Below are 107,711 nucleotides of genomic sequence, written 5' to 3' on the forward strand. Positions count from 1 at the left end.
TACTCTGTCTTGGGGCTATTTTCAGCTGTGCTGCTCCCTCCTGCTGCAGTCTAATCAATGTGGCCATTTGATAAGTGCTTCTCCATGATGGGGCCTGGCCTGATTTGCTGAAGCTTTGCTTTCCAAACAGAAAGAGCCACTTGAAATGCAGAGCCTTCAGCTGGGGCTGCCTTCTCCCACAACCAGCAGCCTCCCAGCTCCAAGCAGCAAACCACAGTTAAAACAGCAACAGAGAGATGTTGTACACAGCCAGGATCAAATCTGAGAGCCACATCTGGGTTTGTTAGTGTGAGCAGTCCCAAGCATCCTGCTTTTAGAGCAGGGATTGCTCTGGCTTTGGGGTTTTGGTCACCCTGGCTACGTGCTGCACCCCACTGACTGCCACGGAGCAGGGCAGGACAGCAACAGAGCTGAGACCTCTTCAGGGCTGCAAAAAGGACCTTTGCTGGTGAAGGGTCTGGAGAACAGGGCTGGGGAGGAGCAGCTGAGGGAGCTGGAGGTGTTCAGCCTGGAGAAGAGGAGGCTGAGGGAGTCCTCATTGCTCTCTACAGCTCCCTGAGAGGAGGTTGGAGCCAGGTGGGGCTTGGGCTCTTTCCCCTAGTCTCAGGTGCTAGAAGGAGAGGAAATGGCCTCAAATTGTGCCAGGGGAGGCTTAGGTTGGAGAGGAGGGAAAATGTCTTGGCTGCAGGAGTGGTCAGGGGTTGGAAGAGGCTGCCCAGGGAGGTGGTGGAGTCCCCAGGCCTGGGGGTGTTCAAGAGATGTGTGGCCATGGCACTTGGGGCCATGGTTTGGTGGCCATGGTGTGCAGGGTTGCTGCTTCCCTTTCAGAGTCCCCTTCCCTCCTCACACTGCAGAGCTTCTGAGGTTTTGGTGGAGCACCACAGCATTAGGCAGGAGTTTTGGATGTCTGAGTGACCTCTGCTAGCTCTCTTCCAGCTGCTGCTGCTGCATGATGCCAGTCTGCTCTAACAACTCCAGTTAAAGGCAAGAAGAAGAACAGCAAGAAATATCCAGAGGAACCTTTTGTGTGCCTGGGTCGTGTCCAGGCTGAATGGCCATGGAAGAGCCCAGATGAGTGTGAAATACAGTGGAGAAGGAAGGGGGAATGGATGCTGGCAGGGGTGTATGGAAAGAGATGAAGAGGAATGCAAGAGCAGCCACCCTTAATGTGAGACAGAGACCTCAGGGGGACTCAGAATGAGCCCAAGTGACTTTCCCCCCTTACAAGATGCTGAAGGCAGAGACTGTTAGCTTGGCCACATGCTGGAGCTCTGGGGCTTCAGGACATGTGTTTTGAGGCTTCCCAGTCACTGAGAGATAGTGGAAAAAATACTTTCCTAGATATTAATATTGTCCTGGTTGTAAAATGTATTCCTAGACCAAGGATTCATTTTGGAGGGCTCTAGCAAGTCTGCCTGGGTTTTTTTGTGTTGGAAAGCCAAACAAACAGAGAGCTTTTGTCTATTAATGACAGATGGTGGGCAGAAGGCAAGCCTGGGAGAGCAGGAGAGGCTCAGGCTCTGCTCTAGGACTTCCACAACAAGACACCTTGGGGTGTAGCTGAGCTGGCAGGGAAGCTCCTGTGCAAAGGGAGCCTTTGACAGAGCAAGGGAAAGGCTGCTCAGCTGAGACCAAGGAGGCAAAGAGGCTTTTACTAAGGGGTTGCTCCAGTCGGCAGAAGACTTTCCAGAAGGCTTAGCTTGGGCTCCAAGCTGTCAAGGAGTCTTCTTTCCTGCCATACTTCTTTTCACTGGGTGCCTCTTCTGTTTCTTTCTTCTTGCTGCAACAACATCCTTGGTGAATCACAGAACAGTTTGGGCTGGAAAAGCCCTCTAAGGTCATCCAGTCCAACCAGCAACCCAACACCACCATGGCCCCGGGTGCCAGGGCCACAGGTTTCTTGTACACCTCCAGGGCTGGGGACTCCACCACCTCCCTGGGCAGCCTCTGCCAACCCCTTTCTTGCAGCAAAGAAATTTTCCCTCCTCTCCAACCTAACCCTCCCCTGGCAGCATTTCAGGCCATTGCCTCTCCTTCTGTCCCCTGAGTCTGGGGGGAAGGGACCAAGCCCCAGCTCACTGCAGCCTCCTCTCAGGGAGCTGTAGGGAGAAATGAGGTCTCCCTTCAGCTTCCACTTCTGCACAGCTGCTCCTCACCAGCCCTGCCCTCCAGACCCTTAGGATCCAAGACTGAAGAGAAGACCTTTAAGATCATCAAGCATCACCTGATTGCAGGGAGAAGATGCTGATCCCCACCCCACGCCAACCTTCCTCTAGGGTGCTGCGCTTTCCTCCCTTCGATGTGCCAACCCCTCCGTGGGGCTGGCTACTCTCCTGCTAGCAACCTAAGGAACTGCACTGAGGATCTGGCCTCCTCTTGTGTCCCTGGACAAAAACCTGTGTAGGTGGAGCAGGAGGCACCCCCAGCACTGCAGTGGTGCTTGGGGAAGTCGTCTGCAGTGGAGCAGGACACAAGTGCCGAGCTGCTGACTCACGCCGGGTGGGCAGCTCCGGTTATCTCGGGCCAGCTGGATGCAAACTGAGAGTGCAGATGGATAGCATCAGGGAAAGCTTGGATGCAAAACAAGTGAGGAGAGCTGGGCTGGGGCAGGAGAAGGGCTGTGAATGATATTAGAGCAGAAATCAAAAGGAGAATGAAACATCGCCCTGCGCTGTCAGCACTTCAAAGGCAACCCAGGGAGCTAAGGGGAAGCCCAGGGGAGCTAACAGCCTCCAGTTGCCTGCAGTGGTCCTTGGACTGGGCCCACTGAGTGGACTCCCTTTTGCTTCCAGTGTCTAGGTAGAAAGGCAGCTGATTTGGAGGCTGTCTGGGGGCAAAGAGGCAACTATTGTATTGGCCCAAAGCGCTTGTGAGTCCCGAGTGGCTGAGGGTGTTTTCAGTGCTGGCTGGAGGGAGCTGGTGTTCCTGCAGGCTTTGACTCTTCACCACTGCTCTGCATGCCAAACCAGAGAGCTTCATTGCCTTGGGGTTTGGACTGGAAGCCAGGCAGTTTGCTGCAGCTGAATGGAGGAGCTGTGTGGAAGGCAGGTGGAGATGGGGCGTGCTGAAGGGCCTCGGGAGGTGGGAAGCTCTCCGCTGCTCCCTTCAGATGAATTTGCCTGGTAGCCATTCTGTCTGCTTGGCCCCAGCCTCATTTCCCCCCTCCTGACTGCATGTGGCACCATCTCCCCCTCACCTTGCCAGGGAATAGGATCTCCTGTTTCTTCTCCCTGACATCCCTCAGCAGCCATGAGGCTCAGGTCCATCGAGGGTGCAGGGAGCTCTGCTTTTCCCAAGAACCTGGAGCAGACCTCACTTGGAGCTTCCTATTGGCTTGGGGCTCCTGGAAGTCAGAAATTCCTCCTAGGACAGGGGTTTGAGAGCAGAGAGCTGCTGCTGAAGGAAGAGGATTCTCTCCTGAACAGCTGCTTCCCCACCTCCCTGCAGTGTCTCCTTGCTTTCAGTGCCAGCAAGAGCAGTGCAAGTCCTTTGCTTTAGAGCTGTGCAGCCCTGGCTCGTGACTCTTTCTTGCTGCGTGCTCCTTGTTGGAGCTACTCTCCCCTCTGCTCCATCACAGCCAGGTTGCTGGGGTAGTTTCCCCTCTGAACTCAGCACACAAGCCTTGTCCTCCTCTCTAACAAACCCTTTCTTTCCCTTTTTTCCCAGGAGCAGGCAGCAGCTCTGCTGAATGGATTTCTCCACCAGGCTGCTTTCCAGGTCAGGAGGTTAGCTTCCTTTTGGTCTTCTGTTTGTTTGTTTGTTTGTTTTGACTTCAGCTGCTTCAGAAGAGCTCCTCTGTGTTGTCCTCCTGCATTGTAAAGGCTGGGAAGAACGAGGAGCCCCAAGCCATCCATTAATCCACAGGCAAAGTGCTGTCCAGGCAGCTGCAGTGAAAGCTCTCACATGCTGCCCTGGAAATAACCCCAGCCTTGACGTGGTAGGATGACCCTAGGTGAGGTCAGAAGCTCAGTTCTCCTTTTCTTTTTAAGCTTCTGGTTTTTAAACAGTGTTTGGAGTCGTCCTGTGTGGTGATCTTGATCTCCTGAAGCAGATGGGATCCTCAGAGGGAGCAAGTGGAGAGAAGTGGGGTCCAGAGAGGCAGAGGTCTGTCTGCTGAACGCTGCCACCCTGACATCTCTATTTGTTGTTCTTTTGGCTTCAATATTTAACCACCATGACCCCATGTGAGAGCAGGAAGTGGTGTCAGGACTTTAGCTTAAGCTGCTTTGCAGGGACAAAGCACCTGGTTTAATTCCTGCTGGAAATGGAAGTGCTTTGGAAGTGTCCCAGCAAAGTCAAGCCCAAGTGCTGAGACCTGGCTGCTGCTGTCCTTCCCCTGGGGGTGTGGATGAGCTCTGTGAGAGAAGGAAGCTCCTGTCTGGCAGCTTCAAGAGGGTGTGAGGAAGCTCAGTGTCTCTGCTCTGATGGCCTGGGCACCTCTCTGGCTATGGCACTCATATGAGCCTCAGGTCAAAGCCCTTCCACCTCCTCCTTTGCCACTCCTGTCTGTGCTGCTGTTAGGGGTGCACCTGGGGAGCAGGAGCTTGTGCAGAGGACTGTGTGCTAAACCAGAACTGATGGTGCTGGAGCTTGGCTTCATCACCTGGGCCAAGTCAGGACCAGTGCCTACAGGACCTTCAAGATCATCCAGTTCCAACCCCCTGCCATGAGCAGGGACACCTCCCACCAGCACAGGCTGCTCAAGGTCTCATCCAGCCTGGCCTTGAACACCTCCAGGGAGGGGGCAGCCACAGCCTCCCTGGGCAGCCTGTGCCAGGCTCTCCCCACCCTCACTTGCAGGAATCTCTTCCTCATCTCCAGTCTCAATCTGCCCTCTCCCAGCTCAAAGCCATTGTCCTCATCCTGGCACTCCCAGCCCTTGTCCAAAGTCCCTCCCCAGCTCTCCTGGAGCCCCTTCTGATACTGGAAGGTTGCTCTAAGGTCTCCCTGCAGCCTTCTCTTCTCCAGGCTGAACAGCCCCAACTCTCTCAGCCTGTCCCCACAGGGGAGGTTCTCCAGCCCTCTGATCATCTTCATGGCCTCCTCTGGACCCTCTCCATGGCCCTCTTATGCTGGGGACCCTAGAGCTGGAGGCAGTGCTCCAGTGGGGTATGAACAGAGCAGAGCAGAGGGGCAGAATCCCCTCCCTGTGCTGCTGCTCTCCCTGCTGTGGATGCAGCTCAGCACACAGCTGCCTGCTGCCTGCCAGTGACCACTGCTGGCTCCTGGGGAGTTTGTCACTGACTTACACCTCCAAGTCCTTCCCCTGAGGGCTGCTCTCCAGCCACTCCATGCCCAGCCTATGTTTGTACCAGCCTGTATTCAATGCCAAGATAGCAGCAGGAGCTGTTTGCCCTTTTAGCCTGCCCAGGGCAGTGGTGGAGTCACCATCCCTGCAGGTGGTTAAGCAGCTGGTGCTCAGGGACATGGTTTAGTGGTGACCTTGGGGTGCTGGGTCAGAGGCTGGGCTGGATGATCCTGAAGGTCTCTTCCCACCAGAGATATAGTGTGATTCCTCTCTTGCCATCCCCTGGCACCACAGAATGCAAAGCTGATGTCCAGGGGGTGGGACACAGCCCTGCAGCTGGAGCCTGGCCAGGATGTCCTTGGAGCTGCTGGCAGTGTGCAGGAGCAGGGCTGCCTCCGGGGTTCCAGCCGTGGTCAGCACTGAAATGCTGCCAGCAGGGACACCTGGCAGCCACCCTCCCCTGGTTGTTTTCGTTCCTGTGACACAGGATTGCCTTTGGGAACAGAACCAAGGAGGTGGGAGCAGCAACAGCTGCTGAGATGCTGGCCCTGAAGTGTTCTCTGAGGTAAGCAGACAGCATCAGAACCTTTGGAGCAGGCAGCCTGGAGCTGGAGCAGCCCCAGGCGTGCTCGCTGGGCTGCTGCAGGAGCAGCTCTTTCAGCAGGATATGACTGATTTCTGCATCTCATTTGTCAGCTCCCTGCTGCAGCTTTGCTCTTCCCTGCTCCAGGGAGCCCAGCCAGGGTGGCTGACTTTCATTATGTCTGAGAGAGGTAAGGGAATGCTGAAGTCTGCAACCCACCTTCCTCCTTCCTTCCCTCTCTCCTCATGGAAACAACAACTTCTTCTTGTTCTTTGTCCTCTTTCCCTCCCTCTTTCCCTCCCTCTTTCCCTCCCTCTTTCCCTCCCTCTTTCCCTCCCTCTTTCCCTCCCTCTTTCCCTCCCTCTTTCCCTCCCTCTTTCCCTCCCTCTTTCCCTCCCTCTTTCCCTCCCTCTTTTCCTCCCCTTCTTTTTCTTCTTTAAAGTCCCTTCCAACCCAGCCCATCCTGTGCTTCCATGATTTCTCAGTGCCATTTTCCCTTGGAGCAAGCTAGGATGGGTGGCCCTGCTTTTCCCAGGAGAATTCTGACAGGGGACTTCAGACTTGGTGATCTTTTGCTCCTCTCTGTCCCCTCTTTCCTTGGGCCAAGGGACCCTTTGCCCTGCTAGCACACAGAGAATCCATTCCCTCTCCATCCCACTGCTTGCTTTCCATGCTCTGTGACACCTTTGCTGATGAGTTCTGGTGGTGCAGCTCTTGCAGGGCTGCCTGGCTGGGCAGAACTTGGCCACAGAAGTGAGAACTGTTTGTGCCTAAACTGTCATCTGAGGGCAGGAGCAGGGACTTTTGTCCTGCTTCCAGTACTTCTGCCCTGCATTGCTTAGGAGAGCCTGGGAAGGAAGTATTGCTGAAACCCAATTCCCCTGGCCTGCTTGGCTGCCCTGATGGGATGGTCTGCTTGGCCAGGATGGGCTCAGAGGTCTCTTTCCAACTAATCTCTGCACTCCCATGGGTCTGTGATCATCTGCCTGTGTAGCAGGGAGATTGCCCAGCTCCCCACCACCCCCACTTAGCAAAGTGGCAATGGGGGATGTTGACAGCCAGAAAGATGGCAGCAAAGTGAAGCATGGAGAGCAGCCAGCAGCTCCTGCTGAGACACTGCAGCCTGGAGAAGAGCAGGCTCCAGGAAGAGCTTAGAGCAGCCCTCCAGTACCTGAAAGGGACTTCAGGAGAGCTGGAGAGGGACTTTTGACAAGGGCTGGGGGTGACAGGACAAGGGACAATGGCTTTGAGCTGGGAGAGGGGAGACTGAGACTGGGGCAGTGAGGGTGGTGAGACACTGGCACAGGCTGCCCAGGGAGGCTGTGGATGTCCCCTCCCTGGAGGTGTTCAAGGCCAGCTTGGATGAAGCCTTGAGCAGCCTGGGCTGGTGGGAGGTGTCCCTGCCCATGGCAAGGGATTGGAACTGGATGATCTCTGAGGTCCCTTCCAACCCAACCCATCCTGTGATGCTGTGAATTGTGTCTGTCCCTCTCACAGAGGCAGCTCTCTGGGGAGCTCTGGCTCTGCAGGGTGAGGAAGATGCTGCCCATCCTCATCATCTTCTGAAGCCCTCAGGTAAGCACCAGCATGGCAGAGAGCCCTGGGCTGCCGCTTAGCATCCCTGCAGCACATCGGGGAGGCTGCCTCAGCACTTCCAGGAACCTCTTGCAACACCAGAGCCACAGATTCCTTGTATCAGCACCAGGAGCTGCTGAAGGCTTGGTCTGGCTGCAGCTCATTTGCAGGAGGGTTTTATGGGGCTCCCTTTGTCCAAGTTCCTCTTGATTTGGCACACAGCCTTTCAGGACTGACCACCTTCGAAGCAGGCCCAGCTTTTATGGAGTGTATCTCAGACAAAAATGGTCCCAAGCACTCTCCCTGGCTCTTGCCTTTCCAGAAGGGGTTTTCTTTTTTGCCTTGGTTGGGATTTTTCTTCTTTACAGCTGCAATTTTCATGTCTTGCATTTTTCCCCTCCAGTTTCCTGCGTCCTGTGGTTAAATCTCCACCATAAATCTTCAGGCTGCTTTGTTAAAAAATAATGGGGTCTGCTCTGCTTCTTCATTTAACAAGCTGCAAGATTAATAGTGTCCTCCAAACAATTAGGTTGGGGAGTGTGGTTGAATGTCCCCAGGTGCAGTGCAGCAGGAGGAGGAGGAGGAGGAACCGGAGCCACTTCCACTTCTAGAGCGCTGCCTGGCAGCTCCTGCCTCACACCCTGGTGCTGAGCTCTCCTGGCACTGCACAGAATCATTGAATCATCTGAGGTTGCAAGAGACCTCCTAGGTCATCAAGCCCAACCTTCTACCCAAGCCCAGACCATGTCCCCAGGTGCCACATCTACTGCTTTGCTGAACCCCTCCAGGGATGGGGACTCCACCACCTCCCTGGGCAGCCTCTTCCAACCACTCCTGCAGCAAAGACATTGTTCCTCCTCTCCAACCTAACCTTCCCCTGGTGCAACTTGAGGACATTGCCTCTTGCCCTGTCCTTACAGGCCTACCCCCATCTCACTCCAACCTCCTCTCAGGGGCTTGTAGAGAGCAATGAGGTCTTCCCTCAGCCTCCCCTTCTCCTTCTTCCCTCAGCCTCCCCTTCTCCATCTTCCCTCAGCCTCCTCTTCTCCATCTTCCCTCAGCCTCCCCTTCTCCATCTTCCCTCAGCCTCCCCTTCTCCATCTTCCCTCAGCCTCCTCTTCTCCATCTTCCCTCAGCCTCCTCTTCTCCATCTTCCCTCAGCCTCCTCTTCTCCATCTTCCCTCAGCCTCCCCTTCTCCATCTTCCCTCAGCCTCCTCTCCTTCTTCCCTCAGCCTCCTCTTCTCCTTCTTCCCTCAGCCTCCCCTTCTCCATCTTCCCTCAGCCTCCTCTTCTCCTTCTTCCCTCAGCCTCCCCTTCTCCATCTTCCCTCAGCCTCCTCTCCTTCTTCCCTCAGCCTCCTCTTCTCCTTCTTCCCTCAGCCTCCTCCAGCCTAAATACCTCCAGCTTCCTCAGCTGCTCCACCCCCAGCCCTGCTCTCCAGACCCTTCCTTAGCTCTGTTGCCCTTCTCTGGACCTGCTCCTGTCCCTCTATATCCTTCCTATACTGTGGTGCCCCCAAACTGGTGCAGCCTCACCAGGGGCCAGTACAGGGGGATGGGCACTTCCCTGCTCCTGCTGGCACTTCTTCAGCCAGGATGCCATTGGCCTTCTTGGCCACCTGGGCACACTGCACCCCCAGGGCCTTTTCTGCTGGTCAGTTTTCCAGCCACTCTGCCCCAAGCCTGGGGCTTTTGCATGGGGTTGGTGTGTCTCAAATGCAGGACCCAGCTCTTGGCCTCCTTAAACCTCATGCAAGTGACTTCAGCCCATTGGTCCAACCTCTCCAGATCTCTCTGCAGAGCCTTCCTAAACTCAATAGCAACACTCCTGCTTCATTCTGTGTCACCTGCAAACCTACTGGGGGTGCACTCAGTTCCCTTGTCCAGACAATTGATGCAGAGGTGAAGCAGGACCAGCCCCAGCAACGAGCCCTCAGCAACACCACTTGTGACAAGGTGGTAGACACATGGGAAGGGTAACACCAAAAAAACCCAAAACACCTTCTTGGGCAGGCTTGAAAATCAAGTGACAGAAGCCATCAGATGGCAAACAAAGCTAAAAATGTGGTATTTGGGGGCAAGGAAAGAGAAAGGGCTTTTGCAGCTTTGGAACTGTGGAACTGGAGGCTCCCCAAGGTGCAGCTGGGGAGAGGAAGTCATCTTTGGGGTTGTGCTGGCAGCATTGACATGATGGTAGGGACAGGGCCTGGGGCTGCTTGTGGCACCCCTTTGCTAGCTGTGATGGTGGCAAACTGCCTGGAGAGCAGAGACACTTTGGCTGCAGGGAGGAGAGGTGTCCAGCTAAGGGTGCAAAGCAGGCAGGCAGGGATGGGGATTCATCAGGAGCAGTTTGGTTCTTGTCTGTCCAGGCTCTTGGGGTTTGGGTGGTTTGGAGGGGGGGGTTTGTAGCCTGACTTCAGCCCTCCAAGGGAAAGGTCTTTGTGCCTGGCCTGTCTATTGTGCATGCTCACAATGCCCACCACAATGGGGCTGCAGCCCCTGAATGAGCCCTCCAGGCACCACAGAAAGGCAAAGAGACACAAATTTCTCCTTTCAGATGGATCGGGTGCTAAAAGCCCGGCTGATGGTCCTTCAGCTTCAACCCTCCAGCTGTAGGCATCTCCAATTGCTCGGGGTGAAAACAAGATGCCTCTCCTTTTCACGGAGGCATCGCTTAGCAGGCTGGAAACCTGACCAGGTCGTGGGCACCTGCTCTGGTTTCACAGCAACGAGCCCCCGGGGCTCTGCTCCCCCTGTCTCTTGGTCGCCTTTAGACCAGGGCATGCTTTGAGCAGAAGGAGAAGCTTGAAGCCCAGTGTGTTAGTCGCTAAAGGAAGTCCAACTGGGACACCAAAGCCAAATTTCAGCAGAGCTGAAATGAGTAACAAGCTGTGACTTTAATGGGGAAGAGTAAGGGGGGGGGGGGGGGGGGAGGGAAAGGGGAAAAAAACCAAACCAAAGCTAAAAGGAAGAAAATAGAAGTCCCAGCCAGCTTCCCTGGGCTGCCTTGGACCTTTCTCTGAAGCAGCCTGCATTGTTTTTCTTCAGGAGCCAGGTCCTCCACGGCCCACAGCAGTTCCTTTCACAGACCAGAATAGAAGTAACCAGGTTGGAAGAGACCTTTGAGATCATGGAGTCCAACCTCTCACCCAGCACCATCTGATCAACTAAACCATGGCACCAAGTGCTTCATCCAGGCTCTCCCTAAACACCTCCAGGGATGGGGACTCCACCACCTCCCTGGGCAGCACATCCCAATGGCAAATCTCTCTTTCTATGAAGAACTTCTTCCTAACATCCAGCCTAAACCTCCCCTGGCACAGCTTGAGACTGTGTCCTCTTGTTCTGGTGCTGGGTGCCTGGGAGAAGAGACCAACCCCCACCTGGCTACAACCTCCCTTCAGGGAGTTGTAGAGAGCAAGAAGGTCTCCCCTGAGCCTCCTCTTCTGCAGGCTAAGCAACCCCAGCTCCCTCAGCCTCTCCTCCCAGGGCTGTGCTCCAGACCCCTCCCCAGCTTTGTTGCCCTTCTCTGGATCACAGAATGCGTAGGGGTTGGAAAGGGCCTCTGGAGATCATCCAGTCCAGCCCCCCTGCCAAGGCAGGGTCACCTAGGGCAGATCACACAACAACACATGCAGGTGGAGGCATCTCCAGAGATAGAGACTCCACCACCTCCCTGGGCAACCTGTGCCAGGCTCTCACCACCCTCATGGGAAAGAACTTCTTCCTAGCATCCAGTCTGAATCTCCCCACTTCTAGTTCTGCTCCATCCTCCCCAGTCCTATCCCTCCCTGACACCCTCCAAAGTCCCTCCCCAGCTTTCCTGTAGCCCCCTGCAGATCCTTGAAGGCCACAATGAGGTCTCCTGGGAGCCTTCTCCTCTCCAACCTGCACAACCCCAACTCCCTCAGTCTGTCCTCACAGCAGAGCAGCTCCAGCCCTCTGCTCCTCCTCCTGGCCCTTCTCTGGACACCTTCCAGCACCTCCAGATCCTTCCTGGCACAGAGGTTCCAGAGCTGGCCCCAGAGCTCAGCTGTGGGCTCAGCAGAGTGGAGCAGAGGGGCAGAATCCCCTCCCTGGCCCTGCTGGCCACACTTCTCTTGCTGCAGCCCAGGCTCTGCTTGGCTCTCTGGGCTGCAAGTGCTCCCTGCTGGCTCCTGCTGAGCTTCTCCTCCATCAGTCAACATTTGCTTTGAAATTGTTCTGTTGTTGCAGCCACTTCTGCTGGTGACAGGAGGTGAGATTCCACCAAGACCACGTTCCAAAGCCTCTACCACCAGGTAATGCCCCATTTTGCTGCTGTGCTGGCTCCCACAAGCATTCTTCTTGCCATGAAGTTTGTCTGTTTGCCTGTTTGTTTTATCCATGGCTCCAGAATCCAACCCTGTGTAAATCCTTGGAGGCTTTCAGTGCCTCTTTGCTTCAGGGCTTAACCTCAGGCTCATCAAATATTTGTAGCTGCCAGCCTAGAGCACCAGCAGGAGCTGCTGAGATGCAGGAAGCCTGTCTGGTGTGTGAGATAACGTTGGAACTGCAACCATGGACCAGGTTTTTAACAGGTGAGGCTGGCACAGGTGAGGATGTGTGTCTGTAGCAGACTTGAAAACCATGGTGGCTGATGGAAGCAGGGCCAGGCTTGGCTGTTAGATGAGGAATGGCTTGAACTGAGCTGTCAGCGAGTCACAGACTTGTCAGGGCTGGAAGGCACCTCAAGGCTCAGCCAGCCCCAACCCCCTGCCATGGGCAGGGACACCTCACACCACAGCAGGTTGCTCACAGCCACATCCAGCCTGGCTGCAAACACCTCCAGGCAGGAGGCTTCCACCACCTCCCTGGGCAACCTGTGCCAGGCTCTCACCACCCTCATGGGGAGCAACTTCTTCCTCACAGCCAATCTCAATCTGCCCACTTCAAGTTCTGCTCCATCCCCCCCAGTCCTATCCCTCTCTGACACCCTCCAAAGTCCCTCCTCAGCTTTCTTGGAGCCCCCTGCAGATCCTGGAAGGCCACAATGAGCTCTCCTGGGAGCCTTCTTTTCTCCAGCCTGCACAACCCCAACTCCCTCAGTCTGTGCTCACAGCAGAGCAGCTCCAGCCCTCTGCTCATCCTCATCCTCCGAGAAACAGCTGCCGAGCCCTCTCCTTTCAGCATCCTTTTGCTCTTCTACAACTTTCTGCTTGGTTCTTTGCTCTCCCCAGGGAACTGATTTCTCCGCGTGTAACTTTCCACCTCTGCCCCTCCGCTGCCGGTGGCCGAGGCTCTCCCCGGCGTGGAGGGGGCGTGATCCCGTCGGACCCCCGCCGAACGGAGCGGAGCCGAGCCGTGCCGTGCCGTGCCGAGCCGCGCCGGCCCCTGACGTGGACGGTGCCGAAGGCGGGGCCGCGCCCGGGGGGCCGCACCGGCTTTATTAACGCCGCAGGTCGCGATGCGCGGCCCAGGCAGGGGCGCAGCGAGCAACAGGAGGCGGCGCGGACGCTCACCGCCCGCCGCTGCCGCCTCCGCCCGGCCCGGCCGCCGGCCCCGGGACTCCCCGGGGAGGGGAGGGGGGGGTGCGGGTGGGGGGGGGCGCGGCTGAAGCGGCGGCGGAGGGGAGAGGAGAGGAGGCGGCGGAAGGGCCGAGGAGGAGCGCGGCGGGGGCCGGCAGCGTGCGGGGAAGGCTGGGCGGCGGTCCCCGTGATGCTGCTCCTGCCCCTGTGGGTAGTGGCAGCCGCGCTCCTGGGGCTCCGCGCCGCCGCCGGACGGCAGGTGAGTGAGGCAGGCAGCCAGCCAAGCGGGGTGGCACCGGGGGTCGCGGGGGGGAGGGCGACACACACACACACACACACGCACCGGCTCCTGCCCCCCTTCGCCTCCGTGCCCGTCCCTCTGCCAGCGGGCCCGGGAGGCTGCCGGAGCTTTCGCCGCCCCCTTCCCTCGGTCCCCGGCCAGGGGAGCTGCGGGCTGGGGCTGTCCCCGGAGCTCGGCTGGAAGCGCCGGGGCACGGCGGCCCGCGGGTGGGCTGCCGTGGGGAGGGTCCCGAGGGCGGCTGTCCCTCTATCCCTTTGCAAACCTCAGCGTCCGGCTCTCCCCTCTCCGGCACCGAGCTCGGAGCTGCGATTACCGGGCGTGCAGCATCGCCGCTGCCGGGTCCGGTCCCGCAGCCCCGGCCCCCGCTGGTGCCACGGTGGTGATGAGCTGGCGTTGGCAGCCAGCTGCCGCCAGCGCTGCCCCTGCTGCCGCTTGGGAGGTTCGCTTCCCTTTCCAGCTCCCCAGCACGGAGGCGAAACAGGAGTTGGTCCCCACGCGTGGCTCTGCACCACTCTGGCACCCTGTGCTTCCCGGCATCCATCACTTGGGGGGCTTCTCTCTGGCCGCTGGAGCCCCTCTCTGGCGCAAAAGATCTGTAGAGCAGGGCGCTCGGAAGGAGGATTGCCCTGCAGCTCCCTTGCTGCCAGACCTACTCTGCTAGTCCACGCGTGGGGAGCAGCTGTTTGTTCGCTTAGGGAGGAGTGCCACCCCCAGAAACCGAATACCAGGGATGTAAAGCATGGTGCAACACAGGACAAGTCGTTTTCCAGCCTCCTGGAAGCTCACTGCTGTCACACACTGTGAATCCCACCCCCCCTCCCCCTCCCAAACAACTTCCTACATGTGTTTCTTTTCTCTCTCTTTTTCTCCCCAGGCTGACAAAGAAGAGCAGATCCAAACAGGTAAGGCCCTTTTTCAACTCTGAGTGCTGCTGTCAAGGTGGGGAATAGGTGGAGGAAGCTCCACAAAGTGGCTTATTTGCTGGCAAAGTGATCTGTATGCAGGCCAGCCCTCCCTCCTGTACCCCCCACCCACCACCACCACACCAGTGCCACCCAGGAGCATTGTGATGTGGCATGACTTGAATTTGCAAGCCCTCTCATTGTGCACTTCTGCAGCCCCACGGGTTTGGGCTGCCCTGCTGAAACAGAAAGCAAGAGGAGGCTGAAACTGCAGCGTGCCCCTCTGGATGGGAGGGCAAACCCAGCCTGGGATATGACAGCAAATCTGGGTCAGACACTTTGTGCTCAGCTCTGAATCGAGGAGGAAATGCCTCCCCCTGAATGGGGCCTGAAATGGTGCCAGGGGAGGGTTAGGTTGGGTATTAGGAACAATTTAGTTGCTGGAGGAGTGGTCAGGGGTTGGAAGAAGGCTGCCCAGGAAGGTGGTGGAGTCCCCATCCCCAGAGGTGTTCCAGAAACCTGTGGCCATGGCACTTGGGGCCATGGTGGTGGTGGGTTGATGTTTGGACTGGATGATCTCTCAGGCCTTTTCCAACCCAAACAATCCTGTGTTTCTACCCTGTTTGGCTGGGGCCTTCATCCCATTTCCCTTCTGTGTTGGAAGGGCTCAACCTTTTCTTTGAGCTGGGAAAAAAAACACCCCATCTCTAATGCCAAGGCCTCTTCATAGCCCATGGATGGCACCGTGTGGTTCTGGGTGCCTCATGATGAGTCTGAAGTGGTGCCCTTGGGGAAGGGAAAGTGCAGTGCAGCAAGGCTGGGGGCTGCTAGGCGAGGTGCTTGTGGTGCCCCTGGGTGCTTCGTGGTGAAACTGAAGCCTCTCCAACTCCTCTCTAAAGACAAGAAGCTTCGTTTAGTCAGCAGGCTGCATGCACAGTTTAGTTTCTGGAGATCTGTGGTGGTTGAGGTTCACATCAGTTAGTGCTCTGTGGGCTGGAGGGAGGCTGTGGAGGGATCTCTCTGGGCTGGAGGAGGCTGTGGAGGGACCTCCGTGGGATAGAAAGAGTTATGGAGGGGTCTCTGTGTGCTGGGAGGAGGCTGTGGAGGGATCTCTGTGGCATAGAAGGAGTTATTGGGGGGTCTCTGGGCTGCAATGAGGCTGTGGAGGGGTCTCTGTGGGATAGAAAGAGTTATGGAGGAGTCTCTGTGGGCTGGAAAGAGGCTGTGGAGGGATCTCTGGAATAGAGTTATGGAGGGGTCTCTGTGGGCATGGAGGGAGGCTGTGGAGGGGTCTCTCTGGGCTGGGAGGAGGCTGTGGAGGGGTCTCTGTGTCATGGAAGGAGTTATGGAGGAGTCTCAGTGGGCTGGAAGGAGGCTGTGGAGGGATCTCTGTGGCATGGAAGGAGTTATGGAGGAGTCTCAGTGGGCTGGAAGGAGGCTGTGGAGGGGTTTCAGTGGGCTGGAAGGAGGCTGTGGAGGGGTCTGTGTGGCATGGAAAGAGTTATGGAGGGGTTTCAGTGGGCCGGAGGAGGCTGTGGAGGGGGGCTGGTGGTGAGAAGAGCCTTTGCAGAGCTGGCTGTGGAGCATCTGCTCGCTGGGAGGGTGCTTGGGGGCAGCTTTCCAGCCCGAGAAGCAGCAGTGGCGGGAGCGGACCCCTGGCAATTCTATTTCCAGTTGCCCTCAGCCCTGCAGTTCTGAGGTTTGGAGCTGAGGCTTTGCACAGAGAGGCATTTCAAGCATTTTCTCCGAGTTTTGGAGGTCTTCTTGTCTCGATTTCAGTCCTGGCAGCACGTCCTCCCGGGCTTAGGTTGGTTTCCACTGCGCTGGGTGAATAATGGGAGCCGAGACAGCGAGGTCCATTTAAACCTCCCTGGCAAGCAGAGTCCTTTTCCAGTGGTATGCTGAGCCTGGGCTTTATTTCGGGTCGTTTCCAGGAGAAATAGATTGTATTTGAATTTCAGAAACCATAAGCTATACAGGAATGTGTCTGCAAATCACAGGCTGCAGCAGGCAGGATGCCTTCAGCTGGGAAAGAACTTTGTGTCCTTCAGCTTTTTTTCCCCCTTCCCTTCCCGGCCCCAGAGCTGCTGCTGCTGCTGCAGTCAGGAGCATTTGAGAGGCAGGAGCTGCAGGAGAGATGCTGCTGCATGGGCAGAGAGGAGGTGGGGGGGTGGAAATAGGGCACCTCACACGAAGCCCCCAGCACTGGCTTGGTGTGGGACAGGTTCTGGTGGTGCCTTGGTAGCTTTTGCAGCTGATGTGGCCCTTGCTCTTCACAGAGAGAGCTGTTGGCTGTTGGGATGTGCTGCCCAGGGAGGTGGTGCAGTCAGCATCCCTGGAGGTGTTCAAGGGAGGATTGGATGTGGCACTTGGAGCCATGGCTTGGTTAGTCAGGAGGTGTTGGGTGACAGGTTGGACTGGATGATCTCTGAGGTCTTTTCTGACCTTGTTGATTCTGTGATTCTACCTGGGAAGGGGGAAGGTGGGGGATGAAGAGGGTGTTGGCTGGGGGGGTTTGTCCACTCACAGACCTCTGAGTCTGTGTTTTCACAGGAGCTCTTCCCCAGGAGGGTGGTGAGAGCCTGGCACAGGTTGCCCAGGGAGGTGGTGGCAGCCTCCTGCCTGGAGGTGTTTGCAGCCAGGCTGGAGGTGGCTGTGAGCAACCTGCTGTGGTGTGAGGTGTCCCTACCCATGGCAGGGGGCTTGGGACTGGCTGAGCCTTGAGGTCCCTTCCAGCCCTGACAGTTCTGTGATTCTGTGGTCCCAAATCACAGACTCCCAGAATGCCAGGCTGGAAGGGACCCCCTGGATCATCTGCTCCAACCTTTCCAGGTGATGGTGTAGTTGAAATGAGCTGGCTCAGCACCCTGCCAAGCTGAGGCTGGAAACTGTCCAGCACAGGGGAGCCTGTGACCAGTGTAGGGCAACCTGCAGCTGGGCAGTGCAGGACCTCCTTGGGATGGAGCTCAGTGATGCTTGGCTGCCTGACAAATGTGGTGGCCTTTCATGATGTGAGCAGCAGGATGAGGGAGAGGATTCTGTCCCTCTGCTCTGTTCTGCTGAGAGCCCACTTGGAGTACTGCCTCCAGTTCTTGGGCCCCCAGCACAAGGATGTGGAGCTGCTGGAGAGGGTCCAAAGGAAGCCACAAAGATTATGAGAGGGCTGCAGGACCTCCCCCATGGGGACAGGCTGAGAAAGTTGGGGTTGTTCAGCCTGGAGAAGAGAAGGGTCCAGGGAGACCTTAGAGCAGCCTTCCAGTACCTGAAAGGGACTTGAGGAGAGCTGGGGAGGGACTTTGGACAAGGGCTGGGGGTGACAGGATGAGGACAATGGCTTTGAGCTGGGAGAGGGGAGATTGAGACTGGAGAATTCTTGGCAGTGAGGGTGGGGAGACACTGGCACAGGTTGCCCAGGCAGGCTGTGTATGTCCCCTCCCTGGAGGTGTTCAGGGCCAGGCTGGATGAGGCATGGAGCAAGCTGGGGCTGGTGGGAGGTGTCCCTGCCCAGGGCAGGGGGTTGGAAGTGGCTGATCTTGAAGGTCCCTTCCAACCCAAGCCATCCTGTGTTTCTGTGGCTGATGGCTCACCTGGGTCTTCTCAGCACAAGCAGACAGTGTCTCAGTGGGCTTTGGGTCAGGACTGAGTGCCTGCTGGCTTCCCAGGCCTGGCAGTGGGTGGCTGTGGCTGGCAGGGATCGATGGTGTTTGTTGAGGGGCAATCCATATTGTCAGAGCAGAGACAGCTGCTGGTTGGGATTTATCCTGCTCTTGGCGGCTTTAAACCGCTCAGAGCTCACCAGTGCTCGGTGCTCTGAGCTGTGCTGCCCCAAGTGTGGCTTGCTCAGAGCCTGGAGCTTCAGTGACAGCAGAAGCTGGGCCAGGATGGGCTCCAAAAGGGCTTGTCCTACTTTTAAGTTCCCTATGAAGTGTCACTTTGCATCGGTGGTGTAGGTTTTGATTTGGCCCAGGGCTGGCTGCTGTCAGCAGCTAATCTTTTTCTCCTAGCCTGGAAAGTCACTTAGGACAAATTAAGCCACAGAGGGGTTAGGCTGGGTTGTGTTGTGGTAGTGGTGGTGGTGGTGCTTCTTTTTTAGCTATCAGTGAGGAATGTATTGGAGATGGGGAGTTACCCAGGCTTAATTAACTGCCTTAATGAATAATGCACTGCAAGTGCCTGCAAGCTGTCAGGGGGAAATCATCCCCTTGTCACTCCTGAAATAGTAAACCTCAAGCTGCTGGCCCTTGAGGTGATGCTGTGCCTGCCTCCTGCCTCAGCCTCCCACACTGCAGCTTCATTGCTGCTCGCTTCTGCCTCTGGGATGTGTGACCTGCAGAGCAGCAGAGCCAGGCTGCCCCCCCTGTCCCAGCCCAGATTAAGAAACCCTTCACCTGCAGCTCAGCAGAGGCTGCCAAGAGCCCACAAAGAATTCCCTGAGCTGCCCCTGCTGGTGCAAGGATCTGAGCTTTGCTGCCTAGCTGGGGGGGTGAGGAGCAGACCAAGCCTGGGTGCCCCTAGCTGCAGGAGGTAGCAGCGGAGGAGCAAACTGCTGTGGCTGTGGCCACCTTTTGTTTGGCTTAATTCAGGAGCTGCCCTTCAGTACCTGCAGGGATCCTACAGGAAGGCTGCAGAGGGACTTTCCATGAGGGTGTCTAGAAATGGGACAAGAGGGAATGGTTTGATGGGGAGGGAGAGTAGGTTTAGACTGGATCTTAGGGAGAAGCTCTTCAGTATGAGGGTGCTGAGACTCTGGAACAGGGAGATTGTGGCTGCCTCCTCTCTGGGGGTGTTTGAGGCCAGGTTGGATGAGGCTTCAAGCAACTGAGTGATTTCAAGGCAGCCCTGCCCATGGCAGTGGGGTTGGAGCAGATGATCTCTGAGCTCCCTTCCAACCTGAGCCATTCTGTGATTCAGTTGTGTCCCTACCCATGGCAGGGGGGTTGGAGTAGATGATCTCTGAGCTCCCTTCCAACCTGAGCCATTCTGTGATTCAGTTGTGTGCCTCCCCATGGCAGGGGGGTTGGAGCAGGTGATCTCTGAGGTCTCTTCCAACCTGAGCCATTCTGTGATTCTAATCACCTTAGGAGCAGATTCCAACTAATTCTTGACAGTGCTGAGTGAGCAACCTGGGCAGCCAGAAGGTGTGACAGGGGGGTTACAACTGGAGGATCTTTCAGGTCCCTTCCAACCCAAACCCTTCTATGAATCTAGGAAGCTTCCCCTTCAACCCAACCCATTCTGGGGTTCTTTGACTTCATGAAATCAAAGAAGCAACCAGCTTGGAAAAGACCTCAGAGATCATCAAGTCCAATCTATTACCTAACACCTCCTGACAGCTTACCCATGGTTCCACATCCAAGCCTTTGATGAACACCTCCAGGGATGGGGACTCCACCACCTCCCTGGGCAGCCCATCCCAATGACCAATCTCTCTTGCTGGGAAGAACTTTCTCCTCCTCTCCAGCCTGAAATGAGCTGCCCCTGGAGCACCCTCTGAGCACAGCCAGCAGCAGTGTCCTGCTTGTTGCTCTGGTGCCACACTGCTCTGTGGCTGCACCTTCAGCCTCAGCTTCCACTGCTGCTGCTCTCACCTGGGCTTGGGTTTGGCTGCTTGTGGGGGGTTGAAATCATCCCCCCCAAAAGAAAACTGCCAGCCTAGCTCTGTTCAAAGCAACCAAAGGTGCATTTACAAGCAGGCTAAAGGCTAGAAGCAGGAGGTGCAGTGAGTGTGTACAAAACATGCAACGTTTACATGTGTTTACCATTTGTAAACAGCACAAGAACCTCCCTGGACAAATCCAGGGGGCTGCTAACAGCTTCCCCCTGCCTGCTGCCTTTCCCCCTGTACAAGGGAAAAGAGAGAGAAGAGCAGAGCCTGTGGCTTGTTAGTACTTAGCCACAACAAAGAGCGCAGCCAAGGTCAGCAGCAGCCAAGCAAAAGCCACCAGCCAGGATCTGCTAGAGCAAAGAAGCTGGAAAAACAAAGAGTTAGCTCATAGAATCATGGAATCAGCTTGGAAAAGACCTCAGAGATCATCAAGTCCAACCTATTACCCACTCCCTAACACCTCCTGACTGACTAAGCCATGGCTTCAAGTGCCACATCCAATCCCTCCAGGGACGGTGACTCCACCACCTCCCTGGGCAGCACACCCCAAGGGCCAGCAGCTCTTTCTGGGAAGAACTTTGTCAGTGATCAGAGCAGTGAGCTCATTTAGACCTCCTTTTCCCTTTTCACTGGTCATTTATTGCCCCCCTGCCGCTTTCCCACTCCACCTGGGGCCGCTCTCCCTAGGCTCAGCCTGAAACCGCCTCCCTGCTTCCCTCCGCAGAGCTTGGGAGCGGCAGGGCCAGGCCCTACGGGTTCGTGATCCCCATCAGCACCAGTGCAGATGGCAGCTACATCTCCAACATCCTCTCTGCCAGCCACCAGAGGAGATCCCCCCGGGAGGCCTCCCAGGGCCCCAGGCAGCTCTACTTCAACGTCAGCGCCTTTGGCAGGCAGTTCCACCTCCGCCTGAAGCCCAACGCCCGCCTGCTGGCTCCCCGGGCCGCCGTGGAGTGGTTTGAAGACTCTGGGGGTGATGCTGGCAACGGGAGTCAGGCCACAGCTGCCACCCACGGCTCCTGGAGGAGAGAGCCTCTCCGCACCAACTGCGCCTACGTGGGGGACATCACCGACGTCCCCGGGGCGTCCGTGGCCATCAGCAACTGCGACGGGCTGGTAAGGCTCCTGGGGGTGGCACTGCTGCTGGGTTGGCCACCAGGGGGCTGGGTTGGTACCCCTGGAGTGAGGTCTGGTGTGACCACCAAAGCTCTGGGTGGGACCCATGGCATTGATGAGCTCTGGGTGGGACCCATGGCATTGATGAGGTCTGGTTTGGCCACCAAGTGTCTGGTTGGATCCTTGGCATTGATGAGGTCTGGTTGGACCCATGGCATTGAGGCCTGCTTTGGCCACCAAATGTCTGGTTTGGACCCATGGCATTGATGAGGTCTGGTTGGACCCATGGCATTGAGGCCTGCTTTGGCCACCAAATGTCTGGTTTGGACCCATGGCATTGATGAGGTCTGGTTGGACCCATGGCATTGATGAGGTCTGGTTTGGCCACCAAGTGTCTGGTTGGATCCTTGGCATTGATGAGGTCTGGGTTGGACCCATGGCATTGATGAGGTCTGGTTTGGCCACCAAGTGTCTGGTTGGATCCTTGGCATTGATGAGGTCTGGGTTGGACCCTTGGCACTGATGAGGTCTGGTTGGACCCTGGGCATTGAGGCCTGCTTTGGCCACCAAATGTCTGTTTTGGACCCATGGTATTGATGAGCTCTGGGTGGGACCCATGGCATTGATGAGGTCTGGGTTGGATCCTTGGCACTGATGAGGTCTGGTTGGACCCATGGCATTGAGGTCTGGTTTGGATCCTTGGCATTGATGAGGTCTGGTTGGACCCTGGGCATTGATGCCTGCTTTGGCCACCAAATGTCTGGTTTGGACCCATGGCATTGAGGCCTGCTTTGGCCACCAAATGTTTTGTTGGACCTCTGGCATTGATGAGGTCTGGTTGGACCCATGGCATTGATGAGGTCTGGTTTGGCTCCTTGGCATTGATGCCTGATCTTGCCCAGGGAGGTTGTGGATGTCCCCTCCATGGAGGTGTTCAAGGCCAGGCTGGATGAAACCCTGAGCAACTTGGGCTGGTGGAAGGTGTCCCTGCCCATGGCAGGGGGGTTGGAAGTGGATGATCTTTCAGGTCCCTTCCAGCCCAAGCCATTCTATGAGTCTCCTTGGATGGAGAGAGCTTGAGGTGTGCTCCCTGCAGTGAGAGAGACCTTTGGGCTGAGGGGTGTCTGTGGGCAGTTGTCCTGAACGAAGCTCTCCTGTGCAGTGAGGCAGCAGATGAAGGCAAGCAATTGGATTAGCTGCAATGAGCTTAAGGAGTGCAGCAGCTCCAGCAGAGGCTGCCATGTGGCTGCCAAGCTGCTCCTGCTGTGCTGGCACTGAACTGCAGTGAAGCAGTGGCTGCCTTCACCAGCAGCAGAAGGCAGCAGGTGCCAGAGGGGTCCTGAGTGAAGAGGAGGAGGTTCCTGGGGTGTGTGGCTTATTGCCTCTCTTTTCTCACAGCAGGAGAAGCCCTTCAGGTGCTTTCATGGTCTTAGGGCCTGGCCCAGGAGGAGCTGTGCTCTTAGTTTGAGTAGAAGAGTGAGGGAATGCTCCTGAGTCCCTCTGGTCTCGATTCACCTCACCCCAAGCTGTCTCCTGTAGTCTTTGAGGGGCACCTTCAAGGTCCTGAACCATTGTGGCAGGGTTGGGAACCATCCTTTGGAGCACTCTGCCTTGCTAACCTCATGCTGCTCTTGCAACAGCCTTTTGGAGCTCTGAGCAAGTGAGTGTGAGAGAAAGGATGCTGAAGGCTGCTGGGATTCCAAACTGATGGAGCTTTTCCTCCTGCCAGCTCCAAGGCTGGCAGAAGTGACCTGAAGTGAGCTTCTCTGGTGGCCCTGCTGCTGTGCTCTGCATCTCTCAGCCATGCTGGAATCACACAATGCATCAGGTTGGAAGGGACCCTCGAAGCTCATCTTGTCCAACCCCCCTGCGCTCAGCAGGGACAGCTCCAGCTAGAGCAGGCTGCCCAGGGCTGCATCAAGCTTGACCCTTCATGTCTCCAGGGATGGAGCCTCAACCACATCCCTGGGCAACCTGCTCCAGTGTCTCCTGATGACGTGCAGCCTGGATCCAGCCTGAAGAGCTCCCTCCTGGTGAGGTGCAGCCTGGATCTGCCCTGAAGAGCTCCCTCCTGGTGAGGTGCAGCCTGGATCTGCCCTGAAGAGCTTCCTCCTGGTGAGGTGCAGCCTGGATCTGCCCTGAAGAGCTTCCTCCTGGTGAGGTGCAGCCTGGATCTGCCCTGAAGAGCTCCCTCCTGGGGAGGTGCAGCCTGGATCTGCCCTGAAGAGCTCCCTCCTGGTGAGGTGCAGCCTGGATCTGCGCTGAAGAGCTCCCTCCTGGTGAGGTGCAGCCTGGATCTGCCCTGAAGAGCTCCCTCCTGGTGAGGTGCAGCCTGGATCTGCCCTGAAGAGCTCCCTCCTGGTGAGGTGCAGCCTGGATCCAGCCTGAAGAGCTCCCTCCTGGTGAGGTGCAGCCTGGATCTGCCCTGAAGAGCTCCCTCCTGGTGAGGTGCAGCCTGGATCCAGCCTGAAGAGCTCCCTCCTGGTGAGGTGCAGCCTGGATGTGCCCTGAAGAGCTCCCTCCTGGTGAGGTGCAGCCTGGATGTGCCCTGAAGAGCTCCCTCCTGGTGAGGTGCAGCCTGGATGTGCCCTGAAGAGCTCCCTCCTGATGAGGTGCAGCCTGGATGTGCCCTGAAGAGCTCCCTCCTGATGAGGTGCAGCCTGGATGTGCCCTGAAGAGCTCCCTCCTGGGGAGGTGCAGCCTGGATCTGCCCTGAAGAGCTCCCTCCTGGGGAGGTGCAGCCTGGATGTGCCCTGAAGAGCTTCCTCCTGGTGAGGTGCAGCCTGGATGTGCCCTGAAGAGCTTCCTCCTGGTGAGGTGCAGCCTGGATCTGCCCTGAAGAGCTCCCTCCTGGTGAGGTGCAGCCTGGATCTGCCCTGAAGAGCTCCCTCCTGATGAGGTGCAGCCTGGATGTGCCCTGAAGAGCTCCCTCCTGGGGAGGTGCAGCCTGGATCTGCCCTGAAGAGCTCCCTCCTGGGGAGGTGCAGCCTGGATCTGCCCTGAAGAGCTCCCTCCTGGTGAGGTGCAGCCTGGATCTGCCCTGAAGAGCTCCCTCCTGGTGAGGTGCAGCCTGGATCTGCCCTGAAGAGCTCCCTCCTGGTGAGGTGCAGCCTGGATCTGCCCTGAAGAGCTCCCTCCTGGTGAGGTGCAGCCTGGATCTGCCCTGAAGAGCTCCCTCCTGGTGAGGTGCAGCCTGGGTCTGCCCTGAAGAGCTCCCTCCTGGTGAGGTGCAGCCTGGGTCTGCCCTGAAGAGCTCCCTCCTGGTGAGGTGCAGCCTGGATCCAGCCTGAAGAGCTCCCTCCTGGTGAGGTGCAGCCTGGATCTGCCCTGAAGAGCTCCCTCCTGGTGAGGTGCAGCCTGGATCTGCCCTGAAGAGCTCCCTCCTGGTGAGGTGCAGCCTGGGTCTGCCCTGAAGAGCTCCCTCCTGGTGAGGTGCAGCCTGGGTCTGCCCTGAAGAGCTCCCTCCTGGTGAGGTGCAGCCTGGATCTGCCCTGAAGAGCTCCCTCCTGGTGAGGTGCAGCCTGGGTCTGCCCTGAAGAGCTCCCTCCTGGTGAGGTGCAGCCTGGGTCTGCCCTGAAGAGCTCCCTCCTGGTGAGGTGCAGCCTGGGTCTGCCCTGAAGAGCTCCCTCCTGGTGAGGTGCAGCCTGGGTCTGCCCTGAAGAGCTTCCTCCTGGTGAGGTGCAGCCTGGATCCAGCCTGAAGAGCTGCTGCTGAGGGCCTGGCTGTAGCACATGGGAAGCTCTCAAGGAGGTCAATCCCAGCCCCCTGAATCAGAATGTTGTCCACCTGGCAGGCAGCAGTGGCTCAGGCTCGTTTGGCAGTCCTGCATTGGTCTTCCCCTGCCCTGCTGCCTGCTTCCCACAGGAATTCCAGGCTCCCAGTCAACCCCCTTGACCCCCTGTGCCTGCTCCTGCCACTTGCACTCTGCTCTGCTTGGCAGCTCCTGGGACTTACTGACTGGGTTTGATGGGCTGCAGCTGCCTTGCTGGGTGGACAGACCCCATCTGGGAGCCCTCAGCCTCTCCTCCCCCTCTGACTGAGCAGGCTTTGGGCACTCTCAGCCTGGGCTTGGGCTTCACCCCTGTCTCTTCTCTGGGACAGAGCACTTCCTGCAGATGTCCTAAGCCCTAGCAAAGAGGATTCTCAAAGCTGAGAAGCTCCAGAGGTGGTGAGAATGCAGTGGCATCCTGCCACATCTTCAGGACTTTAGGACCACAGGATGTTAGGGGTTGGAAGGGACCCAAAGAGATCATCCAGTCCAAGCCCCCTGCCAGAGCAGGAGCAGAGAATCCAGCACAGGTCACACAGGAACACATCTTAGGGGTTGGAAGGGACCCAGAGAGATAGAATAAAAACCAAACCAGGTCACACAGGAGCACATCCAGATGAGGCTTGAAAGTCTCTGGAGAAGGAGACTCCACAACCTCTCTGGGCAGCCTGCTCCAGGGCTCTGTGACCCTCACAGTGCAGAAGTTCCTCCTCATGTTGAGGTGGAGCCTCCTGTGCTGGAGTTTATATCCACTGCCCCTTGTCCTATCCCAGGGTGCAAGTGAGCAGAGCCTGTCCCCTCCCTCCTGATCCCCAGCTCTCAGATGTTGATAGCCATTGATTAAATCCCCTCAGTCTTCTCTTCTCCAGACTAAAGAGCCCCAGCTCCCTCAGCCTCTCCTCACAGGGCAGTGCTCCAGTCCCCTAATCACCCTCCTTGCCCTCTGATGGATTCTCTCCAGCAGATCCCTGTCCCTCTTCAACTGGGGAGCCCAGAACTGGATGCAGTTCTCCCTTCAGCATCCTTGCAGCCCTCCCTTGGGCTCTGTCCAGCAGATTCCTGTCCCTCTTCAACTGGGGAGCCCAGAACTGGCTGCAATATTCCAGGTGAGGTCTCAGCAGGGCAGAGTAGAGGAGGAGAACCTCCCTGGATCTGCTGGCCACACTCTTCAGGCTTCTTGTGTGGAAGGAGCATGGGGAGGGGAGCAGGTGGTGACTGAAGTGTCAGGGTGGTGTAAAGAATGGAGAAACTCTTTCCTCTGTCTGGTTTGCTTCTCCTTGAAGGGGTCACTCATAGCAAGCAGATCTCCATCCTTGCTTTGTGTGGGGCAGTCAGGGCTCCTGCAGGTGGCTGCTCAAGCCTTATTGATTTCTCCTTTGGTTTAGGACAGGCCCAGAGGTGGGCTCATGATAGAGGTGCCTCATTGTTGGCCCTTTAGTGTCTCCTCCTCTCCTCCTGCCTTGCCTCTCTCCCATTCTCATCCTTTCCAACATCTCCACATCTTCCACAGCTCTCCTCCAGACTCAGCTGTTGGGAAGCTTTCTCTCCCTGTCACAGAGTTGGTGGCTGCCAGATACCCCAGGCAGAGGCATCCATGGCTTGGAGAACACTTCATAGGTTCATGGATTCACAGGGTGGGTTGGGTTGGAAGGGACCTTCAAGATCTTCCAGTCCCAACCCCCTCCATGGGCAGGGACACCTCCCACCAGCCCAGGCTGCTCAAGGTCTCATCCAGCCTGGCCTTGAACACCTCCAGGCAGGGGACATCCACAGCCTCCCTGGGCAACCTGTGCCAGTCTCTCCCCACCCTCACTGGCAAGAATTTCTTCCTCATCTCCAGCCTCAATCTGCCCTCTCCCAGCTCATTGTCCCTCATCCTGGCACTCCAAGCCCAAGGTGCTGTGAGCCTGCAGAGGATCTGAACCCTTCTAAGTCCCAGCTCAATTCTTCTCTCTCTGCCTTCTGCCCTGTTCCTCAGGGACCCTCAGCCTAGGAGCAAAGGAAGATCACAACCCAGCCAAACCAAGAGCTCTCTTTCAGGGGTGCAGGGAGGGCATCTTGGCTTCAGGACCCTGTGGTTCACACCAGCCTCTGGCTTGCCTGCTCGGGGGTGGCCCGCGGGGAGAGCCTCCTTGCTCTCTGCTCAGTCTGTGGAGTAGGAAGTAGTAAAGAGGCTTTGTGCTCAGAGTTTCCACTTGGTTCTCCTCTTTGTGTTTGCAAGGTTGGGTTGGGGCTCTTGTGAAGTGATGATTTTCCTCTGGGCTGCACCTCCCCTGGTCCCTTGTTCCAAGGGACTGCGTGGTCATAGGAAAAACTGAAGAGCTGGGCAGCAGAGCTGCTGTGGGCTGAGCGTGGAGGACCAAACTGGGCCAGAGTGGAAGGAGCCACACAAATTCCTTTCATAGCATGGAAAGATCCAAGCAGTTTGGGTAAGAGGTTTTCCAGGTGGAAAAAAAGATGGATGATTTTTTTTTCCTATTTCTTGAAGTGGAGCACAAAAGCCAAAAGGGCTTCTGGGGCTCCCTGACCTGAAGAGATCCCTCCTGCAAGAGCTGCTCCCCCCCTGCCTGGAGAGGCATGGAGAGGGTAGGGTAGGATAGGATAGGATAGAATAGAATAGCATTAACCAGGTTGGAAGAGACCTTCAAGACCAGGTTGAAAGAGACTTTTGAGATCATGGAGTCCAACCTCTCACCCAGCACCATCTCATCAACTAAACCATGGCACCAAGTGCCTCAGCCAGGCTCTTCCTAAACACCTCCAGGGATGGGGACTCCACCACCTCCCTGGGCAGCACATCCCAATGGCCAATCTCTCTTGCTGGGAAGAACTTTCTCCTAACATCCAGCCTGAACCTCCCCTGGTGCAGCTTGAGACTGTGTCCTCTTGTTCTGGTGCTGGTTGCCTGGGAGAAGAGCCCAACCCCCACCTGGCTACAGCCTCCCTTCAGGTAGTTGTAGAGAGCAAGAAGGTCTCCCCTGAGCCTCCTCTTCTCCAGGCTAAGCAACCCCAGCTCCCTCAGCCTCTCCTCCCAGGGCTGTGCTCCAGACCCTCTCTCAGGGTTCTCATTGAGGCTGTGGAGCCTGTGCTGACCTGGGGCTTGGCTCTGGCAAGGTGGGAGATACAGAAGCCACATTCAGCAGTGCCCTCTTGGCTGCCCCTTGTTCATTCAGCCCCCTCCTAGGCTCTGTCTGGAGCTGGCCCTCAGAGCTGCGTGGTCTGAGCTTTGCAGAGGGGGCACAAGGAGCAGGGCTGGATAGAGAAGAGAGGGGTGAGGGGCTGGAAGAGGGCAGGTTGAGTCTGGAGAGCAGCCTTCCAGGACCTGAAAGGGGCTCCAGGAGAGCTGGGGAGGGACTTCTGACAAGGGCTGGGAGTGACAGGACAAGGGACAATGGCTTTGAGCTGGGAGAGGGCAGATTGAGGCTGGAGATGAGGAAGAAATTCTTGCCAGTGAGGGTGGGGAGAGCCTGGCACAGGCTGCCCAGGGAGGCTGTCCCCTGCCTGGAGGTGTTCAAGGCCAGGTTGGATGAGGCTCTGAGCAAGCTGGGCTGGTGGGAAGTGTCCCTGCCCATGGCAAGGGGTTGGAACTGGATGATTTTGAAGGTCCCTTCCAACCAACTCATTCTGTGCTTCTGTGAAAACACCTTACAGGGGGATGGAAGAGCAGAAGGTCTGTTGGAGGAGCCCATCATCTGCATGGCTTTTGGGGGGTCACACTGCATGTGCTCTCTACAACTCCCTGAAAGGAGGCTGGAGTGTCACTCTTCTCCAAAGTGACAAGAAAAGGAGGGTTTCATGGAAGCACAGGATGGTTGGGGTTGGAAGGGACCTTAAAGCTCATCCAGTTCTGCCCCCCCTGCCATGGGCAGGGACACCTCCCAGCAGCCCAGGGTGCTCAAGGCTTTGAACCCCTCCAGGGAGGGGGCAAAGCCATGGACCAGGCTGCCCAGGGAAGTGGTGGAGTCCCCATCCCTGGAGGGGGTTCCAGAGCTGTGTAGATGTGGTGCTGAGGGCCAGGGTTCAGTGGTGCCCTGGCAGTGCTGGGTTGAGGACTGAGCTGAGAGAGACTCTTCCAGCCAGCCAGATTCTGTGACTGAGCTCCAACCATCTCCCTGCAAGAGTTATGGAAATCAAAGTCCCATTTGACCCCCTGACCTCCTATTTCTTGCCATGCTGGAGAAGGCTGCAGCCCCTTTGTTCCTCTCCTGGGGTGAAATATTTGCTTTCCCTGGGCTTTTAAACTAATCCTTCCCTTTCCTGCAGCACTCCTGCGACTTGCCTGAGAGCTTTAACGAAGCACTTCGACTTTCTGCCTTAAAAGCTCGGCCATGCAACAGCAGCTGACCTCCCTGACCTCACACAAATCATCCTGTCCTTGCTTTACTCCTGCCTGAGTCACTGGCTGTCTCAAAGTGCTTCCCCCCACACACTCAGAGACTGAACCCAGAGTTTTTCTTGCCCCCCCACCCCGAGATGCAGGAGCGATTGCAAAGCATGAGGCTGCTCTAAGTACTCCCAGTTTGGGCATTTCAAGTGCCCTGCAGTGCTGCTGCTGAGCTGTAGACCCCCAGAATGTGTCCCCCCTCAAGAGTAGAACGTGCCAGGGCTGCTGGTTCTTCTCCAGCTCGTAGCTGAGGTGACAACTGGGTGTCACCTCCCAGTTTGGGCTGCATGGTCTGTGAGCTTGCAAGGCAAAGCTTTTCAAGCAGGGAGATCCTCCTCTCCATTGCTAGCTTGCCCACAGCATGAAGTCTGCTGTGGCAAAAGGGGAGTGCAGCCCCTCCCAGCCCCTGGGGAAAGGGCCATGTGCTTTGCAGAGCTGCTCTGTGTGCTCCTCACCACATAAATCAACCACCCCCCTCCAAGCTGGGACTGCTGGAAATGGACTGGGGGAAGGTTGAGGCCAGGAGGTGGGTGTCTGGTTGCTTCTCAGGAGCAACAGTGACCTATGGGAGAGGTTCCATGGGAAAAGAAAGTCTGCAACCAGCAGTGGAGGAAGCAGCTAACAGGGAAGTCCTCACAGCAGCCTGCTGGCTTCTTAACCTGGGTGATGCAAGAGGTGAACTGGCACAGGCTGCCCAGGGAGGCTGTGGATGCCCCCTCCCTGGAGGTGTTCAAGGCCAGGCTGGATGAGGCATGGAGCAGCCTGGGCTGGTGGGAGGTGTCCCTGCCCATGGCAAGGGGTTGGAACTGGATGATCTTGAAGGTCCCTTGCAACCCATTCTATGGTTCCATGATCTTGAAGGTCCCTTCCATCCCAACCCATTCTATGGTTCCATGGTCTTGAAGGTCCCTTCCATCCCATTCTATGGTTCCATGATCTTGAAGGTCCCTTCCAACCCATTCTATGGTTCCATGATCTTGAAGGTCCCTTCCATCCCAACCCATTCTATGGTTCCATGATCTTGAAGGTCCCTTCCAACCCATTCTATGGTTCCATGGTCTTGAAGGCCCCTTCCAACCCATTCTATGGTTCCATGATCTTGAAGGCCCCTTCCAACCCATTCTATGGTTCCATGATCTTGAAGGTCCCTTCCAACCCATCCCATTCTGTGGTTCCATCATCTTCAAGGTCCCTCCCAACCCAACCTGTTCTGTGATCTTGAAGGTCCCTTCCAACCCAACCCATTCTATGGTTCCATGATCTTGAAGGTCCCTTCCATCCCATTCTATGGTTCCATGGTCTTGAAGGTCCCTCCCAACCCATCCCATGAATCTGTGAATGCAAAGGTGATGCAAAACAATAATGAATTCCCCCTTGATAAATACAGCAGGGTCCAAAGAGCCTGAAAGGTCACCAGGAGACCCTTTCTGTTGGATGACACGTGAGGTGAGGTGTCCCTGCCCACGGCAGGGGGGTTGGGACTGGATGATCCTTGAGGTCCCTTCCAACCCTCGCAGTTCTGTGGTTCTGTTGGAGGTGGCTCCCTGGCTGCGTGCTAGGACCTGAGGCCCCCGTTGCTGTATGGAATGGGCTGCTGGTGGTGTTGGAGCACACTCTGCATGGCCTGGCTGGGGAGCTGGGAGCTGGCCAGGCAGCTGGGGGGGTGCTGCAGGGGCAGAGCAGGCAGCAGAGCGCCGCTGAGTGCGGGCAGGGGCCCAGGCGGGTGGCAGCCGGGAGGGCTCCGTGGCAGCCTCCGCGCCCGGGCAGCAGATGAAACGCTGCCTTTGTTTGCCACCACCACCGCAGGCACAGGGCTGCTGACCTCAGGTGTCCCCTCCTGCCTGCTCCTGGTGATGGCTGGGGATTGTTTTATTTGCTTGTGGAGCCCTGGAGCTGAGGCTGTTGTTTTTCTTTCTTCGAAGGCTATCGAGTGTCCTTGTTTGTGTGTCTGTGTGTCTGTCTGTCTGCGTGTGTTTTCTTTTCCTTTCCCCTTTCCAGAGGAGGCAGTGGCTCTCCTGGAATCCCCATGGCTCCAGGAAGTGGGGAAACACTGCCAGAAGTGGCAGCCCTGAGTGCCCTTTCTCGTGCACCCACCCCTGGGGCTCCTTTGCCAGGCAGCAGGTTTTGCCCTCTCGCAGCCCCTGGCACAGAGCTGCTGGGGGCTGCCACCGAGCCAGCAGGACAGGCTTTGGCAGAGCTGGGCTCAGGGAGCTGCTGGCCTGCACTGAGCACGTTCCAGGCATACTTTTCACTTCTTAATGACTGAGATTTTGAAAGCCACAACTCCTTTCTTTAAGGACAAAGCCCTTCTGGTGCCAGCTCTGCTCTCCGAGTGGAGGCTCTGTAGGTTTTCCAAGAACACACACACCCAGAGAAAAGAAAGGAGGGAGACACATCCAAATCAGCCTCTGGGTTGGGCTTTTTGCTTCCTGTAGCTTCTTGAGGGGTTCCCTTGAGTTCTCTTAGACTTGCTGAGGGGGGAAGGGGAAGGGAAGGAAGGGGAGGGAAGGGAAGGAGAGGAGGAGAAGGGAAGGAAGTGAAGGAAAAGAAGGGAAAGGGAGGGAAGGAAGGGGGGGAAGGGAAGGAAAGGAAGGAAGGGGAGAGAAAGGAAGGAGGAGGAGGGGAAGGGAGGGAAGTGAAGGGAAAGGGAGGAAAGGTAGTGGGGGAAAGGGAGGAAAGGAAGGGAAAGGGATGGGAGGGAAGGGAAGAAAGGGAAAAGGAGGGAAAGGAAGAGGGAAGTGAAGGAAAAGAAGGGAAAGGGAGGGGAGGGAAGGGAAGGAAGGGAAAGGGAGGGGAGGGAAGGGAAGGGAGGGGAAGGACAGGAGGGGAAGGGAGGGAAGTGAAGGGAAAGGGAGGAAAGGTAGTGGGGGAAAGGGTTGGGAGGGAAGGGAAGAAAGGGAAAAGGAGGGAAAGGAAGAGGGAAGTGAAGGAAAAGAAGGGAAAGGGAGGGGAGGGAAGGGATGGAGTGGAACAAAGGAAAGGAGGAATAAAGGGAAGGAATGGGAAGGGAAGGAAGGAAAGGAAACCCAAGATCTGGATTAAAACCAAGCAGGAGAAATTTCAGCATCAGGGAATTTTCTGTGAGGCTGAAGAAGCTTCCTGTCAATTCAGCACAGAAATGACCCAGAAAGCAGCTGTCATTTTCTCCCTGACCCAGAAAAAACCTTGCCACTTTCTTCTCTGCTGAGCAAATCCAACAGAACTGGGGTTAGCTTGGGGGCTGCTCCTGAGTGCCTTTGGCTCCTTGAGGTGGTGCAGCAATTAGTGCGTGGAGGTGGCTCAGATTCCTTGCAGGAGCAAGCAGGGATGGTGAGAAGGGATTCTTGCTCCCACATGGCATCCATGGATTAATGAGGAGTGCCTTTGGGTTTCTGCTCCTGTTTAGGATCTATGGATCAGTGAGGAGTGGCTTTGATGTTCTGTTCTCACTTTGGATCCATGGATTAATGAGGAGTGGCTTTGATGTTCTGCTCTTGTTTAGGATCCATGGATTAATGAGGCCTGGGTTTGATTTTCTTCTCCCACATGGCATCCATGGATTAATGAGGAGTGGCTTTGGGTTTCTGCTCCTGTTTAGGATCCATGGATCAAGGAGGAGTGGCTTTGATATTCTGCTCTCACTTTGGATCCATGGATCAATGAGGAGTGGCTTTGATGTTCTGCTCTTGTTTAGGATCCATGGATCAATGAGGAGTGGCTTTGATGTTCTGCTCTTGTTTAGGATCCATGGATTAATGAGGACTGGGTTTGATTTTCTTCTCCCATATGGGATCCATGGATCAATGAGGACTGGCTTTGGTTTTCTGCTCCCATTTTGGATCAATGAGGAGTGGCTTTGATTTTTCTGCTCTCAGTTTGGATCCATGGATCAATGAGGAGTGGCTTTGGTTTTCTGCTCCTGTTTAGGATCCATGGATCAGTGAGGAATGGCTTTGATGTTCTGTTCTCACTTTGGACCCATGGATCAGTGAGGAGTGGCTTTGATTCCCAGCAGTGCCCAGTGGAGCTGGGGGTGCAGCTTGGTGTGTGTGGCTCTGGATTAAGTCTCTTTTCCCAGCCTTGTGCCAGGGGAGCAGCCTCCCAGCAGTGTTTTTATTCCCCTGATGACACCAAGTGTGCTTAAGAGGAGCAACGTGGTTGTGTTTGGGATGAGTTTGAGCCCCAGGAAGAGCTCCCTTTGGTTAAGGCAATGAGTGTCTTGTTTCTGGTCAGCTTGCCATCAATGTGTCTGACCACCTCAGAGAGGAGGAGAGGAGAAGGGAGGGAGAAGAAGGAGAGGAGGAGAAGAAGAAGGAGAGGATAGGAGGAGGAAGAGAGGATCTTGTGATCATGGGGCAAACTCTATGGCTTCAGAAGCTTCCAGAATATTTGGTGAAGGAGAAACCTGGGGAAGCAGTTGATGCTTGACCAAACCTGAGAGGCTAAACCCCCACCCCAGGGGCTGGAGGTGCAAGCCTGGAGCCACATACCCAGGGAGGAAACTTCATTCCTGCCCACTGTGGCTGGATTTTGGTGGGGGCAGGAGCAGGGAAACGTGCTGCAGGGCAAAGCAACCTGCTTGGCTTGGCTTTGCCTTGGTTTTCCACCCTCCCCACCCCCCACCTTCTTCTTCCCAGTAAATCAGGCAGTGTTCAGTGAGAGTCCCCAAAGCTCTGCTGTGTGGAGGAGGGCAGCAGGTAGCAGTGACGCAGGTTCTGCACAGCCAGGGAGCTGCACACACCTTAGGCCAACAGAAGGGGCTGAAAGCTGGCAGTGTCTTGGGGCTCTTTTGCCCTCACTCTGTGTTTTTGAGGCCAGGCAGCACCTTCTTTGATAAAAGCAGGTTTATATCCACTCCTGAAGAGGTTGCAGACTGGAGAGGGCTGTCTCCAGCAGCTCTCCCCCCCCACCCCACCACCTCTTTTCCCCTGCACCCAGGCCCCGCGTGTTTGTCTTGGCAGGATGTGGTGTCTGCTGGGCTGCTGCTGGGATGCTAACTGGAGGGAACACAGAGCTCTTGATGCTGCTCAACAGGGCTGCTATTGAGGGAGCTGCAGGAGGGAGCTGGGGGCCACCTCTGATTGTCCAGCAGGGGATAAAAAAAGGAGGAATCAGAGGGCTAAAGGGAAGCATTTTCCAGTTTCATCCCTGGAATGGTCAGAAGAGAGGTCCTGGGAGGCAGCAGCTTTGTGGCAGGTGAAATAAATGCTGCAATGAGCCTTGAGGTCCCTTCCAAGACCTAACAATTCTGATTCCATGTCTTACTCTTCCTGCCTCCTGCCCTGTGCCTGCTCCCTCCTGACTCACTGCCCCTGGGGGGCTGCATCTTCAGCCAGCAGGGCTGAGGGAGAGCTGACTGAGGGAGGGCTGGTGGGAGGTGTCCATACCCATGGCAGGGGATTGGAACTGGATGACCTTGCAGGTCCCTTCCAACCCTGCCCATTCTATGACTCTACTCCATTCTATAGCCATAAGAGTGGAGAACTTTGCCCTCTGGCAACCTTTGGGGTCCCCTGTGTTTCCCCACCACCAGCAGCTTTGATCCCTTCTGATGGGAACCCAAAGCCTGCTGATTTGTGTCCTTCAGGAGTCAGCTCTCCTTCAGCCCTGCTGGCTGGAGATGCAGCCCCCCAGGGGCAGTGAGAGTCAGGAGGGAGCAGATACAGGGCAGGAGGCAGGAAGAGTAAGACATAGAATCAGAACTGTCAGGGCTGGAAGGGACCTCAAGGCTCAGCCAGCCCCAACCCCCTGCCATGGGCAGGGACACCTCACACCACAGCAGGTTGCTCACAGCCACCTCCAGCCTGGCTGCAAACACCTCCAGGCAGGAGGCTTCCACCACCTCCCTGGGCAACCTGTGCCAGGCTCTCACCACCCTCATGGGCAACAACTTCTTCCTCACAGCCAATCTCAATCTCCCCACTTCTGGTTTTGCTCCATCCCCCCCAGTCCTATCCCTCCCTGACACCCTCAAAAGTCCCTCCCCAGCTTTCCTGCAGCCCCCTGCAGATCCTGGAAGGCCACAATGAGCTCTCCTGGGAGGCTTCTCCTCTCCAGCCTGCACAACCCCAACTCTCTCAGTCTGTCCTCACAGCAGAGCAGCTCCAGCCCTCTGCTCCTCCTCCTGGCCCTGCTCTGGACACCTTCCAGCACCTCCAGATCCTTCCTGGCACAGAGGCTCCAGAGCTGGCCCCAGAGCTCCAGCTGTGGTCTCAGCAGAGTGGAGCAGAAGGGCAGAATCCCCTCCCTGGCCCTGCTGGCCACACTTCTCTTGCTGCAGCCCAGGATGTGGCTGGCAAGGGCTCAGCACTGTGGAAACCTATCTTCTATCAAGGCTTAGGCAAAAGAGTGCTTGGCATAAAGGGAGCTGGATGAGAAGATGCTCCCTGGCTGGGGACAGCACATCCAGTCTGTCAGAAGGTGGAAAAGCCTCAGAACTTGGGCTGGAGGAGGACAGTGGAGCCTGGCATCCAAAGCTGAGAGCTTTCCTGACCTCCTTGCCTGGGACACCAGGTGCTGGGTGGGATGGAGATGTCCTCTTGTAGGCTTCTTCTGTCAAGTCGGTGTGCTGCAGGCTTCCCCAAGCAGCCCTGGGCTTGATAGTGGCCACCAGAGGCTCTCTGCCTCCTTGCTCACAGACCCCTTTCACTTCCTCACCTTTGAGGGGGGGTGTTTGAAACCCCCCAGCCCCTCCCCCGAGAGGATTCAAGGCCCTGCCCTAGAAACGAGGCTTTTCACTTCCTAAAATACTTCTGTCAGTCCCACCCATGCTGGTGACCCCAAGGTTGGAGTTCAATGTCTCCATTCTCCCTGGGCACTCCACAGTCCTCTGTTGTGCTCTCTCAATGGCTGCCTCTCTGCTCTCCAGCAGCTCGTGCCCCATGAATATTTATGTGGGCTCCTGTGCCTCCCCAAGTGATGTTGATTTTGGCTCAGGAGGTGATTCCTTGCTTTAACCTGCCCTCCTCAAGGCTTCATGCTGTTTGTAGCTCCCTCATTGTTGTCTGCACCTTCTTGCAGGGAAGGGAAGTGTGGCCAGCAGGTCTAAGGAGCTTCTCTTTGCCCTCTGCTCTGCCCTGGTGAGACCACACGTGGAGTAGTGACCAGCAACCCAACCCAACCCCACCCTGGCCACCAAACCACCTCCCTAAGGGCCATGGCCACAGGTTCCTTGCACACCTCCAGGGATGGGGACTCCACCACCTCCCTGGGCAGCCTGCTCCAACCCCTGACCACTCTGGCAGCAAAGAAATCTTTCCTCCTCTCCAACCTGAGCCTCCCCTGGCACATTTCAGGCCATTGCCTCTCCTATCACCTGAGACTACAGAGAAGAGACCAACCCCCAGCTCACTGCAACCTTTCAGGGAGCTGTGGAGAGCAATGAGCTCTCCCCTCAGCCTCCTCCAGGCTGAACACCCCCAGCTCCCTCAGCTGCTCCTCCCCAGCCCTGTTCTCCAGACCCTTCCCCAGCTCTGCTGCCCTGCTCTGGGCATGCTCCAGGCAGGGACCAGCCCCTGCTTGTGCCTCTCTTTCCCCCTTCACTGGGGAAATCACAGAATCAACCAGGTTGGGAAAGACCAACCAGAGATCATCAAGTCCAACCTATGATACCTAAACACCTCCTGACAACTAAACCATGGCTCCAAGTGCCTCATCCAGTCCCCTCTTGAACACCTCCAGGGATGGAGACTCCACCACCTCCCTGGGCAGCACATCCCAAGGGCCAATCTCTCTTGCTGATAAGAACTTCTTCCTAACATCCAGCCTAAACCTCCCCTGGCACAGCTTGAGACTGTGTCCTCTTGTTCTGGTGCAGCTTGCCTGGGAGAAGAGACCAACCCCCACCTGGCTACAGCCTCCCTGCAGGTAGTTGGAGAGAGCAAGAAGGTCTCCCCTGAGCCTCCTCTTCTCCAGGCTAAGCAACCCCAGCTCCCTCAGCCTCTCCTCCCAGGGCTGTGCTCCAGACCCCTCCCCAGCCTTGTTGCCCTTCTCTGGACACCTTCCAGTGTCTCAGTGCCAGGCTCTTTGCATTGATGAAATGTGGGAGCAGGGCTGGCAGCCTGGAGACAGAAAATCAAGCTGGCTTCTGCATTCCTGCTGCCTGTGGGCTGATAAATGGGAGCCAGGCTGCCCCTGCTGATTCTGAGCCTCATTGGCCAATCAAAAGGATTAAGATGAGTCAATACATATATATACAATGATTTGTCTGCTGTCCTTCACCTCCTGCTTGGTGAGATAAGGCCTCTGGAGTGATTTCTAGCTGCTCTGTGCTGGCTGGCAGGCAGAGCAGGTCAATATTTGTCCCCTTGGCTGCAGGGATGGAGCAAAGCCAGGGGGGAGCATCTCAAAAGGGTGGGCAAAGCACAGGGTGGCCCAAAAGCACAGGGAAGGTGGTCAGCACCCAGGGGGGCGATGCCAAATCACAGCTGGCCCTGCAGGGAGGGGGAAACAGGCTGGAAGGGATGGGCAGGGCGGGGATCAGAGTGAGAAATGGTGCTGGGCAGAACCCAGAGCTGTTCTTGGTGGAGTGGCACACAGTTCCCCTCCTCTCCCTCCTCCCCCTCCTCTCCCTCCTCTCCCTCCTCTCCCTCCTCTCCCTCCTCTCCCTCCTCTCCCTCCTCTCCCTCCTCTCCCTCCTCTCCCTCCTCTCCCTCCTCTCCCTCCTCTCCCTCCTCTCCCTCCTCTCCCTCCTCTCCCTCCTCTCCCTCCTCTCCCTCCTCTCCCTCCTCTCCCTCCTCTCCCTCCTCTCCCTCCTCTCCCTCCTCTCCCTCCTCTCCCTCCTCTCCCTCCTCTCCCTCCTCTCCCTCCTCTCCCTCCTCTCCCTCCTCTCCCTCCTCTCCCTCCTCTCCCTCCTCTCCCTCCTCTCCCTCCTCTCCCTCCTCTCCCTCCTCTCCCTCCTCTCCCTCCTCTCCCTCCTCTCCCTCCTCTCCCTCCTCTCCCTCCTCTCCGTGTTTGAAGCCTCAGGCCAGCACTCCACTGACCTCCTGTCCTCCTCTCTCTCTTCCTGCCCAGGCTGGGATGATAAGAACTGATGAGGATGAATACTTCATTGAGCCTTTGGAAAGGGGGAAGCAAATGGAAGAGGAGAAGGGAAGGATCCACCTGGTGTACAGGAGGGCAGCTGCAGTGCCACACTCCACTGACACCCTCCCTGATGTCCACACAGAAGGTACAGTACTTTGTCTTCCTTGCTCACCAATCTCTTGCAGGCATCTCAAGCCTCTGGTGGCTTTTGCCTCTTTTTTTGGCTTGCTTTTATTCCTTTCTTTTTAGCCTGTTTCTGCATTTTTAGCCTCCCTTTACAATTGCACAAGTCATGGAATCATTGTCAGGGTTGGAAGGGACCTCAAGGCTCAGCCAGTCCCAACCCCCTGCCATGGGCAGGGACACCTCACACCGCAGCAGGTTGCTCACAGCCACATCCAGCCTGGCTGCAAACACCTCCAGGCAGGAGGCTTCCACCACCTCCCTGGGCAGCCTGAGCCAGGCTCTCACCACCCTCATGGGGAACAACTTCTTCCTCACAGCCAAGCTGAATCTCCCCACTTCTAGTTCTGCTCCACTCCTTCCAGTCCTATCACTCCCTGACACCCTCCAAAGTCCCTCCCCAGCTTTCTTGGAGCCCCCTGCAGATCCTGGAAGGCCACAATGAGGTCTCCTGGGAGCCTTCTCTTCTCCAGACTGCACAACCCCAACTCTCTCAGTCTGTCTCCATAGCAGAGCAGCTCCAGCCCTCTGCTCCTCCTCCTGGCCCTGCTCTGGACACCTTCCAGCACCTCCAGATCCTTCCTGGCACAGAGGCTCCAGAACAGGACCCAGAGCTCCAGCTGTGGTCTCAGCAGAGTGGAGCAGAGGGGCAGAATCCCCTCCCTGGCTCTGCTGGTTCATCTCTCAGCTTCTCATCTTCCTCTTTGTGCTTGGTGTTCACTGGCTGCTGGAGCTGAGAAGGCTTTGAGGAGAACAGAAGCAGCTGCACACAACACAGGCAGCCAGGATCAGGTGCAGGTTTTAAACAGAGAGGAACCTCCCTGCTGCCAAAGGTGCTTGGCTTGGGTACCCCAACAGGGTGTCTGCTGCTCTGTCCATCAAGGCAGGACATGCAAGGCTCTGTTTCTGATGACATCAGGTTGCCCAGCAGGGGCTGAAGGCCAAGCTGGATGAGGCCTTGAGCAACCTGGGCTTGTGGAAGGTGTCCTTACCCATGGCAGGAGCTAGATGATCTTTAAGGTCCCTTCCAACCCAACCCATTCCATGAGTTTCCTTCTTGCAGTGTGTGATGGTCTCTGAATCCTCTGCTCAGGTATGGTCTGGGAGCCCCATCCCAGAGCAGGATGACCTCTAGAGCTCCTCAGTGGTGCAGCTGTGCATGCTTGTCCCCTACAGAGCTTTCCCACATCAGCTCAGCTTCCCCAGGAATGCAGGTCTGGGTCCTCAGGGCACCAAACATCTGTGTGCTGCAAGGACTGAGGGCTGGGGCTCACCTTGGGGGCTCTTGCCCCCAAGTAACAGCTGCTCAAGACAAATGAAAGAGGTATTCTGAAGGGCTAAAAGCAACACAGATCAAAAGGCTGCAGCTTGAGGATGAGGAGGGCAGAGAGGAGCTGACCCAAACCCATTGGAGGATGGATGAGGCTGTCCCATTAAAGCATCATTGAGATGGAGCTTGAAGAGCTTATCACCAAAACAGCCTTCCACTTGGGAAGGGAGAAGAAAGCCTGAGCTTGGAAGGGCTTGAAAGTCTCCTGATGATGTCATCCTGTCTGGATGGGATGAAAAGAATCTGCTCTGCTCTGCTCATGAGCTGCCAAGCAGCTCCAGGTTGCCTGATCCTTAACCTCAGTCCTCCCCAAGCCTTGGAGGAGCGATGGGAACCGTGGGGCTGAGAGGCAAAGCTACACCCTGGAGACCTCCTCTGCAAGTTGGTGCTGACTCAGGCTCAGGAGTGTGGGGAAACAAAAGCCCAACTGCCTCTCTCAGGGCGCTGAGAGCCTGAGCCAAGGGCAGTGGAGGGAGTGGGAAGCCTCAGCTTGAGGTCAGGGGGCTGATGAGACATGAGGCTTGGGTGGTGCTCTGCCTGAGCTGATCAGAGAGTTTGGTTTGTCTGTCCTCCTGCTCTCTCAGCCCTCATTTCTTTCCATGCACTTCCTTTTGGTGTGGTGGGATGATGACCAAGTGCCCTTGGAGCCTGGAGGCCCCACAGCTTGTTAGTGCACTCAGCCTTCTCCTGTTTTATCTTCTCTCCCCATCCTGGGATGGTTTTAAGTGACAACCTCTTCCCCCCAGAGAGGGCACTCCAGACCCAAGCCTCCTTCTAATTACTTCCTAGCAGTGGGAAACAAGGAGCCAGGAGCCTTTATCTCCCAGCTTCCTTTCAGGCTTCTCATTTTCCCCAGAGGACCCAAGTGCTTCTGTGGCTGATGGGGTTGCCATGGAGCTGGCTTCCAGGGGCTTTGTCCCAGGTGGGAAACATGTAGGAGGAAGAAATGATTTGGGAATTGCTCCTGGTTGCCTGGGAATGAAAGCCTGGAATAGAAGGTGGGAGAATGGGAAGACTTTTGCCTGCTTTGGAGACCTCCCTCAGCCACTTCCCCAGGCACTTCAGTGTCTCTTGGAGACGTGGTCATTGCCAGGAGGTGTCTGAACTCTTTCTCAGCAGAGTTTCTCATGACCTGGGTGCTGATGGGGAGGGTATTGGAGCTCCTGCACATTACTCAGCTGATGACATCCTGCCTCTTCATCCAGCCTGCTGGCTTGGCATTGTGAAAAGCAGCTTTTCCCCCCCTCCCCCACCACTTTTTCCCCTCTAAAATTGAAACCTGATAGGGTTCCTTGAAGTGCTGGGTGGAGTATTTGCTGGTGGGGTGTTAGGTTCTGGGGTGTTAGGTTTTCAGCTCTTGGTTTTCAGGTGGCAGCCTGCTGAGTGCCAGGAGAGGTGGTTCTGGGTGGAATATTTGCTGGTGGGGTGTTAGGGTTTGGGGTGTTAGGTTTTAACCTCTTGGTTTTCAGCTCCTGGCTTTCAGGTGGCAGCTTGCTGAGTGCCAGGAGAGGTGACTCTGGGTACAATAGTTGTTAGGTTTTGGGGTGTTAGGTTTTGACCTCTTATTTCTCAGGTGGCAGCCTGCTGAGTGCCCTGAAAGTTGGTTCTAGATGGAATATTTGCTGGTGGGGTGTTAGGTTTTGGGGTGTTAGGTTTTCACCTCTTGATTTTCAGTTCTTGGTTTTCAGGTGGCAGCCTGCTGAGTGCCAGGAGAGGTGGTTCTGGGTGGAATATTTGCTGGTGGGATGTTAGACTTTGGGGTGTTAGGTTTTCACCTCTTGGTTTTCAGCTCCTGGCTTTCAGGTGGCAGCTTGCTGAGTGCCAGGAGAGGTGGTTCTGGGTGGAATATTTGTTAGGTTTTGGGGTGTTAGGTTTTCACCTCCTGGCTTTCAGGTGGAATCTTACTGAGTGCCAGGAGAGGTGGTTCTGAGTGGAATATTTGCTGGTGGGGTGTTAGGTTTTGGGGTGTTAGGTTTTTACCTCTTGATTTCAGGTAGCAGCCTCCTGAGTGCCAGGAGAGGTGGTTCTGGGTGGAATAGTTGTTAGGGTTTGGGGTGTTAGGTTTTCAGCTCTTGGTTTTCAGGTGGCAGCCTCCTGAGTGCCAGGAGAGGTGGTTCTGGGTGGAATATTTGCTGGTGGGGTGTTAGGATTTGGGGTATTAGGTTTTCACCTCTTGATTTCAGGTAGCAGCCTGCTGAGTGCCAGGAGAGGTGGTCAGCAAGGGGCTTTTCAAACAGGAACAGCATGGTGCCAAGGAGTAATTGGTGCTGGATGTGCTTGCAATACACAGAAGGAAAAGAGGAGGAGGGAGAAGAGCTAAGGAGGAGGAGGAGGAAGTGGGAGGAAAACTAATGAGCAAACCATCAGACACTTTGAGAAGTGTGATTAACATCTCTGAGTGCAATGCAAGGGCTGGGGGCTGTGTCTGCAGCACAGCAGTTGTGCCCCCAGCCTGCTCAGGAGTGTCCTGCACTAGGTGGAAGCTGCCTTGCTGGGCTCTCAGCTTGGAATCAGGTGGTCAGCACAAAGCTGGCCTCTCCAGGGCCACTGTTGGTGTGGCCTCAACCCAGAATGTCTTCTGGTGAGCATGGCCCAGGACTTGGGTTCACCATCAGCACTCTTTGCCCTCAAAGGTCAGAGCTGGGCTTGGCTCCCTTGTCCTCAGGAGGGGTTTGGGGGTTCATCTTGTAGCTGGGAATTGCCTTTGGTTTGGTGCTGTCTCCCCTCTGGTTTTCTGTCAGCAGAGGGAGGCTGGGCAGTTGGAGGGGGAGTTGGCTTAGGGAGGGGGTTCTCCCCCATGTCAGGTTATTGCCACCAAGGTGGGGGCTGGGGCAGGGCAGCAGGGGGTTGCCAGAGCTCTGGGGTGAATGCTGGGGTCTTCCCCTCTGGGCAGGTTGTTCCACCCAGCTCCCAAATCCAGCCCAGCTCATCCCTGGTGAGTGGAGGGGGAGACCAGGGTGCTGGGCTGCAGGCTGTGAATTAGATCCTGCCACATGATCACAGAGTGCTTGGGGTCAGAAGGGACCTTCAGAGCTCATCTAGTCCAATCCCTCTCTCACCTGGGGCATCTCTGTGCCCTGTGGTCTACCTCTCTGTTTGGCTTTTGTGGCTCCACCTTTCACAGAGGCACAGCAGCACAGGAGCTCAGCAGTGGTGGCTTCACTGTTTGCAAGGATGGAGATCCCCCCCCAGCCTCTCTGGGCTCCTCTTCTGCTGCCTGATGACCCTCATTAGGCTGTTTGATCCCCTTCTATCTAATTGGCTGTTTCCCTTGCTCCAACTCATCTCCAACAATGAATGCTGCTTGCTCTGAGCTGCTGCTGAGTAAAACAAACCCCAGACCAGGAAAAGGCTTCTCAGATTTTCTTAAGAAAGAAGGAAATTGGAGCAGGAATGGATCCAAAAAGCTCTAGAAGGTGAGTGAAGCACCCTGCCTGTGCTGGGGGGGAGAGGTGGTGCTCACCTCCTGCTGATGGGCACTGGGGACATCCATCTGTTTAAGTCCTCTTCAGGTCTTGGCAACAACAAAGGAAAATGATTCTGAAATGAAACCAAGGCTGGGGGCCTGATTCCAGCTGCAGGCATCCCAAGCCAGAGCAGGAAAACACCCAGAGACCTGTCTGAGGGGAAGGTGGAGCCCATGGAGACAGAGCAGAACATGCAGCTTGCAGCCATGGCTCAGTGAAATCTCCTTGTGCCCCTGGGTTGGCTGGGGAGAGGCAGACTCTCAGTGAACACTGCTGCTTCACAGCATCCCAGGAGGGCTTGGCTTGGATGGCACCTTCAAGATCAGCCCCCAACAACCCCCTGCCATGGGCAGGGACACCTCCCCCCAGCCCAGCTTGCTCAGAGCCACATCCAGCCTGGCCTGGAACTCCTCCAGGGAGGGGACATCCAGGACCTCCCTGGGCAACCTGTGCCAGTGTCTCCCCAGCCATAGGCTTACTCTGCAAGCAGCTGTGCCCATGGCAAGGGAGCCTCTGTTAGCAGCTGAAGACCTGCTGAGGTCAGGACCACCCCTTGTGACCTTATGTGTCTAACCTGACGGACAATGCCAGTGGTGTGGCAGAGAGGAGCATCCCAGGGGAGCCACTCTTGCCTCTGATGGGTAAGGAGAGCAATTCCTTTTGGCAAGGACACCTTCCACTAGAGCAGGGCTCAAGGCCATGGTGGTGTCTCTGTGGTGTGGGTGCTCTGCAGGGTGGGGGAGAGCTGTTGGAAGAGGCTGCCCAGGGCAGTGGTGGAGTCCCCATCCCTGGAAGTGTTCAGGAAACCTGTGGCCATGGCACTTGGGGCCAGGGGTTAGTGGCCATGGTGGGGCTGGGTTGCTGGTTGGACTGGGTGACCTTGGAGGGCTGTTCCAACCCAAAGCATTCTGAGGTTCTTTGCTTAAAGATGCTGTGAAGCTGGCTGGGAGAGGCAGCAATGAAAGCAGGGGGACCAGGGTGCTGGTACCTAGTGGTGTGTCCAGGGCTGATCCTTTTGTGCAGCCCCTCCAGCCTTGCCCTTCCTCACCCTGCTGGAAAGCAGAGGAGGAACCAGGAGGAGATGCTGGCTGGAAGCAGAGATGCTTGCCTGATGGAGATGAACTCATGAGGGGGAGAGGTCAGGAGCAGGAGGAAATGAGTCCTCCCACAGCTGGCAGGGGCTGCTGCCTGGTTATGTCTTTTACATCTGCACCATGCAGAGCTGGGCCGGAAATGGGCTGCTGTGAAAGCACCCAGAGCCTCCCTGGAAGGGGGATGAAAAGAGAGAGCCTCAGCTTGGAGTCAGCCTGCGTTCTGCAGCCTGCCCTTGCTGGGAGAGATGAATGAAGCAGCTGGCAGCCTCTGCCAGAGCACCACGTGGGTGTGTTCAACCCATGCAAGGGGTGGTGGATGCTCTGCCCCTGCATCTGAGGGGGTGGGACACCTGGGCAAGCCCACCTGGCTTCAGTGGGTTTGGTGCCCAGTGGGTTCCTGGAAGGATTTGAGAAAGGCAGGCACAGGCAAGGGTGCAAATGGAGGGGGAAGGGGGCAGCTGAGTTCAGTTTGTGTCTCTGGAGGGGTCTGGGTGTGGTGTCAGCAGCCCTGCTTTGTCGTGGGGAGGAGTCACAGAGTGGCAGGGGTTGGAAGGGGCCTTTGGAGATCAGCCAGTCCAACCCCCTGCCAAGGCAGGGTCACCTGGAGAAGCTCACACAGGAACACAGCCAGGTGGGGTTGGAATCTCTCCAGGGATGGAGACTCCACCACCTCTCTGGGCAGCCTGCTCCAGGGCTCCAGCACCCTCACATTACAGCAGTTCCTCCTCCTGTTCAGATGGAGCTTCTGATGGTCAGGTTTGTGCCCATTCCCCTTGTCCTGTCCCTGGGCACCACTGAACAAAGCCTGCTGCCATCCTCCTGCCACCCACCCTTGAAGTATTGATCAGCACTGATGAGATCCCCCTCAGGCTGCTCTGCTCCAGCCTGAACAGCTCCAATCCTCTCAGTCTCTCCTCACCAGAGCTGTTCCAATCCCCTCAGCATCTCTGCAGCCCTTTGTAGGAGGGAAGTTCCTAGACTCACAAACTGGGCTGGGTTGGAAGGGACCTTAAAGCTCATCCAATTCCAACCCCCTGCCATGGGCAGGGACCCCTCCCACCAGCCCAGCTTGCTCAAGGCCTCATCCTAGCTGGCCTTGAACACCTCCAGGGAGGTGTTCTCTTGGGTGCTGTGGTGGTCCATGTGCTGTTTGGAAATAGCTTGGCTCTGGAGATGTTTGTTGCTCTTGGAATGCTGACCTCCAGTGCATTCATGCAGCACCCACCAGCTCCCTGGGCAACCTAATTGCTGCTGGGTGCTTTGAACAAGGCATCTGGATGCTTGCAGTGGTTGCCTGGCAGGCTGGGCTCTCTCTTGGTGGCACTTTCCTTCTGCCAGGGCCATTCCTTTTGTCCCTCTGAGGTGCTGAGGAGGGGGAGGAGCAAACAGCTGTTGGGCAGAACCGGAGCAGGGCTGGGGATGACCCACAGGAGAACTTCGGCCTCGCTCTTCGCTCCCCTCCCACGTTTCTTCAGCTCTATTTGTGGGTTACCAAAGTGCATGAATCTCCTTCCAAAGGGCAGTAGTGGAAAAAAAAAACCCCACCATGGAGTAACAGCATGGCCCAGCTGTTGTTTGCTCTGCAAACAGCAGGGTTCTGCCAGAGGGCTTGGCCCTAGTCGCGGCTTGGAGCGTCCCTCATGACGCGGGAGGAGATGGGCAGGATGGTTGGGATCCTGGAGCTTATTAGGCGACACACACCAGGCTGAGTCTGCAGTCTGGGCTGGAAGGGAGTGAATTGGTGTCTGAGGCAAGCTGGCTGCTGCTGGCCCGTGGGAAAGCCGGGTCAGGCTGTCAAACACCCTGCGGTTTGGGAAGGAAAAGCCAGGCAGGGAGGGAGGGAGAGCTGTGCTGGCTCTGACCTTCAGCAGTGGCCAAGGGAAGCCTTGGGAGCGTGGCTCAGATCCCTCTCTGCTGTGTCACAGCATCACAGAATGCAGCAGGTTGGAAGGGACCCTCAGAGGGCATCTTGGCCAAGCCCCCTGCAGGCAGCAGGGGCAGCTCCAGCTGGAGCAGGCTGCCCAGGGGCCACATCCAGTCTGATCCTGGATGTCTGCAGGGATGGAGCCTCAACCACATCCCTGGGCAGCCTGTTCCACTATTTCCTCAGCCTCATTGTGCAGAGCTTCCTCCTGATGTCCAACCTAACTCTGCCCTGCTCCAGTTTTAAACCCCTGCCTCTTGTCCTGCCCTCACAGCCCCTTCTCAGCAGTCCCTCCCCAGCTCTCCTGGAGCCACCTCCACATCCACAACCTCCCTGGGCAACCTGTGCCAGTGTCTCACCACCCATACTGCCAAGAATTCTCCAGTCTCAGTCTCCCCTCTCCCAGCTCAAAGCCATTGTCCCTTGTGCTGTCAATCCCAGCCCTTGCCCAAAGTCCCTCCCCAGCTCTCCTGGAGCCCCTTCAGGCACTGAAAGGTTGCTCTAAGGTCTCCCTGCAGCCTGCTCTTCTCCAGGCTGAACAGCCCCAACTCTCTCAGCCTGTTCTCACAGGGGATGTTCTCCAGCAGCTGATCCTCTTGGTGGATTTCCCCTCTGCACTTCCCCCAGACCCTGCAGAAGTTTCTGTTGCTCAGTTTCCACCACAACCCTTGTGTGCAGGAGCCAGGGTTGTTCCCAAGCTGCCCCAAGCCCCATGGGTCAGCTGGAGCACACTTGTCCTTCATCCTGTTCCAGTCTCACACCTTCTTTCCTTCTCACAAATGGAGATGAGGAAGAAATTGTTTCCAGTGAGGGTGGGGAGACACTGGCATGTCAGGGAGGCTGTGGGTATCCCTCCCCTGGAGGTGTTCCAGGCCAGGCTGGGTGAAGCCTTAAGCAAGCTGGGCTGGTGGGAGGGGTCCTTGCCCATGGCAGGGGCTTGGAACTGGCTGAGCTTTAAGGTCCCTTCCAACCCAACCCAGTCTGTGAATCTGGGAACTTCCCTTCTACAAAAGGCTGCAGAGATGCTGAGGGGATTGGAACAGCTCTGTGATGAGGAGAGACTGAGAGGATTGGGGCTGTTCAGGCTGGGAAAGAGCAGCCTGAGGGGGATCTCATCAATGCTGATCAATACTTCAAGGGTGGGTGGCAGGAGGATGGCAGCAGGCTTTGTTCAGTGGTGCCCAGGGACAGCACAAGGGGTGACAGGCACAAACCTGACCATCAGGAGCTCCATCTGAACATGAGGAGGAACTGCTGAGGGTGAGGGTGCTGGAGCCCTGGAGCAGGCTGCCCAGAGAGGTGGTGGAGTCTCCATCTCCGGAGAGATTCCAACCCCACCTGGATGTGTTCCTGTGGGACCTTCTCTGGGTGACCCTCCCTTGGCAGGGGGCTGGACTGAATGATCCTTGAGAATTCCCTTCCAGCCCAACCCATGCCATGAAGAGCAACCCTTCCACTTCACAAAACCAACTCAATACCTCAGTTTAAAGCTGCTGAGATTGAACCCCCCACTCAGCCAGCATCCAGGACCCAAACCCTTCATGTTGGTCACTCCTGGGAGGAATTTCCCCTTTAAACCTCACCACCACACAGCTGGGCTCTGCTCAAGCTTCTGCCACAGCCAAAGAAATGTTGGCTTTGGGGTTTTCTTCCTTGTTTTCTATCACTGATCACAAGTGGAGCTGCAAACAGATGCAGTGGAGTCTCTGCTTTGCTCTTTCAGTGCTCTTGCTCAATTTGCCTCCAGGGGGTTGAGCCCTGAGTTATTTCAAGTCCTTTTAATCAGTCTGCAGAGGTTTCCCCTGCCAAGAATAAGTAACAACATCTCTGCAGGGCTTCCAGCACTTCCAAGCTGCTCATGGCCAGAGCTTTTACTGCTAGAAGGCAGAAGCAGCACAGGATGGTTTGGGTCTGCCTTTGGTTAGCAGTTGCTCTTTTAACAGGGAGCAAGAAGGTGGTGACTTCTTCCCTGCATTGACTGATTGATCTGGAGAGGAGGAAGACATTCTTGGCAGGGAAGGGGAGAATAAACATCAGCCTTCCAGTACCTGGAAGGGGCTCCAGGAGAGCTGGGGAGGGACTGCTGACAAGGGCTGGGAGTGACAGGATGAGGACAATGGCTTTGAGCTGGGGGCGAGGAGATTGAGGCTGGAGATGAGGAAGAAATTGATGACAGTGAGGGTGGGGAGACACTGGCACAGGCTGCCCAGGGAGGCTGTGGCTGCCTCCTCCCTGGGAGGTGTTCAGGGCCAGGCTGGATGTGGCTCTGAGCAAGCTGGGCTGGGGGGAGGTGTCCCTGCCCATGGCAGGGGGGTTGGAACTGGATGACCTCGAAGGTCCCTTCCAACCCAACCCATTCTCTAACTCCATGATTCATAGCTTCATAGAATGGTTTGGGTTCAAAAGGACCTTCAAGATCATTGAGTTCCAACCCCCCTGCTCTAAGCTCCCCAGATCCCAGGCAGGCTCTGTCTCTCTGAGGGCTGCACTGTGAGCTGCCTTGGGAGCTTTGCTTTCCAGCTCAGGAACAGGAGGAGTTTTCTTTTCCTGTTCCCTCTCCTCCCTCTCCTCCCTCTCCTCCCTCTCCTCCCTCTCCTCCCTCTCCTCCCTCTCCTCCCTCTCCTCCCTCTCCTCCCTCTCCTCCCTCTCCTCCCTCTCCTCCCTCTCCTCCCTCTCCTCCCTCTCCTCCCTCTCCTCCCTCTCCTCCCTCTCCTCCCTCTCCTCCCTCCCCTCCCTCTCCTCCCTCCCCTTCTTTTCTCCAGTTGTTTTATGGGAGCTGTTTGTTGTTGAGAGCCCAGAGCTTGTTTGTGCAGCTCAGCATGTTCTGGTGGTGCTTTCAGCCCTCCCCTCCCCTCCCTCTTTTGATGTGGTGTCAGAGGAGGACTGCTCCCTGCATAACTTCCCCCTCCTTTATCTTGGATGCTCTCGTGGTCCATGTGCTGTTTGGAAGCAGCTTTGGGCTTGGGAGATGTTTGTTGCTCTTGGAATGCTGACCTCCAGTGCATTGGTGGATGAAAAGCAGGACCTGAGTTCAGCAGCACTCACCCAGAGTTCAGAGCTGGAGCTTTCCCTTCATCTTTAGGCCAGTGGAATTTGGAGGCATGGCTGAGATTCCACGGGGCAGGAGGGAGGTTGTGCCCCTGGGATCAAGGCCTTGGTGTCATTTGCTGCCAGGCTCCTTCCACGCTTCTGCTCCAGCTGCTGCTCCTGCTGCCTCGCCATGGAGGGGGGAAGGCTGCAGGGAGAACTAACAGCAGCCTTCCAGTACCTGAAAGGGCTCCAGGAGAGCTGGGGAGGGACTTCTGGCAAGGGCTGGGAGTGCAAGGAGGAGGAGCAATCAAAGTGGGACCCAGTGCAGGGGAAGTCAGCTGGAATTTGGCAACTGGGGCCAGGAGGATGATCAGAGGGCTGGAGAACCTTCCCTAAGGGGACAGGCTGGGAGAGTTGGGGCTCTGCAGCCTGGAGAAGGCTGCAGGGAGACCTTAGAGCAGCCTTCCACTACCTGAAGGGGCTGCAGGAGAGCTGGGGAGGGACTTTGGACAAGGGCTGGGAGTGCCAGGATGAACTTTCCCTACTAGAAGGCAGAAGCAGCACAGGATGGTTTGGGTCTGCCTTTAGTTAGCAGTTGCTCTTTAACAGGGAGCAAGAAGGTGGTGACTTCTTCCCTGCATTGACTGATCTGGAGAGGAGGAAGACATTCTTGATAGACCTGAGAGCAGCCTTCCAGGACCTGAAAGGGGCTGCAGGAGAGCTGGGGAGGGACTTTGGACAAGGGCTGGGAGTGCCAGGAGGAGGACAATGGCTCTGAGCTGGGAGAGGGGAGACTGAGAGTGGAGATGAGGAGGAAATTGGTGACAATGAGGGTGGGGAGAGACTGGCACAGGTTGCACAGGGAGGCTGTGGATGTCCCCTCCCTGGAGGTGTTCCAGGCCAGGCTGGATGTGGCCTGGAGCAAGCTGGGGCTGGTGGGAGGTGTCCCTGCCCAGTTTTAGGTGAGCTCCATCACCTTACACCTTTGCCCAGTCAGAGTTTGCTGGGAGCTTGCCACCCTCCAGGCTAAACAGAGAGCCCTGGGCTGGAAAGGGACCTTGCAGACCATCCAGTTCCATCCCCCTGCCAGGGGCAGGGACACCTCCCACTGCTGCAGGCTGCTCAAGGGCTTGAACACCTCCAAGGAGAGGGCATCCACGACCTCCCAGGACAACCTATTCCAGTGCCTCCCTGGAGAGAATCCATCTGAGGAGCTGAGGAGCAGCTTGGCAGCTGCCAGGAGAACTTTGCCAGGCTCCTGCTGGGTTGCCATCTGCTGGGGGGTGCAGGCTGGGGGCTTTGAGCCCTTCAGCAGCCTGTCATGCATGCAGGCTTTTATCTGCAGCCCAGGTGTCTCCTGCTGCTGCTGCTGCTGCTGCTGGGCAGTTGGCTGCTGGTGGTGGGGCTGGAGTGGCTGCAGGTGTGAGGGCTCAGCAGAGGGCCAGCCCCCCCCAAAGCAAGCAGCTGTTGGGCTTTGTCTTGTCAGAAGGTTGGAATCCACTTAGTGCCATCTGAACAATTAAGGACAATCCTGCTTTCAGCTACATTAAGGAGGAACCCCCTAGTAAGACAGGGGAAGGAAATGAGCCATTGCCCTGCACCCCCTTGCTCTGTGACTCAGGCCAGGGGTTGGGAGGGTGTTTGAAGTTCTCTTTGTTTTGGCTGGGCTGCAGAAAGGTCCTGCCACATTGCCCCCCCAGCTTTTACACACTCAGTTATTCCTTTTATGTCACTGAGTCCTGGGAATTCCATTCTGCTGCCTCCTCTGACTGCTCATCTCTGCAGAAGCCACCCAACAGCTGGGGCTGCCCCTGATGGTCACCCCCTGGGCTTTGGGCTGTGCTGGTGGCCGTGGGAGGGAAGCAGCCTGGAGGCCCAAAGTGAGAGCTGTCCTCTGGAAAAAGCACTCCCTGAGGTGGGGCTCTGCAGCAGGCAGCTTTGGGAGATGAATTATAGGGGTCACTTTGGGGCCCCTCACTCCCACAGGGACACTGAGGGGCTGGAGCAGGGCCAGAGAAGGGCAACAGAGCTGGGGAAGGGTCTGGAGAGCAGGGCTGGGGAGGAGCAGCTGAGGGTGATCAGGCTGAGGGGAGACCTCATTGCTCTCTGCAGCTCCCTGAGAGGAGGTTGCAGCTAGGTGGAGGTTGATCTCTTCTCCCTAGTCTCAGGGGATAGGAGGAGAGGGAATGGCCTGAAACTGTGCCAGGGGAGGCTCAGGTTGGAGAGGAGGAACAATGTCTTTGCTGCAGGAGTGGTCAGAGGCTGCCCAGGGAGGTGGTGGAGTCTCCATCCCTGGAAGCACTCAGTGCCAGGTTGGGTTGGGCTCTCAGCAACCTGACCTCAAGGTGCTGCTGACTCACTGCAGGGGGGCAGGACCAGCTATGACCTCTAAAGGTCCCTTCCAACCCAAGACATTCTGTGGTTCTGTGGGGTCAGCCAGGACAGGTCACACAGGAGCACAGCCAGCTGGGTTTGGAATGTCTCCAGAGCAGGAGGCTCCACCACCTCTCTGGGCAGCCTGCTCCAGGGCTCCAGCAGCCTCACAGCACAGAAGTTTCTGCTGCTGTAGAGGTGGAAGTCCCTGGGTGCCTGTCTGGTGTGTCCCCATGGCATCCCCACGCCATACAGTGGAGTGCTGAGGACTTCTGCTGGTGGAGCAGGGAAGGGAGGAGTTGGAGAGCAAAGCTGGCTCTGCAGAGCCAACCAGGAGTGCAGTGCAGGAGCTCTTCCACCCTGCCCAGCATCCCCCTGCAGCTGGAACTGCTGAGCTGCCAGGCAAGCCAGGATCTTCTGGAAGCAGTCAGCACCCCACAGCATTTGCTTTTCCCTTTGAAGCCTTGACAACAAAGCAAGATGATGTTTGTGGTGTGGCCTGCTGAGTGCATGCATTCAAGGCACAATCCTGCAACCCCAGAGACCCAGACCTGCCCTTAATCCCTCTTTGTTTGTCCTTCCACCAGCCACTGTCCCACTGAGGAGAACACAAACTGGGCTGGAATTTGCTTAATCATCTCAAGAAGGCTGGAAGGGAGCTGGGCTGCAGGTCAGGGCAGAGGAATTTGTCTCTCTAATTCCTCAGTGTGGGAGTTCAGCTACTGTGGAAGTGGAGCTGGGGGCTGAACCTGCTGAGAGAGAGAAGGGAGGAAGCTCATCCTCCTTGGCTTCAGAGAGTCATTGGGTGGCTGGGCTGGGAAGGGAGCTTAGAGATCATCTGCTCCAACACAGAGCAAAGCACACAAGTTCCAGCACAGCACAGAACCTCCTCGCTCTCTCCAGCTGCCTGAAAGGACCAGGTGAGGTGAGGGTTGGGCTCTGCTCCCTAGTTTCAGGGGATAGGAGGAGAGGCAATGGCCTGAAACTGTGCCAGGGGAGGCTTAGGTTGGAGAGGAGGAGAAATGTCTTTGCTGCCAGAGTGGTCAGGGGTTGGAGGAGGCTGCCCAGGGAGGTGGTGGAGTCCCCATGCCTGGAGGCATTTCAGGAAGAGGCTCACTGCAGAGGGTCTGGACTAGATGAGCTCTAAAGATGCCTTCCAACCCAGACCTTCTGTGGCTCCTTTCTTCCCTGGCTTGCCCAAAGGCCCTCTTCCAAATAAGCAGAAGGGACCAGGGGCTTCCCCAGGCTGCTGGAGGGGCAGGAGTGCCCCGGGGGGTTGGGCTGGTGTCCTTGCTTCAGGGCATGGTTTAGCCACTGCAGCATCCAGCTGCCCTGGGGGATGCTGCTTCCATTAGCAGGCTCCTTGAGGAGGGATGGGCAGTGCTCCCAGCCTGGTCCAAGCCTGCCTCTGGTGGTGGTGCTGCTGCGGTAGTGAAGCTGTGGAGCCTCCCCAGCTGCTGCTGCTGCCAGCTGGGCTTTCAGGAAGAGGCTCAATGAGGCTCACTGCAGGGGGTCTGGACTAGATGACCTCTAAAGGTCCATTCCAACCCAGACCTTCTGTGGCTCCTTTCTTCCCTGGCTTGTCCAAAGGCCCTCTTCCAAACATAAGCAGAAGAGACCAGGGGCTTCCCCAGGCTGCTGGAGGCACACTGGGACTTTGCTCCCAGCCTGGTCCAAGCCTGCCTCTGGTGGTGCTGCTGCTGAGTTAGGGAAGCTGTGGAGCCTCCCCAGCTGCTGCTGCCAGCTGGGCTTTCAGGAAGAGGCTCAATGAGGCGACTCAAACCCTTGCTGCTTGGGTCAGAAGCCTTTGCCAAAAGGAAACTCAAGCTTGGGTGACATCATCCTGCTCCTGGAAAGCCTGCCTGTGTGGCCTGCAGCGGCAGCAGGGCACTGCAGGGACACAGCCACAGCCCTCCCAGCCTCCTGGAACGCAATTCCTCCTTCTCCCTTTGGGCTTCTTCCAGGAGGCAGCCCCACGGTGTCCCTGCGCAGAGCAGCGCTCCTAAGGCTGGGCACCAACCCTCTGCCCCGGGCAGGGGGCACCACCAAGCCCAGGCAGCCCTGCCTGCTCCCCCTGCTGCTGTTCAGCCCTGCCTGCTCCCCCTGCTGCTGTTCAGCCCTGCCTGCTCACCCTGCTGCTTGGCAGCCCTGCCTGCTCACCCTGCTGCTCTTCAGCCCTGCCTGCTCACCCTGCTGCTCTTCAGCCCTGCCTGCTCCCCCTGCTGCTCTTCAGCCCTGCCTGCTCACCCTGCTGCTCTTCAGCCCTGCCTGCTCACCCTGCTGCTTGGCAGCCCTGCCTGCTCACCCTGCTGCTGTTCAGCCCTGCCTGCTCCCCCTGCTGCTGTTCAGCCCTGCCAGCTCACCCTGCTGCTGTTCAGCCCTGCCTGCTCACCCTGCTGCTTTGCAGCCCTGCCTGCTCACCCTGCTGCTGTTCAGCCCTGCCAGCTCACCCTGCTGCTGTTCAGCCCTGCCTGCTCACCCTGCTGCTGTTCAGCCCTGCCTGCTCACCCTGCTGCTGTTCAGCCCTGCCTGCTCACCCTGCTGCTGTTCAGCCCTGCCTGCTCACCCTGCTGCTCTTCAGCCCTGCCTGCTCACCCTGCTGCTTTTCAGCCCTGCCTGCTCACCCTGCTGCTTTTCAGCCCTGCAGATGCAGGAGTGGTGATGCACCTCTGGTCTCCCCAGCTCAGGAGGGACAGGGATCTGCTGGAGGGAGTCCAAGGGAGGGCTGCAAGGATGATTCAGGGACTGCAGCACTGCCCTGTGAGGAGAGGCTGAGAGCCCTGGGGGTGGTTAGTCTGGAGAGGAGAGACTGAGAGGGGATTTAATCAATGGCTATCAATAGCTGAGGGCTGGGGGTCAGGAGGGCAGGGACAGGCTCTGCTCACTTGCACCCTGGGATAGCACAAGGGGCAGTGGATATAAACTGCAGCACAGGAGGCTCCACCTCAACAGGAGGAGGAACTTCTGCACTGTGAGGGTGACAGAGCCCTGGAGCAGGCTGCCCAGAGAGGTTGTGGAGTCTCCTTCTCTGGAGCCTTCCCAGCCCCATCTGGATGTGTTCCTGTGTGACCTGTGCTGGATTCTCTGCTCCTCTTCTGGCAGGGGGCTTGGACTCGATCTCCAGAGGTTCTTCCCAACCCCTAAGATGTGTTCCTGTGCGACCTGTGCTGGATTCTATGGTGGGGGGAGTGTTGGACTTGATCTCCAGAGGTCCTTTCCCACCCTCCAGGACGGCCGGAGCTGGCAGTGACCTTCCACATCCTCTACCTCCAGCCCGGCTCGGGGCTCGGGGCCACCTCCCGGGCGCCGCTGACCTCTGCCCTGTTCCTTGCAGAGCCTTTCCTGGGCGGCCTGGGGGAGCTGAGCTCCGCCGCGGGGGTGCTGGAGCGGCGGCTGCGGGAGCCCCTGCGCCGGGAGCCCCTGCGCCGGGAGCCCCTGCGGCGGCGCCGGCACGCCGGGGGCGAGGGCGACGGCGACGACTACAACATCGAGGTGCTGCTGGGCGTGGACGACTCGGTGGTGCGCTTCCACGGCAAGGAGCATGTGCAGAACTACCTCCTCACCCTCATGAACATCGTGAGTCTCTCCCCTCCTCCCCTCCCCTCCTCTCCACCCCCCCTTCCCCACCCTCCTTTCCCTCCCCTCCACTCCTCTCCACCCCCCTTCCCCACCCTCCTTTCCCTCCCCTCCACTCCTCTCCACCCCCCTTCCCCACCCTCCTTTCCCTCCCCTCCCCTCCACCCACCCTTCCCCACCCTCCTTTCCCTCCCCTCCCCTCCACCCACCCTTCCCCACCCTCCTTTCCCTCCCCTCCCCTCCACCCACCCTTCCCCACCCTCCTTTCCCTCCCCTCCTCTCCACCCCCCTTCCCCACCCTCCTTTCCCTCCCCTCCTCTCCACCCCCCTTCCCCACCCTCCTTTCCCTCCCCTCCTCTCCACCCCCCTTCCCCACCCTCCTTTCCCTACCCTCCCCTCCTCTCCACCTCCATTCCCCATCCTCCTTTCCCTCCCACCTCCCCTCCTCGCCCCACCTCCCCTCCCCTCCTCTCCCCACCTCACCTCCTCTCCCCACCTTCTTTAGCCTCTCCTCAAGCCCTCTCCAGCCCTGCCTCTCTTCCCCCTCTTCCCCCTCTTCCCCCTCTTCCCCCTCTTCCCCCTCTTCCCCCTCTTCCCCCTCTTCCCCCTCTTCCCCCTCTTCCCCCTCTTCCCCCTCTTCCCCCTCTTCCCCCCCAGCCCTGCCTGCATGGGGGGATAGCATTTAGGGCTGTGCCCTGAAGTGGTTTTAGACTGTGCCTTTAAGGTTTGGTTCTTTCACAGGGTCTTGAAGGGAAAAGTGGTGAAATGGAAATAAATCACTGCTGGGTGTTGAAAGGGAAACAAAGATAATTCTAAACAGTCCTCTTGGAGAGAGAGATCCACCATAAGAACTTCCTTCCTTGCCCTCTTCCTTCCTTCCTTGCCCTCTTCCCTCCAGATACTAACTTGCTTCTGCTTGACCTTGGCTGCATTGTTTTGGTGTTCACTTCTCTGCTTCTCTAACTCTTGTCCCTTCTTTTGTTCAGGGGGTTGAGGGTAGCAGAGAGGGAGAAGCTAGCAGAAGAGAAAGCTCTGAGAAGACCTTCTTGTGGCCTTCCAGGATCTGAAGGGGGCTGCAAGAAAGCTGGGGAGGGACTTTTGAGGGTGTCAGGGAGTGATAGGACTGGGGGGGATGGAGTACAACTAGAAGTGGGGAGATTGAGATTGGCTGTGAGGAAGAAGTTGTTCCCCAGGAGGGTGGTGAGAGCCTGGCACAGGCTGCCCAGGGAGGTGGTGGAAGCCTCCTGCCTGGAGGTGTTTGCAGCCAGGCTGGATGTGGCTGTGAGCAACCTGCTGCGGTGTGAGGTGTCCCTGCCCATGGCAGGGGGTTGGGGCTGGCTGAGCCTTGAGCTCCCTTGTGGCACAGCAGGGAGGGGACTGTCCCCTGGTGCTCAGCTCTGGTGAGGCCTCCCCTCCAGTGTTGTGTCCAGTTTTGGGGCACCTCAGTTCAAGAGAGATGTGGAGGTGCTGGAGGCAGTTTCTTGCTCTCTCCCCCCCCTCAGGTGAATGAAATCTACCACGATGAGTCCCTGGGGGTCCACATCAACGTCGTGCTGGTGCGCATGATCATGCTGGGGTACGCAAAGGTGAGCAAGGCTCTGGGCCCCTCCTTCACCTTCATCCTCTTTGTAGCTGGGCTCCACCTGGATTCCATGCAGGGCTATGGAGCAGGCTGGGGAGGGGCACTGCCCTGCTTGCTCCTTCTCCAAAGTGTGAAGAGTCCTCCCTGGTGCCAGCTGTTAGAGCACCTGGGCTGGGATGTTCCTGGAGCACTTGGTGGCCTCCCTCAGATCCTCTTTAGCTATCTGAGGTGGGAGAAGGCTCCTGGTGATCATGGTGGGATGAATATTATCAGCTGAAGGCACTGAGAATGTAGAGCATGAAGGCTCTGGAGAACAAGGCTGGGGAGGAGCAGCTGAGTGACCTGGGGGTATGGAGGAGAGGAGGCTGAGGGGAGACCTCATTGCTCTCCACAGCCCCCTGAAAGGAGGCTGGAATGAGGTGGGGGTTGGTCTCTTCTCACTAATGTCAGGGGATAGAAGGAGAGGCAGTGGCCTGAAATGGTGCCAGAGGAGGGTTAGGTTGGAGAGGAGGCAAAATGTCTTTGCTGCCAGAGTGATTAGGGGTAGGAAGAGGCTGCCCAGGGAGGTGGTGGAGTCCCCAGCCCTGGAGGGGTTCCCAAAATCTGGGGCCATGGTTTGGTGGCCATGGTGGGGTTGGGTTGCTGGTTGGAGTCAGTGATCTTGGAGGGTGTTTTCAGGAAACCTGTGGCCATGGCACTTGGGGCTGTGGTCTGACAGCCACGGTGGGGTTGGGCTGATGCTTGGAGTCGATGATCTCGGAGGTCGTTTCCCAGCCCAACCAATTCAAGGGCTCAGTTCTGTGAGGGTTTTGGGAGGAGAGAAACGGGGAGCTGGTTGGTGCTCTGAGCAAAGCAAAGCTTGTGTGAGTGCCCTGCCTCGAGGCAGGAGCTCCTGGCCCTGACCTGCTGCCCTTTCAGTCCATCAGCCTGATCGAGAGGGGCAACCCCTCGAGGAGCCTGGAGAACGTCTGCCGCTGGGCGTACCAGCAGCAGAAGGCAGACCCCGGCCACGCCGAGCACCACGACCATGCCATCTTCCTAACCAGGCAAGATTTTGGGCCTGCTGGCATGCAAGGTAATGCAGCTGAGCTGGGGCACAGCTGGCTGAGCCAGGACACAGCTGGCTGAGCCTGGGGTTCCCGAGGGGGGCAGCTTTGCTAGCAGATGTCACGCCAGCAGCTGTGACCCCCCCCCCCCCCCCGCCTTCACCTTGGCAGCTCAGGGAGCTGATCCTGGGCAGTAAATCCACCACATAGCCTCACCTGGAATACTGCAGCCAGCTCTGGGCTCCCCAGCTCAGGAGGGACAGGGAGCTGCAGGAGGGAGTCCACCAAGGGAGGGCTGCAAGGATGATTCAGGGACTGCAGCACTGCCCTGTGAGGAGAGGCTGAGAGCCCTGGGGGTGGTTAGTCTGGAGAGGAGAGACTGAGAGGGGATTTAATCAATGGCTATTAATAGCTGAGGGCTGGGGGTCAGGAGGGAGGGGACAGGCTCTGCTCACTTGCACCCTGGGATAGGACAAGGGGCAGTGGATATGAACTCCAGCACAGGAGGCTCCACCTCAACACGAGGAGGAACTTCTGCACTGTGAGGGTCCCAGAGCCCTGGAGCAGGCTGCCCAGAGAGGTTGTGGAGTCTCCTTCTCTGGGGACTTCCCAGCCCCATCTGGATGTGTTCTGTGTGAGCTGTGCTGGATTCTATGCTGCTCTGACAGGGGGGGTTGGACTCAAAAGATCTTCAGAGATCCCTTCCAACCCCTAGCATCCTGTGTGGGTTGTGTCAGTGCAGATACAGAGTCTGGGTGAAGCAATGTCCTAGCTGTCCAGCTGGAGATGTGCCAGATGGGGGTGTGGGGGGGGATGTGTGTGTTGTGTGGGATGTGTGTGTGTGTGTCCTGTGCCTCCATGCTCCTGCAGCTGCCTGCTGTGCTGTCTCCCTGCAGGCTATGCCCCCGTGACTGGCATGTGCCACCCGGTCCGCAGCTGCACCCTCAACCACGAGGATGGCTTCTCCTCAGCCTTTGTGGTTGCTCATGAAACTGGGCACGTGTAAGTCTCCCCCCACACCACCAGGTGGCCAACACAACGTGCTGCTCCTCCTCCTCCTGCTTGCTTCCACTGCTTCGATTTTGAGGGCTCCACCTGAGAGCCCTCCCTGGGTTTTATTTCCCTCCCCTCGGGATCCAGCAGTGGGCTCAGCGGTGAAGAGAGAAGTGGGAGGGAGAGGGGATGCCTCCTCTTGGTGAGGAGAGGATCAGAAGCTGGAAGGCTCAGGCAGTGCAGACAGCAGCTTGTCAAACATCCTTCAGTTCTTTCTCCTTGCTGAGTGATGATTTGTTAGGTTTGGCACCACCTCAGGAGTGCTGGGCTGGGAGTAACGCAGCCAAGATCTCTGCTGGCTGGCTGAATAAACAGCAAGCCCTTGTTGTGGCCTTCCAGGATCTGAAGGGGGCTGCAAGAAAGCTGGGGAGGGACTTTGGAGAGTGTCAGGGAGGGATAGGACTGGGGGGGATGGAGCAGAACTAGAAGTGGGGAGATTGAGATTGGCTGTGAGGAAGAAGTTGTTCCCCATGAGGGTGGTGAGAGCCTGGCACAGGCTGCCCAGGGAGGTGGTGGCAGCCTCCTGCCTGGAGGTGTTTGCAGCCAGGCTGGAGGTGGCTGTGAGCAACCTGCTGTGGTGTGAGGTGTCCCTGCCCATGGCAGGGGTTTGGAGCTGGCTGAGCCTTGAGGTCCCTTCCAACCCTGACAATTCTATCTTGTGGTGTCAGAGATCAGTTTGAGCTGCAGGTGGTCTCTGCAGAAGGCAGGAGCAGGGCCCCTTTGCAGGGCGGCGTGGAGAGAGCCCTCTGCATGCCCCTGGCTGGAGGTGCTGAGGGGCAGGGGGGTGCTGAGGGGCAGGGGGTGCTGAGGGGCAGGAGCTGGTGAGGGGCAGGAGGTGCTGAGGGGCAGGAGCTGCTGAGGGGCAGGGGCTGCTGAGGGGCAGGGGGTGCTGAGGGGCAGGAGCTGCTGAGGGGCAGGGGCTGCTGAGGGGCAGGGGGTGCTGAGGGGCAGGGGGTGCTGAGGGGCAGGAGCTGGTGAGGGGCAGGGGCTGCTGAGGGGCAGGGGGGTGCTGAGGGGCAGGGGCTGCTGAGGGGCAGGAGCTGGTGAGGGGCAGGAGCTGGTGAGGGGCAGGGGGTGCTGAGGGGCAGGAGCTGCTGAGGGTCAGGAGCTGCTGAGGGGCAGGGGGTGCTGAGGGGCAGGGGGTGCTGAGGGGCAGGAGCTGGTGAGGGGCAGGGGGTGCTGAGGGGCAGGGGGTGCTGAGGGGCAGGGGGTGCTGAGGGGCAGGAGCTGCTGAGGGGCAGGGGGTGCTGAGGGGCAGGGGGTGCTGAGGGGCAGGGGCTGCTCAGGGGCAGGGACTGCTGAGGGGCAGGGACTGCTCAGGGGCAGGGACTGCTGAGGGGCAGGGGCTGCTGAGGGGCAGGAGCTGCCAGGGCCCTGATGCTGGTTGTGTGTTGCAGGCTGGGCATGGAGCACGACGGGCAAGGGAACAGGTGTGGCGATGAGACAGCCATGGGCAGCGTCATGGCTCCCTTGGTGCAGGCTGCCTTCCACCGCTACCACTGGTCCAGGTGCAGCGGCCAGGAGCTCAGAAGATACATCCAGTAAGGACCCAGCAGCCCCTCCTGGCTGTAGTGGAGGCAACAGAAGCTTCTCACCGTCTCCAGCCCTGGCCTCCCCTGGTGCAGCCCTTTCTCATCACTTTTTTGGCCATCCCCTTTTCCCCCCCTCCCTTCCAATCCAGACCTGAAAAGCTTCAGCCCAGGAGAGCCTGGCTGAGGGCTGCACTCCAAGCCCATGGCATCTGCTGCCAGGAGCTTCCCTGGTAGCCTTGGCATCAAGCAGCTGGTGGCTCCCATGGGCCTTTGGTTTCTGGAGGATAACTCTGTGCATCTGGCAGCCTCAGGCTGTGCCAGGGCAGGTTCAGGTTGGAGATCAGGAGCAGTCTCTCCACAGGAAGGGTTGTCAAGCATTGGAACAGGCTGCTCAGGGAGGTGGTGGAGTCCCCATCCGTGGAGGCATTCAATGCCAGGATGGATTGGGCTCTCTTCAAGGTGTCACTGGCTCACTGCAGGGGGTCTGGACTAGATGAGCTCTAAAGGTCCCTTCCAGCCAAGACCTTCTGTGGTTCCTTTCTTCCCTGGCTTGTCCAAAGGCCCTCTTCCAAATAAGCAGAAGGGACATGGATGTGGTGCTAAGGGATGTGGTGTCACAGTAGCAGTGTCCTGCTGCAGAGCTCCATGGAGTCAGTGGAAGCCAGGTCAAAGCATGCTGAGATGCTGCCCTTGGCGCTGGGGGAGGGGAGGAGGGTTTGGTTTCTACCTCTGGGGACAGGAAAGCCAAGTGCAGGTTTCACCAGGGCAGGGAAGGGCTGGAGGTAACCCTCCACACCCCCACCCCAGCAGAAGCAGGGGGGTTTGGGATGTTCAGCCCTGTAGAGTTCCTACAGCAGGGACCATCTGTGCAGCCCCCCAGGGAGGTGGTGGAGTCCCCACCCCTGGAGGTGCTCAGGGAATATGTGGCCGTGGCACTTGGGGCCATGGTTTGATGGCCATGGTGGTGGTGGGTTGGTGGTTGGACCTGATGATCTTGGAGGCCTTTTCCAGCCCAAACAACTCAGTGCTTGGGGAGCAATCACTACCTCCCTGTGCTAGCTCCTATGGCCCTGCTCTGGCAGCGGGGGTCGGGCTGGATGATCTCCGGAGCTGCCTTCCACCCCCTCACACCCTGTGTGAAGAGGACAGAAAGAGGCTGGAGCAGCACCTGCTGGTGCTCTGAGCCTTTGTGTCTTCCCACAGCTCTTATGACTGTCTGCTGGATGACCCTTTTGAGCACGACTGGCCCAAGCTGCCCGAGCTGCCAGGCATCAACTACTCCATGGACGAGCAGTGCCGCTTCGACTTCGGCGTGGGCTACAGGATGTGCACTGCTGTGAGTCCTCAGCTGGGCCTGCCCTTGGCCAGCAGCTCCAGTGTCCTCCTCTTCTCCTGACTGAAGGGCAGCTCAAGAGATCTCCTGCAGAGAGGAGAGGGAGAGCTATGGGGGGAACCTGCCCCCCACCCCCCGGGTTGGTGGTCAGGCGCGTCAGCACCGCGTGTCGGTGCCACGTGTCATGAGCAGCCAGGCTGAAAGGGACCTAGGGGGACTGAACATGAGCCAGCAGTGTGCCCAGGGGGCCAAGAAGGCCAGTGGCATCCTGGCCTGCATCAGGAATAGTGTGGCCAGCAGGAGCAGGGAGGTCATTCTGCTCTGTGCTCAGCACTGCTCAGGCCACACCTTGAGTCCTGTGTCCAGTTCTGGGCTCCTCAGGTTAGGAAAGATGTTGAGCTGCTGGAAGGTGTCCAGAGAAGGGCAACAAAGCTGGGGAGGGGTCTGGAGCACAGCCCTGGGAGGAGAGGCTGAGGGAGCTGGGGTTGCTTAGCCTGGAGAAGAGGAGGCTCAGGGGAGACCTTCTTGCTCTCTGCAACTCCCTGAAGGGAGGCTGTAGCCAGGTGGGGGTTGGTCTCTTCTCCCAGGCAACCAGAACAAGAGGACACAGTCTCAAGCTGTGCCAGGGGAGGTTTAGGCTGGAGGTGAGGAGAAAGTTCTTTCCAGCAAGAGAGATTGGCCATTGGGATGTGCTGCCCAGGGAGGTGGTGGAGTCCCCATCCCTGGAGGTGTTTACGAAGAGCCTGGATGTGGCCCTTGGAGCCATGGTTTAGTAGTCAGGAGGTGTTGGGTGAGAGGTTGGACTTGATGATCTCTGAGATCTTCTCCAACCTTATCAATTCTATGATTCCATGTGCTGCCACATTGGCCTTTTGTGGAGAATAGACCTCAGGAGGAGGTTAGGGGCTGAAGTGTTAGGTATTAGGTGATAGGTTGGACTTGATGATCTCTGAGGTCTTCTCCAACCTGGTTGATTCTGTGAAGTCGCTGGGGATGGTTAGCTGGGAAAAGAGGAGGCTGAGGGAGACCTCATTGCTCTCTACAGCTCCCTGAGAGGAGGCTGCAGTGAGCTGGGGGTTGGGCTCTGCTCCCTCGTCTCAGGTGATAGGAGGAGAGGCAATGGCTGAAATTGTGCCAGGGGAGGGTTAGGTTGGAGATGAGGGAAAATGTCTTTGCTGCCAGAGTGGTCAGGGGTTGGAAGAGGCTGCCCAGGGAGGTGGTGGAGTCCCCATGCCTGGAGGTGTGCAGGAACCCTGTGGCCCTGGCACCTGGGGCCATGGTTTGGGGGCCATGGTGGGGTTGGGTTGCTGGCTGGTCTGGGTGACCTTGGAGGGCTGTTCCAGCCCAGCCATGCTGTGAGTCCATGGCTCTGTGAGCTGACCCTGAGCTCCATCTCTCCTTCCCTTTCTTTCAGTTCCGAACCTTCGACCCCTGCAAGCAGCTGTGGTGCAGCCACCCAGACAACCCCTACTTCTGTAAGACAAAGAAGGGACCTCCACTGGATGGGACAGAGTGTGCCCCTGGCAAAGTGAGTGCCATGGCTTCCCTCTGGGGCTAGTGAAAACCCACCCAGCAGTTCTGGTGTCCTGAGCAGAAGGAGGACACAGAGCTGTTGGAGTGAGTCCAGAGGAGGTCACAAAGATGATCCAAGGGCTGGAGCAGCTCTGCTGTGAGGACAGGCTGAGGGAGCTGGGGGTGTGCAGCCTGGAGAAGAGAAGGCTCCAGGGGGACCTTAGAGCTGCCTGCCAGGAGCTGGAGGGATCCTGCAGGAAGGCTGCAGAGAGACTTTTGCTGAGGGTGTCTGGAGACAGGCCAAGGGGGAATGGTTTGAAGCTGAGGGAGAGCAGGGTTAGACTGGAGCTGAGGGGGAAGCTGTTTGGTAGGAGGATGCTGAGACTCTGGAGCAGGCTGCCCAGGGAGGCTGTGGCTGCCTCCTGCTTGGGGGTTCAAGGCCAGGTTGGATGAGGCCCTGAGCAGCTGAGTCCAGTCGAGAGGTGTCCCAGCCCATGGCAGGGGGGTTGGAGGAGGTGATCTCTGAGGTCCCTTCCAACCTGAGCCATCCTATGCTGAGCTTCACACCTCTGAAGGTCTCAGCCTGTTCTCCAGGAGCTCCCTTCTCACCCCAGCAGCTCCCCTCGGGACGCTATATTGATCCCCACCGTGGCTGTACGCCGGGGTTGGGGTTTTGTTCCTGTTCTCATCCCTCTTCCTGGCTTGGCCTGGTGTCTCTCAGTGGTGCTACAAAGGTCACTGCATGTGGAAGAACGCCAACCAGCTGAAGCAAGATGGCAACTGGGGAGCCTGGACCAAGTTTGGCTCCTGCTCCCGGAGCTGCGGGACCGGCGTTCGCTTCCGCACGCGCCAGTGCAACAACCCCATGTAGGTCTGCAGGGGGCTGGGAGGGCTGCCAGGGGGGCACTCTCAGGGGCTTGGCAGTTGGGGGTGAAGCCCACAGCAGCCAGGAGCATTCTGGGAGAATCTAAGAATGGGGAGATTCAGATTGGCTGTCAGGAAGAAGTTGTTCCCCGTGAGGGTGGTGAGAGCCTGGCACAGGTTGCCCAGGGAGGTGGTGGCAGCCTCCTGCCTGGAGGTGTTTGCAGCCAGGCTGGATGTGGCTGTGAGCAACCTGCTGTGGTGTGAGGTGTCCCTGCCCATAGCAGGGGTGTTGGAGCTGGCTGAGCCTTGAGCTCCCTTCCAGCCCTGACAATTCAGTGATGTGATGTTTGTCCTCCTTAAGCAGTGTTGGGTGTAGGTGCAGCTCGCTGGGAAGAGTTTAGCCCCACTGGAGATGAGCAGGTCACCTGCAGCTGCAGCTGGATGAGGTGCACAGTGGGAGATGTGATGTGCTGGCCTTGGCAGCTCTCCAGAGCAAAGCCTGTGGAGAGCCATCGTGGGGCTGCAGCTGATGCAGGCTGGGGGGTGGGAGCTCAGCGAGCTGCAGGGCAGCGTGAGAAGCAGACCCCCCAGAGGGGTTTGGAGTCCCCTGAACGTTCTTCTCTTCCCAGGCCCATCAATGGAGGTGAGGACTGTGCTGGGGTCAATTTTGAGTTCCAGCTGTGCAACCCTGAGGAGTGTCCCAAGCACTTTGAGGACTTCAGGGCGCAGCAGTGCCAGCAGCGCAATGCCCACTTCGAGCACCAGAGCAGCAAGCACCACTGGCTGCCCTATGAGCACCCTGACCGTATGTGCTGCCCTGCCCTGCCCCCTCCCACACCTCCCACAGCTCCTGGGGCTCCTGCTCCTGGCTCTGCCCAGCCTGCCCAGAGGGGCTGTGCAGTCTCCTTCTCTGGAGACCTTCCAAACCCACCTGGATGCATTCCTGTGAGCACTGCCCTGGGTGATGCTGCTCTGGGTTGGACTGGGTGATCTCTGGAGCTCCCTTCTGACCTCTAATGTACTGTGATACTGTGACCTAGCCCAGCAGACCTGCAGGGGCAAGCACAGAGGCTGTCATGCTCTCCTCCCTCCTGGAGTGGGATGCTCTTCTGAAGCATCTCTACAGGAGGAGGAACTTCTTTAACTTAAGGAGCAGGCTGCCTAGAGAGGTGGTGGAGTCTCCATCTCTGGAGACCTTCCAAACCCACCTGGCTGTGTTGCTGTGTGGCCTTCTCTGGGTGACCCCGCCTTGGCAGGAGGGTTGGACTGGGTGATCTCCAAAGGTCCCTTCCAGCCCCTGCCATGCTGTGCTTGCTGCTAACTGCTGCATCCACTTCTCTCTCCTTGCCCCACAGCCAACAAGAGATGCCACCTGTACTGCCAGTCCAAAGAGACTGGAGATGTTGCCTCCATGAAGCAGCTGGCACACGATGGCACTCGCTGCTCCTACAAAGATCCCTACAGCATCTGTGTCCGTGGGGAGTGTGTGGTGAGTGCAGTGCCCTGGGCTCAGCACTGGGCTGGGGCTCTGCTGTGTGCCAGGCCAGCTCTGCTTACAGCCAGCCAGTAGCTGAGGTTGGGAAAAGGCTCTTAGGATCAAGGGTCAAGTTGCCACTGAGCCAGGTCCCTCAGCACCACATCTCCACAGCTTTAAAACCCCTCCAGGGCTGGGGACTCCACCACTGCACTGGGCAGCCAGGGCCAGGCCTTGACAACGCTTTGGGGGAAGAAATTGTTCCTCATGGCCAACCTAAAGCTCCCTTAGGGCAACTTGAGGCTGTTTCCTCTCGTCCCTTGTTCCTTGGGATAAGAAACCAAGGCCACCTCCATCGGAATGACTCAGCTGGCAGCTCAGAGTGAAGTGGGCACACAGCAGGAGTCACTTCCTGATCTTCCCATGAGGATGTACAGATGATTTGTGTTGAGATTGAAGAGCTCAGCACTGGGCTGGTGACTTCTTCTCTGCATTGATTGACTGATCTGGAGAGGAGGAAGAAATTCTTGCTGGTGAGGGTGGGGAGACACTGGCACAGGTTGCCCAGGGAGGTCCTGGATGCCCTCTCCCTGGAGGTGTTCAAGGCCCGGCTGGATGAGGCTTTGAGCAAGCTGGGCTGGTGGGAGGTGTCCCTGCCCATGGCAGGGGGTTGGAACTGGATGATTTTGAAGGTCCCTTCCAACCCAACCCACTGTAGGACTCTGTGGTTCAGAAGAGCTCTGTGTGCAGCTTCCAGCCTGGTGCTCTCCCTGGGCTTGCCCATGCCAAGAGCTTCTCATTTTGTCCTTGTTTCTCTTCCTGGAAGGAGATGTCAGTAAGAAAACAAAACCAACCCAAACCCCAACACTTCTCTTGCAACTTGCTGCTCTGAGTGTGGGTCTTCTTTCACAGCTCCTTTCTTTCCCACCCCTAACTGGGAGCCTTCTCTAAGGTCCCTTCCAGCCCAACCCATTCCTTGCTTCTACGATTGTGCAGTGGGCTCCTGCCATAACTCCCAAGTGGCCAGCAAGGATAAACCTCCTCTCTTGTGTGTTTTCTGCTCTCCCCTCTGCAGAAAGTGGGCTGTGACAAGGAGATTGGCTCCAACAAGGTGGAGGACAAGTGTGGTGTCTGCGGCGGGGACAACTCCCACTGCCGGACGGTGAAGGGAACCTTCACCCGCACGCCCAAGAAGCTTGGTAGGAAGCACCTCTCTGCCTCCCTGCCTCTGCTTTCTCTTGCCTGGCTGCTCTGGGGTAGCCCAAGGCAAGCTGCCAGCTGCTGTGCACCAAGAGCTGGGAGCAGTGTGGTGGTTGCAGTTGCCAGGTGAGGCCATGCCCTCCCTAACCGCGGCTGTCGCTTCTTCTTCCCGTCCCCTCTCCTCTCCACCGCTGCTGCCCACGCCAAAGGGTACCTCAAGATGTTTGACATCCCTCCGGGGGCTCGACATGTGTTCATCCAAGAAGATGAGGCCTCTCCCCACTTTCTTGGTAAGTGTTTCTCCTGGAGGGGTTGGGGGGCTTGGTTTGAGGTAGGAGAACCTGAGAGGACCAACCCAAAACCTCCCAGGCAGATGCCTGCAGGGGGTAAGGGCTGAGTCCTGCAGCAGGAGGCTCTCAGCAGACAAACCTTTGCTTCTCCTTGGAGTTCTTCAGGGCTCTCAAACTACTGCCCAAGGGGCATGAGCGGAGTGGAATGGAGTGGAGTGGAGTAGAGTTGGGTTGGGTTGGGTTGAGTTGAATTGGGTTGGGTTGGGTTGGGTTGGGTTGAGTTGAATTGGGTTGGGTTGGGTTGGGTTGAGTTGAATTGGGTTGGGTTGGGTTGGGTTGAGTTGAATTGGGTTGGGTTGGGTTGAATTGGGTTGAGTTGGGTTAGGTTGAGTTGAATTGGGTTGGGTTGAGTTGAATTGGGTTGGGTTGGGTTCAGTTGAATTGGGTTGGGTTGGGTTCGGTTGAATTGGGTTGGGTTGGGTTCGGTTGAATTGGGTTGGGTTGGGTTGGGTTGAGTTGAGTTGGGTTGGGTTGGATTGAGTTGAATTGGGTTGGGTTGGGTTGAGTTGAATTAGGTTGAGTTGAATTGGTTTGGGTTGGGTTGAGTTGAATTGGGTTGGGTTGGGTTCAGTTGAATTGGGTTGGGTTGGGTTCAGTTGAATTGGGTTGGGTTGAGTTGAATTGGGTTGGGTTGAGTTGGGTTGAGTTGACCAGGTTGGAAGAGACCTTTGAGATCATCAAGTCCAACCTCTCACCCAACACCATCTCATCAACTAAACCATGGCACCAGGTGCCTCATCCAGGCTCCTCCTAAACACCTCCAGGGATGGGGACTCCACCACCTCCCTGGGCAGCATGTTCCAGTGGCCAGTCTCTCAATAACAACAACAATAATGATGATAATAATAATTAAGTAGCAGTAAGTAGTAGTAGTAGTAGTAGTAGCAATAATAACAACAATAATGGTGGTGATAATAATTAAGTAGTAGTAAGTAGTAACAATAATAACAATAATGATAATTAATATGAATTAAATCTAAGAATTAACTATAATAATTAAAAGTAGTAATAATAATGATGATGATGGTTGGAACTGAATAGTCTTGAAGGTCCCTTCCAACCCAACCCATTCCATGGGGACATGGCTTTAAAGTGTGGTCAAGGAGCCAACCCCAGGCAGATCCTCAGGGGTTCAGCTTCCTCAGCTCTTTCCTCACTGACCTGCTGTGTGTACATTTGCACCCCAAACTGGGGTGGAAAAGCCTCCCTTTGGTAACTGGAGGGAGGGAGGGAGGGAGGGAGGCAGGAGGTGCACTCAAAGCCTGCTGAGATGCCTTGTGCTGGAGTGGAGGCACCACTGGCACGCTGTCCCCCCTCCCAGCCCTTAAGAACCAGGCCACAGGACACTACATCCTGAAGGGGAAGGGGGAGGAGGCCAGGTCCCGCTCCTTCATCGACCTGGGCCTGGAGTGGGAGTACAGCATCGAGGAGGAGACGGAGAGCCTGCACACCGCCGGGCCCCTGCACGACGCTGTGGTGGTGCTGGTAGGAGCCCTGGCAGGCAGGGGCTGGCTGCTGGGGGGGGGCTGCTGCTACAAGCATGGGGCTGGGGCTGGGGTCAAGCCCTGCTGTGCCTCCCTCAGGGACGTGCGCTGAGGAGAGGGCTGGTGGTCCACAGCCCTTCTCTCCTCTCTTCTCTTTCTTCTCTCTTCTCTCTTCTCTCTTATTTTCCTTTTCCTTTTTCTTTTCCCTTTCCACCTCCTCCTCCTCCTCTACTATCTTCCTCCTCCTCTACTATCTTCCTCCTCCTCTACTATCTTCCTCCTCCTCTATCGTCTTCCTCCTCCTCCTCCTCTACTATCGCCTTCCTCCTCCTCCTCCTCCTCTACTATCGTCTTCCTCCTCCTTCTCCACTATCTATCGTCTTCCTCCTCCACTATCTATCATCTTCCCCCTCCTCCTCCTCCTCCTCCACTATCTTCCTCCTCCTCCTTTTCCTCCTCCTTTTCCTCCTCCTTTTCCTCCTCCTTTTCCTCCTCCTTTTCCTCCTCCTTTTCCTCCTCCTTTTCCTCCTCCACTATCTTCCTCCTCCTCCTTTTCCTCCTCCTTTTCCTCCTCCACTATCTATCTTCCTCCTCCTCCTCCACTATCTATCTTCTTCCCGCTCCTCCTCCTGCCCCTGTGCTCACTCCCCTGCTGCCTTTTCCAAGCCCCCCTGGCAGCTGTGACCTCGTGTGCCCCCCCGCAGATCATCCCCCGGGAGAACGAGACGCGCTGCAGCCTGACCTACAAGTACATCATCCACGAGGACTCGGTGCCCACCATCAACAGCAACAACGTCCTGCAGGAGGACCTGGACACCTTCGAGTGGGCCTTGAAGAGCTGGTCCCAGTGCTCCAAGCCCTGTGGTGGAGGTGAGCAGGGAGTGCTTTGGGTTTCATGGAGTCACAGAGTGGCAGAGGCTGGGAGGGACCTCGAGAGATGAATGACAGAATCGACCAGGCTGGGAAAGACCTCAGAGATCATCCAGTCCAACCTCTCACCCAGCACCATCTCATCAACTAAACCATGGCACCAAGTGCCTCAGCCAGGCTCCTCCTAAACACCTCCAGTGGTGGAGACTCCACCACCTCCCTGGGCAGCACATCCCAGTGGCAAATCACTTTCTCTATGAAGAACTTCTTCCTCACTTCCAACCTAAACCTCCCCTGGCACAGCTTGAGACTGTGTCCTCTTGTTCTGGTGCTGCTTGTCTGGGAGAAGAGACCAACCCCCTCCTGGCTACAACCTCCCTTCAGGGAGTTGTAGACAGCAGTAAGGTCTCCCCTGAGCCTCTTCTTCTCCAGGCTAAGCCACCCCAGCTCCCTCAGCCTCTCCTCACAGTGCTTGTTCTTGAGACCTCTCACCAGCCTCATGGCTCTTCTCTGGACACCTTCAGGCTCATCCAGTCCAACCCCCTGCCAGAGCAGGGTCACCCAGAGCAGGTCACACAAGAACTCATCCAGGCAGGTCTTGAATTTCTCCAGAGAGGGAGAATCCACAACCCCTGGGCAGCCTGTTCTAGTCTTCTGTCACAGTGTTCTGTTTGGGAAGGGACCTTCAAGATCTCCTCTGGTACCAGCACCACTGCTCTGGGCAGGGAAACCTTCCTCTAGCCCTGGGAACCTGGCCAAGGAATGACAAGTGACCCAAAGTGGATGACCCAAAGTCATTGTGCCCTGTGCTCAGCACTGCTCAGGCCACACCTTGAGTCCTGTGTCCAGTTCTGGGCTCCTCAGGTTAGGGAAGATGTTGAGCTGCTGGAAGGTGTCCAGAGAAGGGCAACACAGCTGGGGAGGGGTCTGGAGCACAGCCCTGGGAGGAGAGGCTGAGGGAGCTGGGGTTGCTTAGCCTGGAGAAGAGGAGGCTCAGGGGAGACCTTCTTGCTCTCTCCAACTCCCTGAAGGGAGGCTGTAGCCAGGAGGGGGTTGGTCTCTTCTCCCAGGCAAACAGCACCAGAACAAGAGGACATAGTCTCAAGCTGTGCCAGGGGAGGTTTAGGCTGGAGGTGAGGAGAAAGTTCTTCACAGAGAGAGAGATTGGCCATTGGGATGTGCTGCCCAGGGAGGTGGTGGAGGGGATTGGAGGTGGTGGAGGGGATTGGAGGTGGTGGAGGGGATTGGAGGTGGCACTTGGAGCCATGGTTTAGCTGTCAGGAGGTGTTGGGTGAGAGGTTGTACTCGATGATCTCTGAGGTCTTTTCCAGCCTGGTTGATTCTGTGATCCCTCTGTGGGAGCAAGGGGCCAAGCCTGTTGCCTCCTGCCCTGGAGCCCTCGCTGTGCAGCAGCAGTTGGCTGCAGCAGCTGTGCTGCCTTGCAGGGTTCCAGTACACCAAGTACGGGTGCCGGAGGAAGAGCGACAGCAAAATGCTTCATCGCAGCTTCTGTGAAGCCAGCAAAAAGCCAAAGCCCATCCGTAGGATGTGCAACCTTCAGGAATGCACCCAGCCCCTGTGAGTACCCCTGCCCCTCTCCTCAGGCCCCTGCCCTTCAGAGGGCACCTACAGGCAGGCTGAGGAGGGACTTTGGAGGCTACCTCTGCCCTGGGACCCCTGGCCTTCAAAGGGGACCTCTGGAGCACCTCTCCTCTGAGGACAGACTGAGGGAGTTGGGGTTGTGCAGGCTGGAGAGCCCTGCTCCAGGGCTCTGGCACCCTCACAGCACAGAAGTTTCTCCTCATGTTGAGCTGAAACCTTCTCTGCTCAAGCCTGAACCTGTTGGTCCTTGGCTTATCCCTGTGCAGCACCCAAAAGAGCTTAGCCCCCTCCCCTTGCCCCCCACCCCTCACATATTGATAGACATTGATCAGATCCCTCTCAGCCTTCTCCTCTCCAGACTGAACAGATCCTAGGGTGGCAGAAAGGGAAGAGCAGCTGGGGTGGCATCAAGGGCTGCCTGGGCTGGCAGGAAGGGAAGAGCAGCCTGGGCTGGCAGAAAGGGAAGAGCAGCTGGGGTGGCATCAAGGGCTGCCTGGGCTGGCAGGAAGGGAAGAGCAGCCTGGGGTGGCATCATGGGCTGCCTGGGTTGGCAGGAAGGGAAGAGCAGCCTGGGGTGGCATCATGGGCTGCCTGGGGTGGCAGGAAGGGAAGAGCAGCCTGGGGTGGCATCAAGGGCTGCCTGGGCTGGCAGGAAGGGAAGAGCAGCCTGGGGTGGCATCATGGGCTGCCTGGGGTGGCAGAAAGGGAAGAGCAGCCTGGGGTGGCATCATGGGCTGCCTGGGGTGGCAGGAAGGGAAGGGCTGCCTGGGGTGGCAGGAAGGGAAGAGCAGCCTGGGGTGGCATCATGGGCTGCCTGGGGTGGCAGGAAGGGAAGAGCAGCCTGGGCTGGCAGGAAGGGCAGCCTGGGCTGGCAGAAAGGGAAGAGCAGCCTGGGCTGGCAGCAGCCTGGGCTGGCAGGTGAGAGGCTGTGCTGTGATCTCCTGCCTCTTGCCTCGGCAGCTGGGCAGCAGAGGAGTGGGAGCACTGCACCAGGACCTGCGGGAACTCCGGCTACCAGCTGCGGACGGTGCGGTGCCTGCAGCCGCTGCGGGACGGTGCCAACCGCTCGGTGCACGCCAAGCACTGCGCCGGGCAGCGCCCCGACAGCCGCCGGCCCTGCAACCGCCTGCCCTGCCCGGCGCCCTGGAGAGCGGGACCCTGGTCTGAGGTGGGCACGGGCACCCTCACGCTGGGGTGCAAGGGGGGGCCCTCAGGGGGCGTCTTGGCCAAACCCCGCTGCAGGCGGCGGGGGCAGCGCCAGCTGGGGCAGGCTGCCCAGGGCCACACGGAGGCTGAGCTTGAGTGGCTGCAGGGATGGAGACAGCAACCTCGTCCCTGGGCAGCCTGTGCCAGTGCCTCCCTACCCTCATGGGGCAGAACTTGCTCCTGAGCTCCAGCCTAACTCTGCCCTGCTCCAGTTTCAGACCAGTGCCCCTCGGCCTGTCCCCACAGCCCCTTCTGAGCAGTCCCTCCCCAGCCTGCCTGGAGGTGCCCTGCAGATATTGAATCATAGAATCAATAAGGTTGGAAGAGACCTCAGAGATCACCAAGTCCAACCTGTCACCCAACACCCCCTGACAACTAAACCATGGCACCAAGTGCCACATCCAGTCCCCTCTTGAACACCTTACAGCTCTGAGGTCTCCCTGCAGCCTTCTCCAGACTGAAGAGCTCTGTCCCCACAGCCCCTTCTGAACAGTCCCTCCCCAGCCTGCCTGGAGGTGCCCTGCAGGCACTGAAATGCAGCTCTGAGCTCTCCCTGCAGCCTTCTCTTCTCCAGGCTGAACAGCTCCAACTCTTCCAGCCTGTCTTCACAATCTAGAGGTTCTGCAGCCCTCTGAGCAGCTTTGTGGCCCCCTCTAGACCCACTCCCCTGTTTCTCCTGGGTTGAGGTTCCCATAGCTGTGCACAGCAGTCCAGGTGAGGTCTCAGCAGACAGATTTTTGGCCAGGGGCTGATGTGACAGGACAAGAGGTGATGGTCTGAGCCAAAAGAAGGATACTCAGACTGGAGAGGAGGAAGCAATGTTTGATGGTGGTGAGAGCCTGGCCCAGGTCACCCAGAGAGGTGGGAGATGCCCAGCCCCTGGCCACCATTCCGGGTCAGGCTGTTTGGGGCTCTGAGCCACCTCCTCCAGCTGCAGGTGTCCCTGCTCTGCACTTCCAAGCCGCTGGAAGGTGCAGCCCGGCCTGAAAGCCAGCCTGGAGCTGCTGCAGACATGCTGGCCCGTGGCTGTGGCAGCTGAAGCTGCTCACCTGTCTCCTGTCTGCCCCCCAGTGCTCGGTGACCTGCGGGGAGGGAACGGAGCGGCGGCAGCTGACCTGCCGCGCCGGGGACCGCTGCGACGGGGAGAAGCCTCAGACAGTCAGAGCCTGCAAGCTGGCTCCCTGCAACGGTGAGAGAGCATCTGCCACCAGCTCCAGCTGAGGGAGGGCACGAGTCCTGGCCCAGCACAGCCTGCCTTGCTGGCACAGAGCAGGGTAGAGGTGTCACACACAGACTTGTTGGGGTTGCAGCTCTAAGACCACAGAGTCCTCCATGGTCATCACTGGGCTTCTAAGATCATAGAGCCCTCCATGATCATCATTGGACCCTCTGAGACCACAGAGTCCTCCATGATCATCAGTGGACCTCTAAGATCATAGAGCCCTCCATGATCATCATTGGACCCTCTGAGATCATAGAGTCCTCCATGATCATCACTGGGCTTCTAAGATCATAGAGCCCTCCATGATGATCATCACTGGACCCTCTGAGATCATAGAGTCCTCCATGATCATCACTGGACCCTCTGAGACCATAGAGTCCTCCATGATCATCAGTGGACCTCTAAGATCATAGAGTCCTCCATGATCATCACTGGACCCTCTGAGATCATAGAGTCCTCCATGATCATCAGTGGACCTCTAAGATCATAGAGTCCTCCATGATCATCACTGGACCCTCTGAGATCATAGAGTCCTCCATGATCATCAGTGGACCTCTAAGATCATAGAGTCCTCCATGATCATCACTGGACCCTCTGAGACCATAGAGTCCTCCATGATCATCAGTGGACCTCTGAGATCATAGAGTCCTCCATGATCATCACTGGACCCTCTGAGATCATAGAGCCCTCCATGATCATCACTGGACCCTCTGAGACCATAGAGTCCTCCATGATCATCAGTGGACCTCTGAGATCATAGAGTCCTCCATGATCATCACTGGACCCTCTGAGACCATAGAGTCCTCCATGATCATCACTGAACCCTCTAAGACCTCTAAGGTCATAGAGTCCCAGCCTATCAATCACCCATGGCCACCAAACTGTCCCCAAGTGTCATGGCCACATGTTTCTTCAACACCTCCAGGGATGGGGACTCCACCACCTTCCTGGGTAACCTATTCCAGTGCCTGAGCAGAGTCCCTCCAGAATGAAGAACAAAAGACCTGTATTTAGGTCTGAGTGGTTGTGGCTTGGCCTAGGTGATCTCCAGAGGCATCCATGTCAGGAGATCATCATAGAGTGGTCTGGGTTGGAAGGGACCTCCCAAGGTCATCCAGTCCAACCCCCCTGCAGTGAGCAGGGGCATCCTCAACTAGATCAGGTTGCCCAGAGCCCTGTTGAGCTCCACTTTGAATATCTCCAGGCCTGGGGCCCCAGCCACCTCCCTGGGCAACCTCTTCCAGTGTTCCTGAGATGGAGCATCTCAGCTTGCCTCTAGTGGCTTCTGGAGGAACTTGCTGACCACCAAGCCCCTTCCTTCCTGTGGGCTGGTGATCCCCTGGGGGGTTGCTTGGCCCTGCAGTCGCTGGTGGGGCGCTGGGCAGAGCCTTGGTGAGGTTTAGAGCGCTCAACCTTTCCGCCTGTGTTGCAGACGAGCCCTGCCTGGGAGACAAATCCATCTTCTGCCAGATGGAAGTGCTGGCCAGATACTGCTCCATCCCCGGCTACAAGAAGCTGTGCTGCGAGTCCTGCAGCGGCAGGCGCGGCGGCACCCCGCCCCCTCCCTTCCTCAGCCCCGCTGCCAGCACCCAGCAGGCGCAGATGGGCGACGGCAGCCTCCCGCCCGGGGCACCGCCGCTGCCCACGCCGCCGGCGCCCCGCCGCCCGCAGCTGCTGCCCGGGAGGAGGCCGCTGGGCAGGCTTCCCCCTGCCGAGGAGGACACGGAAACGCACATCTCCCCCTCCAGCGCCCAGCCCAGAGGTGCTGAGCTCCCTCCCTGGAGAGCTCCCCAGGTCAGGAAGGCTTCCAGGCTGGCCGCTTCGCTCCACCAGCCGCCCGCCAACGGCAGCAGCAGCCTCGGCCCCCAGCGCGCCCCAGCGTCGGTGCCGGCGCTGCCGGCTCAGAACACCACTGCGGGTGCTCCTTCTCCAGCCGGGAGGACCTCCCAGAAGAGCCAGAAGCACGCTGAGAAGAGGTGGCCCTCAGGGTCCTCCGCCGTGGGAAGCTGAGGGTGGGCAGCCGGCGCAGGAGAGCCCTTGCCGGAGGCGCGGTGCGGCGCTTGGGGGCCGCTCCCGGACACCCTGGCGCCTGCTGCTGTCCCCCAGGCAGGACACCCAGGCCCTCAGCTGCTGGCTCTGGCTCGTGCTGCTGGCTGCTGGCAGGACCCTGAGGCCCTCAGCTGATGTAGATAAGAAGGACAAGAAGTGCTGGTTCACTTTCGAGTCACTCCTCCGCCTCACCTGGCTGGCTTGAACGGCGCCTTGGAGGAAAGCACCAAAGAACCTTCCTGGCCACGAGCTGGAGTGGCTGGGGGCATCAGCCAAGCTCTGGCAGAGGGAAGTGGCCCCTCCAGACCTCAGCACTCTCTCCTCCCTGGTTCTGGTTTCAAACGCTCACAGGTAGAAGGATGCCCCCCCACGACGAGAGGTACCCCAGCGCTGACCCAGACCACAGCTGGAGCCACAGGACTTGTCCTGCTGCTGTCCCTCCGCAGACAGATGCTGCCCAGGGGGACTGACAGCTGCTGTGTACATACTGGAGACTGCAGGGGGTTGGTGTGATGGGCAGGAGCTCTGTGCTGTCACCCCACCCTGTCCCCATGCTGCCACCCCCAGCTGCCTTAGCGCCGTTCCCGGCAGCGCTGTCCTACAAGGAGGACTTGGGTGTGCATGGGAGCTCCGCCTGCTGCCCAGGAAAGGGCCCTCTGGGGCATCAGCAGCCAGATGGCTCCCTTGGGAGCAGGGACTTGAAGTGTAACTATGAAGGTCCAAGTCTCCCTGCAGCCACCTGTCCAGTGAAAGCTGGGGTAGGACCTCTGGGATCACTCCAGTCACAGGCTGGTTTGAGACCATTGAGGTCACTCCAGTGCTGGGCTGCTGTAGGACCTCTGGGATCACTCCAGTCACAGGCTGGTTTAAGACCTTTGGGGTCCCTCCAGTGCTGGGCTGCTGTAGGACCTCTGGGATCACTCCAGTCACAGGCTGGTTTAAGACCTTTGGGGTCCCTCCAGTGCTGAGCTGGTGTAGGACCTTTGGGGTCCCTCCAGTCCTGGGCTGGTGTAGGGCCTTTGGGGTCCCTCCAGTGCTGGGCTGGTGTAGGACTTCTGGGATCACTCCAGTCCTGGGCTGGTTTGAGACCTTTGGGGTCCCTCCAGTGCTGGGCTGGAGCCATGATTTCAGGTACTGGCGAGATGCTGGCCAACATTTGGGGTGGATGTGGAGCTGGCACTGCTCCATCCTGGGAGCAGCATCACCATCCTGTGGGTCTTCTGCAGCCAAGGGGCTCAGACCCGTGCCAGGAGCCATGGGCAGCCTGGCAGTGCTGTCACAAGGCACCACAAGCCCCGCTCCCCCCCTGCCCCATCTGTCATCACTGAGCCTGGAGAAGCCTCCTGGAGGTGCCAAGAAGCAGCTGTGGCAGGGCAGGGCAGGGCTGGGCTGGGCTGGGCTGGGCTGAGCTGGTTTTCCCCTGCTGGCAGTGTTGCTGTGAAGGAAGGGATGGCTGTGTCAGCAGGCTCCACCACCACCACACTCCCCTGTGTCACTGATGCCCTGCCCTGTCCCCAGCCCCTCTCTGCCAGGTTGCTGTAAAGTGCTTGTACATAGGATGGAGAACTAAAGATATTTATTGAGAGCTGAGTTCCTGATGGTCTTTGATCTGCTGAACACTGCCTCTGAGGGCTGCTGCCTCCCCTCTGTGCCAGGAGGGGGCCAGGCTGATGCCAACAGGCACCTGGGGGCCAGAGCAGGAGCTGAGGCAGCTGAGCTGCTGCAGAGGGGACGTTGGTCTTGCCCTTTAAAACCCACCCACCCAACCCCAGCCCAGCAACAGGAGCTGTGTTCCCAGCACCTCGAGTTTCTGAATGGGCTCTTGAAGGTGCAAGTGTTGGCAGCACCCCCTCCCCACTGTGGATGTGGCACTTGGGGCCATGGGTTGATGGCCAGGGTGGGCTTAGGTTGATGGTTGGACTCAATCTTGGAGGTCTCTTCCAACCAAAAGAGTTTTGGGGGGGGGGGGGGGGGGGGGCTGCCCCTTTGCACCTCTGTGATGCCACCACAATCCCCCCAGCAGTCCCAGGCCATGGGCAGCCAGGGATGGATCCCATCCCTCCAGAGCTGGAACCTATCCTGCCAAAGCTGGAGCCCCAGCATTGCTCCAGCCTCAGCTCCTGCTCCTGGCACTGCAGGGAGCTGGCAGCAGGCAGCTGGCAGCAGCTGGGCTGCAGCCACTGGAGCCACACCTGGAGCTGCTGGGGTGAGAGCCCAGGGGTGACTCCTGGGCCCTGGAGGGCTGAGGGTTGGCAGAGCACTCCTGGGCAGCTCTGCTCTTCCCCACAGGTAGCCCAGCTCCAAGAAGGGTGCTGAGCAGCTGCAGGAGGACACAGGATTTCCATCCTCCTCCCAGGCAGGGCTGTCCCAGCCAGCAGCTGCCACTGCCCCAGGAGGTGACCACACCATCATCATCATCATCACCACCAGCCAAGGGCACCCCTTCCAGAAGCCCAAACTGCCACTGAAGCTCCTGACCTGGCTCTGCTCTCCCCTGCTCATTGGCTGGTGGCCAGCTCCTGGGGCCACCCGTGGGGCAACAGGTCCCTGGGTTCGTGCTGGCTGTTGGGGACCTGCCTGGGCCTGCCCCAGGGCTGGAGCTGCATGGCTGGGGCTCCAGAGGGGGATCATGGAGCCACTTTAAAAACAGAGCTCAAGTCCTGGGTGGTTGGGGGCAGGAGCAGCCCAGGTCCTGCATGCCTGGAGCCCCACGCTAGCCTCATGTGGCCACTTTGGAAACAGAGACCAAGTCCTGTGCTGGGCAGCCTGAGAACCACCTCCCTGGGCAGCCTGCTCCAGCCCCTGACCACTCTGGCAGCAAAGAAATTGTTCCTCAGCCCCAGCCTCAGCCTCCCCTCCTGCCACGGAGGCTGCAGCTCAGCATGCAGGACCGGGGGCTGGCAGAGCTTTGCTGAGCTGAGGATGCTCTGAGCTGCTCCCCTGCAGCTGGGACCCCTGGAGGGGGCTGCTGGGTGGGGGCTGGGCTGGGGGAGGAAACCAAGGGGGGAAACCCAGCCCCGATTTGCAGCCAGGCATCCCAGGACAGTGGTGGCTGCAGGTAACAGCTCCCTGCCCTCAGAGCTTGGCTTGGGGCTGCTCCTCCAGTCCCTCCTTCCTCCTCCTCCTCCTCCTTTTCCTCCTCCCTGCATCAGCCAGGAGCTGCAGGGTCTCTTCCCTCTCTGCTCTGCCTGGGGCTGCAGCTTTGCCTCCTTGCTGCACGGAGGAGCTGCTGCTGCTGTGGAGCTCTTGAAGCTGTAAGTGGGGGTGTCCTGGGTGAGTGGGTTGGGGAGGGGGCTGCTTTGAGCTCGGCTTGGGCTGCTCCTGGTCTCTGGGGGCTGCTTTGAGCTCGGCTTGGGCTGCTCCTGGTCTCTGGGGGCTGCTTTGAGCTCGGCTTGGGCTGTTCCTGGTCTCTGGGGGCTGCTTTGAGCTCGGCTTGGGCTGTTCCTGGTCTCTGGGGGCTGCTTTGAGCTTGGCTTGGGATGCTCCTGGTCTCTGGGGGCTGCTTTGAGCTCGGCTTGGGATGCTCCTGGTCTCTGGGGGCTGCTTTGAGCTTGGCTTGGGATGCTCCTGGTCTCTGGGGGCTGCTTTGAGCTCGGCTTGGGCTGTTCCTGGTCTCTGGGGGCTGCTTTGAGCTTGGCTTGGGATGCTCCTGGTCTCTGGGGGCTGCTCTGAGCTTGGCTTGGGCTGTTCCTGGTCTCTGGGGGCTGCTTTGGGCTCGGCTTGGGCTGTTCCTGGTCTCTGGGGGCTGCTTTGAGCTTGGCTCGGGCTGTTCCTGGTCTCTGGGGGCTGCTCTGAGCTTGGCTTGGGCTGTTCCTGGTCTCTGGGGGCTGCTTTGGGCTCGGCTTGGGCTGTTCCTGGTCTCTGGAGGCTGCTTTGAGCTCGGCTTGGGCTGTTCCTGGTCTCTGGGGGCTGCTTTGAGCTCGGCTTGGGATGCTCCTGGTCTCTGGGGGCTGCTTTGAGCTCGGCTTGGGCTGTTCCTGGTCTCTGGGGGCTGCTTTGAGCTTGGCTTGGGCTGTTCCTGGTCTCTGGGGGCTGCTCTGAGCTCGGCTTGGGCTGTTCCTGGTCTCTGGGGGCTGCTCTGAGCTCGGCTTGGGCTGTTCCTGGTCTCTGGGGGCTGCTTTGAGCTCGGCTTGGGCTGTTCCTGGTCTCTGGGGGCTGCTTTGAGCTTGGCTTGGGCTGTTCCTGGTCTCTGGGGGCTGCTCTGAGCTCGGCTTGGGCTGCTCCTGGTCTCTGGGGGCTGCTCTGAGCTGGGCTTGGGCTGCTCCTGCTCCTCTGCTGAGGTAATCCTGCTGGGGCTGTGTTAGCAGCAGGTTTGTGCGGCTGGGTGAGGTGGGAGCTCTGCTGCTCTGGCTGGGGAGGGGGTGGGGGTGCCCCAATTCACCTGGGGGCACCACATTGGCTGCTTGGGGCTGCTGCTGTCTTCTGGCAAGCGAGGCCCCCCCTGCAGGCTGCTTAACCTGCTCCCGGGGGGCGCAAGGCTGCGGTTCCAGTCCCTGCCCTGGGGAAGGGGGGGAGGGATCGGGGCTGGCGGCAGCTGCCCCTGCCCCCAGTGCAGACACACCCAGGGTGGGGGGCAGACACACCCAGGACAGCGCTTGTCCCCCCTCCCAGCAGCTGGGTGGCCACCAAGGACCACTGGGCTGGGGAGGCAAAAGCATCTCCGTGCTGCTGGAAGTGCCAGGCGGAGGGGGCTGGCTGCTTAACGCCCCCCACCCCCCAACTGCGCCGAGCTCTGGGCAAGCCCCCGGGGGTGGCTGAGCCCTGGGTGCTCTGCCCTGCCCTGGGGGGGCTCTACAGACGGCTGCAGAGGCGGGAGGGCTGGAACGGAGCCTGGGTGAGAGCCCCTGGCTGCTGCTGCAGGCAGCCTCCCTGCTGAGCCTGGGCAACCTCGGTGCCGGGGGGGCAGGATTCTGATGGGGTTCGCTGGGGCTGGAGGTGTGGGGAGCCCAGGAGAGGGCTTTGCAGGCGGTGGGGGGTTGGCTCTCCCCCTGCTGGACCCCCACCAGCACCACCACCCCCCCTGGCAGCAGCTGGTGGGAGCGATGGTGATGCCAAGCAGCTCCAGGAGCAGAGCTCAGCCTGGGTTTGTTTTTCTCCGGTGACATTCTGCTTCTGAAAGGGAATCAGCTCTGCGGCTCTCCTTCAGGGGATGTTTTAGGGGGGGGGGAACAATCCCTCCTTTTTCCCCCCTCTGAAGCACTCATTTGGATCAGAATGGCTCCCCAAGGAGTGACCTCAGCATATTTCCCCCCTCTCCCCTCCCACTCCCACCCCCCACGGGGACTGAAGTTTTGCATCCTTTCATTTGGGCTTTTCTTCCACATCAACAGCAAACTGCCTCCAGCAGAGAGAAACTACCTGGAGCTGGCAGTGCCTTTTGTCTGACAGGAAAAAAAACAGAGCAATGGCCTGGAAGCCTTGGCCATGTTTTGGGGGGTGGGGAGCTGCAAAGTGTCAAATGCAGTGGGAGCCATTTCTGAGAGCTTGGCTGGAGAAAAAGGGAAGGAATGGCTGCTGGAGAGCAGCCCTGAAGGAAAGGACCTGGGGGTGCTGGGGCAGGAGAAGCTCAGCAGGAGCCAGCAGGGAGCACTGGCAGCCCAGAGAGCCAAGCAGAGCCTGGGCTGCAGCAAGAGAAGTGTGGCCAGCAGGGCAGGGAGGGGATTCTGCCCCTCTGCCCTGCTCTGCTGAGACCACAGCTGCAGCTCTGGGGCCAGCTCTGGAGCCTCTGTGCCAGGAAGGATCTGGAGGGGCTGGAAGGTGTCCAGAGAATGGCCAGGAGGAGGAGCAGAGGGCTGGAGCTGCTCTGCTGTGAGCACAGCCTGAGAGAGTTGGGGTTGTGCAGGCTGGAGAGGAGAAGGCTCCCAGGAGACCTCATTGTGGCCTTCCAGGATCTGCAGGGGGCTGCAAGAAAGCTGGGGAGGGACTTGTGAGGGTGTCAGGGAGGGATAGGGCTGGGGGGTTGGGGTGTGGAGCAAAACTAGAAGTGGGGAGATTGAGATTGGCTGTGAGGAAGAAGTTGTTGCCCATGAGGGTGGTGAGAGCCTGGCACAGGTTGCCCAGGGAGGTGGTGGCAGCCTCCTGCCTGGAGGTGTTTGCAGCCAGGCTGGAGGTGGCTGTGAGCAACCTGCTGCAGTGTGAGGTGTCCCTGCCCATGGCAGGGGGTTGGGGCTGGCTGAGCCTTGAGCTCCCTTCCAACCCCTTGTAGGACTCCATGATGCAGAAGAGCTCTGCCTGCAGCTTCCAGCCTGGAGCTCTCCCTGGGCTTGCTCCTTCCAAGAGCTTCTCCTTTTAATCCTCCTTTCTTTTCCTGGAAGGAGATGTCAGCAAGGGAAGGAAACCAAAGCAAAGCAAACCAAAGAATAAACAACACTTCTCTTGCAACCTGCTGCTCTTCAGTGTGGATTTTCTTCCCCAGCTGCCTTCTTTGCCTGCCCTAATTGGCAGCCTCCTGTTGCTGAGTGCTGCTCCGTGCTTCTGTGGAGGTTGAAGGGGTTTGAGAGGCATTTCCCTGGAGCCAGCAGAGAGATTCTGCTGGCTGATAAAGGAAATCCAACCCTTTGAATGGGTTCTGATGCCTCGCTTCAGGCAGCTCTGTGCTCTGCTCTGGCTCCTAGGCTCCTGCTGAGAGGGGCAGCAGAGACTGAGTGCACAATGCAGTCAAAGCATCCCTGCCAACACTTCCCAAGCAGAGAATAGAATAGAATAGAATAGAATAGAATAGAATAGAATAGAATAGAATAGAATAGAATAGAATAGAATAGAATAGAATAGAATAGAATTAACCAGGTTGGAAGAGACCTTTGAGATCATCCAGTCCAACCTCACACCCAGCACCATCTCATCAACTAAACCATGGCACCAAGTGCCTCAGCCAGGCTCTTCATAAACACCTCCAGTGATGGAGACTCCACCACCTCCCTGGGCAGCACATCCCCATGGCCAATCACTTTCTCTATGAAGAACTTCTTCCTCACATCCAGCCTGAACCTCCCCTGGCACAGCTTGAGACTGTGTCCTCTTGTTCTGGTGCTGGGTGCCTGGGAGAAGAGACCAACCCCCACCTGGCTACAACCTCCCTGCAGGGAGTTGGAGAGAGCAAGAAGGTCTCCCCTGAGCCTCCTCTTCTCCAGGCTAAGCAACCCCAGCTCCCTCAGCCTCTCCTCACAGGGCTGTGCCCCAGACCCCTCCCCAGCTTTGTTGCCCTTCTCTGGACACCTTCCAGCAGCTCAACGTCTTTCCTAACCTGAGTGGCCCAGAACTGGACACAGGACTCCAGGTGTGGCCTGAGCAGTGCTGAGCACAGGGCTAGAAGCCTTGGGTTGCTCCTTAGGTGCTTGGGTTTGCTTCAGAAAGCTCAGGGTACAGCCCAGCCCAGGTGGCAGTGACCATCCTCCTCCTCTGCTTTGCTCCCCAGAACACAAGAGTGAGATTGCCCATCGCTACAATGACCTCAAGGAGGAGACATTCAAGGCTGTGTAAGTGGATCTGCTGCTTGGTTTCCATCACTGCTGAGAATGGACAGGAGGGGGAAAGAGAGCCAGACCCACTGCAGGGGCTGGTGAGGGCTGCCTGAAGCGTGGCACTCCTCACTCAGTGTCCAAACCTGCACTTGTGCCAAGGGCTGCAAAAGTCCTGATGCCTTCCCTTGCTCTCTGGGAGAGGAATTCCCTGCAAGCCTCACAAACCCCTCTGCTCCTTAGGTGAAATGAAAGCAGGTTGGAGCAGCTAACCTTAGGGGGGAGGCAGGCATGAGTGGCATAGTTGGGATAACTTTAGGACAGAGAGGAGTTATGCTGGCTTGAGAGCCTGCCAAACAAAAAGCCAACCCAGACAAACCAACAGCCTCAGACCCCAAACCTGCAGCAGGTTGTCTGAGACACTTCAAATCTGCTGAGAGAGAGAGAGATTTGAGTTCAAATCCTGCCCTGGCAGGAACCTGAGAGCTCCTGAAAGAAGGCAGCATGAGGGTGAGCATTTGTGACTGGCACAAAGCAGCTCAGTTGGTGGCATTGAAGGATGTGCTGCTAAAAATGGGCAGAGGGCTCAGATGAAGGCCTTTCCTGCTCTGGTTTCTAATCCATCACTCAAGGCTTTTGTTCTTGGGAAGGGAGGGTGAAGACATTCTTGAGGAAGGAGGCAAGGAAAAGTTAATGATGCTCTGATGGGATCTGGGCTTGGGTAAGAGCCTGCCCTGCCTGTGGCATTCAGCAGGTGCTTCAGGCTCTTCTGTCCCTCTCCCTCTCACATTCTTGAGCCTCAGAGTCTGGAAAGGTCTTTTGGGTGGTTTTTCCCCCTCCTATTTTTTAGGCAGGAACACCTTGCCTTGCTCACCATCTCCTCCACTGCCTCCCAGGATCAGTCACCCATTTGTCCCTTCCTGCTCCCTAAGGCACTTCCAGAGGGAGGAGCTGCTCCTTTAGCTCATTTTCAGCTCAGTTCAGTTTTCAGGCCATCCCTCAGGGGCTGCCTTGTGTAAGTCATCCATTCCCCAAGCCAAGCCTCCTGCCTGGAGGTGTTTGCAGCCAGGCTGGAGGTGGCTGTGAGCAACCTGCTGTAGTGTGAGGTGTCCCTGCCCATGGCAGGGGGTTTGAGCTGGCTGAGCCTTGGGGTCCCTTCCATCCCTGACAGTTCTGTGATTTCACAGCACAGCATTTGTCCCTCCCTGATTTCTGGGGCACCTGCAGAGTGAGGAGCTGATCTTTCAGTTCATTTTCCTGGCCATCCCTCAGTGGCTGCCTTTTGCAAGCAGGGTTTTTCCTGGCTCCTCAGCAGAGCAGAGCTGCCCTCATTTCCCCAAAGGTCTCCAGGACAGGGCTGTGCTTGAGCCACCCCTGAGCTGTGACCAAAACCACCCCATGAGCAGACAGCACAGGACAAGGAAAGAGGCATGTTTCTGTAGCACTCACCACAGTCACTTTTATTCCCTCCCCACTGACAGGATTCTGTGTCCAGTTCTGGGGCCCTCAGCTCAGGAAAGATGTTGAGGTGCTGGAAGGTGTCCAGAGAAGGGCAACAAAGCTGGGGAGGGGTCTGGAGCACAGCCCTGTGAGGAGAGGCTGAGGGAGCTGGGGTTGCTTAGCCTGGAGAAGAGGAGGCTCAGAGGAGACCTTCTTGCTCTCTCCAACTCCCTGAAGGGAGGTTGTAGCCAGGAGGGGGTTGGTCTCTTCTCCCAGGCACCCAGAACAAGAGGACACAGTCTCAAGCTGTGCCAGGGGATGTTTAGGATAGAGGTGAGGAGAAAGTTCTTCCCAGCAAGAGAGATTGGCCATTGGGATGTGCTGCCCAGGGAGGTGGTGGAGTCCCCATCCCTGGAGGTGTTTAAACCCAGCCTGGCTGAGGCCCTTGGTGCCATGGTTTAGTTGATCAGATGGTGCTGGGTGAGAGGTTGGACTGGATGATCTCAAAGGTCTTTTCCAGCCTGGTTAATTCTATATTCTGTAGTCATGGCTCTGAAGGTTCCTTATCTTTGAAGCCCCCCAAAGCTCCTCCAGTCCAACCCCACCCCCCCACACACACAGTCAGCAGGGACATCCTCCACTAGAGCAGATTGCTCAGAGCCCTCTCCAGCCTCATCTTGAAGAGAAGGCTCCCAGGAGACCTTCTTCTGGCCTTCCAGTATCTGCAGGGGGCTCCAAGAAAGCTGGGGAGGGACTTTTGAGGGTGTCAGGGAGGGATAGGACTGGGGGGGATGGAGCAGAACTAGAAATGAGTAGATTCAGATTGGATGTTGGGAAGAAGTTGTTCCCCATGAGGGTGGTGAGAGCCTGGCACAGGCTGCCCAGGGAGGTGATGGAAGCCTCCTGCCTGGAGGTGTTTGCAGCCAGGCTGGATGTGGCTGTGAGCAACCTGCTGCAGTGTGAGGTGTCCCTGCCCATGGCAGGGGGTTGGAGCTGGCTGAGCCCTGAGCTCCCTTCCAGCCCTGGCAGTTCTGATTCTATTATGGAGCCTCAGCCACCTCCCTCTTGCAGTGTTCCAGCAGCTTCCTGGTGCAGAACTTGTTCCTCACATCCAAGCCCAACCTGCTCTGCTCTCATTGCAAACCCATTGCCCCTGCTGCTGTCCCTGCAGGCCTTTGCAAGCAGTGAGGTTTCAGAGGCAGGGGAAAAAAAACCCAAGCCAGCCAAGCCAGCTGTGAAGCAGTAAAGCAGTGTGGGCTGGCTCCAGCCCTTACCACATTTCCTCCCTGTGGCCAGCTTCAGCATCATTGCCTTCACTGGGTAATTACCTTCAGCTGGCCTTGTGAAATGGGGATTTTGGGTGCTTTTCCTCCTCTCCAGGGCCCTGGGATTGTCCTGGCTGTGCTCTGAGACTTACTGCTGCTGCTTTGTGCCCCTAGGACTGCAGCAGCAGAGCCACACGTGGCTAAGCAGCCAGCAGGAGGCACTTGGTCAGTGGCTGGGGCTCCTGCTTTGACTTGGCAGGGTTTTCCCCTGGTGCATGAAGGGAAGGAGGGAGGCCCTGCCCCTCTGGAAGCAAATTGCTTTGATTCCTCATCTCCTTGTGCTAATGCATGGCTTCATTTCCCTCCCCACCCACCCTTTTGCATCCCTGACTGATGGCTCTGCCTCCTGTGCCTCCCCTGCTTATTTATCACTGTCTGGTAAATCCCTGCTGAAAAGACCAGGCTCTGCCTTCAGCTCTCCTTCCAGCCACTGCTTCTCCACCTCAGCTTCGAGGTAATGAAGCTCCACACACCTCTGCCACCTCCTGCAAGCCACTCTCTCCCTGCTCCAGCCAGGCTGGCACAAACATTTCATTAGTTCTGCTGTGAGCAGGGTGGTTAAGGCAGACACAGCTCCAGCTCTGCCTCCAGGCTCGCTGCAGCTCCTTGTTTATCAGTTAGCAACAAAAGAAGTGAGTCCAGGCTTCATTACTGGGAAGACTGAGAGCTGATGAGCTATGAAATATTGTCAGGGGAGGAAAAAAACCAAGATGTGGATCCAATAAGTCATCCTAAAGCCATTCCTCCTGCTTTGGGGAGAGGGAAGGAGCATATTGGGAGGGAAAGAGCTGTTGGGGAGAGGGAAAGAGCAGCTGGGGAGAGGGAAAGAGCTGTTGGGGAGAGGGAAAGAGCAGCTAGGGAGAGGGAAAGCAGTTGAGGAGAGGGAAAGCAGTTGGGGAGAGGGAAAGCAGTTGAGGAGAGGGAAAGCAGTTGAGGAGAGGGAAAGCAGTTGGGGAGAGGGAAAGAGCAGCTGGGGAGGGGGAAAGAGCAGCTGGGGAGGGGGAAAGAGCAGCTGGGGAGAGGGAAAGAGCTGTTGGGGAGAGGGAAAGCAGTTGGGGAGAGGGAAAGCAGTTGGGGAGAGGGAAAGCAGCTGGGGAGAGGGAAAGCAGTTGAGGAGAGGGAAAGCAGTTGAGGAGAGGGAAAGCAGTTGAGGAGAGGGAAAGCAGCTGGGGAGAGGGAAAGCAGTTGAGGAGAGGGAAAGAGCAGCTGGGGAGAGGGAAAGCAGTTGGGGAGAGGGAAAGAGCAGCTGGGGAGAGGGAAAGAGCAGCTAGGGAGAGGGAAAGCAGTTGAGGAGAGGGAAAGCAGTTGAGGAGAGGGAAAAAGCAGCTGGGGAGAGGGAATGAGCAGCTGGGGAGAGGGAATGAGCTGTTGGGGAGAGGGAAAAAGCAGCTGGGGAGAGGGAATGAGCAGCTGGGGAGAGGGAATGAGCAGCTGGGGAGAGGGAAAAAGCAGCTGGGGAGAGGGAATGAGCAGCTGGGGAGAGGGAATGAGCAGCTGGGGAGAGGGAAAGCAGCTGGGCAGAGGGAAAGAGCAGTTGGAGAGGGGGAAAGCGCAGCTGGGGAGAGCTGTGCCAGGGGAAGTTTAGGCTGGAGGTGAGGAGAAAGTTCTTCCCACAGAGAGTTGTTGGCCATTGGGATGTGCTGCCCAGGGAGGTGGTGGAGTCCCCATCCCTGGAAGTGTTCAAGAGGGGCTTGGCTGTGGCACTGGGGGCCATGGCTTGGCTGTCAGGAGGGGTTGGGGGTTAGGGCACAGGTTGGACTTGATGAGCTCTGAGGTCTTTTCCAGCCTGGGCGATTCTGTGAGTCTGGCTGCTAGGCTCAGCCCTGGCAGGGTGAGGAGACAGCAGCTGGGCAGGTTGCTCCAGCCCACAGCCCCTCCAGCCCCCTGGGATGACCTGCATTGCAATGATCTTCCAGAGCAGGTCTCACACCATGAGCCAGGAGCTGGACTCCAACTCCTCCCTCGCGTGGCCTCCGGCGCCCGGCCCCACCGGGGGGCACCACCACCCCTCCCTGGGAGGCAACGTCTCCTACGTGGACTTCTACCTTCACCAGCCCTCCGTGGCAGCTGTCTTCATCATCTCCTACCTCCTCATCTTCCTCCTCTGCATGCTGGGCAACGGGGTGGTGTGCTTCCTGGTGCTCAGGAGCAGGCAGATGCGCACCGTCACCAACCTCTTCATCTTCAACCTGGCCGTCAGCGACCTGCTGGTGGGCATCTTCTGCATGCCCACCACCCTCCTGGACAACATCATTGCAGGTAGGATGGGGTGCAAGGAGCTGGAGAGGGGTTTGAGGGGGGCTGCTGGCCTCCCTTGGGGGCTCTGCGAGCTCCTCGCCCAGCAGGCTCTGAGGGCTCAGAGTTTCAAGCCCCTGGAAGTGTCGAGGGGAGGAATCCAAGGCTCTAACTCCCCTCCTGCTGGGGCTGACTTCCACATCCCTTCTCTTTGGGAAGGGTTGCTCCCACCAGCATGGGCTCAGGGGTTTGGGAAGACTTGGTGGAGTCCAGTGTGAGGTGTCCCTGCCCGTGGCAGCGAGGCTGGGACTGGATGATCCTTGAGGTCCCTCCCACCCCTGACAGCTCTGGGAGCCAGCTGCAGTGGCTCAAGGCAAGAACCCTTTCTTGGCCTGAGACCTCCTTTTGAGGGGGTGATAAACCCCAAACGTTTGCTTTGCTGTTTCTTGGGAGGTCAGAACCAGGGCATTGTCCTTCCACAACCTCTTCCTCCCTAAGCCCTGCTGTGGCCTTACAAAAGGAATGGATTAGTCCTGGGGTGAAAGTCACAGAAACATTGTCAGGGTTGGAAGGGAGCTCAAGGCTCAGCCAGCCCCAACCCCCTGCCATGGGCAGGGACACCTCACACCACAGCAGGTTGCTCACAGCCACCTCCAGCCTGGCTGCAAACACCTCCAGGCAGGAGGCTTCCACCACCTCCCTGGGCAGCCTGTGCCAGGCTCTCACCACCCTCATGGGCAACAACTTCTTCCTCACATCCAATCTCAATCTCCCCACTTCTAGTTCTGCTCCATCCCCCCCAGTCCTATCCCTCCCTGACACCCTCCAAAGTCCCTCCCCAGCTTTCTTGCAGCCCCCTGCAGATCCTGGAAGGCCACAATTAGGTCTCCTGGGAGCCTTCTCCTCTCCAGCCTGCACAACCCCAACTGCCTCAGCCTGTCCTCACAGCAGTGTCACTTTGAGGGTAGAAGTGGGCAGATTGAGCTTGGCTGTGAGGAAGAAGTTGTTCCCCAGGAGGGTGGTGAGAGCCTGGCACAGGCTGCCCAGGGAGGTGGTGGAAGCCTCCTGCCTGGAGGTGTTTGCAGCCAGGCTGGATGTGGCTGTGAGCAACCTGCTGTGGTGTGAGGTGTCCCTGCCCATGGCAGGGGGTTGGAGCTGGCTGAGCCTTGAGCTCCCTTCCAGCCCTGACAGCTCTGTGACTCTGCTAGAAACATCATGCTGCAGAGAGGTGCTGCTGGTGGCAACCTCAGCTTGCTTCCTTCCTTGCAGGATGGCCATTTGGGAGCCTGGTTTGCAAGCTGAGTGGGATGGTGCAAGGCATCTCAGTTGCTGCCTCTGTCTTCACTCTGGTTGCTATTGCTGTGGACAGGTAAGAAGGTGCAGAGCCTACACTGTGGCTGGAAAGCATCTCCCTCTGGCCCCCTCAGCACACATTCACCAACTGGTTTGGGTTGGAAAGGACTTGGAAGACCCTCCAGCCCCGACCCCTCCCTGTCACACCCTCCAGCAGAGGTTGCTCACTCAGCCCTGCCACTAATTAGTTGGAAATGTGCTCCTAAAGGCAATTAAGCCAAACAAAAGGTGGCCACAGCCACAGCAGTTTGCTCCTCCGCTGCTACCTCCTGCAGCTAGGGGCACCCAGGCTTGGTCTGCTCCTCACCCCCCCAGCCAGGCAGCAAAGCTCAGAGCCTTGCACCAGCTTTGGGGCAGCAGCAGCAGCTTGGCAGAGACAGAGCAACACTGAGGAAACTTCAACAGCAAATGAGACTCCTGACTGAGATTTTGATCACAGAATGGGGGCTGGCTTGGCAAGGGACCTTGGAGCCCCCAGAGAGAAGCAGCACCAAGAGCTCTTCCTAGCAGGAGCCTTTATTTGTGAGCAGGCCCTGGGAAAGGGGAAAAGCAAAGTCAAAACAAGCAGCCAAAGGAGAGGCTCTTAAGCACAACAGCTTCACAAGAGTCCCTCCTGGAAGGGACTCTCCATGCAGTTTTCCTGCCCCCCCCTCTCCTCTGAGTGGCTCTTCCAGCCTCAACTACCACCCAGGTCACTCACTGGGGGGTGGCAAGCAGGGGCCAGTCTCTTTTGGGTGGTGTCCTGTGACAGGATGAGGGGCAAAGGACACAAACTACAACCCAGGAGGTTCCACCTCCCCTGGGCCATTTCCTCATCCTCTTGCTTGTTCCCTGGGAGAAGAGAGCAAGCCCCCAGCTCACTGCAACCTCCTTTCAGGGAGCTGTAGAGAGCAATGAGCTCTCCCCTCAGCCTCCTCTTCTCCAGGCTGAACACTCCCAGGTCCCTCAGCTGCTCTTCACCAGCCCTGTCCTCCAGCCCCTCCACCAGCTTGGTCACCCTTGTCTGGCCCCCTCCAGCCCCTCCACCAGCTTGGTCACCCTTGTCCAGCCCCTCCACCAGCTTGGTCACCCTTGTCCAGCCCCTCCACCAGCTTGGTCACCCTTGTCTGGCCCCCTCCAGCCCCTCCACCAGCTTGGTCACCCTTGTCCAGCCCCTCCACCAGCTTGGTCACCCTTGTCTGGCCCCCTCCAGCCCCTCCACCAGCTTGGTCACCCTTGTCCAGCCCCTCCAGCAGCTTGGTCACCCTTGTCCAGCCCCTCCAGCAGCTTGGTCACCCTTGTCTAGCTCCCTCCAGCCCCTCCACCAGCTTGGTCACCCTTGTCCAGCCCCTCCACCAGCTTGGTCACCCTTGTCTAGCTCCCTCCAGCCCCTCCACCAGCTTGGTCACCCTTGTCCAGCCCCTCCACCAGCTTGGTCACCCTTGTCTGGCCCCCTCCAGCCCCTCCACCAGCTTGGTCACCCTTGCCCAGCCCCTCCAGCAGCTTGGCCTCTGCTCCCTGCCCCGCTGCACCCCCGGTTGCCCCTGGGGCAGCGCTGTGCCCGTGTCGCCGCCGCAGGTTCCGCTGCATCGTGCACCCCTTCAAGCGGAAGCCGAGCCCCGCCGCCGCCGCGGCCACCATCGCCCTCATCTGGCTCCTGGCCGTGGCCATCATGTGTCCTTCTGCTGTCATGCTGCAGATCCAAGAGGAGAAGCGCTTCAGGGTGGTGCTGGGCCGGGGCAACCAGACCCTGCCCGTCTACTGGTGCCGGGAGGCCTGGCCCGAGCCGGGCATGAGGAGGGTCTACACGGCGGTGCTGTTCGCCAACATCTACCTGGCTCCCCTCTCCCTCATCCTCCTGATGTACGCCAGGATCAGCGTGGCCCTCTCCAGCCCGGCTCTGCCCGTGCTGGGCACGCCTGGGCCGCGGCAGCGGCGGCTGGGGGGCGGCAGGAGGAAGCAGAAGGTGATCAAGATGCTGATGGTGGTGGCTGCGCTCTTCACCCTCTCCTGGCTGCCCCTCTGGACTCTGATGCTGCTCTCGGACTATGCTGAGCTCTCGGACCTCCAGCTGCAGGTCATCAACGTTTACATCTACCCCCTGGCTCACTGGCTGGCCTTCTTCAACAGCAGCATCAACCCCATCGTCTATGGCTTCTTCAACGAGAACTTCCGCAGGGGCTTCCGGGCAGCCTTCGGGCTGCGGCTCTGCCGCGGGCGGCTGCCTCCCGGGGAGGGCTGCGGGCAGCCGGCCCCGGCCCGAGCCCCCCTGCCGGCTGCCGAGGGGCAGGCAGCAGGGGAGCAGGCCTGCCAAAGTGCTGAGGAGGAGAGGAAGAGAGTTAAGAAAGGCAACTGGGTGAACAACCAGCAGGAGATGGCGATGGAGGGTCTCGGAGAGCCCTGTGCCAGTGGGATCGAGTGAGGGGGGGGAGGAGGATGCAGGCTCCCTCTTGACCAGGAGTCAAGGGGTGATGGGGACAAGTTACTGCTGGGGAGAGTCTGACTGGAATCCAGCAGAAAGCTTTTCACCAGTGAGACATTGGAATCATCTCCAAGGGGAGCTGTGGATTCCCCTACACTGGGCAGGCTGCTGGGCCAGCTCATTTCAACTCCATCACCTAGAGAGGCTGGGCCAGAGGATCCCTGGGGGTCCCTTCCAACCTGCTGTTCCGTGATTCTGTGTCCTTGCGCCTAGCAGAGCTGCTCTGTTGTGTGGGGAAACCTCGGGCTCTGCTAGCCCCCCAAATAAAGTCCAAATGCTTCTGTGTCGAAGGAGAGCTGCAGCTGGCACCGACAAGCTCCTGCGCTGCCGCTTCTCGTCCGCCAGACGGCGCCACCACAGCGCCAGCCCCTCCTCGCTATTGGCCACCGCTGATTGGTCAGCGGCGGGTCGGCTCCAGCCCGGCAGCAGGTGCGAGACTTCCCCGAAGCCTTTCGCGACCCCCTCGGGGAGCACATTTAAGCCCCACCGAGCCCCGCCCTGGAGCGCAGATTCAACCCCCACCGAGCACCCCCCGGGCAGCAGATCTGACCCCCACCGAGCACCCCCAGGGCAGCAGATCTGACCCTCACCAGGACCCCCCCGGGGAGCAGATCTAACCCCCACCGAGCCCCCCGCGGAGAGCAGATTTAAACCCCCCCAGGGAGCAGATTTAACCCCCACCGAGACCCTCCCCCGTACCTCATCTGGCCCCGCCAGAGGGGCGCCCAGGCAGGCTGCCGCCATCGCGGAGCAGCGGGCGGCGTTGCCCGGGGACAACGGAGACGCCGCGACGGCGGCCGCCGGGGCTCAAACTTCCTCCGCTCCGCGCAGCAGCTGTGCCGCTTCGCTCCTTGTGCATGGGACAGGCAGAGCCGCGGCTACGCCGCTACCGGGACGGAGGTACCGAGTGAGTCCTGTGGCTCTGGGGCGCAGGTCTGCTCCTCGCCGAGCACCCTCCCGCTCCGGAGCTGCCGCGTCCAGCCGAGCTGCTGCCAGCCCCGGGCTGCGGGCGGCTTTATCGGGAGAGAACGAGCAGAGACAGGGCGCGACGGCGGCCGCCAGGGCTCAAACTTCCTCCGCTCCTCTCTGGTTCTAAGCTGGCCCCGTGAACCCAGTTTGGAGTCCCAGCCGCACAGCCCCGGCAGCTCCAGCTGCCGCTTCCCAGGGTGCTGGCAGTCGATGGCTGGGACAGCCCTGCACAGCGGGAGGATGGACTTGCTGTGTCCTCATCCTGCTGCTCGTACACCTCCTGGTAGTTGTGCTGCCTGTGGGGAAGAGCAGAGCTGACAATGAGTTGGCTGCTCTCCTCCTTCCCTCCCTCCCTCCCTCCATCCATCCACCCCAACACTCATCTTTTCATCCCTCCCTCCCTCCATCCACTCATCCATCCACCCAAACACTCATCTTTTTATCCCTCCCTCCATCCATCCCCTCATCCATCCACCCTTCCAACTACTCATCTTTCCATCCCTTCCTCCATCCATCCACTCACCCACCCACCCAACTACTCATCTCTTTGTCCCTCTCTCCCTCCCTCCATCCACCCAACTACTCATTTGTTCTGAGGCAACACCTGCTCTGGGGATGGCACCACGCCATGGGTCATCTCAGGTGGGTGTCAGGCTGACCCAGCACTGGTCCCAGCAGAGCAGGGCACCACACCAGGTCACCACCCTGCACAGAGCAGTTTCTCCCACCTAAAAATCCCCATTCTGGGAGCCTTTGGTGTGCCTGCACCCCAAAAAGTGTGGTGCAAGGGGCTGGGAGGAGCGCTTCTTGGCCTTGTGGGGTGCAGAGGACACTTGCCCTGCCACATCTCTTGTGCTTCATACAATCAGAGCATTGTCTTGGTTGGGAAAGCCCTCCCAAGATCATCCAGTCCAACCAGCAACCCAACCCCACCATGGCCACCAAACCATGGCCCCAAGTGCCGTGGCCACATCGTTCTTGAACACCTTCAGGGGGGTGGGCACTCCACCACCTCCCTGGGCAGCCTCTTCCAGTTGCCTGAATTGTGCCCATCACCCATCCTGGGCAGGAGGACCCTGCCTGAGGTCCTGCAGCAACACATCCCCCTTTTTTTTGTGGAGTTAATGATTAAAGCTGGGCTGACATTGGAGGTGCTGGATGCCAGGCTGTGGCAGGCAGGCCAAGGATGCTCAACCTCTGCCCCGCTGCTGGGATTAATGATTGACCCAGCCAGGAGGCCTCCCCTCCCTATAAACACCAGGATGGGTTTCCAGGCATCACTTTGTGGCAGAAGAAGCAAAACCAGCCCCAAGATGAGGGCAGCTCTCTCCCTGCTGCTGCTGCTTTTAGCCAGCACTTATGCCATGCACCGAGGTAAGGACCTTTGGCATCTGCTGGGGGCTTTGCTCCACCCCAGGGAGCAGCTTTGGGTGGTCCTCCCTCTCCCCATCCCAATGGCTGAGCTGGAATCAGAGAGAGGAAAGGGAAAGGTGTGGGATTTAGACTGGAGATGTGGAAGAAACTCTTTAGAGTGAGGGTGGGGAGAGACTGGCACAGGCTGCCCAGGGAGGCTGTGGATGCTCCCTCCCTGGAGGTGTTCAAGGCCAGGCTGGATGAGGCCCTGAGCAAGCTGGGCTGGTGGGAGGTGTCCCTAGGAACTAGAGCAGGGCAGGTTTGGGTTGGACATCAGGAGGAAGTTGTTCACATGAGGGTGGGGAGACACTGGCACAGGTTGCCCAGGGAGGTGGTTGAGGCTCCATCCCTGCAAACATTCAAGATCAGGCTGGATGTGGCCCCAGGCAGCCTGATCTGCCTGGAGCTGTCCCTGCTGAGTGCAGGGTGGGGTTGGACAAGATGCCCTTGGAGGGTCCCTTCCAGGCCAATGCAAGCTGTGAACCTGTGCCCCACAGCTGCTGTTGCTGCCAGGAGAGGAGATCCTTTTCCCACAGCTTCCCCCTTTCCCCACTGTGACCAGAGCCTGGCAGAGCCCACAGAGTGGCAGGGCTTGGAAGGGACCTCTGGAGATCATCCAGTCCCCTATACCAAGGCAGGGTCACCTAGAGAAGGTCACAGAGGGACATGTCTAGGTGGGTTTGGAATGTCTGCAGAGATGGAGACTCCCCCACCCCACCCCCTCAGCCTTCCTTTCCCACTGGCCAAGGTGACCTTGGGTGTAGCAGCAGCAAGCCCCTGGCTGTGGGGAGGAGGCCAGCAAATAGTGCTATCAGTGTTTGCCTGCTGGTATCAAAGTCTAACCAGCCCTGCTTCTGCACAAAGCAGCCCAGCAGACAGTCACCCAGGGCTGTCTGCACTCCTGGCTGCCCCTGACCTCCCTGGTCCTGTCCAGGAGCTCCACACCCTGCCAGAAAAACCCAGCAGGACACATCTCAAAGGCACAGAACTGTCCCTTTGGACCAGGGGTGAAGGCACCTGATAGACTCATGGAATGGTTGGGTTGGGAAAGCCCTCTGAGATCCAGTGCCACCATCCACCCACCCCCACCACGGCCCCAACCTTTCTGGAACACCTCCAGGCATGGTGGGGACTCCATCACCTCCCTGGGCAGCCTCTTCCAACCCCTGACCACTCCTGCAGCCAAGGCATTGTTCCTCACCTCCAAGCTAAGCCTCCCCAGGCACAATTTCAGGCCACTGCCTCTCCTTCTCTCCCCTGAGACTAGGGAGGAGAGACCAAGTCCCACCTGGCTCCACCCTCAGCCTTCTCCAGCTCCCTCAGCTGCTCCTCCCCAGCCCTGTTCTCCAGACCCTTCCCCAGCTCTGCTGCCCTGCTCTGGGCACACTCCAGCCCCTCAATGTCCTTCTTGGCGTGAAGCTCCTGATGACTCCCCTGCAGCTCTCCTAGCTCAGAGAAGAGTTTTCCCCTTGTGCCTTCCTCTGACCCAAGCAGCCTGGGTACCAAAGATGTTCCTCCAAGCCCAGCACCGCCCTAGGGATCACCACCCCCTCTGACTTGAGAGAGTAGCAGGAGGCTGCAATCCTCAAGGAACTAATCCCAGAGCTCCACAGCCTTGGGATGGCTTTTGTGGAGCTGTAGCACCCCTCAATGCCACTCTGCTGCTGCTGGGAGAGTGAGAGGAAAGCAGCTCAAGGGGGGGCAGGTTGGTGCCCAAGGGATCATTTTCCCTGGCAAAAGCAGGAGATTGGAGTTCTTGCCTGTAAGGACTCAGTGGAGCAGCCCCAGGCTGCCTGGGAGGGTTTCTTTCTCTCTGCAAGGTGGAAAGGTGCTGGCAATCAGCTCTGTTGCCCCCCTAAAGAGAAGGACACAAGAGGGGAGAGCAAAGCTGGGGGTGTTCCACAGCCCAACCCCAGCACATCACCAGCTCCTGGCTTTCCCAGACCCCACCTTGGTTGCACTCAGGTGAGCCAAGACACAAATCCTGCTCTCAAATCCTCCTCTTCCTGCTCTTCCAGGCAAAGCTTACATCCGGGACAAGGTCTGCCAGGAGTTCAACGCCCTGGGGAAGGAGGAATTCAGGACCCTGTAAGTACCTCCTGCCCTCCCAGGGCACTCCAGCGCCTAAACCCAGCCCATCCACCCCCCCAAAAAAGAAGAAGAACAAAAATCAACTTAGAAATGGGAGGGTTTAAGCCCCAGTTTAGAAGAACAAAGGGGGTGAGGGGGGGCATGGTTTTAAGAAAGAGGGAAGTGCCCCCAGCTCATCCTCTCCTTGCCTAAGGGGCAGGAACCTGCCCCCAGCTCATCCTCTCCTTGCTTAAAGGAGAGGAACTTGCCCCCAGCTCATCCTCTCCTTGTTTAAGGGGCAGGAACTTGCCCCCAGCTCATCCTCTCCTTGTTTAAGGGACAGGAACCTGACCCCAGCTCATCTTCTCCTTGTCTAAAGGAGAGGAACTTGCCCCCAGCTCATCCTCTCCTTGCCTAAGGGGCAGGAACCTGCCCCCAGCTCATCCTCTCCTTGTTTAAAGGAGAGGAACTTGCCCCCAGCTCATCCTCTCCTTGCTTAAGGGTCAGGAACTTGCCCCCAGCTCATCCTCTCCTTGCTTAAAGGAGGGGAACTTGCCCCCAGCTCATCCTCTCCTTGTTTAAGGGGCAGGAACTTGCCCCCAGCTCATCCTCTCCTTGCTTAAGGGGCAGGAACCTGCCCCCAGCTCATCCTCTCCTTGCTCCCTGCCGCCAGGAACATCATAGCCAACAGCAGGAAGTACTCCAATGCCACCTTCGAGGAGATCAAGCCCCTGGTGCAGGAGATCGTGTCCCTGGCTGCCACCTGCTGCGCCGCCGGTGCCGACCCCTCCTGCTACGACGCCGGGGTGAGGCTGACCCCAAAAGCAGGGGTGGAGGGAGCCGGGCTGGCCCCCGGCACCTAACCTCGTCCTTTCTCCTGCAGTCCTCGGCTCTGTCGGCCAAGTCCTGCAGCGGAGCCTCTCCCTTCCCCTTCCACCCGGGCACTGCCGGCTGCTGCAGCCAGGAGGGGCTGGAGCAGAAGCTGTGCCTGGCAGCCCTGCGCCACCCCCCCCAGCCGCTGCCGCGCTACCTCCAGCCCTCCAACGAGGAGCTCTGCCAGGCCTTCAAGGAGGACCCCAAGGACTTTGCAGACCGGTAAAGTGGGGCTGGGGGGCGGTGGTGCTGGTGGAGAGCTCCCAGCGGAGCCAAGGAGCCCCTCCAAGCAAAGCCTTCCTTACCTCACCTCTCTGCCGTGGCTGCTGTGCCCTCAGAGGTTGGGGGTGTCCTGCACAGCCCTCCCCCCCTCCAGGAGCAGCATCTGAGCACAGGGGTGAGGGGTGCAGCTGCTTGGGAAGGGGCCACCAGCCCCCTCCCATGGCTTGGGGTGATGAAGCTGGCTGCAGGGGGTGGGGTGGGGTGGGGTGGGATAGGATAGGATAGGATAGGATAGGATAGGATGGGATGGGATGGGATGGGATGGGATGGGATGGGATGGGATGGGATGGGATAGACCAGGTTGAAAAAGACCTTTGGTTTGGTAGCCATGAGGTCTTGGGTGGCAGGTTGGACCTGCTGATCTCTGAGGTCTTTTCCAGCCTTATTGATTCAATGATTCAATGATCATCAAGTCTAACCTCTCACCCAGCACCATCTGATCAACTAAACCATGGCACCAAGTGCCTCAGCCAGGCTCTTCCTAAACACCTCCAGGGATGGTGACTCCACCACCTCCCTGGGCAGCACATCCCATGGCCAACCTCTCTCTCTCTCAGGAGAGGGCTTCTATCCCTGAGCAGCCCCAAGCCCCCCAAGCCCCACACATCTCCTGCAGCTGAGCACCCAGCCCTGGGGTGCTGGATCTCCTCAGCCCACCTCTGCCTGCAGGTTCCTGTATGAGTATGCCAGTAGCTATGGCCAGGCTCCCCTGCCCGTGCTCCTGGGCTCCACCAGGAGCTTCCTCTCCATGGTCTCCACCTGCTGCATCTCCCCCGTGCCCACTGTCTGCTTCCTGAAGGAGGTGAGGTCCTGATGCTGTGATACTGGCTTGGGAAGGGCTTCTTGTGCTTCCCTGGGCCACCTCCATCCTCTTGGTGTGTGGCAGAAACTGGCAAGGAAAACCCTGTCCCTGCTGACCCTGCTGTCCAACCGGGCCTGCTCCCGCTTCACCGCCTATGGCAAGGACAAGGTCACCTTCAGGTAAGGGGGGGACTGCCTTTTTGTCCCCATCAGCACCACAACAGCTGGCAGCAGGCTCCTGCTTCGAGCTGCTGGTAGGCAGCCTGCACAAAGCTGCCCCAGGGGCAGCCGTGGGGGGAAGAGGCTGTGCAGGGTGGAGGTGCAGAGTGAGCCCCGAGGCTCCTCACCACCTCCCTCCCAAGACCCCCTTGCCTGGGAGCTGTTGGTGGGGTCAGGGGGGGCTTTGCTCCCTAAGCCCCTGGTTCCCCCTGTGCTGCCCAGCTACCTCACCTCCCTGGCTCAGAAGGTGCCTGCAGCTTCCTTCGAGGACCTCCTTCCCCTGGCCGAGAACGCTGCCGAGGTGTTCTCCCAGTGCTGCGACTCGGTGGCCGAGGACTGCATGCAGAGGAAGGTAGGCTGAGCCAGGAGCCCCACCCCAAACCCACCTCCTGGGGCCCAAGAGGGGCTCAGGGAGTGAAGCCCACCCACGGTGAGGGGCTTCCTCCCCCTGTGCTCCTCCTCTCCACAGCTGTCAGAGCACACAGCCAAAGCCTGCAGCGCGCTGTCTGCCCGAGACGAGAGGGTTGCCAACTGCTGCAAGGGCAAGAACCTCATGGAGAGCTACTTCTGCATCTCTGCTTTGCCACCAGCACCTGCCCCCAAGCTGCCTGAGGTGCCCAAGTCCACGGACAAGCAGCTGTGTGGTGAGGAGGGGGCTCGCTATGCCAAGAGGTGAGTGGTGCCCACGGTGCTGGACATGCCGCCCCCTGAGCCCTGGGCTCAGTTCTGGGCTCCTCACTCCCAGAAGGACACTGAGGGGCTGGAGCAGGTCCAGAGAAGGGCAGCCAAGCTGGGGAAGGGTCTGGAGAACAGGGCTGGGGAGGAGCAGATGAGGGAGCTGGGGGTGTTCAGTCTGGAGAAGGGGAGGCTCTCCCCTTGGAGACCTCCTTGCCCTCTACAGCTGCCTGAGAGGGGGCTGCAGTGAGCTGGGGGTTGGGCTCCTCTCGCAGGCAGCAAGGGACAGGACCAGAGCAAACAGCCTCAGGTTGTGCCAGGGGAGCTTCAGGTTGGGAATGAGGAACAATCCCTTCCCAGCAGGGGTTGTCAGGCACTGGAAGAGGCTGCCCAGGGAGGTGGTGGAGTCCCCATCCCTGGAGGGATGTCAGAGGTGTGGATGTGGAGCTGAGGGCTGTGGGTCAGTGGCAGTGGCTCAGCAGCAGTGCTGCTGGGGCTGTGAGCTCTGGTGAGAGGTTGGGTTGATGACCTCAGAGGTCTCTTCCAACCTCAGCAGCTCTTTGGTTCTCCCTTTGCCTTCATTGTGTGGTTTGGTGATTGTCAGGAGAAGGTGGGGAACCCCAGAGGCTGCACAGCAATGTGAGGCACAGCCCCCAGCCCACACTGAGCAGCCCCAGTGAGGAAACCTCCTCCACCCCCCTGCTGCAGGTACCTGTCTGAGCTGGCACGGAGGCACCCCAGCCTCCCCGAGGCTGCCCTCAGCACCCTCTACGACGCTGCCACCAAAGCCAGGGAGGAATGCTGCTCTGCCAAGGACCCCTCCAGCTGCCTGCAGGCCAAGGTGAGCGGTGGGGACGCCCTGCTGACCCCCACCACGGGGTTCTGCATCCCCCCGAGGTTGTCCCCAGCCCGGTGACACCGTTCCTCTGCCACCCAGCGCCTGCAGACGGGGGAGGAGCTGCCTCCCTTCCTGGAGAAGGCCAACCAGCTCTGTGGCCAGTACACCCAGCTCACTTTCCTTGACTTCAAGAAGAGGTGAGCCTTGAGACCATCCCCTTTAACCCCCCCACCCCTCCAGAACTGAAATCAGTCCAAAATTGGCCCAAATCAAGGCTGAGAAGGTTGGTCTGAGTCTAAATAGCAGCAAAATGCCCTTGCAGGGCATCCCACCCTGCTCCTGCTGCCACACCCTCCCAAATGCCATAGGGGTGTTTGACACCCCTGGAACCTCCCTGTTTCAAGCATTAGAACAGACTGCCCAGGGAGGTGGTGGAGTTCCCCATCTCTGGAGGGGTGCAAGAAACCTTTGGCCATGGCACTTGGGGCCATGGTTTGGTGGCCATGGTGGAGTTGGGGCTGATGGTTGGACTCAGTGATCTTGGAAGGCTTTTCCAACCCAAACCATTCTGTGGTTAAAGATGGTTGGAAGCTGGCTGGGTGAGGCAGCAGTGAAGGCAGAGGGGCCAGTGACAACACAGAGCTGGAAAGGCTCCCTCCAAGCTCCTCTCGTCCAACCCTCCCTGCAGGGCAGCAGGGACAATGCCAACCAGAGCAGGCTGCCCAGGGCCACCTCGAGTTTGACCCCTGCAGGGATGGGGCCTCCACCAGCACAGCTCTGGACAACCTGTTCCCTGGTATTTTCCACCCTTTACTGATTCCCTGAGCCTGAAGCCTCCTGCTGTGCTCTCTGCAGGCTGCAGGAGAGCTTGGCACAGGCAGAGCCCAAGGCCAGCGCGGAGCAGCTGGGGCAGCTGGTGGAGCAGCAAGCTGACTTCGCCTCCACCTGCTGCCCCCACAACTCACCTCCTCTCTACTGCTCCTCCAAGGTAAGGCCATGGCCCCCAGCCCAGCCCCACGCCAGGCTGGTGGCCAGCTCCCTACCTGGGGCTGCCCCTTGGCTCTTCCTTCCCCTCTGCAGGTGAGCTCGGAGCTGGGAGAGCTGTGTGCCGGAGGGTCCTGCCTCCTGGGCTAGGTGCCTGGAGCTGAGCAGCCAGAGTGGGGGGTCCAGTGTCAAGGACCACTTCTCTGGTCACAGGTGATGGAAAGAGGGTGATAAGGGGCTAGGAAATGTGGCTGAGCTCTGTGGGGCAGGACCTCAAAGTGGAGCAAGAAGGACCTGGGCTGGAGGATGCTCCACAGGTGGATACTTCTTGCACCCGGAGAGGAAGGTGCCCCCAGGCCTGCTGCTCCCCACTGCCATCACCATCCATGGGTTCCTGCAATAAAGACTTCAAAAAGCATCCTCAGTGCTGCTGGAGAGGCTTTCTGCACCCTGGGGAGACTGGGAGGCTGGGAATCACAGAAGGGGTTGGGTTGGAAGGGACCTTGAAGATCATCCAGTTCCAACCCCCTGCCATGGGCAGGAACACCTCCCACCAGCCCAGGCTGCCTGGGGCCTCATCCAGCCTGGTCTTGAACAGCTGTGGGCAACAGGCATCCACAACTTCCCTGGGCAACCTGCTGCAGTGGAAGGGGCATGGTCCTGCAGGGAGGAGGAGGAGGAGCAGGTCCCACCTCTAGTCCTGGAAGCTAACAGTCTAAGAAATGAAGCCAACCCACCAAACCCACCCAGCAAATGCCCCCCAGGATGGCTCTTGATGGGTATCAGGATCTTCCCCTCCATGTGTGGTGCAGGGACAGGGCTTCCACCACCTCTCTGGACAACCTGTTCCAGTGTCTCACCACCCTCCTTGTGCACAGCTTCCTCCTGGTGTCCAACTGCCCTGCTCAGTTTCAAACCATTGCTTCTTGTCCACACCCCTTGTCAAAAGTCCCTCCTCAGCTCTCCTGGAGCCCCTTCAGGTCCTGGAAGGCTGCTCCGAGATCTCCCTGCAGCCTTCTCTTCTCCAGGCTGAACAGCCCCAACTCTCCCATTCATTCCATGAATGAATCCATGAAGAATGATGGAAGGTGTGGAGCCAGTCGGACAGGAGCTTGGGAAGGGGAGGAGCTCTGGAGGTCCCTTCCATCCCAACCCATGAATGACCCCATGGAAGAGTGATGGAGGATGTGGAGCCAGTCAGACAGGACCTTGGGAAGGGGAGGAGCTCTGGGGGTCCCTTCCAACACAATCCATTCTATGAATGAATCTATGGAGGACTTATAATGATGTGGAGTCAGTCAGAGAGGGCTGAGCCTGGAACCTTGCACAGGGGAACCTCTGGAGGTCCCTTCCATCCCAACCCATGAATGACTCCATGGAAGACTGATGGAGGATGTGGAGTCAGTCGGACAGGACCTTGGGAAGGGGAGGAGCTCTGGAGGTCCCTTCCAACCCCACCCATGAATGACTCCATGGAAGACTGATGGAGGATGTGGAGTCAGTCAGACAGGAGCTTGGGAAGGGGAGAAGCTCAGGAAGGGGAGGAGCTCTGGGGGTCCCTTCCAACCCAACCCATGAATGACTCCATGGAGGAGTGATGGAGGATGTGGAGTCAGTCAGACAGGAGCTTGGGAAGGGAGGAGCTCTGGAGGTCCCTTCCAATCCAACCCATGAATGACTCCATGGAGGATGTGGAGCCAGTCAGACAGGACCTTGGGAAGGGGAGGAGCTCTGGAGGTCCCTTCCAACCCAACCCATGAATGACTCCATGGAAGAGTGATGGAGGATGTGGAGTCAGTCAGACAGGAGCTTGGGAAGGGGAGGAGCTCTGGGGGTCCCTTCCAACCCATCCCCTTCTCTCCCTGTCTGAAGAGGAGGAAAGAAAGAGAAGCAGCTCCCCGCTAAATGCAGAAAGTTACTTTTATTTCCTTTTTTTTTTTGGCCTTTTTTCTTTTTCATTAGACACAGAACTTTGAAAAATAGAAATGCTAAAATATCTTCATCAGCTTCAGCTGCTTTTATTCTCCTTTTTTTTTATCTTTTCTTTTTTTTTTCCTTTTTTTTTGTCTTCTTTTTTTTTTTTGTTTTGTTTTGGTTTGGTTTGATTCCATAAAAGTCCCACATGGAAAAGCTTCAGAACAAAAAAAAAAAACTGTAAAAGCCTAACAGGAATTTCATGGTTTATGTTAACTTGGGAGAGGTGAAAAAAAACCCCAAACAAAAAACCAACCCCCAAAATCCCCCCACCCCGAAAAGAAAGGAAAAGGAAAGAAAGGAAAAGAAAGGGAGAGGGAAAAGAAAGGGAAAGGGAGAGGGAAAAGAAAGGGAAAGGGAGAGGGAAAAGAAAGGGAAAGGGAGAGGGAAAAGAAAGGGAAAGGGAGAGGGAAAAGAAAAGGAAAGGGAGAGGGAAAAGAAAAGGAAAGGGAGAGGGAAAAGAAAAGGAAAGGGAGAGGGAAAAGAAAAGGAAAGGGAGAGGGAAAAGAAAGGGAAAGGGAGAGGAAAAAGAAAAGGAAAGGGAGAGGGAAAAGAAAAGGAGAAGAGAAAAGAAAGGAAAAGAAAAAGAAAATAAAAGAAAGGAAGAGAGAAGAGAAAAGAAAAGAGAAAAGAGAAAAGAAAAGAAAAGAAAAGAAAAGGAAATAAATTCATTTTAATATTACTGAAATGTTTTTCTGCCCTTTTTTGTTGTTGTTGTTTTATTTCCTGCTTTGGGTTTGTTTTGTTTTTAAGTTTATTTTCTTTTCTGGTTTTAAATCTCTTTTCTTTTTTTTATTTGAAATTTATTTTCTTTTCTTTTGGGGGGGGGGGTGCTAAATTTCTTTTTTGTTCTTAAATTTCTTTGTTGGGTTTGAAATTTCTGGTTTGAAATTTCTTTGTTGGTTTGAAATTTCTTCTCTGGTTTGAAATTTCTTTTCTTTTTCTTTGTAAAATTTATTTGCTTTTTCATTTTTAAATGTCTTTTGTTTTTTTTTTGTTGCTAAATTTATTTTTTGCTTTTTAAAATTTATTTTCTTTTTGTTTGTTTTAAACGTTATTATTTTCGTTTGAAATTTATTTTCTTTTTTAAAAAAAAATATTTTCTTGTTGTTGGTTTTCAATTTATTTTCTTCTTTGTTTTGCTTTTAAATTTATTTCCTTTTTTTTGGTTTTAAATTTATTTTCTTTCCTTTTGTTGTTTTAAATTTATTTTTTGGTTGTTTTAAAATTTATTTTCTATTGTAAAAAATTACTTTTTTATTTTTAAATTTATTTTCTCTTTTTGTTTAAAATTTATTTTCTCTTTTTTTCTTTTCAAATTAATTTTCTTTTTTCCTTTAAAATTAATTTTCGTTTATTTTAAAATTTATTTTATTTTTTCTTTTTAAATTTTTCTTTTTTCTTCTAAAATTTATTTTCTTTTTTTCTTCTTAAATTTATTTTATTCCTTTTAAAATTTTCTTTTTTCTTTTAAAATTTATTTTACTTTTTCTTCTTAAATTTATTTTTTTCCTTTTAAAATTAATTTTCTTTTTTCTTTTCAAATTTATTTTTTTTCTTTTAAAATTTATTTTCTTTTTTTTCTTTTAAAATTTATTTTCTTTTTTTCTTCTTAAATTTATTTTCTTTTTTCCTTTTAAAATTGATATTTTTTTTTTTCAAATTTATTTTCTTTTTTCTTTTAAAAGTTATTTTCTTTTTTCTTCTTAAATTCATTTTCTTTTTTTCTTTTTAATTTTCTTTTTTCCTTTAAAAATCAATTTTCTTTTTTTTTCTTTTCAAATTTATTTTTTTTTCTTTTAAAATTTCTTTTCTTATTTTTTTCTTCTTAAATTTATTTTCTTCTTTTTTATTTTTAAATTATTTTCTTTTTTGGGGGGTGGTTTCAATTTCTTTTGTTTTGCTTTTCAAGTTTTTGTTTGCTTGTTTCTTAAATTTATTTTCCTTTTCTTCTTTTTTTTTTTTTTTTGGTGCTTTCAAACAATTATTCTTCTTAATTACTAATTATTATTATGATTAATTTTATTTATGATTACCTCACCATTTCGATTTTCCACCCAAGTTTTGGCTTGGGTTGAACAACTTCTCTCCTCCAAAGCAAAACTTGTGAAGAGTTAAAAAAATAATAAGAATAAAAATAATAAAAAAGGAGCTGAAAATGCCTGATGATTCCCCCAAAAAAAACCCCAAAACCCAACCAAAATCCACCACCACCCCCCCCCCCCCAAAAAATCAAAAGACAAAGATTTCCCTCCCACTGGGACAGCCAAATGTGGGCTCCACAGATCCTGGCCACCATCCTCCAGGGGGCTGGGACACAGCTGGCTGGAGCTGGGTGGTTGTGGGGTTCCACCAGGGTGCTGCTTCTGGGGTTCCATCCTGGGGCTTGTTCTGGGGTTCCACCCTGGGGCTTGTTCTGGTTCTTGAGTTCCACCAGGGTGCTTGTTCTGGGGTTCCACCTTGCTTCTTATTCTGGGGTTCCACCAGGCTGGTTGTTCTGGGGTTGCACCTTGCTGCTGCTTCTGGGGATCCACCAGGGTGCCTGTTCTGGGGTTCCACCTTGGGGCTTGTTCTGGAGTTCCCCCAAGGTGGCTGTTGTGTTGGTCCCACCTGGGTGGCTGTCCTGAGGTCTCCCTGGGGTAGCTACCCCAACGGTCCCACCATGATGTGGGGCCTGCCTCTGTCATGCTCTGGGATGTTCATCCCTTGCTGGCCACCTCAGAGGGCCTTTGGGGCAGTGTCCACACCTCTGCCCAGAAGCACTGGCTCAGCTTTTCAACCCCCACACCACCCAGTTCTGCTCAAAAAGAGGCTTTCTTTTCCAGGTGAGGTGCAGTGGAACTCTTCTTGTGCCTCTTCTGCTGGTGCCAGCCCTTGGTTGGTCTCTTGGTGTTGGCTTTTCTGCTCTCTTTTGCTTTTGTTCTTAAAGGAAAACCCAAGAGAAGAGGCACAGCCACCACCAAAGTGCCAGCATTGGGCCCCAGGAAAGGAAACCTCTCCAGCTCTTCTCACCAGAGCTGTGTGCTCTTCGTGGGAAGCCTCAGAAACCTTCATCCCATCCCTCCTAGCACAACCACCCTCTGTTCCCACAGCTCCCTCAGGTCCCAGTGGAGAAGGAAGGGAGAAGAAAGCTCTGGATCAACACTTTTCAAGTCCATTTAACACAGTTCAGAAGTGGAAGACTTCATTTTTGGGGGCACCATGACCAGATGGGAAGGTGCCCAGGAGATGTGGGTGCAGTGTCCTACCCGTGGAGCCTACCTGGAAGCAGGGAAGCTGCTTCTCCACTCCTCTGGCTCGATCTTTTCTCATCATCATCTCTTGGGATTCCCTACAAAACCAGCTCCCACGTCCTCCACAGGTGATGCTGGAGTCCATACCAGGGACTGGTGACCACCAAGGGCTGGAGATCACTGGCTGAAGGCTGGCAATGCATGTCCCAGGTTGTCCATCCTCCAGACAGTGGCAGGGATCACCCAGCTGCTCCTCTTCTGGCCCTTCCCAAGCTCTCCCACGATGCCAGTCTGAGTCCACACATTCCATGGAAGAGCCCTGGGGAAGGGGTGGGGGAATGCAGGGAGGTGCAGCTGTGTGGGGGGGTGTAGGTGGCTCTGCAGCTCCGCCATCCCCCTGCACCAAGGACCATCTGCAGCAGGTCCAGCTCAGACCACCACGGCGCCTATCAGCTTCTCCTTGAACCACAGGGGAAAGGGAGGTGGCCAGCTGCTCCTGCTCAGGTTGGAAGGGACCTCAAGGCTCATCTGGTCCAACACCCCACTGCTGATACGGCTCCTACCAGTGAGGAGATGCAGGTAAAGGTCTCAGCACCATCAGGGACCTCCATTTGCGTAACCAACATGGACGAGGAGCAGCAGGCACCTGCCTGCCCTCTGGGGTGGGATTCTCCTCCTTGGGGACTCAGCTCCTGCAGCTGGGTTCTGCTTTCTTCTCTGCTGGATGAAGGTTCAGTGCAGCCCTCACCTTCCACCACAGGAATGTCTTGGTGAAGCCAAAGGTGCACAGAAGTACCTTGGGAGATGTGCTGCAGAGGAGACCTTCACCACCCCTTCCAAGGGGCTGTCTCCTCACTTGCTTTGAAACCAACACCTGGCTGTGCCCAGTCCTTGCTTGCTTGGTTTGTGATGCCTCACCAGGTACAGATGGATGGCTCTAGGACCACACTGAGGGTGAATCATGGAATGCTAGAGGTTGAAAGGGACCTCTGGAGATCCAGCCCAACCCCCTCTGGCAGAGCAGGTCCCACAGGAACACATCCAGCTGGGTTTTGAAAGTCCCCAGAGGAGGAGATCCTCGTGGTGTAGGACGCTGGAGGATGCAGAGGGTTTTGAGCCCGAGGAACATCCTAGCTGGCCTTCCTCAGCTGCCTTCTCCCCTCCTCCACCATGCCTGAGGAACACCTGGGGATCTTCTCATACCCACACCCAGCTGCCCTAAGTCCTGTTTCACACCAGCTAACTCCACCACCACCACCACCAGCGACAACTCCAGCTCCCACCGCCCTCTGCCCACTTGGTGGCCTCCCAGCCTCGCTCTCACACCTCAGACCTCCTGGCTCCTAAGAGCCCTTCAGTCCCACCCCACCTTCCCCCATCACCCACTGCAGACTGAAGATCAAGACCACAAAGAACCCCAGCAGAGAGGAACCAACACGAGCCCAAAGCAAAGCCCTCAGGGCAGGAGGTGCCCCTCAAACTCCTCCAGCCTCGGCCACGGCCTGGAGGAGGCTGTGTGGTGCTGCTTGGTGGCCTGGGGGTTAAAAACACAACCAAAAAGCACAGTTTGAGATGGGACAAGACAGGGATTTGTTTTCCTTTCTTCTCCTTTTTTTGCTGTTGGGTTTTTCCTTCCTTTTTTCCTTTTTCTTCTCTTTTTTCCTTTTTTTTTTTTTTTTCCTTCCTTTTTTATTCTTTTTTCTTCTTTTTTTTTATTCTCTTTTTTCCTTTTCTTTTTCCTTCTTTTTTCTTCTTTTTCTCTTTTTTCCTTTTTCTTCTCT

General features: G+C 57.4%; 3 protein-coding genes across 3 annotated transcripts; all 3 read left to right on the plus strand.

Annotated features, from left to right (window-relative positions):
* The first annotated feature begins 13,000 nt into the window (after window positions 1-13,000).
* On the plus strand, window positions 13,001-76,909 carry ADAMTS3 (ADAM metallopeptidase with thrombospondin type 1 motif 3). The gene is made up of 22 exons (XM_068165713.1): window positions 13,001-13,151; window positions 14,068-14,095; window positions 20,425-20,816; window positions 37,961-38,117; window positions 54,708-54,949; window positions 56,452-56,535; window positions 57,450-57,606; window positions 58,474-58,579; window positions 60,028-60,171; window positions 61,366-61,498; window positions 62,910-63,023; window positions 63,729-63,874; window positions 64,501-64,676; window positions 65,227-65,360; window positions 66,421-66,544; window positions 66,755-66,835; window positions 68,217-68,380; window positions 69,084-69,249; window positions 70,695-70,827; window positions 71,812-72,019; window positions 73,129-73,246; window positions 74,712-76,909. The coding sequence occupies exons 1-22, from the start codon at window positions 13,083-13,085 to the stop codon at window positions 75,287-75,289; spliced, it is 3,654 nt and encodes a 1,217-aa protein (XP_068021814.1). The 5' UTR covers window positions 13,001-13,082; the 3' UTR covers window positions 75,290-76,909.
* Window positions 76,910-87,481: 10,572 nt separating this feature from the next.
* On the plus strand, window positions 87,482-91,539 carry NPFFR2 (neuropeptide FF receptor 2). Its single transcript, XM_068165755.1, has 3 exons — window positions 87,482-87,809; window positions 89,055-89,154; window positions 90,696-91,539. The coding sequence occupies exons 1-3, from the start codon at window positions 87,482-87,484 to the stop codon at window positions 91,537-91,539; spliced, it is 1,272 nt and encodes a 423-aa protein (XP_068021856.1).
* Window positions 91,540-93,832: 2,293 nt separating this feature from the next.
* GC (GC vitamin D binding protein) lies at window positions 93,833-101,138 on the plus strand. The gene is made up of 12 exons (XM_068165703.1): window positions 93,833-93,942; window positions 96,000-96,069; window positions 96,725-96,857; window positions 96,935-97,146; window positions 97,876-98,008; window positions 98,093-98,187; window positions 98,449-98,578; window positions 98,696-98,898; window positions 99,610-99,742; window positions 99,839-99,936; window positions 100,595-100,727; window positions 100,820-101,138. The coding sequence occupies exons 1-12, from the start codon at window positions 93,882-93,884 to the stop codon at window positions 100,871-100,873; spliced, it is 1,455 nt and encodes a 484-aa protein (XP_068021804.1). The 5' UTR covers window positions 93,833-93,881; the 3' UTR covers window positions 100,874-101,138.
* The last annotated feature ends 6,573 nt before the right edge of the window (window positions 101,139-107,711 follow it).

Source organism: Melanerpes formicivorus, unplaced genomic scaffold (genome assembly GCF_026170545.1).
Source record: "Melanerpes formicivorus ecotype bairdi unplaced genomic scaffold, bMelFor1.0.p_v2 SCAF_92, whole genome shotgun sequence".
NCBI lineage: Eukaryota > Metazoa > Chordata > Aves > Piciformes > Picidae > Melanerpes > Melanerpes formicivorus.

Bases quoted from the DNA above. Each gene is read 5' to 3' on its own strand.
- ADAMTS3 (XM_068165713.1), top strand. From the start codon at position 13,083: ATGCTGCTCCTGCCCCTGTGGGTAGTGGCAGCCGCGCTCCTGGGGCTC. The intron at 13,152-14,067 runs GTGAGTGAGGCA...TTTTCTCCCCAG, and splicing joins GCGCCGCCGCCGGACGGCAG to GCTGACAAAGAAGAGCAGAT. The intron at 57,607-58,473 runs GTAATGCAGCTG...GTCTCCCTGCAG, and splicing joins TGGGCCTGCTGGCATGCAAG to GCTATGCCCCCGTGACTGGC.
- NPFFR2 (XM_068165755.1), top strand. From the start codon at position 87,482: ATGAGCCAGGAGCTGGACTCCAACTCCTCCCTCGCGTGGCCTCCGGCG. The intron at 87,810-89,054 runs GTAGGATGGGGT...CCTTCCTTGCAG, and splicing joins CCTGGACAACATCATTGCAG to GATGGCCATTTGGGAGCCTG. The intron at 89,155-90,695 runs GTAAGAAGGTGC...TCGCCGCCGCAG, and splicing joins GTTGCTATTGCTGTGGACAG to GTTCCGCTGCATCGTGCACC.
- GC (XM_068165703.1), top strand. From the start codon at position 93,882: ATGAGGGCAGCTCTCTCCCTGCTGCTGCTGCTTTTAGCCAGCACTTAT. The intron at 98,188-98,448 runs GTAAGGGGGGGA...TGTGCTGCCCAG, and splicing joins AAGGACAAGGTCACCTTCAG to CTACCTCACCTCCCTGGCTC. The intron at 98,899-99,609 runs GTGAGTGGTGCC...CCCCTGCTGCAG, and splicing joins GGGGCTCGCTATGCCAAGAG to GTACCTGTCTGAGCTGGCAC.